Genomic DNA, 144,179 nt, shown 5'->3' on the forward strand with positions numbered 1-144,179 from the left:
GGCCAGAATGTCAACAGATGGCTAGTAGAGGACTTATTTTATTCTGTCAGGGTTCTGAAGCCATGTGCTCACCATAATCTATTTAAGGAAGGGGTTGCCTGACATCATCATCATCATCATCATCATCATCATCATCATCATCATCATCATTATTTTGATGCTGAGTCTGTCCCAGGACTTCAAGTATGCTAGGCATGTACTCTCCCACTGAGCCCCTCGACCTCACCACCACGATTCACCTATTTTCCTCATCTGAAGGGCGTATGTATGTATGCTGCTGTGCCAGCAATTTGAGCCCAGTCTTACTGAAATCCATTAGACAGAACAATTAACATTCTCGAAAGCCAGGCCTGGTAACTCATACCTGTAATCCTAGCATTTTTGAGGCTGAGCGAGAAAGAGGATTTTGTCAAGTTTAAGGCCAGCCTGGGCTAACAATAAGACCTTGTCTCAAGAAAAAAAATAATGTGTGTGTGGGTATATGTGTGTGGTGTGTGTGTGTGGGGTGTGTGTGTGTGTGTGTGTGTGTGTGTGTGTGTGTGTGTTGGCTCAGCAAGTAAATAGAGGTCCTTGCCACACAGACCTGACAACTTGAGTTCAATCTTGAGAGCCCATAAGAAGGTGAAAGGAGAGAACTGACTCCAAAAGTTGTCTTCCTGTGCCATAGCACGTGGGTACATACAAGCGTGTGGGGGACGATTGCATGCGCACATGCACACACACACAAATAAAATGACTGAGTGTGTCGGCACATGTCTTTAATGCCAGCACTTAGAGAGCAGAGATAGATGAAGCTCTGTGATGTTAAGGTCAGCCAGGTCTACATAGTGAGTTCCAGGTTAGCCAAAGACAACCCTATCTCAAAAACCAAAATGAATACATAAAAATGCTTTAAAATGTCGAAGAGCTCAGGATGGATTTACATAGGATATTTTACTTTAGCTACACTTTGAGGGCAAAGGGGATTTTCTTTATAGTTGGAGAAAGTGAATTAATGGATAAACAAAGATTCCAGTTTCCTGTTTTATAAGGGAATTCTGACACAATTAACAGATCTCTTGTGAATCTCTTCCCATGTTTGGGGCAGTCTCGGTTTTTTAATTTTTTTACTCAGCCAAAACAAATGCCTCTGAGGCAGAATACGTCATTTCTAAAGTAAGTCCAGTTTATCCAATAACTTCAACTCAGCCCTTAAATTGGGGCTTAGTTGTGGATGACCAGTTCAACTATTTTATGGTTGCATCCTTAACCTGAGCTTTTAGGCCCATAATCCTCAGTAAACTGAAACAAAGACACCTGTTGTTTTTCCAGCCATCTGCTGACAAAGTCCACTGAAGCTCAGGTATTTCTTGGCATATTTGCATCCACACATCATAGCTCTGGTGCATTACGTTGCCAACGGAAGTGTGCAGGGGCTTTGCCCTGCACAAACCTCGCCTTTTCCCAGCTCCTTAGACAGATGCTGTTGGAGTGAAGAGATGTGGCTATGCTCGGCGAGAGAGTAGGAGGAGAAACAATGTGGTGTGCAGAGTCCACATTCTTTCCTTTATCCCTTTCTCAAATGGATGGAAAAGCAAACAGATAATTTATTTGCAGATGCCCGTAAGGATTCCTTTCCTGGTACTTATCGAAGCATCCGGATTTGTTTACAGAGTAAACGTCCGGGCTAAGTTTGCTTCTTAGATCTGTCCTCTCCCACCCTGCTATGGCCCTGATAACCCTCCATTTGTGGAGAATAGATTTGCTTCATGCAGAGGAGTTTTTGTTTTAATATATATATTTTCTGGATTATATGTCTTTCTCGCAGAAAACTTATGAAGGCTCAACTTTTAACCTTTGTTTCTTAAGGGAAGGATGCGTGTATGTACTGAATGAAAAGAAAAGGAAAGAAGGAAGGAAGGAAGGAAGGAAAGGAAAGGAAAGGAAAGGAAAGGAAAGGAAAGGAGGACATGACTGTACCTAGTTATGGGGGAGAAGATGATTAATCATATATAAAAAGAGAGAGCCTGGGGTTGGGGATTTTAGCTCAGTGGTAGAGCACTTGCCTAGCAAGCGCAAGGTCCTGGGTTCAGTCCCCAGCTCCGGAAAAAAAAAAAAAGAAAGAAAGAAAAAGAGAGAGCATAACCAGATGCAGAGACATCAGAGAGAATCTAAAGTGAGCATGACCCTGAGCCCGGTCATTGAGGTGATAGGGGCGCCCGGCTGGGGTGGGGTTCGGGGGGTGGGGCAGAAGATGGAGAGGCCAGGAGGGAAAAAGAGCAAACGGGACAGCGGAGCCAAAATGGCTGGATTATATGGGGTAAAGCAGCCCAGTCAGTGTGATGTTGAGTTCAGGGTAGGGGCAGGGTACTCCCCCTACGTAGGGACTGAGGGATGCTGGGAGAACCTAGAGGTTGTGTCGGCTTTGATTTGTTAAAAGAGCACCTGACTTAGCCATTTGCCCTGGGTTTGAGGCCTAACAGGTAAAAAGGTTGTAAAAAAACAAAACAAAACAAACAAACAAAAAATCACATGCCAGTTTAGAGAGTTGACAAGTCCCCCGAAGTAAACTAGTGGACCTCTGGATAAAACTCATAGTATAAAGGTCAAGAGGAAAAATAGGAAATTGTAAAACCTCAACGAGTTCATAAGCTTGGTCAAACTATTGTCACTGCTAGCTAGAAGTGGGTACTAGCTACATTCAGTAAGTAATTAGAGGTGGAAAGGCCTTCTCAAAGCCAGTAGTAGGACTTGCAGGCAGTTTGCATATGTTTGACTAGCCTAGAGTTGGGAGGGTTTAAAGACCTTACTTCCTTTCTTGGTTTAATGGGTCCAGGAGTTTATACTTTCTCATTGAAATTTCTTCCCACTAATCCATCCTTTGTATTCTAGAGCACTTACTCTTTTTCTCATTGTTTACTTGTCTTTTAGATTCAAGTTGATTGAATTGGATCTGCAGACTCAGATTGAGTCTACTCTAATAGGGCAATACCGCAGGGCAACGTGAACAAGGATAGCCCTTACTACAACCCAACGTAAGGTCATAAAATTACTTAAAAAATTATAATTTTTTTGCCTTTTTTTTTTTTTGGTAGCTAAACTACACAGGTCCCAAGCGTTAACTTTTTAGAATTATTACTATGTTTTATTTTGAGGCAGGGTCTCACTGTGTATCCTTGGTAGGGCTAAATGTAAATCCAGCTGGCCTTGAACTCATGGAGACCTGTCTGCCTCTGCCTCTTGAGTGCTGGGAATAAAGGCTTGTGCCACCGCATCTAGCAAAGTTTATTTTATTATTACTTGTAAGTGTGTAAGGCATCCCTGCATTTGTTTACATTTGCTTTTGGATACACTTGCACACCAATGTGTGTGTGCTGGTCAGAGATTGGCCTTCTGGATTCTTCTGTTGCATCCCACCGTATTTTTGAGATAGGGTCTCTCAGTGATGTGAGAGCTCACCTTCTTAGCCAGACTGTTGGCCGGTGTGTTCTGCAGATCTTTCTGTGTCTGCCACTCAGCACTTCGGTCACTCACACGCATGGTGTTCAGTCTTCAACCGGGCTGTTGAGGATCTGAGCTCAAGTCCTCATGCTTACTTTAGCAACCGTTTCATTCACCGAGACCTCTATTCCCTACCCCTAAACCTCAAGGTTGTAGGTGACGACCTTGTGATTCACTGTCAAAAGGCTGGACATCCCAGCACAATCTTGAGAGACTTAACTGCCTCTAAACAAGGCATCAGGTCTAAACTGACTTGGACAAACTCATAACAAGAAACAGGTATTTTATAGAATTAAACGTCTGGTTATAATAAGACAAAGGCACTTTGGAAGATAGGGGAATATTCTAGACCTGATGTAAATAGTACAGTCTAGTTTCGCCTTCAGGAATATTTGCTAGAACATGTTTTCAGTGTGATACTGATACATAAACATAACCAAATATAAATTTAATTAGAATTTCAGCACAATGAGGTCATCGCCATTTCCCACCGCTATGGACTCTCTTTTATTATAAAGGACTTCCCAGGGCGGGGCCAAAAGAATCTGCGGTCCAAACTTTCTTCGGCCGATTACTTAAATCACTCTGGAAAATTTCCTTTCAGGTTTTGTGTTTGTTTAGCCAGATTCCTTACAATATATGTGTGACTAAAATCATTTTAACAGCCTTAATTGTATTACAAGGGCAATGGTTCTGTAGGTCTTGTGACAACACATTCTTCTGTATGAGTTCATTTAATTTCTTTTCAGCGGTTGATATTTGAGACTCTTTCATTTACAGTAGATCCGGCTACCACTGTTCATAACAGTGCCTAAGCAGGTCCAGGAGGGGTTAAAGAACGCTGATATAAAAACTGCCACTCTGTTATGTAATCTGTACAATTTGGAGTTGAATCTGGGCTCTGGTGAGATTATCAAATGACTAGGGAATACAGTATTTGATTGGGAAGTAATATAAAACAACCATGCACACTGCTACATCTGTATATCTGTCCCATGAACCTATTGTGATCTTTTTATTTTACAAGAAGCAATCTCCAAATTTAGGATGTTTAAATGATTTAATTTTTGTCGTTCTTCCTTGTCTTCCCTATTTTATGAAGAAGTACTGGCAGTGGGCTGTGTCTAAAATGTATCATTACAAGAATTACAGAGAAAGGGAACAGAATTGAGACATTCATGAACACACAGGAGAGTACCATGAGAATGAGAAACCACATTTATTTGTTTGTTTTTTCTTTTTTTCGGAGCTGGGGACCGAACTCAGGGCCTTGCGCATGCTAGGCAAGCGCTCTACCACTGAGCTAAATCCCCAACCCCGAGAAACCACATTTAACTTACAAAGTATATAATGATCAAAAAAAGGTTTTTTTTGGGGGGGGGAGGGGAGAGAAGGTCTCAATACATAGTCTTGGCTGGCTTAGAACTCACAGAGATCTGCTTGCCTTATCTCTCAAGTATAGGGGGTCAAATGTATAAACCATTTCATCAAGCTGCTTTTGATTTGTAGTGAAGCACGGTTTCATGTAGCTCAGTGTGGTCTTGAACTCCCAAGCACTGGGGTGACAGCATATGCCTCCATATCTAACTGGGTTTTGTCTTCTCCTCCTCTTCTTCCTCCTCCTCATCCCACCCCCCTTCTTCTTCTTGATACAGGGTCCCATGTACTTGATTCTCCTGCTTTCACCTCCTGAGTGTTGGGGTTACAGACCCTTCCCCTGCATTCAGGTCATATCTACTTACTCACTTGTGACTGGAGCTCCTGAATTCTAGGTTAGGGTCACACCGGGCACATAACCAAGGGTGATCTCGAACCTCTGCTCTTTTGCCTCTACTGAGGTTGTGACACTAACCTATCATCACTTAAGTGTTTGCAGAGCTGGCAACTGAAACCAGGGCTTCATCCATGCGGGGCAAACACTTTACTGAGCCACAGGAGCCTTTTGTTGTTTTGCTTTTGAGACAGAATCTCTTTACATAGCTCAGGCTGGCCTCGAACTCACTGCATAGCCCGAGCCATCTTTGAAAACTTGCATGTTCTTGCTCACCATTCATTACAGGCGTGAGTCACCAATCTTGGCTCATTAAGTCACGGAGTTTGAAAAGAATAAAATGAAAATCTAGTTTCTTTGTTTGTTTGCTTGCTTTTTGTTGTTCTTTGAGACAAGGTCTCAAACTGTAGTCCAAACGTAACCTCCAGCTCACGTCGATTCTCTTGCTTTAGGTGTTTATGCTGTAGATATGGGCCAGCATGTTTGGTGTAAATCTAGGTTTCTATGTTGCTGCAAAGCATGGACACAAGAAAAAAAATTCTCCTTCTAAATAGTTTTTCAGGGCTGGTGAGATGCTCAATGATCCTTGAAACTCAATGTAAAGGTAGAAGGAGAGAACTCATCTCGCAAAGTTTTCCTCTGACTCAAAATGTGCACCGGGGTACATCTGCCCACACTAGGTTTATGAGCATACAGTAGTACATACAATCTAAAGATTCAATTGAAACAGTTCTTTGAAGGATGTTTCTGTGGAAGGAGGGGCAGTGGATTTTCATTCATTTCCTTATAGCAAATGTTTGCTGTGCATGGTGGCTCATGTGTATAATCTCAGCACTTAGAGGCTGAGACAGGAGGATCACTGGATGTTTGAGGATAACCTGATCTACTGAATGGTAGGCCAACCTAGGCAACAGAGAGACTCTGAGTCAAAATTTTACACAGAGAGGGAGGGGGAAGCAAAGCAGAGGAGGAGGGGGAGGGAGGGGGAATTTAATGCAGGGCCGGCTGGAGTGGTAGGCCCTGGGCCTATAGAATGTCAGTCTAGAGAATTAACTGTCAAAGCCAAGTCACACTTAGTCACACTTTGGAGGATCCCTCTTCTTTTTGCTATTCTCTAAGCAGAGGAAATTTGATCAACAAGAAAGCATAATGGAAAAATTCAGTAAAGGTCAGAGAAGAGCTGAAAGAAAGGGGAAGAGGCCTTGTCCCTTCTTGACTTGTTAAGTAGGGTCAGAAAGGGGATTTCCTAGACCCTAAGTGTGTTTCAATTTCATAGGTTTGGCGAAAGGAATATGCTCAGCCACTCGCCCCGCTTCCTCAGTACCAAGGCTCAGCCTGGTACACTGTAATTTCCTCTTCATGTATTATGTAGTGACTAATGGAAGGGCTAGGTCACCAACCAATGTTGTACTCCAACTCAAAGCTATAGGATTTCAATTGTCCTTAGTGTAGTTGGGCAATAGGAGGCTTGAATCTTCTCTTATCAAATGAGGAGGGTAGCAGTTATGAAGGGATTTTCCTTGGGACTTGTTACAACAGAGTACAGTGGCCATAGAAATTTGAGGGTAGTTTCCTGTTTTGCTCTGCTATGTCTTGGGGTGGCTCTAAAAACCTTTCTTCCCTTGGACAGATGAAAATGCTCACAGGGTTCGTTGTTAATTACCACTAAGAATTCACTGAAGATGATTGGGCAACCTGTATCAGATGTTCAGATGAAAGGATCGGTGGCTGCTGATGACACAGATGTAAATTCTAGGTCTGCAGGTTAAGCTCTGTCAGGGGCCCACCCCAGGGATGCCTGCGCTGGGCCTCTCTTGCTCAGAGACTCTTCCCCAATACCAGCATTCTGAGTCCAGGTGAAGTGCCCAAATTCACAGAGTCAAAACCTTGTGAAAGATTTATAAATCCGCAGGGTTTTAGGATTTGTGACTAGCTTTGTAGACCCATTACTATAAATCAAGGCATCTCGAATACCTCAAAAACACTGCCCATGTGGCTGCTGGCATCAAAAAATCCCACTTAAAATTAAAAATTATTTTCCAAGATGCACACCCTGTGCTCCAATTGATATTTTAATAACTCGATTAAAAATTTCCCAGAAGTCTATTAGAGTCAGGAAACAGTCTGTGGTGTAGGTGAGGATTTGTTTTTGCAACGGAAACTTTTAGCCCCCATGAACAGAGCAGCCAAAAAAACTCATTTACATGTTTTTCCTCCATTCTCCCTTAGTACAGTGCAAAATGAAAACCTGTTTGGAAGAATATGTTTGCTTCTCTCTCTCTCTCACTCACTCACACATACACACACACACACACACACAGCACATGATCCAATTTTCAAATCGTCTTTTATTTTCCACTCCGGAGTAAATTCGGGTATTCATTATCACATAAAATTCGGGTATCATTACACATAAAATAAAAAAATTAAAGCCAGGCATGGTGGTACGCTCCTGTAATCCCAGCATTTGGAAGGCTGAGTCAGGAGAATTGCCCTAAATTTGAGGCCAATCTAAATCTACCTGGTGAATTGCAGGCCAGCTAGACCTACATCACAAAATCTCGTGTCTAAATAAATAAATACAGTTGCCATGAATGTGGTGTGGGTAACCTGGCAAGCACATCTCTGAGTCTGAGGCCAGCCTGATCTATGTAGTGAGCTCCAAGCCAGAGAGGGCCAACAAAAATAAACAAAAAACACGAACAAGAACAACAAAAAAATTCACAAACAAAACTCAATAACTCCTGGTGGGGGTGGGGTGGGGGGTATTAGAGCATGGTTTGCCCTTTGTTAATTAAAAAGTGAGTCTGACAGTCCTTGGCCAGCTCACTGCAGAAACTGCTATGAAAATCCCCGAAGGGCTGGGTTGCTGTCCAAGCCATGGAACTCTATTCCCCTGTGCGAGCTCAAGCGTGCGGGCTTCGATGGCTGCAAGTCTCTGGAGGTCTTTGCGGCTCCTTGCAGACATCTAGGTCCCGAGGGTCTGTGTCCTCCTAAGTACAGCACGGTGTAGGGCCGGCCGCCTCAGGCTCGCCGCCACCAGGTCGTGGCAAAAATCTTTTCCCTTCTCAGGGCCCCAGAAGCCAGGCCGCCTCCCTCCTCCCTCCCTCCTGGCGGGGCCCTTTCCCAGCCCGGGATCAGCAGCAGCCGCGGCAGCGACGGCAGGAAGCGAAGCCCTTGTTGATGCTGTTCTGTGGCGCGCCTGTCCGCCCTCCGTCGGCCACCAGGCTCTTCCGGGCTCCCGGACCTCCCCCCTCCGCGCGTGCGCAGTGCCTCACGAGGGGGCGGGGCTCAGATTCCTGTCAGCGGCGGCGGCGGTGGCGGCGGCCGTCAGTGTTCGCTGAGGAGAAGCCCGAAACGGACCCGTTGGCTCTCCCTCTCCCCTTCCCCGTCCGAACCTTCTTCTCTCTGGACTCACCGAGAGTCAGTTTTCCACTCCACAGAGCTGTTCTCCACTCCGAAGCCCTTCTCGTCGCTCGGCCGGGTGGGAAGTGACTGCCCTCGAGGAGGAGGAGGAGGCAGCGGCTGCCGCCCTCGTCTCACCGCCCCCGGTTCGGTGCCCGCGGATCCCGGAGAGGAGGTGCCGCCGCCACCGCCGCTCCCCCCCTCCCGCTGCCCTCGGGCCGGGCTGGGTCGAGCTGCGATGCCCTCGGACTTCATCTCATTGCTCAGCGCGGACCTAGACCTGGAATCGCCCAAGTCCCTGTACTCGCGAGGTGAGTCAGATGGGGGGTGGGGGGTGGGGCGTGGGGGCGGGGAGCGCGAGCGCGTCGAGTCCCGGGGGGTCCCCGTCGGGGCCGGGTTCTGGCGAGGTTGCCCCTCACGAGAGTCCTGGGCCGGCCGCGAGGGCCAGGAGTGATCTCGGAGCTGCGGAGCGGCGCCCCCTCCCCAGCGCAGCGCAGAGTGGCAGGGGGCTCAGGTTCCTCGCTGCCCCGAGTCCTCTGCGGCCCCAGAGGTTCGCAACCTGCCGGTCGGCGGATCCGGACTCCACCACCCTCGGCGGACTGCTGGTCCAGTCCTCCCCCGGCAAGGGAATCACCCCACTGGTCCCGCTGCTGGAGCCGCCCGGGGGGGGGGTCGGGGCGCCGCGGCTCATGTACCCCCGACTCTTCTCCTTGGCAAAGTTGCCCCACGCCGGGCTGCGTGGCCCCAAGGGGCTTCCGAGCTCAGGGTCACCATTTTTTTCTCCCTCTGGTCTTGTTTGTGCGCGGTCGTCCTTACCCCCCCCCTCCCCGGCCTAGTCCACTCCCTCCCCATGTCGGGACGGCCCCCCTCGGCCAGGCGTTCTTCCTTTCCTCGTCATCTTCTTGCCTGGAAAAGGCCCCGATCTTCTTTCTCTCTTTCCACCTCCGTGACATTCTAATTACTTCTCCTCTTTTACAAAGATAGGGATGCCCTCCCTGGATTACTTGTATACCTCTCCCTGGAGTACCAGGCTCAGTCCTGCCCTTTAAGAAAAATTCTCTTCTTTGCTGTTCAAGAGCTTCGTGCAGAGAGAAGGCAATGAACAGAGATTCCCATTAAAAACTATTTTGGCCAAGGCCTGCAGGGGATTCCCAGCATCTAAAACATTAATACTTGAGGTGATCTCTGCTGGGGTTAAATTCCTATACTGGACACCACAAGAATGTGTCAGAACAGGTTTCCTTTCCAAGGGGTATCAAATCAAAAACACCCCCATCTGTGCTCATTGCTACTTCTTATACCAGCGAGAGAAGGCAAAAGACCGTTCTATTATATTTTTTAAAAATATATCATGGTGAACCCTTTCCCCGAGAAATCCATCATTTCTCCTATTTTTGGTTTTACCAGAAAATTTCATCTCTTCGGGGTGGAGGAGGACTTCAGCCTGGCATTAGTGTATTTATATTAAGTGAATCAGAGGGATATGGTTTACCCTGGAAGGTGCCAGACTTTATAGACTTTTGAATTTGTACACAGAGTCCTATTTAGTAACTGTTAGGCCATTGTCTGTTGCTTTGATGACTTTAGATGGCAGTCACTATCCTGTAGACGTTTTTCAGATATTACCTGAAGTTTAGAAATATTGAAGTTTGAAGTGTCATAAGGAAGAGAAAATATCAAGAGATGTTCCTTAGAATAGGGCTAATGCACAATTTGATGCTAAAAATAGTCAACACAGTAATACCATTTGGGCAGTAATCATCAGATAATTTTCCATGAAACAAATGCTTTATCAAAATCTAAGTTTAGCTTTAGAGACCAGTGTAGAAGCAGCCCAACCTTCCTTTTGCAGAGAACAGACTAAACTAATATGGGCTTAGGCTCTTAAAAATACATAATAGTTATGTAAGAGATGTATGCTATCCTTGGCATTTTTTCTCATTCAGCATAAAAAGTACTTAATGCTTTTTGTGTTTTTCAGATTCTCTGAAGTTACACCCATCACAGAATTTTCATAGAGCTGGACTATTGGAAGGTCAGCAAAGTGGCACTGTACAGCATATTGTGTTAGTGTGCAAAGGCTCTCTCTGATGAAGTGGAAGTGGGAAAGTGGGAAACTTTGCAGACTCACACAATGTAGGTTTTTTGCTAAGGACCCTGATCCTTCTTTTAGAGCAGCTAAATGTTTCAGTGGATTTCATTGCTGTGCTTGAATTGCTTGTAGGCCGTTGTATCTGCTTTGAGAGGCCTTGGGAAAACCCCTTAGGGTCATTTAAAATTATGTGTTGGGTGTTCTATTTTATAGTATTTCCGTTAAATTGTTCTTAAACACAAACTAAATTTGAAAAGATTGAAACATAAGGATGATAAATTAATAAATGCAGCAGTGACACCAAACACATACTTAGTTTGAAAATTCCAAACAGAAAACTTTTGGATGTTGTAAATTTCAAAACAATATATAATGTATTTACCAAGTATTGATGTTATTTCTATTTCATTATATGTAAGGATAAGAAAAGCTACATATAGGAATGGTGCTTAGAAAAAAAAAAAAGGCCCCAGGAAAGTTCTGGGAAAGTTAATAGGATATGTACCTTAAATAGCTGACAATTGCTTAAAAAAAACCCAAACAAACCATTTTTTCATTGTAATAAATATTTTAACTCTGCATTGTTTCGATAGATTTATTTTTTAGACTTTACACTTTGAGTTTTAGGGACTTGGTGTTAGTTATCAAGGATAGTCATTTAATTTCTCCATTGTATAGAGCTGAGAAACAAGCTGAAAGTAAGAGGCGTGGGGGGAAAGTTCAACATCAGCAGAAACAATGCTTTCTGTGTTATAGTCAGTACTCCTTACACAAAGCCAAGCGCTACTGTGAAATATATGTATCCAGTGACATAACAAGTACTTTATGATCTCTTTGGAAAAGGCTTTAAATATTTTCATAGGACTTCAATATAGCTTTTTTTTCTCCCTTAGAGGTAGGTAGACCTGTAGATACAGTGGAGGAAGTGGGTGTTGTAATTCAGCTTAGGTTTGAATACCAGTTTAGCAACTTCTTCAGCGCTGTGACCTGAGGCAAGTGATTTTACTATTCTAAACTTCATTATTCTTTCTACAAAAGTAGGTATCTCCTTAATGAGGTAATGTGTATTAAAATGCCTAGTTACAGTGTTTGGCTTTATTTATTTATTTATTACTATATTATTGGGCAGACAAGGGATTTACTTATTTACTTATTTTTGGGTTTTGAGACAGGGTTTTACTGTGCATCTCTGACCTGGAACTCCTTATATACCAAACTGATCTGGAACATAGATCTGCCTGCCTCCTCTTTGAGTGCTGAGATTTAGGGGTATGCTATAATGCCCAGCAGTATTGGGGATTTAACCTGGGGTTTTCAAGAATGGGGCAACTGAGCCTTGGCAGAGGGGTATCATAATCAGATTATCAGGAAGTAGAAAGATACTGAAAATGTGTTATTTAAGAAGGTATTTTATAAATGTAAGGGTTTTTTTTGTTGTCTTTGAGGTTTATTTTTGAGTGTGTGAGTGTTCTGCTTGCCTATATGTCTGTGTAGCATGTGTGTATCTTGTGCTCACAGAGCCCAGAAAGATCTGTGTTGGATCCTCAGAGACTGGAGTTACAGATGGTTATGAGCTGTCATGTATGTACTGGGAATCAAGCTTAGGTCCTCGAAAAGAGTAGCCAGTGCTCCTAACTACTGAGCCATCTCTCCAGTCCCCTAAAAGTTATTTTTTTTTAACTTTAGCATCAGCTATATTGTTTTAGCAATATGATTTAGAACATATAAAACATCCTCAAATATTTACCAGTTATATTTGTACAGAGAGAGAGAGAGAGAGAGAGAGAGAGAGAGAGAGAGAATATATTAGTATGACGATACTTTTTTAAAAAGTACAATCCAAATAGAAGAGGCATTTTTAGAAGTTTTTTTTTTATTTTTGTTTTTCAAGACTAATATTTTTGTTATTGCTGTTTGTGGCTATTTTGTTTTGTTCTGTTTGAGACAGTCTCACTAGGTGGCCCCTGTTGTCCTAGAACTCACTCTGTAGACTAAGCTGACCTCAAATTCATAGAGACCCACCAGCCTCTGTCTCCCAAGTGCTGGATTAAAGGCATGTAGAAGTATTTCTTATTGAGGGAGATTTTTAGGTTTTGTTCTTATTGTTTATGGTGATATGAGACCATATATGTCTGCATTGTTCTATCTTTCCTGGGGAATATCATAATCAGATTACAAGGCAAGATGAAAAAAGGAAAAATGTGTTAATTATTTAAGGAGGTAGACTTTTTTGTTTTTTTGTTTTTTGTTTTGTTTTGTTTTTGAGACAGGTTTCTCTCTGTAGCCCTGGCTATTTTAGAATTCATGCCATAGACCAGGCTGGCCTGGAACTCAGAGAGTTCTGTCTCTGCCTCCCAAATGCTGGGGTTGCTGCCACTGTGCCTGCCGTTGCTGCTACTGCCACCTGATCATTGTCCAACTTTAAGAGATATTTTTAATGAGTTTATAGAAATACAACCATTTAATATGCATATTACATGCATGTACCTATGTGTTAATTTTTAACTTCAGTTGAGAAGATATCTTAAAAAGATCACCCTTTTACAGATAATATTTCATTAACAGCTATATATATTGGATTTTTGACTCAATACATCATGAATTTGATTGTTTAATATTTTAAACAATATTTAACATTTATATTGCCCATCGTTAACTTTAACTTTTAATTTAGAAACTTTACATTTATTTGTGTATATACACGTATATACATGCACTGCCATGGAGGACAGAGGACAATTGTAGGTAATTCTCTCCACTATATGAAATTTTAATTTAACTCGTCTGGCCTTGTGACAGGTGCCTTTACCTATAGAGCTATCTTGGCCTGTGAGAAATATATCTTAAATAATGTATAAAAGCAGAGACAACAGAATGCCAGGTCTTGTATGCCCGTCGCCAGGCTTTAACAGTTTTCAGTGTCTTCTTTTTACCTTCTATTTCCCAAGCGTACTTTAAAATAAGTGGGTTATTTTAAAATAAATACCAAATATTGTAATCATTTCATATATAAACACTTTAACATTACGGTGAGTTCTTCCTTTTTAAAAGGTTTTGTTTATTAGTAACATAAAAGATAAAAATGTGCATGATTGTCTTGCCTGCATTTCCACATGGTGTGTGTAGTACTCTCACAGGCAGAATGCAGGCAGCATGAGGAATCCAACCCAGCCCTCTGCAGGAAGAGCAGGTGCTCTTATCCTCAGAGCCTTCTCTCCAACTCCAAGGTTTTTTTTATTTATTTATTTATTTATTTATTTATTTATTTTTATTTTTATTTGTTTGTTTGTTTGTTTGTTTATTTTGGTTCTTTTTTTCGGAGCTGGGGACCGAACCCAGGGCCTTGTGCTTCCTAGGCAAGCGCTCTACCACTGAGCTAAATCCCCAACCCCGGTTTTATTTATTTTTAAAACATTTTTACTTAAGTGTGCACGAGTAAGCAGATATACTCGTGGGTCCCTAAGGAGACCAGAAGAGGGCATCATATCTCCTGGAGCTAGAGTTAGAGTTAATTGTGAGCCATGTGAGGCACATGTGTTGTGGGTACAAACTCTGCTCCTTTGGAAGAACAGCCAGTACTTCCAGCTGCCGAGCTAGCTCCAACCTCATGGCGACTTTTCTTTTCTTTTCTTTTCTTTTCTTTTCTTTTCTTTTCTTTTCTTTTCTTTTCTTTTCTCTTTTTTCTTTTCCCCCCTCTTTTTTACTTTCTTACTCCTCTTTCTTCCTCTTCCTTCCTTTTCCCCCTCCTCTTCTTCCTCTTCTTCTTCCTTTGTTGTTTTTTTTTAAATGGGGGAGTTGTTTTTGTTTTTTTTTAAAGATTTATTCATTTATTATATATGAGTACACTGTAGCTGTCTTCAGACACACCAGAGGAGGGCATCGGATCCTGTTACAGATGGTTCTGAGCCACCTTGTGGTTGCTGGGAATTGAACTCAGGACCTCTGGAAGAGCAGTCGGTGCTCTTAACCACTGAGCCATCTCTCCGGCCCTAAAATAGCGTTTTACCATGTAGTCTTGGCTGGCCTAGAATTTACTATGTAGACCAAGCTGGCTTTGAACTCAAGATAATGGCCTGCTTCTGCCTCCTGAGTGCTGGCCTTAAAGGTATATTCTACCAGCGTTGGCTTCTTGTGTTAATGATTTTGTTTTGGTTTGATTTTGTTTTTTCCAGACAAGGTTTCTCTGTATGGCCTTGGCTGTCCAGGAACTGACTCTGTAGCACAGAGTTCAAGTCTTGCCTTTAACATACAGAGATTTACCTGCCTCTGTCTTGAAATGCTTAGAGGCATGAGCTGCCACCACCCAGCTTTTTATTAATTTTTGAAATACTCTGTTTTATTCTAAGAAGTGTATATTCTAGTTCACTTCATTCTTTTGATTCTCCTTTGCTGTCTTTGCAAGATGGAATATTAGGAGGCTGTTGATTCTGGTGTATAAGTATCTTGTAATCTGCACTAAAATTGCAGTCCAAGCAGGCAAGGTGGGTGAGGCAGGAAGGTTGCAGAGATGGAAACAAAGCTAGTGGGCTCCAGGCTGCAGAGTGTGAAATTGTATTAAAAAATATGGTGAGAAAAAAATTGTTGAGCATAAATCTCTGCAGAGTGCTGCATGTTAACAGCTTACCACTGAATTTTTTAAAAACATTTACTTATTTTATATTGTGTAGGCATGTGTTCTATAGTACCTATGTGGGGTTCAGAGAACAGTTTTCATAAATCAGTTCTTGGCTCTCTACCATGTGATTCTAGGGAATCACATCAAGTTGACAGGTTTGGTGGCAAGTGCCTTTACCTGCTAAGCCATTTGCTGGCCCCATGATTCACTGAATTCTTTCTCTGTGTGTGTGCATGTATGTGTATGTATGCATGCATGTGTGTATCTCTGTATAAAGCCCAGAAGTCAGTCTATCCCTACTTTCACTGAACCTAAAATTAACTAGTTTGGCTAGGCCTCTCTGTGCTGAGATTATACACACAGGTAATTTTTTAAGTGGGTGCTAGGTCTTTAAACTTAGGTCTTTATGCTTACATAAAAAGCACTCTTGTAGAGCCAATTCCCTAGCCACCAAACCCACTCATGTTCATTTATTTCTCTCAATAAATTTCTTTTTAGATTTAATTTGTTTTTATCTTACATGAATGGGTGTTTTGCCTGCATGAATGTCTTGTTCATCACATACATGTAGTGCATGAAGCAGCCAGAGGAGGGTATTGGATCCTCCTCTGGAGCTGGAGTTAGAGATGGCTGTTAGCCACCATATGGTTGCTGGGAATTGAACCTGAGTTTTCTGGAAGAACAGCCAGTAGTACTCTTAACTACTGAGGTTTCTACTCCAGCCTTTCTTTTTGGAGACATGGTCTCATAGCCAAGATTATCTTTGAACTTTTGGTCTTCCTGTCTCATCATTTTGAGTGCTGAATCCCAATGAACTAGTGGCTTATAGAAGTTGAGATGTTAAGTAACAAGGCCAACCTAAACAACTTCATGAGACATTGTCTCAAATAAAAGTCTGAGAGATGGGGTTGGGGATTTAGCTCAGTGGTAGAGCGCTTGCCTAGCAAGCGCAAGGCCCTGGGTTTGGTCCCCAGCTCTGGAAAAAAAAAAAAAAAGAGTCTGAGAGATGAGCTGGGAGTATACCGTTTGTACAGTGTTTTCAAGGCTGTAGGTTTAATGCTCAGTACAAACAAACACCTAAGAAATGAAAGTAAACAGATTAAGAAAGAGGTGAAGGTGGGTGTGATGGCCCACACCTTTGATCCCAGCACTTGGGAGGCTGAGACGAGAGGATCTCTTTAAGTTTGATATCAGCTTGTCTATAGAGTTCCAGGACAGCCAGGGCTATGGAGAGCAACCCTGTCTCAAAAAACAAACAAACAAAAATAAATAAATAAACAAACAATGAGGTTTTCCTAGTTATATAGTAGAATGGGAAATAATAGAATAAGAAAGGTAGGGATGTATGAAAAATAGAAATCAGGCTTAGGAGTGAAAAGTAGGAAGGGAAATAAGCAGAAGCTATCTCCTATAGAGACATTCAGGAATGGGAGATGCTTAAGGCACTTGAGTTCTCTCTGTCTGTCTATCTGTCTGTCTGTCTCTGTCTCTATCTGCCCCCCTTCTCTGTCTCACTTTAATTTTATTATTGTCTTCGTGTACGAAGTGTATGGATGCATTGCTCATGGAGACTGGGATACAATTTTCTGGAGTTGACTCTCTTTCCACCTTGGGTTCCAGGGATGGAGCCCACATCACCAAGCTGTTAGTCTTGCTGAGCCAGGGCACTCAATTTCTTTGGCAGAACTTTGACAGCATCATAGGATCTGTTTTTGCTGCTTCTTATTTCTGCTGGTATGTGTCAGAGACAAAATGAAATTGAGAAGAGATGGGCAACAGAATAGAAGCCTCAAAAATTAGTTCTTTCTCTTGCTGGGTTTGCTGGGTCTTTTATTTGTTTCCTGAACCTTCCTGAAAGTTCTCTGAACTCTATTAGAATATTTCAGTTCTAATGCTAGTGTGGCCCTGAGAACCCACCTGAGGGAAATCACAGCGGTTTTCTTCACTATTTCATTTAGGGTACTCTCTTTGGAGCTAAGTTACTTCTCCTTTTCATAAAGGTAAAACAGTATGAAGGGTTTTTGTTTGAAGCAGGATATCTTATAGTCCAGGTTTGATTTGAACTTGTTATGTAGTTGAAGATGACTTTGAGCTAACTCTCATTCTCTTGTCTCTACCTCCCAAGTTCTGGGGTTATAGGCTTCTCCCCCCACCCCAGCTACTTTTATGTGGTGCTGGGGAACAAACTCAGAGCCCCGTGCAAGCTAAGCACACATTGTACCAACTAGCCTAAATTTTCAGCACAGAATCTGAGTTCTTTTTTGGCTCCTTACATGTGTACTTAAAGTCTTTTGCTTAACTGTATGTAGAAAATTCTGATTTTGAGGAAAATAGAAATTTGATTCATAATCATACATACTAAATTCTTTTTTTTTTTTTTTTTTTTTGGTTCTTTTTTTTCGGAGCTGGGGACTGAACCCAGAGCCTTGCGCTTCCTAGGTAAGCGCTCTACCACTGAGCTAAATCCCCGGCCCCACATACTAAATTCTATACTGCTAGTTAGGATGTTAGATATTAAAATAAGTTTTAAAAATATGAATAAACATGTTTTTTAGTAGAGACTTTACCTGTCTATCTATGTATCAATCTACCTATCTGTCTATTTATTTTGAGACAGGGTCTCTACATAGCTATGGCTATCTTGGTACTCAACAACCTTGCCTTAATTCACTGAGATCTAACTGCCTCTGCCTCCCAAGTGCTAGAATTAAAGGAATGCACTCCCATGCCTGTCCATAGAGGCTTTATTACACAGGTATGTTTGTCTTAAAGTTTCATTACAGTCATCTCTAAAATTAATAAGATAGGACATGTTTAACTGTGCCCTGTGGCAGTGGCTGTAAACCAAATGTAGGCTTAAGCTAGCAAGTTACTGTTTTTTATAATGGGTAATGACGAGAAGTCTTGGACTATGTTGTTTCTATATACATTAACTAATTGTTTATATATGTGGACAGGTGTGCCACAGAATACATGTATGGAAGTAAGAAAGTAACCTGAAGAAACTTACTTGATATTTTGTGTTGCTTCATATTGAACCAAAGTCCTCATGTTTGAATGCTCAGTATATACTCTACCACTGAGCTGCACCCTAGGAATTAATCCTTTTAAAAATAAAATGTCGGGTTGGGGATTTAGCTCAGTGGTAGAGCGCTTGCCTAGCGAGCGCAAGGCCCTGGGTTCGGTCCCCAGCTCCGAAAAAAAAAAATAAAATAAAATAAAATGTCAGTCAAATGAAGCAAGCGTTTACCAATACGGAATGAGTAAAGTCTGACTGTTTGTTTCGTTGATTAGGGCAACTATTTCTATATAGTAAAGCAAAATCCTACTGGTACTAGTCAGTGCACTTTTTATTTAGGGACACGCTGGCTTTAGTACTAATAAACTACTTATATTTAAGAGCATACTGATGCTCTTGCTTTTCCCCTCTTCTCCCTTTGTCCCCATTCCCTTCCTCCCTCCCCCCTCTCTCTCCACATACTCATGGCCAGCCTCTACTTTTTACTTTCTCTCTCTCTGCCTTTCTCTGCCCCTAGTACCCTCTTAACTCCCTTCCCCATCCTGAATAAACTCTATCCTATACTAAAAAAAAAAAAAGAGCATTCTGATTTTAATAATGTTATTAATAATTAATACATACATGTGAGATGTTCTGCATCATTAACACTGGGAAATAATTTCAACCCCAGAAACAACTTTTACTTCCAAGGATGGCTGTGATCAAAAAGATGAGCCAAGCATTGTGGTATATACTTGTAGTCCCAGTTACACAGGAGATTGAAGTAGGAGGAATTTGGCTATTTCCTCAAAAAGTTAAACATGTTGGGCTGGAGAGGTGTCTTAGTGGTTAAGAGCACTCACTGGCTGCTCTTTCAGAAGACTTGGGTTTGTTTCCCAGCACTGACATGGCAGCTCACTACCATCTGTAACTCCGGTTAAGGGCATTTGAGACCCTCTTCTGGCCTCCAGGGGTACCAAGTACACGTGTAGTGCAAGCGTGTAGGCAAAACACTCATACATGTGAAGTAAGAATACATCTTTTTGTTTTGTTTTGTTTTTTGTTTTTCAAGACAGGGTTTCTCTGTGTAACTCTGGCTGTCCTAGAACTTGTTTTGTAGACCAGGACAGAAGAGACGTTCAGAGGATCAGGAAATTAAATAGAAACATGCAGCAAAGGAGCATAGGGAACTGGGATAGCCATTAGAAAGTCCCAGACTCCAGGAAGTGAGAGGCTTCAGGAGCCAATGGTGATGACTTTAGCTGAAATACCCAACAAAGGGGAGATCCAACCTGTAGAAACCACCTCCAGTAGAGAGGCACGTCCTCACAGTAGAGGGATGGGGCCACCCATGCATCTCAAAATTTTTAACACAGAAATGTTCCTGTCTAGGAAAGACAGGGACAACAAAACTGAACAGAGACTGAAAGAAAGGCCATCCAGAGACCACCCTACCTAGGGATCCATCCCATCTGTAGACACCAAACCCCTACACTATTGCTGATACCAAGAAGAGCTTGCTGACAGGAGCTTGATATGGCTGTTCCCTAAGAGTTTCTACCAGCACCTGACAATACAGATGCAAATATTTAACAGCCAACCATCGCTGAGCCCGGGGATCCCAATGGAAGAGGTAGGGGAAGGAATGAAGGAGCTGAAGGGGATTGTAACCCCATAAGAAGAACAACATCAGCTAACTGAACCACCCAGAGCTACCAGGGACTAAACCACCAACCAAAGAGTATACATGGAGGAAACCCAGGACTCCAGATACATATGTAGCAGAGGATGGCCTTATCTGACATCAATGGGAGAGGAGGGAGGCTTGATGCACCAGCATAGGGGGATTCTAGAGGGGTGAGGCAGGAATGGGTGAATAGGTGGAGGAGTACCCTCATAGAGGCAAAGTGGGGTCAAGGGGGATAGGATGGGAGAGTTGGTGGAGGGGTAACCGGGAAGGGAGATATCATTTGAAAGGTAACTAGAAAGGGGGATATCATTTGAAATGTAAATGAATAAAGTGACTAATAAAAAATCCCCCTAAATAGGTAAATTTGTATCGTGTATGAATTATATCACTGCACACATACATTCATAACATGAATAGGAAAAGTTAAAGTAATGTGATCAAAACAATAGGATTTGTATACTTTTTTGTAGAAGGCTAGCTCTAATAGTAAAGTATTGATTGTGGAATATAAATTACTAGAGTGTGGGAATATAGACTGATGCAGCTGCTATGTACAACCTACAGTTCAACAGGTTAAGCATCATTCTCAGACAATTCATCTATTTTACTTGTGGTTACATATATGAGAACAGGGATTAAAATAATAGCTAAAATTTATAATAGCTAAAGGATGAAAAGGATGGGAATGTAGCTCAGTGGTAGAGTGCCTGTCAAGCAGACACGAGCCTCTAGTTCATTCACTCACACAGAAGGCCTGGCAGGAGTAGCACATAACCTGTAATCTCAGTAGCTAGAAAATGAATATGAGTTTGAAGCCAATCTGTACTACACAACGAGACTGGCTCAAAATTGAAAATAAGATGGAAACAGCTGATATCTGTGAATACATGTAAGGGCTAAACAAAGTATGTTCCATGAGAGAATAGTAGAGTATTATTCACCCTAAAATAAAGGAAATTTTGATTCTTCCCACAGTGTTTATTAACTTTGAAAACATACAAAGTAAGCCAGTAATGGCTTATGTGTATAAATCCAGCACTTAGGAGGTGGACACAGAAAGAGGGTCAGAAATTCAAGGTTAGCTTTGAATCCATAGTGAATTTAGGGCTAGGCTGGGCTACCAGAGATCTTGCCCCAGAAAACCAAAACAAACAAAAACCATAAAGTGAAACAAACCAAACAAAAAGAGACAAAGTATAGCTAAAAGTTACATTTGCATATTAGTGTGAGTTACTTAATGCCATTGAATTGTGCACTTAAAAATGGCTGATAATATAAATTTAATACATATTTTTTACCATAAAAATGTTCATAATCTTTAAGCTTTGAGACATACTCATCCATCCATCCTTCCTTCCTTCCTTCCTTCCTTTCTTTCTTTCTTTCTTCCTTTCTTTCTTTCTTTCTTTCTTTCTTTCTTTCTTTCTTTCTTTCTTTTGAGACTGAGTTTCAGGTAGCTCAGGCTGATCTCAGATTCACTATTTATGAGGATGACTTTAAGCTTTTGGTCCTCCTGAGTCTTGCCTTCTCACTTCTGGGGCTGCAGGCATGAGCCTTGGTTCCTGTACTACATACTTGATAATCAGAACTAAAGTTTGAGAAGCCAGATAGATGTCTTCATGAAAAATCTATGAGTAGGTATATTAGCCTCATTTAGATGGGATAAAGTAATGTTTTTCACCATCTTGTGGTTGATTCATTTTGTTGATTTGTAGAATGCAAATGTTTATATTTATAATAGCAGGAGGATTGCTGTTATCTAATAAATGTCACAGAACTGTGGCAGTGAGCCGGAAAGAAGAAAAGCTACATTAGTGAAGTGAGACATACTTTTGTAGCTATGGAAACGTCAAGCTCTACTGAATCAAAAGGGTGTTCCTGTGCTTGTATTTATATTATTAATTAGACATTGATGTGGTTAATAAGGACCTTGGATAATTGTTAAATTAAATTGAGCTATAATTATATTCATTGAAGGTCTTGGTTAAAGGGCACTACTGTTGGGTGGTTTAATGTTTGTTTTATATGAACACTAAAATAATTTTCATTAATTTCTATGACATAATTTTATATGAGGCTTATATGAGTTTTTGTGTTTTTCAGAGACAAGGCCCCAATTTTTAACTCAGGCTGGCCTCTTAACTCATGGTTAAGTCTCCTGAGTACTAAGATGACAAGCTTGTGCTATTATGTCTGACATAATTTTTTACATTATGCTAATACCTATAGATATTTTTAAATGAATGTATTTTGCTCTGAGCATTTCAAAGAAAAGTTGATATATTCAAAGGAAATACAATTTGGAGGGTAAGTTATTTTTAGTTAATATTTTTTAACAGAAAAGCCTTTCAAAATTTTAAACTATAAGTAAAGCTATTTTCTGATGATTCCGTTTTCTTTTTTTATGCACATTGCTATTTTATTTGCATGTATGTCTGTGTGAGAGTGTTGGATCTCCTGAAACTGGAGTTACAGACAGTTGTGAGTTACCACATAGATGCTGGGAATTGAACCAGGGTCTGCTGGAAGAGTAGCCAGTGCTTTTAGCTTCTGAGCCATCTCTCCAGCCTCCAAATTAAAGTTTTAAATGCTGTTATGTGTGTGCTTGGATTTGAACCTTAAATGTGCTAGGCAAATGCTTCTACCACTTATGTTCTCAGCCCCAAGAACATTTTTGTGTGGGGGGCAGAGTATTGCTAGGAATTGAACTTAGGACTTTTCATTTCTATTTCTTGGTACTGGGGGCTGAATTTAGGGCCTCGTGCCTTCTAAGCAGGCTGTCTACCTCTGAGCTATATCTTACCCAGTCCTGCTTTGTTTTTGGGTTTTTTTTCTTTTGTTTTTGTTTTTGTTTGTTTTTTTTTAGACTGTCCTCCTGCTTCAGCTTCTTAAGTTTTCCATTTTATTTTATTGCAGAAAGATTATGTGAAAATTATAAAGTAGGAGAGACAATATGTAATCCTATCACACAGAAATAACCATTGTTAACATTTTTATGTGATAGTTCATTTTATTCCGTTCCCTTATTTCTGCTCATTAATGGCTGTATACTGATTTAATCTTAAATAACTGAATTCGGGGCTGGGGATTTAGCTCAGTGGTAGAGCGCTTACCTAGGAAGCGCAAGGCCCTGGGTTCGGTCCCCAGCTCCGAAAAAAAGAACCAAAAAAAAATAAATAAATAACTGAATTCTAAAAGCATTTTTCCCCCCTTCTTTGTATATTCGAACATCCTCTAGGTTATTAAGGGAGTATAACTTAACTGTACTTTTTACTAAAAGGAAGATATTTATTATAGATCTTTAGATGTGCTGGGCATGCTAGCATATACCTTTAATCCTAGCATTTGGGAGGCAGAGGCAGGCAGGTCTTTGAGTTTGAGGCTAGCCTGGTCTATAAAGCAATTGTAGACCAGCTAGGGTTACATATTGAGACCCCCATCTCAATACAAAACAAAACAACCTTTAGACAATGTGAAAATACTAAGAAAAAGGTAAAAATCTCTTCTCAAATATATTCTTTGGGGGTTGGGGATTTAGCTCAGTGGTAGAGCGCTTGCCTAGCAAGCGCAAGGCCCTGGGTTCGGTCCCCAGCTCCGAAAAAAAGAAAAAAGAAAAAAAAAAAAAGAAAGAAAAAAAAATATATTCTGTGTGTGTGTGTGTGTGTGTGTGTGTGTGTGTGTGTGTGTGTGTGTTATATAAATAGGATTCTTGTTTTATTTTCGAGACAGGATCTCATATTGTCCTTGCTGGCTTGTAATTCACTGTGTAGACCAGGTTGAACTTGAAATTTTAGTGACTCTTCTGACTCTGCCTCCCAAATTACATGTATGGGTGGGAGGTGGAGATATGTGAATGTGTGTACAGGTGTCACTGGGGTCCAGTAGAGAAAGTCAGATTCCCTAGGGCTGGAGTTAACATGGTTATGAGACACCCAACCAGGGTATTGGGAACTGAAGTTGGTTCTCTGATAGAGCTGTACGTGGTTCAAGTACTCTTAACCTGGGAGTCATCTTTCCATCCCTAGGGGTTTTTTGGTAAAATTTTACACTGTTTATAGCCCACTTAACTAAACAGAATGTTACAGAGTGGAGATTTGATGTGGTCCAAATCTGTGTTTCTAATGACTGCATTCTATCATGTTATGTTTGAGTCATTATTTAACACTCTTGCATTGATGACATTTACATTTAGGGTGTTTCCAGTTCTTTTTATAAACAGTGCTGTAGAGAGCAGTTTTACATGTGTATTTAACTGTATTTTCTCCTTAATTTAACTTTATAAATGGCTAGATCTGGTGGCATAGGTTTGAAATACAGCTGCTCAGGAGACTGAAGCATTAGGATTTAAAGTTTAAAGCCAGCCTGGCCTAACAGTGAGTTCCCTGAGAACCTCAGCTATTGAGTGAGACCATTCAACAAAAAAAAAGGGGGGGGGGGAGACAATTCCAGGTTCAATAAATACTTTTCTAGTTATATTTTTGCCCAAACCAAACTAATTCTAGATTTTTGATATAATTTGAACATTGTATATGTGTACTTCCTAAATATGAATGCATGAAATAACTGACAAATGTTATTTTTTTTAGATCCAATTGATAAGATATAATTGCCCACTTAAACATACAAAGCCTGGTACCATCCATCCCTTAGGAACATTGATAACCTATAAATACACAGAGCGAGATCTTTATGTCAGCCTCCATTGTCCTGCCACAGCTTCTCTCCTCCTCCCTCTCCTCTCCTCCTTTCCGTTCCAGTCTCCTCCTCTTCCTTCAAAATTCTCTCCCACCCATCCTTCCTTCTCCTCCAATGACAAGGCTCCTATCCTGTACCTGCCCCTCACCTGTATTTTACAATTCAGTGGGGAGAAGTTTCTGGTGAAGTCACCTGATTCCTGAGTATGTGACTAGGCAGCTGTCCTTGGGGCAGTGGAATTTTATTGATCAACTTTTAAACGTGATCTTTGTCTAGTTGTCTCTTCCCATGTTATAGTAAACTACCTGAGGAGGTAGCGGAAATGAAATGACCTTGGCCAAATAGATACCTTGACTCACCACTGTATTGTAGGCACAGCTCCTGGGAACTACTGTGAGTGCTTAGCCCTGACCTAAGTGCCACCTCTCCTTTCACTTATTTTTTTTAAAGATTTATTCATTTATTATATATAAGTACACTTTAGCTCTCTTCAGATACACCCAAAGAGGGCATCGGATCTCTTTACAGATGGTTGTGAGCCACCATGTGGTTACTGGGAATTGAACTCAGGACCTCTGGAAGAGTAGTCGGGTGCTCTTAACCGCTGAGCCATCTCTCCAGCCCTCCTTTCACTTATTATCCTGAGACAGTCTTAGTGGATTGTCCAGGCTCTTCTAGAACTCACGCTGTGACCCAGTCAGGCCTTAAACTTTTGAATACTCCTGTTTCCACCACTAAAGTATCCAGTATTCTAGTAATGCCACCAGTAAATCTGAGAATACAAGACTGGTTTGATCCTAAAACTGGTTAGTATGTAGAATTAGAGGTAAGCTGATAGAAGTTCATTATTGGAAGAAAATGCACCTTTAAATTCTATGTATGGGTGTTTTGCCTGCATGTGAGTCTGTGCACTGTATACTGTATATATATGGTGCCTGCAAGAGTCCAGAAAAGGGCTTCAAATCCTCTGGAACTAGAGTTACAGATGACTATAAGCCACCAGGGTGCTGGGAATTGAACCTAGGTCCTCTGGAAAAACTATTAAGTACTCTTAATTACTGAGCCATCTTTCCAATCGTTAAAACATTTTATATAGATTACGTTTTGTATAGTGAAAGAACACATACTCTCCAAGCTTCATGATTCATGCCTATAATCCCAGCAGAGGCAGGAAAATCAGGAGTTCAAGGTTTACCTCAATTACATAGTCAGTTTAAGAGCAGCAGGAGTTGTATGAGATTTTGTCACCAAAATCAATGCTCTGAAAAGTAAAATCATTGTTGTTGTTATTGTTATCATTATTATTATGTGTATAACGGCAGGAAGAACCTGTGTCATGGCACACATTTGGAAGTCAGATGACAATGTTTTGAAATCAGTTCTTCCCTTCTTTTATTTGACATCTGGAGATCAAACTGAAGTCAGAAATTTTTATTGTTCCCTAGTCCCTTATTAGAGCCATTTTTTTCCTTTCTAGATGCTGATTTTAGCTATAATTAATGGGGTACTGAATTTACTTCAGTCTTCCTAGTTGTTCATTAACCTATTTGTACTTGACTACTTTAGCAAGTTCACAGTAATTTATCACTTGTTAGTTGAAACTGCCAGGAGCTGGAATTTGGTTTCTAGTGTATCTGCCAAATTAGTTGATTTTGATTTGAGGAAAGTTACTTTGTATTAACAAGTAGGATTGTTTAGATTAATATTTCTTAAACTTTTCTACTTATAACTTCGTAGGCTTGAGAAAGTTTTACATGACTTTATACGTATATGAAGTCAATATACAGAGCTAACATTTACTGATAATAAACAATGGATTTATCTTTTTTTTTTAAAGATTTATTTATTTATTATAGATGAGTACACTGTAGCTGTCTTCAGACGGGCCAGAAGAGGGCATCAGATTCCATTAGAGATGGTTGTTAGCCACCATGTGGTTGCTGGGATTTGAACTCAGGACCTCTGGAAGAGCAGTCAGTGCTCTTAACCGCTGAGCCATCTCTCCAGCCCCTAGATATCTTTTAAAAACTATTTGGTATATGTCTTATAATTTTACTGTTTATTAAAGACAGAAGCAAATTTGCATACTAATGAGATGAATGTTATTATCCTTACCTAAGAGTTAAATCTTGGCTGAATTTTGATACCGCAGGGTGTAGAACCCATTCAATGTTTTTCATAGTTGATTGATATTTTGATTTTGTAATCTTTAATGCTGAGAATTTACCTTGGCATAATACATAGTACAAAATAGTAAAACTATGTTTTTACCATTTCAAAAATTGTTGGAAATTGTCTTAATCTCAAGCCACGTCTAAAGTCTTTTAATGACTATTAAAATGATGCTCAGAAATTTAATTTTGGGGAAATATAGTTAACACCTCTTTTTTTTCCTCTTAAGATTTATTTATTTGGTTGGTTGGCTGGTTTGGGTTTTTTGTTTTGTTTTGTTTTGGTTTGGTTTTTTTTTTTTTTTTTTTTTTTTTTTTGAGACAGGGTTTCTCTGTGTAGTCCTGGCTGTCCTGGAACTTTCCAGGTAGATCAGGCTGGCCTTGAACTCAGAGGTCTACTAGTCTCTGCCTCCCTAATGCTGTGCTTCCATGCCCAGCATTTTTATCTTTTTGTTGTTTTGTTAAGATTTAAAATTTTTAATTTTATTTATGTGTGTATGTTTGTCTGTCTGTGGGTATGTGCACATGTATATGTATGTCTATAGAGGCCAGAGAAGACAGATCCTTCTGGAACTGAAATAATAGGCTTGACATAGGTGCTGGCAACCAAAGTCCAGTCCTCTGGAAGAGCAGTGCATACTCTCTTTCCAGTCCCGAGGACACTTCTTTGTTATTGATGTGTATGTGTCTGTGTGAATGAATATTCATATGTGTGCGCAATTGCCCATGGGGACCAAAAGAGGGTGCTAGCTATAGAGTGATCCTTTACAGCTGGAATTATAGACAGTTGTGAGCCACCCAACATGGATGCTAGGAACTGAATTCTAGTCCTTTGCAGAGCAGCAAGTGGACTTAACTGCTGAGTAGTTTCTCCAGCCCCAGGTTTTTTTTTGTTTTTTTTTTTAATTTAAAAAATTGAATTAACAAATACTGGATTTTCTATAAGTCTCTTTACCATCTACATGTACATACTTTTTCAAAAAAGTATTCTTAAACATATCCTTCTTTAATATATTTTTTTTTATTAACTTGAGTATTTCTTATATACATTTCGAGTGTTATTCCCTTTCCCGGTTTCCGGGCAAACATCCCCCTCCCCCCTCCCCTTCCTTATGGGTGTTCCCCTCCCAACCCTCCCCCCATTGCCGCCCTCCCCCCATAGACTAGTTCACTGGGGGTTCAGTCTTAGCAGGACCCAGGGCTTCCCCTTCCACTGGTGCTCTTACTAGGATATTCATTGCTACCTATGGGGTCAGAGTCCAGGGTCAGTCCATGTATATAGTCTTTAGGTAGTGGCTTAGTCCCTGGAAGCTCTGGTTGCTTGGCATTGTTGTACTTTTGGGGTCTCGAGCCCCTTCAAGCTCTTCCAGTTCTTTCTCTGATTCCTTCAATAGGGGACCTATTCTCAGTTCAGTAGTTTGTTGCTGGCATTCGCCTCTGTATTTGCTGTATTCTGGCTGTGTCTCTCAGGAGCGATCTACATCCGGCTCCTGTCAGTCTGCACTTCTTTGCTTCATCCATCTTGTCTAATTGGGTGGCTGTATATGTATTTTAAACATATATTCTTAAACATATCCTTCTTTAATATATTTTAAAACAAATCTAGACTGGAATGGTAGTGCACACCTTTACCACCTTTAGGCACAGCACTTTGGAGGCAGAGACAGGAAGATCCCTGTGAATGTGAGTGGGGTCAGCCTGGTCTACAAAGCTAGTTCTAGGCTAACTAGAGCTACATAATAAGATCCTGACATGCCTCAGTGGTTAAGAGCACTGACTGCTCTTCTAGAGGTCCTGAGTTCAAATTCCACAACCACATGGTGGCTCACAACCATCTATAGTGCGATCTGATGCCCTCTTCTGGTGTGTGTGAAGACAGCTACAGTATACTTATATATAATAAAAGAAAGAAAGAAGAGAAAGAAAAAAGAAAAGAGCTGAATGGTAGAGGCAGAGGCAAGTGGATCTCTGAGTTCAAGACCAGCCTAGTCTATAAAGCAAGTTATAGGACTACATAGAGAAGCTATGTCTTGAAAAACAAATGGGAAAAACAAAGAATCAGTGAATGAATGAAAAGGAAAAAGAAAAAAAATGTAACTTTCTATAAGATTATTTACTGAATCTCCCCCTTCTTCTCCCCTCTCTCCTTCTTCCCCTTCCACACACAAACACACATATAGTGTAAAAACTTGCACAGCATATATGAAGTTCTGAGTTTACACTTAGTTAACAAAAGGCAGACAGCACAGATAACTTACCTGTGCTAAATAAGCCTTTATGAAGAGTTCTGACAAGAAGCTCCTGAGGGAAAGTAGAAAAATTCGAGATCAGTAGTATTTGGTGGGGCAATAGAGCTGATAAAAGGAATAACAAAAGATAGGGCAGGGCTAGTGGCACAGTATTGCTCTAATCCAGACTCTGCTGGAGTTAGAGGCATGAGAATCCCAAGTTTAATAGTCACATAGTCTATAGATAGAGTTAGCAAGGACAACACACACACACACACACACACACACACACACACACACACACACACGTACGTACATGGGGGGGGGTGCGGTCAGACAGACAGACACAGATCTTGGAATATATCTTTGTGATAGAATACTTGCCTAGCATGTACAAGGTGCTAAATTCAACCCTTAGTGTCTGCAGACAGATAAGCAAATATAAGAAAGTTTTGGCACCCAAGGCAAAAACAAGGATTTGGGATTTAGAGTTGGTGCTTCTCTTGAATTTAAAGGGACAGGTAATGTCATGCATGGATATGCTCACCTTTAATCCCACTGAGGTAGGTGGATCTCTGTGAGTTTGAGGCTAGCCTGGTCTACATAGTGAGTTAGATCAACCAAACTTACACAGTGAGTTTGTCTCAAAAATGTATGGATGATAGAGAGATAGAGATGAGGATAAGAAGTTTGAGAATTCGTGACCATGGAAAAATGAACTTCCAAGAGTGACAGACACACCGGAGTGGCTTTCAAAGAACCATTGTGAGGAATCGTTAGGAAAGATGACAGGATGACAAGGAATACATTTTTATGTAAGGCTTCTAGGTTGCTTGGAGGAAGGTTATGAGTTCATAGACGTTCTAGTCTGTAATCTTTGATTTCCTGCATCAAAACCTGAAGCTGTGGATTTAGGAATGTTGAAGATGAGCGCTTAGTTTTTCAGGATTGGGCATTATTAACAGGATGAAAAGCAGTATGGACAGAGTAAAGGAGTGTACTTCAGGACACAAGCTTCATTTCATTGTATCCTCAGTTGTTGCCTTCTTTCCCACCTTTCTCTACCTCCTTCCCTTTTCCTGTATGTGATGGGGACCAGTTCCAGTTTTGCTTTGTTTTTTTGCAACATTCTCATGACCTTGAGTTTGTGATCCTTGTGCTTCACAACTTTACTATGTTGGCCACTATCCCCAGTTATATATTCTTTTGGAATGAACCAGGCTTCATGCACGTTAACCAAGCACTCTCCAACTGAGCTGCATTGCCAGCCTGCCTGCCCTAGCCCTTTCTTCCATCCATCTCCTTTTTGACAGTATCCCACTGTAGGCTAAGGTGGCTTCAGAATCAGAAGTTCTCTTGCCTTATTCCTACATCTTGGGAGTAACAGCCGTGATCCACAGTTCTCTTCTGACCACTGATTTTTCTCCCATTTTGAGACTTAATTCACTTTTAATATAATTTACAAATTGCCATTATGAACACTGTTGTTTCCTGTGAGAGGTAATGCTGCTGATCACGCAAGATTTTTCTATGATTATCACTGTTCCTGGATACCTTTTGTTGTGTGTCCTACATTCCTTCTGCTGTTGTACTTTCCAGTGTATGGTGCTAACTTGTGCTTTTAGCTTTATTTAGGGAAGACCATACATAAGTCAGATAAATTGTATGTTAATAGATAAGACCACACCTAGATCGTTTTTTGATATATTATGGTTTCATGTTTAAGATTTGGAGTTAGAACAGATCTGAATTCAAATTCTTCATCTGTATTTTTAGATGTATAAATCTAAACTTAAATTTTCTAGTTTAAAGAACATTTAAAGCCTAAGACCTATTTCACTGGGAGAATGTTTATAACTAAGACAAAATAACTGATTTTAAAAGTTTTGTTGGACCCACAAAATAGCTCAGCAGGTAAGGACATTTTCTGGGCAGTCCTGGTAATAAGCTCTGGGGCCCATCTAAAGGGGAGAGGAGAGCTGACTCTATAGAGATGTCCTCTGACCTTACATGTAGTGTGAGCTTGTGTACCACCAGTGCACACTTCATGCATACACCTGTAAAAGTAATAATAATAGCAATAATAATGTTTTATTTAGCTAATTAAAATCCTTCATGGCATAGTTGAATTATTTCTCTAGATTAAGGGAAGAGGACTCTTCACTGTTGTCTTTTATTTAATAAACCTCCATAGATTAAATATTTTGACTATTACAAACAATGTATTTTTTGGGGTATGATGATCTATCCGTAATCCCAGCATCATCTACATATGTAACCAAACCCTTTCTCAAGCAAAACTAAATGAATACCATTTATTCAAAGAATATTTAATGATAGAAGAAAATGTTCCTGATTAAATAAGTTTTTAGAAGGAAGATATGAAACTGACTCTGGGCTGCAGTTGTAGTTCAGCATAGAGTTCATTACCTTGCATAGAATGTGTGAAGACAAACAGAAAACCTAGAATGCTATTTTTATTTTATTTTTCCTTTAAAAAATTATTCATTTATTTTTAATCATGGGTTGGGTGGAGCAATTCCCATGGATGCCAAAGGCATTAAATCTGGAGTTCACACAAGAGGTTGTAAACTACCCGAAATGATGTGAATGCTGGGAATTGAACTATGTTCTCTGAAAAGCAATACATTCTTCTAACTGTGGAACTATCTTTCCTGTTAATTAATTTTTTAGACGTACTTATTTTATGCATATGAATGTTTGCCTTCATGTTTATATAGGTGCCTGTAGAGGTCAGAAGAGTGTCAGATTCCCTGGATTTGGAGTTTTGATGTTTGTGAGCCGCCATGTTGATGCTGGGATCCAAACCAAGTTCCTTCCAAAAGCAGCAAATGATCTTAATCACCAAGCCACCTTTCCAGCTTTGTTTCTCTAAACAAAACAAAACAAAGAAACAAAAATTAGCTAAAAAGTTAGAATTCCCAATCCTTGGAAGTTTCTTACACTTAATTTTTTAAAAACCTTTTACTTCGTGTACATATACTGGGTGTATATATGTGCATGTATCTCTGGGCATGTAGGACCCAAACTCTGCTCCTCTGAAAGAAAAGTAAGTGCCCTTGACCGTTAACCCATTGCTCCAGCCCATTTTAAAAAGATGTATATATTTGTTTAATGTGTATGGGTGTTTTGTGCACACATCAGAAGAAGGCATTGGATTCCATGGGACTACAGTTATAGATGTTGTGAGTGTCCATGTGGGCACTAAGAATTTAACTCAGAATCTCTGGAAGAATAATCTGGTGCTCTTAACCTCTGAGCCATCCCTCTACACCCCTGTAACCATGCACACACCTGCGCCAGTTGTGTGGATGTCAGAGGTTGATATTGGAAACTCTCCCTGATCCCTTACCAGTGAACCTTCATTAATTTGTCTGTTTATTCTGAGGACTAAACCCAAGGCCTTGAACATAATGCTAGACAGGTTTTCCTGTGGGATCTATACCCTCAGTTCAGAATGTTGATTTATTATTTCATTCTTTTTTATAGTTGAGTAATTGAATCATATGAACCTTACCATTTGTTTTGTTGGTATTCGAGTTCCTTTCCTTTGGCTATTGTAAATAACGCTGCTAACCATATGCTTTGAACATGTGTGTACATGTATTTGGGGGCAGGGGGAAGCAGTGTCAAGTATTGAATCTCGGGCCTAGCACCTGTTAGACCAAGTTCTTTACCACTGAGCCACTGAGCTATAGCCCTATCCCTTCTATTTTTTGATGGACTCTTACTAAGTTTTCCAGGCAGGTCCTGAATTTGTCATCTTCTTCTTTAGGCTCCTTAGCAGCTGGTATTTTAGACCTGAGCCACCAGACCTAGCTAATTTGAGTACCAAATTTTAATGTTCTTATGTATAAAAAGGGCTTTGTTTTAATTTTTGAAACAGGGTGTCATATATCCTAGGATGAAACTGTCAGTGCAGCCAGAGATTACCTTGAACTCCTGATCCTTCTGCCTCTGCTTCCCAAATTCTGAGATCTGAGCAACCACACTTACTTAGCTTAAAATAAAAAGCCATCATTAAATCTTCAAACTCAAGAACCTGATAAGTCTCTGAAAGTTTATTCAGTTTTTAAAAAACAGGAAGCATTTTGTTCTTGTGTTAAAGATAATAGAAACACAGCCCACGGCTATCATAGGCAGTATCTTTTGAGTTTTGCCTATGGCAAAAGGTGTTTAATCAAGAAAATTAAGACCACTCATTTATTCTCTTAGTCTTTAAGCTTGAAAACTTTCTTTAGGGAAGAGATCTTTTGTCTGTCTTTCTCCTATTCCACAAAAAATACCTCAATCTTGTAACCCTGGTGCAGGATTGAAAACTCAGGTGCAAAATGGGCACTAACTGTGTAATACAACTCATTGGGATTGTCTGAGTGGTACTTTTTGCACCTGAACATTCTTAAGGGATCAGACAGCTGTCTAGGTTTGACTCGGTCAGATCTTGTGGTTTTTCAAAAGAGGCCAAAAGTCTGTATTTTTATGTAAAATCTAGTTGTTTGGTATTAACATTTGACAAATAGGCCAAGAGGAACAGTCCTTTTTTTATTATTTTATCTTTGTGTAAATTGTATGCATGTGGGTGCAGTTTACGTGTGTATGTGAAGATGTGCTTGCCTAAGCCTGAGATTCACATCTGGTACTAATCGTCTATAGCTTTCCACCTTCTTTTTTGAAGTTTCTTTCTGGACCTGGTACTCACCAATTCATTTTGACTGGCTAGCTAGCAAGTCTAGCTAGGAAATCTAGCACCTATAGTGAGGAAAGCAGTGTTTTAACATGAAATCACAATCATTTGGAATGGACAGAAGATACTAGTTTTACAGTAAAAGAGAATGTCTAAACAGTATCTCGGTAACTACTTATTGCATACCCTTTGGGGCAGGAACTATAGCTGCCATTTGTTCCTAGAAGCTGCAGTTACTACATAGTAATAGTTTGGGGTGTCTTTTACATCACTGCTAGCTCTCGCAGCTCCTCAAGGCAGATAGGTATCACCACTGTTTTAATTATTTAAAATAAGTCTTCATCTTTTGAGTAACTGGCATAAGGTTACACAGTGCTGCCTACCACTTAATTATTAGAATGATGCTGGTATCCAGCAGTGTCTCCAATTGTCCCAAATCCAGGGTTCCCATCAGGTGGTTGAAACCACTGATAGTGCTGTTCCCTCCATGGTATGTTTTCTATATGCATATACCCATGATAAAAAGTACTTTATATGACCATGTGTGATGCCATGCCTGGAATTCCAAATGCTTAGGAGTTAGATGCAAGAGGCTTGATCACTCTAAGTTCAAGGACAGCTTGGTCCATGTCATGATTTTTTTTTCTTTTAGGTAAGCCTGGGATGCATAGTAGGATTCTGTTTCAAAAAAAAAAAAAAAAAAAAGAAAGAAAGAAAGAAAGAAAGGGAAAAAAAAGAAAAAAGGAAAAAAAGACAGAAAGAAAAAGAAAAGAAATTTGCAAACTTGTCAGTAAGAGATTAGCAAAAATAGCTCATAATAAAAGCAGAATAACTAAAAAATATACTATTAATTTAGTAAAATTGCCATTGTCACTTCTCTTACCCACTGGAACCATTAGTAAGTAGAATAAGGGTGGCTTGGTTTCCTGAATAGTTGTGATTCCAATCACATGCCACAGTGGTAGCTTGATTGTATTTTCTTAAATGAATTTCTTCTTCTCTCTGGTATGTCAGGCTTTTTCTTATTATCTGTTACTTTTCTTTATACCCTCAAGTATGTACAAACTTTAAGTAGATACAAAGTATATGCAGTCTTTTTTCACCAAGAGGAATAAAACAAACCTTTCATCTGTAGCCTTGTCTTCTCAAGTATCCTTTGTCTTCTCCTTGGAAAGGTTGTAGAATAGTAGTTTATTTTTCACCTTACCCTTCACTTATTTCCTCTGTTCCACCTGGACTTCAGCCCCGCCTTTGGCTTCTTCTGCCTCAGTCTTTCCCTTCTTTGGTAAAAGTAACAGGAAGTACCCTTTTCCACATCAAATAATGGATTCTTTCAGGTTCTTTCTTACTTGAGCTGAGGCATTTTCACATTTGGAAGTCCTCAACATTCTTCTTTCTGAAACTTTTTATCTGATACTTAATATTTATTATCATTATTTAACTTGTCATGAGACAGAGTCTCTGTAGCCCTGGCTCTCCTGAAGCTTAAAAGGCTGGCCTCAAACTCACAAAGAGCCACCTCCCTCTTTCTAAAAAGTGAGCCTTGCCTACACAGTGAGACCGTCAAAGATTGAGGTGGTCAGGAAGAGCCACTTGGAAGGATCATGAATGGGTTTAAAGGGGATATGGGGGGGGGTCTGTGTTTCAAGGAAAAACAGAACATTTACAAAGGTAAGAATACATGGATGAAGAATTGAAAATCGTTGTATCTTGAGTTGAGGGAAAGGTGAAAATGGAAAAGAAAGAATAGGCATCATAAGTGAATACTCAACAAATATTTAATCAGTACTCACATGTTACTGGATAGCTATATTGCCAACCTAATTATAGAATTTAATAGCCCAATCTTCACTGTTGTTAGGCGCAATCAAAGCAAGATTTTAGTGTCTTGAGTTCCTTATTTTGCCTACTGCTATATGATTGCCTCCTCCTTCCCTCCTTCCCTCCCTTCTTTCCATTCTTCCTTTTTGTTCCTGGCCTCCAATTCCCTCTGTAGTCATGATTGACTTCAGACTCATGTTTTTCCTACCTTCCCACTCATGTGCCAGGTTTATTATTTTAAACAATTCTTTTTTAAAAAAATCTGCAATTGTCTAAGTTATTTTTTTTTCAATTGTTTTTTCAATTTTTTTTGAGCTGAGGACTGAACCCAGGGCCTTGCGCTTGCTAGGCAAGCGCTTTACCACTGAGCTAAGTCCCCAACCCCGTGATTTTTTTTATATGACTGCCCCAACCCAGTATAGGAGTTAGTTTAATGATGTTTAAGCTATATTCTATCGGATTACAGATAGGAGTAAGGAGGAAATAATACATTTTGAGATAAGCTGAGCCTAAGAATGCTGGCAACAAAGAAATTGATCAAGAAATAATCTATTTTTTATTGTTATGTTTTGCTTGAATGTCTGTGTACCATGTGTGGTACCTGGTACCTGCAGAGGCCAGAATATGGAATCCAATTCATTTTTTTAATTTAATTTTTGTGTGTATGTGTGTGTTCGAGTGTGTGTGTGTGTGTGTGTGTGTGTGTGTGTGTGTGTGTGTGTTTTGCACCCACATAGGTGCATATGCATCTGGATATATATGTATTTGCATCAAAGGTATACAGGTGCCCATGGGTGCCAGAAGATGGCATCTGATCCTGTGGAACTGGAGTTATAGGTGGCTAAAAGCTTCCTGATGGTGGTCACAGGGAACTGAACCTAGGTTGTCTGCAAGAGTAGCAAGTGATCTAAAGCATTGAACACCACTTTTTTTCTTAAGCTAAAACATTGATACATTTTTCCACCAAAGTATTTGATTTTATAGGATTTGATTTTAGGCAGGTATTGTGACAAAGGAATGAAAGAACAATGTAAGGGTTTTTGTGGGCATATTTGTATATGTGGGAGTGGAGGACAGAGGTCAACCTTCAGGGTCATCCTCAGGAGCTGTCTGTCTTGTTTCTTGAGACAAGCTTTCTCAGCAGCACCTGAGGTGCTGATTCTGTTAGGCTATCTGCTCAGTAAGCTGCAATGGATCCACCTTCTCTGCCTTTCCAGAGCTGAGATTACAGTTGTATGCCACCACATCTGACTTTTTCTGTGAGTGCTAGATACCCAAGTGCATCAAGCACTTTACCAAGTGAGTTATCTCTCTGGCCTGTATTATTTTTTAAGGCCAGATGTTCAAATTTGGAGACATTTAAATTTGCTTCCTTTGATTCGTTAATTTGCTTTGAAACTGGTTTTCTCTCATCATGTAGCTTAGGTTGGCTCCCTTTGATCTTAATAGTTTGCTAACTTGGTCACTCTTCATGTTATTAGTCTTCCCCCTTCTAACACATTAATTACCCAGCTTGAACACTGTGTCGTCTAATATAGAGGCTCTTAAAACTCAGAGCAAACCTCCTGCTCACCTGTGGGTGCCATTAAACCTTACTTTTATTCTTATTTCTCACTTTGGACAGTCCTATTAGGCATATAGCCGATCTCTGATAATCCCACATGTGCTGTGCTTCTTACACAGATGCCCTCCTCATTCTTCTCAGGATCTATAGTCTTTGATAAATGCTTCTATAATTGCATGTATTATAACTCTCCGTGCTACATTTCACTGCTCTCACATGGGCGCAGTCTTCATAGCTCTCAATATTTGAGCAATTTTATTACTGTTTAGGCTCTGGTGCTGTATGTAAGGTACCCCAACATTCATACTTCCTAATGCTGTTCTCTCTCTGATATCCATGCTGGGCTTTTCACACTCAATCCCATATATATCCTTCTCATGCTGCTTAGGCATTTGCTTTACCACCTGGGCCCACTATGTCAATTCCCAGTAGATATTGGAGTCCAATATTTGCATCATCTATAAAGATTCATTCTGCTTGGGTTCTTAACACACCCCCACTACACATGCTATCCTCTTACACAGACATTGCCTGTACCTGGATATCTCTCTTTTCCCTGGTGCTTTCTTCTTCTGTCTTAGGCGTTTAAACTGCTGGGATCTCTCTCCCCTAGATACCTCCTCTCCCTGCTAAGTTTCTGATATCTTTTTCTGGGTCATCTGACCCTTTTCTGGACTCTACGTCACTCTACTTTGGCTTTATTGCTTTTTGAGGGGCAGGGTTGTTCTTTTCTGAGGCAGAGTCTTGCCATATAGCAGTCCTGACTTAGCATCCTTGATTTCCTGCCTCAGCAGGCTGAGTGCTGGGATTATAGGCATGTGCTTCCATGTGAAGTTCATACTTTGAATAACCTTACAAAAGTATCTATGCAAAATTTTTAGAAATTATAACTAAGCCTGAAATGTTTCATAAGTCATTTTATGACTCCATTAATTAAGACTTTTGTTTCTTTTGGTATAAACTTAAGTTAAAAAATAATAATAAAAAGGGGCCTGGTGACTTGTGATTGGTAAAGTGCTTTCCACACAAGCATAAAGATATAAGCTTGATCTCTAACATAAAAAGCTAGGTGTGATAGCATGTACCTGTAATCCTAGTAGTACGCCGCAGGCAGAGAAGGTAGATTCCTGGGACTCACTTGCTAACCAGCCTAGTGGAGTAGGAATCAGGGAGCTCCATGTTAAATGAGTGAAAGATGAAGGATCCAAGTAGATGACTCGGCCTAAAAACACCAAGCCTGACAACCTGAGCTTAATCCTCAGAACCCACAAGGAAGAGGAGATAACTGACTCACAGAAATTGTCCTCTGACTTTCACACACTCATCAAGATGTGTCCACACAAACATACAAAATAAATAGATGTGATAAATAAAAAGATGGAGAGCAAATGAAGAAGACACCCAACATTACCTCTGCCTCCACAGGTTCATAGACACATGTGAACACATACAACTTCTCCCTCACTGCCACTTAGTAAAACACACAAAATAACAGCAGATTTAAAGTGTAGGTGGGTTTCTTTTTGTTTTTGTTGTTGTTCTAGTCCAGGCTGGCTTAGTACTCCTGAGTCCCCTGCTTCTACTTGCAGAGTGCTGGAATTACCGTGTCACCAAGCCAGGTTTATACTGCCTTGGAGATCGACTGTACCCTAACTGTACTAACTGAACTGCATCCCCATCCTAAGATAACAGATAATTAAAAAGCCAGGTAATGTCTATGGAACACTTCAGTTTTCTAACTCCGCCCACGCAATTGGATAAAGTAAACTATTTTATATTACCTAAATATAACACTAGTATGTTTGGAAAAAACAATATAATCTGGAAAAATAATATGAATAAATACATATTTGATAGCAAATTAGTAAATTGCCTTATACTTAAAACTGAGAATAATTTGTTAAAACAGAGTTCACCTACCAGTTATTCTTGGACTCTATAATCTTGGAGAAACAAAATATCCAGTGAACCTGCAGCCAGTACATTTTTTCCAGTGGAGATGCCAAATATGATGACTGTCAAGGGTGAAGTGTTTCTTGTTTTTAGACAAAATGAATGCTAACTCTTCAGTGTAGAACTAACTGTTGGCACACTGGAGCTGTTAGGACTTTGTCATAGAATGTCTGATAGGAAACCTTAGCTTGGAGCTTCACCTGCTTACTGAGGCAGTGAGCGGAGGAAGGGAAGAGTAAGACATATTTTCTAAGCATTTTTAAGGGGGACATGTTAAGGAAACTTCTATGCTTAATGGTAGGTAGTTTCATATTTATAAGGATGGCAGATGTGATTTTGTTTTCATACTTAAACAAAATGAAAGTGTTTATAAGTAGGTTTTTTTCAGTGTGGTGTCTATACCTGATGATTAGGCATTTCAGGTGTCATGGCAGTGTCCATACCTGATAATCAACTTCTACTGTGAGAACTTGTATTATTCCTGTAGTAGTACCTGCTTGGGGCATTAATTCATGCTGTATTGCTTTTGGGGAGGGGTGTTCTTTTTTTGTTAGTTAGTTTGTTTGTTTCAAGCCAGGGTCTCTGTGTAGCCTTGGCTGTCTTAGACTAGCCTTGTAGACCAGGCTAGCCTCGAAGTCAAGATCTGTCTGCCTCTGCTTCCTGAGTGCTGGGATTAAAGGCATGTGCCACCACTGCCTGACTTTGCTTTGCTACATTTTTAAAGTACATTAAATTTTTTATGTGTATGGGTTTTTGACTGCATGTATGTCTGTACACATGTGTCCTGGTTCCTGAAGAAGCCAGAAGAGAGCATTGGGTCCTCTGGAACTAGAGTTATATATAGGCTGTTGTGAGCTGCCATGGGGTGCTGGAAATTGAACCCTGGTCCTCTGTAAGAACAGCAGTGCTCTTACCCATGGAGGCATCTTAGTCAGATTTTAAAAGTGTTCTCAACCCAAAGTGTCATCTTTCCGTGACACAGTAGTGTGCACTCAGGAGGCAGGGGCAGATGGATTTCGATGAGGTCAAGGCCATAGTGATCTATATAGCCAGTTCTAGGATAGCAAGAACTACATACACAACAGAGAGACCCTGTTTCAAGACAGATTCTCACTTTGTAGCCCTAGTATAGACCAGGATGACACTTAACTCACAGAGACCTCCCTTTTTCATCCTTTCTACCACAGTGTTTTTATTTAGTTGCTTACTTTACAATTAAACAAAAATGCTGTGTGTGTGCAAGTATGTGTGCATGCCCTTCTGGTCAGAAATACTTCACAGAAACTGTGCTTCCCCCCCCCTTTTCATTTCTTCATAGACATAAATCAATATTAGTTCTGTTCAACTTGATTACCTGAAAGTAAATCAGAGATTCTTGAGAAAAGTTACAGAGGAAATGAACTCTCTGACAAATTCCTGAGGTCAGTAAAGGCGAAGTGGAGACTAATAAACCTATTTCTTAAGAACAGATCTGTTCTGTGACCTGTGCTCCATCCTCACGTACAACCTTTATTGTGTGTATTCAATATGATCTCCTGAAAAGAGCACAAATGAGTCTGACTGATCCAGTTTGGGTTTTCTGTTTGTTTTTTGTTCCTTTGTCCTATCTCCGTGTTTCTTATGAGGAAAACTCTAACGTCCTAGATTTTATCACCATTGCCTCTTATCTCATCACTTATTTATTTGTTTGTTTTTTAGACAGGGTCTCTCTGTGTGGCCCTGGCTGTCTTGGAACTTACTCTGTAGACCAAGCTGGCCTTGTACTCAGAGATCCACCTGCCTCTGCCTCCCAAGTGCTGGGCTTAAAGTGTGCATCCCGCAGCTACCAGTCCTGCCTGGCTAATCTGTTGTTATCCAACTGTGGTTTGTCTTTCTAACTCAACTAGAGAGGAGGGAACATAGGGCTTGGAGGCTTGTCTTTTTCTGGAATGAGTGATAACCAACTAAAGCTGTAGGCACAGAATGCCTACCTAGGAGGGGAAGTGCACTTGTAAATTACAGATGTTCTCCTACCTTGGAGGGGAAGTGCACTTGTAAATTACAGATGTTCTCCTACCTAGGAAGGGAAGTGCACTTGTAAATTACAGATGTTCTCCTACCTAGGAAGGGAAGTGCACTTGTAAATTACAGATGTTCTTCTACCTTGGAGGGGAAGTGCACTTGTAAATTACAGATGTTCTACCTAGGAAGGGGAAAGTGCACTTGAAAATTACAGATGTTCTCCTTGCAAGGACCTGAGTTCAGGTCACAATATCCTCAAGGTGGCTCATAACCATCTGTAACTCTAGTTCCAGGGACTCCAATGCCCTCTTCTCACTTTGGTGGGCTCTTGTATGCACATGGTTCATGTACACACACTTATGCTTGCTCACAAGTACACACACACACACACACACACACACACACACACACACACACACACACACACCATTTTACAAACCACAGTTTCAACCAGGCATGGTGGTCCATGCCTTTGATCCCAGCACTTGAGAGACATAGGCAGGTGGATCTCTGTGAGTTCAAAGTCACCATGGTCTATATCGTGAGTTCCAGGCTATGTAGAGCAATACTGTCTCAATAAACAAACAAAATCACAGTTTTTCTTCCCCTCTTACTGTGTATGCCCCAGGGTAGGATTTCTATTTTGAGCTTGATATGCACTGTGGTGAAAGTTCTTCAACCTCTTCACAGCAGCATTGAAGAAAAAAGAACTGAATTGACCCAGAAATAATCAGTAACAAAAGTGGATCAATTAGAATTTGTAGAACAGGATCAAGCCAGCCAGCTCATTTTGACATTGTTGGGTTTGTAACTAGAGACATTATTTTCAGTATCTGAAAACACTGATTTCATTCCTTCTTTCCAGTTGGTCTGGGCCATTACAGCAAATTCTTAGTCTTCTGAATATGCTCCCTGTTCTGCTGATTTTCTTTCCTTGTGCCCTGGTTCCAGTCATCACACTGGGGGGACCTTTTGTTTTTACCTTGATAGAAATCTTAAGTAGGCAAGGAGAAGAAGCACTTTGTGGGCTGAGCTTTGGTGTCCCTGTGTGTGACAGTACTGAGGTGGCAGCCAGCAAGCCAGAACAGTGGTGTTTGGCGCCCTCTAGTGTTAGAGCTCCTGCGCAGACCTCTGATGGAGGAGATGAGGGAGCAGATAGGGGAGGCAGGAGGGGAAACGGTGGCCAGGGTGTAATAGAAGAAACAATAAGTTAATGTTTTAAAAATATTATATAATAAAAGAACAAATACTTGCTAATAAGTATTTACAGCCTTCATGATGCAGTTATTTTTGTGAAAATACAATTCTCAAAAGAGGAAACATACTCATTTCTCGAACATGTTATTGACTGACTTTCTTCCAAAATTTTTTCTTCCTCCCTACAGAATCTGTCTATGATCTTCTCCCAAAGGAGTTACAGTTACCTCCACCTAGAGAAACATCTGCAGCATCAATGAGTCAGACAAGCGGTGGCGAGGCAGGCTCGCCTCCTCCAGCTGTAGTTGCTGCCGGTATGCATTTCATTTTACTTATTAATGAAAACTAGGGAACTCTCTGGCCAACATGAACAGTCTTGGCAAAGTTCATATCAAAAAGAGTATGATTTGAGGATTTAAAGATTTTACCCTTTACATTGAAAGGTTTTCAGTGTTTTTTTAAAAATATACATACGTGCATGCACACATACACATCTTACATTTTGGTCCATTTGTAAATGCTATCTCCTAAAGTGGACCTTGTGTTCAAATATGGGACCCAGTTTAAAGTGACCTTGTTGAGTGCACATAAAAAAAGATAATAAACACCAAGCTATGGCTAGAAAATTATATTGACCTTTTATTTAACAATTTTTAAAAGAATTATTTACTTATTTTATGTATGTGAGTACACTGTCACTGTCTTCAGACACACCAAAAGAAGACATCAGATCCCATTACAGATGGTTATGAGCCACCATGTGGTTGCTGGGAATTGAACTCAGGACGTCAGGAAGAGTAGTCAGTGCTCTTAACTGATATTTCACCAGCCCTTAACAAATATTTTTAAAGACTTGCCCAAAGGGAAAAATGTTACATGATCTAAAAAAAGGACTCAAGTTCTTAAGTCTCCTTTCTCTTTATCGCATGTAACTATAGCCTTTCTCCTACAATTAAAAAAAACTCTGGCACAGTCAGAGTTACATAGTGATGTGATATATATATCATACATATATACACATATATACATACATATATACACACCCATACATACACACATATGTGTGTGTGTGTGTGTGTGTATATATATGTGTGTGTATATGTGTATATGTGTATATATGTGTATGTGTGGGTGTATATATATGTACACACACACACACACACACATATATATATATAGCCTGATACTTATTTTAAATTCCTGAAAAATAGTGACCAAGTTGAATATAATCTTTATGAAATACATTCTATTATAGTCTCTTATAACAATGAAACATATTAAAAATAATGTTTGAAATTTATTAAGTTTATTTTTACTCAGCTCTCAAATCATACACTTTGTAGTCTTGATTAGTAATAATTTAGTATGAATGCTTCCCACAATAATAGCTTGCCCAACTATAGTACTTTTTTTTAAAGTTGGGATTATAAGTTACTAAATGTATTTGCTTTAGAAAAACGAATACATTATGTCTACTTTTCTGAAGTTTTATCTATCCTGTAAAGGTTTCTTGCCCCATGATACTGATCATTTTTTTAAATGGTATTTAAAGTCCATCAAAACATCATTTCCAGTAAGTTCTTTTAATTTCACCAAGAGAAATAAAGAGAGAAGGCTGTAGTCTAAATGACAGTATTGGTACTGTGTTCTAGCTGCAGGTATTTAATTTCTTATATACATTAATCTTATATACATTATATACCAATTACATGCTAAAGAGTGCAGTATGAAGCCTTCTTGCTCGAGGACAGGAAAACTTTAAACATGGCAAAGAATATTGGCCCTCCTCACTGTTCATGTGTGGCCAGACATTTTCTAACAGCATCTGTGGATTTAACTGTGAATTAGTGAGCTTTTTAGTAATCAAATTGATAAGATGATCTGGTTCACCTCATATCTACCAGATTCTCTGGTAAAATGGCTCTGAATATTTTTGTGAAATTTGGAGCTTTAAGTCTAGTTTTTAAAGACTTTAATCATATAATAAAATAGAAAATATTTTTAAAAAGTATTGTTTCACTTTAAATCCACATGTAGAAATTGACTAACTGATTCCTTTTGTGTTTTGAGATTGTTTCTGTAAGGACATGTTGAATCTGCATAGAACTACAAGTCTGTTTCTTCTGTGCTTTTTTTTAACATTTGTTTACAGTAGATCCAGTTCCTTTTAAAAGCTGAAAAAAAATAGCAAAGTTTAGAAAAAGAACAGTTTCCTTTAAATAATACCACATGTTTCAGAAATTCTTATGTATAAATATTTAAAGTCTTTGATTTGGGGACACTAATGAAAATTTTTGCTCTTCCTGTATAGTTGAGAAAGTCTTTACAGGTAAATTAGATTAAAAGCTATGAGTTGAAACATGAAAATAGAAAATTTGACCAAAGGAAATGCTCTAAAGCTATCTATATATGTTCATAAATGTATTTACATTTGTGGCTCTGAGGATTTAATTCAAGACCTCACACATGATAGGCAGGTGCTCTACTACCAAGACACATCTGCATCCCAGATTATTATTATTATTGTCTTGATAGCATTGACATTATAAAAGTAGTGGAGAGTGAAAAGGCAACTTTTAAAGTTTCCTTCTCACAGAAAGTTTCTGTGACCCTAATAATTAATAATCTTTTAATTTACATATCTACTTTTTAAGTAGCCAACATAGTTTATTCTATTTTCTAATGTCTTATTAATAGAGAAGACTCCTTTACTATATACTGTTACAGATAAAAGTTTAAATTAGAGTAATAGCGTAGGGGCATCAGTATGTATCATTGGAGTCACGTTTTGATTTATCACAGTGATAGCCTTGGTGATACAACTATCAAAAAGAAAGCTGGAAGTATTCTACCGTGTTTGGCTTCTGGCCAAAAGCTATATAGCTAGGGAAATCCACATAATTTAAATATCTGATGTTTTTAAAAACAAAAATCTGTAGCATTTGCTGTTTACATGTGAAATGCATAAAAATGATGACTTTTGCTATAGTTAATTCTTCAGAGTTTTGAAGGAGCTGGATTGGCTGCCATCAGGTATGAGGGCCTGGTGGGAACAGACTTCTAGTTCTGCCATAAAGGTTTGTGTCACACATTTTAAATCAGTTTAAATTTTTTAAAAAACAATTTAGAGACTGGGAATATGTATGTTCATGACATTCTTTGTTATTTAATTATTAAAAATGTGTTTCTCAAATTCACCAATGTAGTTTTTCTTCTCCTTGCCTCGCACATTACTGAGGACATAAATAAACGTGATGCTGCTGATCCAGAATCCAGAATCCTGCGTAAAAGGATGCTGCTCAGCCCCTTTAAATTGTTAGGATTTGGGTTTTGTACTATTATACCTTTACATACTCCTTCTGCTCTGTGAGTCCCAAGGTTAGGATAGAGAAAGATGAGGGCAGGAGGCAGGTTCTCTTGTGTATGAAGACAAGGTCAGAGCCTTTCATTAGCTTGAAATTTGTCTACCTGCATATTGTTTAAGAATTCTCTTGGGAAAATAGTTAAGAATTTGAAGTTCAGTATGTCAATGAATGATAGATTCAGAAATAAAAACTTTCTAAACAGTGTTTCAGGCTCTGTAAATAGGCCATTTTCTTAAAAAATCAAAAACATATCAATGAACTAATAGTATTAGCAAAATAAGGAGTTGACCAAGAGAAATAAAAGTTAAAGCAATCAAATATTTTAGTTATACGTTTAGAGTTTTTAATCCTGAGATTTACTTGTTTACAGTAATAAATTTACATGAGATCAGTATTCATCTATTTGAGAAACCAGGTAGTGTACTTACAATACCAGCATGTGAGAAGTCAGGAGAAGATTAGTAGTTCAGGGTCATCCCTGCTACACAGTGAATTTGAAGCCAGCATTAGCTACATGAGCCTGCTCCTCCCCCCCAAAAAATCAAATTAACTTGTCTTTTCATTTGAGGATATTTAATTGGCATTATATCTCGCAGTTTACTTTTGGGATAGATTGTCTTCAAACTCCAGAGGCTCCTCCTGCCTTTGCCTGTAGGGTGCTGGATTAAAGTAGGTATGTGCCATATATCCAGTGAATAATTCATTGTTTAGCTCAAGAATTTGAGTTAAAAATCTATAGAATCTGTGTCTGCCTGCAAGGATGACTGCTAGTTTGAGGACAGCCTTGGGTTACTTAAGAGTGTCTTTGTCTCACAAAAAACCCAAAATAACAAAAAGATACCAAAGAATAGATTAAACTGTAGGTTTTATAGTTCAATGGAAGAAACTTAATAACTAGAATACAGTTCTTTGTTTTTATAAAATTGGTATTTTACTTTGTATAATTAAGTTAGTATTTATTTTGCATTTGTTTGTCCAGGATATTAAATATGTAGCCCAGGATATTAAATTCTCTACATAGACAAGCCTACCTTGGCCAGATCTTCCTGCATCTGCCTCTCAAGTTCTGGAATTACAAGTTTGTCTTTTTTAGACTCAATATAGCCTCAGTACAGTCATACCTAAAGCAGCTTTTTAAAACATGTATGGGTGGCTACACCCATAAAACATGTACAGTAGAATCTCTTGAGGCCTGGGGAGATGGTAAAGTGCTTGAAGACCTGAATTCAGATTTGTAGAACCCGTGGTGCAGTGGTACATTTCTGTAGCCCTGGCCCTGGGGTGTGCAAAGACAGGTGGATTTCTCAGAGGCTCCATGTCTAGCCAGTGGAGTCAAAACCAGCAAGTTTCAGGTTCTTTTTTTTTTTTTTTTTAAGCCTCAAAAAAAAAAAAAAAAAAAAGTGAAGTGATTGAGGAAGCTAATCCTATGTCAATGGCTGTTCTCTATACACTCCCACACTAGTGAATGCACTTCCTCCCAGTACATCAGACAAATACAGTCCGTAACAGAGGCCAAAGGTTTTTTATTTGTTTGTTTTTTATATTTGAAATTCTCTTTGACATCCTTGACTTGGGAAATTCCTAAGCCCTGCAACAACCTCAACCAGCCACTTTATGGGTTCTTACTCCTGGTCAGTTTTGCAGAGGCCTACCCATTCCCCAGGTTTCTTGACATAAACCTTAATCAGGTTTATTTGGTTCTAAGCATTAAGGGCCTCCACCAACTTGGCATACCTAGGTTCATCTCAGTTGTATGTTAGCACAGAGGTGGGCGTTGGCTCTTGTCTTAGGCTTTAAAGGCTTTGACAAATCATGATCTTGTAGATGAGGACAACTTTATCAGCTCCTCTGATGAAGCAATGCTAGCATCCATCACACCCCCAGCCACTCTGTCTTCCTCAGCCATGGTGGGGAGCTGTTGAGGAAGCAGAGTTCTAGGCAGTGTCATGGAAAGGGCCAGAGTATGTGTAATGTAGGTTTGTAACTTTATATAACATTTACAATATAAACTTCGTTTGAAAGAACCTTACTAGATAATGATTTGAATTCTATACTGTGGCACTTGATAAATTTCAAGTAGCTAACACATATTTTCTACATTGAAACAACCTGTTGAGTGAGTGTTACCTATACTATAGGACAGGACAATAGAAAATTAAAGGTCTGTAACAGGAGAACAGCTATGCTTTAAATTACTTTAGACCAGTCATCTGAATTAAAACCATAGGAATTTGGGCAGTGGTGAGGCATATCTTTATGGATCTCTGAGTTTGAGGCCAGCCTGGTCAACACAGAGAAATTCTGTCTCAGGGAGAAAAATAAAATTTTGTTTAATTAGCCATCCAGCATCCTGGCATAAACCTGTAATTGGGAGGAAGAGATAGGAGAATCTCAAATTCAAGGCCAGCTTACATGTAAGACTGTTAAACAATAAAAACAAAAGTTGACATGTAACTCAGTGGTCTAGTTATACCTAATGTACACATGGATCTGAGATCAATATTTAGTACCAAAAATAAAGAACAAAAGAAATAGGAAGGAGGTGGGAAAATGTTAGAATTGTACTAAACAGTGTGTATATCATTGAATGTAATTACATCTCAATCCTTCTAGCTTCAATTACCTTTTATCTTTCTTGATGAGGTTCTTTTACTCCTTGATGTATGGTAGGACAAAGTTTCTTAAGCTTTTTTCACTCACATCCATGATAGACTGAAGAGAATTTTTTTTACTTAACCTTATATAGATACATGAACAGATTATATATACTAAGTGCAAATATTTACTGATAACAACTCAAATTTATTTTAAGGCTCTTTTATATTTTAGTTCAATAGAGGGCTTATGTAGTATGTTCCCCTGAACCACATAAACTGGGCATAGTGGCGTCCTTTAATCCTACAATTTTGGAGGTGGAGGTCAGCGGATTAGAAATTTTAGGTCACCCTTGGTACACAATGACTTTGAGGCTAGCCTAGGCTACAATAAGACACCTCTCTCTTTTAAAAAAATATGATAGTTTTGCAAAGTTGACTGAAAAGTTAAGAAATGTCTTTAAACTATGTTTTATTCACAGAACTGGCAATCTTTGTTTTAGCATTTTTTAACTATTTATTTTATGTATATGAGTATACTCTAGCTGTCTTCAGACACAGCAGAAGAGGGCATTGGATCCCATTAAGGATGGCTGTGAGCCACCATGTGGTTGCTGGGGGTTGAACTCAGGACCTCTGGAAGTGCTCTTAACCGCTGAGCCATCCCTCCAGTCCCTCAACATTAATTTTTGAGTTAGGGTCTTACTATGGCTCTTAGGCTAGCCTTGTCCTAACAGAGGTCTGCATGCCTTTGTCTCTTGAACTCTGAATTCCAGTTTTGTTAAGACCCTTCCACACTCTATCAGGCTGGCCTAGAACTCACTATGTAGTCCAGACTGGGATAAGGAAATAGGTGGCCATTGATGTGACAAAGAAATTAAAGATAGGGATGTTGGGGTGGCTGTTTGTGCTTTGTTTAGAGTTGTTCAGAATCTGTCTCCTCTGTCTTTCTGTGTGGGTGAAGGCACAGCCATACAACAAACACATAAGAGGGGGTATTCTGGCTTATGGATTAGATTGCATTTATAAACAGTAAAATAAATTGGTGAATATGAGTTAACCAATGTTTTGAGTAAAAAGTTTTCTTACATGCATTTATCTGATGTTAATTGAGTTTTTAAAGTTTATCTTACATTGATTATTGTAGCATGTAAACTTATTTGGGGGGAAAAGTAGATGGGGGAATGGAACGTGTTTTAAACATGTAAATTGATCAATCCTACAGTTTTTGGTTTTGTTTTTTGTAAAGTAATCTGGGTTGCTTACTTTATGTGCTGGGATGCAGTTGTTTTCTATTAATGCACTTAACTTGCATTCTAGCTTCGCCATTCAGAGACAGGCATCGTGTGGTGGGTTGTGTGACAGTGTCTGTCAATAGTGAAGACAAATAGTACCAGAGACACTTGACCCATCCAGTCCCACCCAGGGTCTAGGTCGGTCTCGTTTTCAGACTTCTTCATAAGTCTTATTTTTGTCTTTCTTTCTTCCTTCCTTCCCTTTTTTTTTGTTTTTTTTGTTTTTTGTTTTTGTTTTTAAATAGTGGGTTGATACTGATTAAAACTAAATCTGTTTGTAAAGTTTTAAACTTTACGGTAGTGTTATAATAAGAAATGTAGAAAATGAAGGTTGGCATGTAAGGTGTTAACAAAGCAGGTTTGCAGCCACTTTGTGTCTTCCATGTTTCAGTCTAGTGACAACTCAAATGTTGTTCTTAAATTTTTTTTCTGTGTGTCTTTCTTCTATGATCTGAAAATATGTTCTTATATGGTGACTTTTATCAGACAAAAATGTTTAGTTTTGAATTCATTTTTACCAGTAAGACAAATATTACTCCTCATGAAGAACAGCCAAGTCTCGGTATGTTTTAGATCAGTACCAAGTGCCTTTGTTGGTTTTTAGGAGTATTTCTGGGCAGGCAGTTGCCTCCTTCTCTGTTCCACTATTGGCTCACATAGTGCACTACAGAAGTTCGTGGGCTTTGCTGTAGTGACCTTTTAGACAATTCGACTATTGCACAGATAATTGAAACGTATAAATACATGTGTGCATTTAATTGCTAGTGTCAAATCTGAACTCAGGGTTCATATCATTTATGAAATGTGTTCTAATCAGTGAAACATTTTTATTCATTTTGAGGACCTTAAAGAATAGTTCTGATTTCAGAACTAAGTATTATTAGAACCAGATAAAATGTAAGCTCTTTTTAATGTCATTTTAAGCACAAAAATATTATGGTCATTAAATAACTCATAGTTGACATCTAGAATTAACGTCTTCATTTTAAAGTATAGTTTAAGCGAGGAATATATAAAATATCCATAGGTTTCTCTATGTGATAAAACTTAAAGTCCAGTATTTATTTATTGCTTTATTTATTTTGTTTTTCCTTTTGTTTGTTTTGTTTTGTTTTGAGGCAGGGACTCATTTATGTAACCCTGTCTGGCCTGGACCTTGCTATGTAGACCAGACTGGCCTCAAACTCACAGAGATCTGCCTGCCTTTGCTTCCCAAGCACAGGGACTAAAGTCGTGCACCACGACCTCTGGTTTGGTTTTTATTTATTTTTTTTAACAAATTAAATATTTGTATCTCCTGACATACTATCTGACAATCTTTTTATCCCAAGTACCTTGAACAGTCATAATGGCTTAGTGATATGTCAGTTCTCTTTGTTGTGAAGTGGGATGTGAAGCCAGGGCCTCATGAGTGGTGGGCATTGCTTTGCACTAAGCTATAATCTTAATGCTGCTTCATCAGTAATTAAAAGATGCCATACAGGGCCAGTGAGATGGTTCAGTAAGCAGCTGACAACTTGAGTTGGATTCACACAATTTGTTATATGACCTATACATATATGCAGTGACATGTGAACATATACATAACACAGACAAAACAAATAAATAGGTAAATAAATATAGCAAAATGAATCTTAACTTTAAGAAAAATAATCCTTATGTCCAGTTCATCATGGCTGACATTTAATTTGCAAAGAATAGAATTATAGACATGATGTTGATGATTCCCTTTTTTGTTTAGGTTTTTGTTTATTTGTTTGTTTGTTTGTTTGGTTGGTTGGTTTTTTGTTTTTGTCTTTTGAGAGTCATTCTACATTGTTCTGGCTGTCCTTGAACTCACAGAGATCGACTTGCCTATACCTCTACCTCTGCCCTCTGCCTGCCAAGTTTTGAGATTAAAGGCATATACTGTTATACCCAGATTCCCTTTATTTCTACATTTTAAAATTAATAAGTCTTCTGATGTTATAAATTTTCACTAGTAACTTACAGACTAGTAAGTCAGTTTTCCTATTGATTTGAGATAGTCTTTGTGCTCACAGAAAGTGTTATAGAAAATAGTTAGCATATAGAAATTAAGCTAAATTCAAAATAGTTATTTATAAAAGAAAATAAAACATATTTACATGATACTTAGATGAGAAAATAATTTTCAGAAAAACTTCCGTTATAAAAGATGGGTAGGAGAATCAAGGAACAAATAAAATTATATAGTTAATCATGGAAATACCTTATAAATATTTTGCTCTGTAAGAAATAAAAGCAGAGTGCTCTTCTAGGGGACCAGAGTTTGATTCCCAGCACTCACACGGTGGGTTGAAACAATCTGTACCTCCCGTTTCACACAAAACAGTGCCCTGTTGTGGCCTCTGTAGGCACTTCAGGCACATAGTACAATGACATTCAAACAGCCAAAACACCCATTTACAGAAACCCATATACTTAAAATAAAAATAAATATTTTTAAAAGAAATAAAAAATTATTAAAACACTTATTTGGGGGTTTCTGTATTTTTAATATGCAGCAGTTAGTTTAACAGAGACTGAACATTTCTTTTTTTTTTTTTTTTTTTTTGGTTCTTTTTTTCAGAGCTGGGGACCGAACCCAGGGCCTTGCGCTTCCTAGGCAAGCGCTCTACCACTGAGCTAAATCCCCAACCCCGGAGACTGAACATTTCTGACAGATAAAAATAGAGACTTTGCACTGAAAATAGGTTAGGGAAGTAGTTACCATATTTCATTTATACAAACTTATAAATGAATATCCAAGGCCAGGATTGTCGTACACACCTGCAAAATCTTAGCACTCAGGAAAATTTGGCAAGAAGAGTGCTATGAATACAAGGCTAACCTGGACTACATAGCAAGACCCTGCCTAAAAAAATAACAAAGCAGTGTGAGGGTGGTGACACAGTCCTATAACCCACCCTGAAGAGGCAGAGCAGGCAGGTCTCTGAGTTCCAGGCCAGCCAGAGATACATATTAATTGCTTCAAACACATCACCACACACCCTAATAACTATTTACAGGATTCTGTTATCACTTCAGTTCTATAGAATGACAAGGCGTTTCTTGTGGGATTTTGTGTGTGTGTGTGTGTGTGTGTGTGTGTGTGTGTGTGTGTGTGTGTGTGTGTGTTGTTCGGGCTGATATGATTTGACAGAAAGATCTTTAAAAGTAACTTAAGTATATTTATAGTATTCCCAGAAATAATTCTGTATTACTTTTCTGGAAATGCTTGAAATTGACAGGTTAGTGTTTAGAAATCTAAAATGTCCTTCATATTGTTTCTATATTTTAATGAAGTAATATTAAGTTATTTTTTCATAGTAAATTTAGGGTTAATGTAAATAAATAATTGTCATACACAGGCATATTAGGAAAGACTGCTGTAGCATTCTCTTGAGAGAGGGCAAATAGTTGTCTCTAACCTCTCAGTAGTTCGCCTGTATCAGGCACTGCTGCTGTAATGCTGTGCAATCTAAGCATTCACATTTTAATTACTAAATCCTTTTTAAATGTCTAATTATTTGCCAATTTAACTTAATAGAATTCAATATTCATCTGACTGCTTATAATTAAACTTCCCATGATCCCCTCCTTAAGTTCAATTATTTTACTAGTACAGCAACTCCTAGAACTCAGCAAACATATTTACTGGTTCATAATAAATAGTATCTTAAAGCATAAGAATGAATAGAACCGGGGTTGGGGATTTAGCTCAGTGGTAGAGCGCTTGCCTAGCAAGCACAAGGCCCTGAGTTCGGTCCCCAGCTCCGAAGAAAAGAAAAAAAAAGAAAAAAAAGAAAAAAAGAATGAATAGAGCCTCATCCTCCAGAGGGAGTTTAACTGTGCCTCTTTATTGGCATGTGGTGGTTTTGTTCACCTTCCTAGACACCTGAATTAAGTTTGTTTGAATCTTTATATAGAAAAAATTTTTAAAGAGGCTTTATTATATAGAGATGATTGATTAAATCATTGGCAGTTGTTTATCAACCTAAACTCCAGCTCCTCTGCTCCTTGGAAGAGGCAGATGGAGCTGTGCATGCGAACCCTTTGCGGACATGGTTGATTCTTGTAGCAACCAGCCCTCTTCCCCCATCCGTGTTATCTAACAACTTCACCCAAACTTCCTTATTAATACAGTCTCAGATGGTTGAAATATGCTTGTTAGAAATTAAAACCAAAAAATAAGAAAGACCCTGTCCAAAATAAATAAATAAATAAATAAAACCCGTCCTTCACCTTATCACTATGAAGCAGAAGACCAAAATTTTAACCACAAACACTTATTGTTCTATTCCACTTAGGAAGTTGCTGGAAACTGTAAGCTAAGAACCTTGAATCAAAAAAACAATTATATTAAACTACCATAACTTCATAATTTGTTCTTGACTTCATTATGACATATACTTTTTCTCTGTCATTGACAGGGATCCCTGACATGTTTGTAGTCTGCATTCTCATATGCATGGTACTTAGACTCAGAAAGGAGGGATTAGGAAAGTACTTTATAAAAGTAAAAGTTCACAGCATTCATTCTGCATGCTTTGTGTGATTCACTGCTATCTACTAGTATTTCTCTGAAAATCAAGAATACACACACACACACACACACACACACACACACACACACATTTTAGTTTCATTTTGGCCAATAGTTGGAACAGATGGAGGAATATTAGCTATATCTTTCCTTTTTTGCCCAAAATGATCATTGTAGTATTTTCAAAACAAAAGAAAGAAAAAAACTATATTAAAACCCAAAGTGGCTACAAATCAGCTCCTAAACTGTCATTGAGATTAGCATCTAGATTTTGTAGTTTTTACAGATCTTTACAAATATTTATTTAGTAAGAAAACATTGCATTAATGCATGATACAAATTTGATAAATTTTTCTTTAAATTGGAATGCAGTTTAAAAGTGACTGAATTTTCTACTTTCAGCTACTGCATTTGACAAGGATACAAACTAAAAGTGGAACTGGTATTGTCTACTCCCTCAGGCTCTTTGACTTATGGTAGTTAGAAAAGTTTAGAGTGTGGCTTTATATAGATCACATTATGGGTGGCTAACATGACTGTGCTCTTAAACCTTGGCAACAATGAGAATTTTTTTGTTATTTCAAGTAATCTACATGTTTTGATACATGCTTTCAGTTGGGTTCAATTAATTTATAGCATAGCTTTTTATTATCCAAGTGCAGACTTTCTTACATTTGAGCTCTATAATTGACCATATTATGATTTCAATAATTTAAATTTTTATTGTGCAGTTTTAAAACTGTGGCATAAATGGTACAAATTAATTTAAGCATTACCAATTTTACTTATATGTACATTATATCTTGAACATGATAAAATATTTGTGAAATCACAGATAACTTCAGCCTAAACAATGTTGTGTGGCTGAGTGACGATGCATCTATGGACTGAAGCAGCAGTGTTCTCAGCTGTTGCTACTGCTCGTTCGCTGCAGTCTGGTCTACAGAGATTTACTTAAATCTGCTTTTTTTTTTCTGCTTGCTAAATGATTTATTTTAAAAATATTTTTATAGTAATTTTGACATTCTAGATAATTTAGTGCTTACTTTTTTGTCAGACTTGGATAGTAAACTTACTGTTCACTACCATACTGGGAAATGACCTGAGAGTCACAATTAAGCAAGCCTTTTAGAAAGAGAAGTAGTGGGCAGGAATAGCCAAGTTTTGAGCACATGAGAACTTGATAGGAAAAGTCCACCCTAGTAGCCACCCTGTTTTTGCTTTTTATTCATTTGTAAAGGATGGATTCTTTGTTACTTGTGGATTTGATCTGCTATTTCCAACTTTGAGATTCTCAGTGGCCAACCATAATCCACACCAAGCCTTTCTCATCTGTATTCTTGTGGATTTTACAATCAGTTCTAGTGATGGTACCAGTTCCATTTTGCCTCCACTTTAGTTAATTATCTATATTTTTTCTCTATTTTTCATTTTATAATTGGTATCTGGAATAATCAGCAGCTCTTTTCTCATTTATTTTCTCATATTTTTATTCCAGGATTTGCCTCTGAAGCAGGGAGTGTCTGCATTAAAAATGACCTGTAGTTCTCTGCTTCATAGGTTAGAAACTTATTTTAATATTTTGTGGCTAAGCACAGTCCCACTTTTCAAATTCTATAATGAATTATTTAATTGGCATTGAATGTGGACCACAAACATATGTTTCATATTGGGGTTTTCTGTATTACTTTAAATGATTAAAATTCAACAGAACGTTCAGCTGAGGCAATAGAGCTTTATTCTTGCTTTACAGCTTAAAACACTAAATTAGATTTTTCAAAAATCTATCAATTATATAGCAAAAGTAAAATAACACTATTTGGGCATTTTCCAAAAATTCTATTTTTAGGCTTTGTATTGCTTAAAGCATTCATATTCTAAAACGTAACCAAATTCCAATTATTCATTTTTGGGGAAAACAATCAGTTCACAAATCACGTTTTCATTGGGACTGCTAGCCAGCCTAGGTGAAAGCATGTGTAGTGTATTTACTCTTGGATTGTACACCGCAGATGCTTCTTCAGCTCCCTCCTCCTCCATGGGCGGTGCTTGCAGCTCCTTTACCACCTCTTCCAGCCCTACCATTTATTCTACCTCAGTCACCGACAGCAAGGCTATGCAAGTGGAGAGCTGCTCCTCAGCCGTGGGGGTAAGTAACAGAGGGGTAAGTGAAAAGCAGTTAACCGGTAACACAGTTCAGCAGCATCCATCAACCCCGAAGAGGCACACAGTTTTGTACATCTCACCACCACCTGAGGACTTGCTGGATAACAGTCGGATGTCCTGCCAGGATGAGGGGTGTGGATTGGAATCTGAGCAGAGCTGCAGTATGTGGATGGAGGATTCCCCCTCCAACTTCAGTAACATGAGCACCAGTTCCTACAATGATAACACTGAGGTACCTCGTAAATCACGAAAACGAAATCCAAAGCAGAGGCCGGGGGTCAAACGACGAGATTGTGAAGAATCTAATATGGATATATTTGATGCCGACAGTGCCAAAGCACCTCACTATGTGCTTTCTCAGCTTACCACGGACAACAAAGGCAACTCAAAAGCTGGAAATGGGTTGGTATCCACATTTTTAAAGTTCTATCACCATTATGCAAAACAAAAAAGTAAATCATTCCCAAATTTTCTTAATTCTCAGTTCAAGTTTGCATATAAAGCAAAAAATGCTAATTTTATCCTTGAAGTACATGAGAAATTTAACTTAAAATAATCAAATTTTACTAGAAAAATAATACAAAAATAGCAGTAGATTATAACAAAGGAATCTTTTATGGGTATGGTTAGGTATAGTAGAAAAAAGATAATCTGTTTTCAAATAACTTAAACTTCAAATGAAGTTATATTTTAAAAATATTTTAAAATACCTTTACCTGCAGAAACAAGGAACAGTATAATGATGCTAGCTAACACCTTAAGTGCTCTCCGGAAGCTGCTCTCTTCTTCCACCAGTTTGTTTCATGGGCCATTCCCTTAGATCTTTCAGAGAATTTTACATTTTATTTTTGTTTTTCATCTTTACTTGATGAAATCAAGAAAACAAAAAAGATGACTCAGTTCTCATTTAGATTCATGTGAACTTTTTTTTCCTACACTGTGCCAGTTTAGGACTTTTAAAAAAATTATTACCCTTTTTTTTTTTCTCCTTCTGATTCTGTTTCTTATTTGAAGGATTACGAAACAGGGTTGTGGCACACATTGAGCTTCCTGTTCATCTGCGCCATTGGCGCGCTAGTCCATGCCAAAAATAGTCTGCTATAGCTTTAGAATTCCTTTACAGTTTTTTTGGTGGTTTTGTGGGGCATCCCCCCTTTTTTTTTCTTTTTTTAGGGGTTTTGGGGTTTTTTTGAGATAGGGTTTCTCTGTATAGCCCTGTCTGTCCTGGAACTTGCTTTGTAGACCAGGCTGGCCTCTCAAACTCAGAGATCCACCTACCTCTGCCTCACAAGTGCTGGGATTAAAAGTGTGCACCTCCACTGCCTGGCTTAGGATTCCTATAGTATTTTAATTGTAATATTTAGTTGCTAGACTTTTGAAAATAAAATTTTCTACAATATATTCAATAAAATTTAACTCACTAGATTTTGAGAATTAGTTTTTGAGGAGGCACTGAGTGTGACTCTTTAGGTGATCCAGGGTCATTTATAATTTCTTCCTGTCACAAAAAGAAATAGTCTGAGAGCTTAGATTGGTGTAATTTGTGATGAAATCTTTGATTTGTTACATTAAAATTCCAACTCAGTATTCCATTTATTATAATAAAGATTAAATGTGTCCTTAAATATTTCTTGTGAACATTTTAAATTAGTAAGTCTATACTCAAAGCTATAATAAAACTCATATTCTTATAGTCGAACCTGAAAATTTGAAAAAAAATTAGCCTACTTTTTTTCTTTATACTTTCATCAAAACTACTTTAGAATGCTATAGTTAAATAATTTAAATGCTTTAAAGTTTCAAAAAGTCTAGATTAAGGTAATTTCCAAAAGAAAACAAGATTCAGCCTTTCCTAATATGTTACAGCTCCACATTCAGGAACGCTAGAAAGGAGTATTTATTCAAAGATAAAATTAAGACTCAGAAATGTTGTAGACACTCCAAGTCACGTAAAGAAGTGTGACTGATAGAATAGATCTGAAAGGTGCATGCATGGCAGTAGATATATGTAGCTGCAGTGAAAAAGGTCTTTTTTTATCAAGTTACAGTAAAAGATATTTTCCTATTTGTACTGAAGTAGTTATTAAAGTTTCCAGTTAAGAACAGTAAAGTTTTGACTTGGGAATAGTCAAACACTGATTTACTGTTGCTGATTAAAGAGATTTCTTGACCTACATCTTTTCTGCTTCTGCTTTTGTATGATAGATATATCTTAGAAATGATTTGAGGTTACCAGGGAAAGTAGAATGACATTGGTCAAGACAAAACTTTCATGAAATAATTCATGAAGCAGAAACTCCATCAAGCAGCAGAAGAAATACCCATCTTCTTAGGTAATGGAAAATTATTTAACAATAGTATATGGAAATGATAAAGAAATTTAAAATTTGAATTCATACGATATATTGAGGGTGGCTCAGTGGTCAAGAGCACTGACTGCTCTTCCAGAGGTCCTGAGTTCAATTCCCAGCAACCACATGGTGGCTCATAACCATCTGTAATGGGATCTGATGCCCTCTTCTGGTGTGTCTGAGGACAACTGCAGTGTAGTTATATATAATAAATAAATCTTTAAAAAAACAAAAACAAAAAAGATACACTGAGGAAAAGATGAAACCAAATGTAAAATACGTGGGCAGCCGACCTCCCTTACACAGCCTCAGCTGCAGCTAACTGCCTCTTTTTTTTTTTTAATGATGAGAAAGGTGCTAGAAACAAGAAATTTTGAAATGTTTTGAGAGATGAGTTTTAAAGTCTTCAATATGATGTGACACAATTTGAAGTTTATATAATGCTAAATATTAAGTGAGCTTGCAATGTGTTGCATATACAAGCAGTTCATTTATCTTCATGGTGCTTGAAGCCTTGATAACTGATGAACGGAAAGATGATTATTTTTACAACTCAAAAGTTAGGGCTTGTTAAGGAACCATCTTTTTTAAAGCCTCTTTGTTTGTCAGTATTGGTGATTATGCCAATCTTAAATTCCTCACTGGTGACCTGGGAACCAGCAGCCCTATTTCCTTTAAAGTTCCAGGTTAAATATGATACCATATGGATAGGAAAGTCATTTTAAGCCTTTCTCTAGTTAAAATTATTTTCTTGACAGAAAACCTGGAGGAATATCTAGTACAAAATACCATGAATGTCATTCTAAGACTTCTAAGTAGAATATGCCATAATACATTGTCTCTGGTAGTTGTCATTTAGATATAAGACTACAGTGACGGAGTCCCTTTCTAACCCAAGGAAGCCCTGGCTTTGATACCCAACCCTGCAAAAATAAATCAGTTAATCCCCATGTAATGAACTGCTATTTTCTTGCTTTTTCTGAGGCTGTTTTACCTTAACAGTTTATCAATTGAATTACTACTTTTCTAAGAATTAGTTGATTTCATTGTTTTACTTGTCTGTAGATATAAATATATATTTTTCCACTTTTACATTTAATCTTAGAGAATAAAGAGATTAGAATATAGTTTCAGAACCAGGTATGGTGGGTGGTAAATTCATGTAAGCCCAGCACTTGGGAAGCTGAGGCTATGGGTTTATGAGAGGGAGATCAGCCTGACCTGTAGTGAGTTCAAGACCAGTTTGAGCTATGTGGTAAGAATCCCCCACCAAAAAAAAAAAAACCCAGCAGGAACATTTTCAATATTTTAGAAATTATTTAATTTCCTGTGGTCTTTTTAGTGTGTGTATATATATCATATATATATATGTGTGTGTAAAATGTATATATGATATATATCATATATATATTATATATGAATATATATATGTATATTAACTCACTCAACAAAATTTTATTCCAAATAAGATACTTGTTTTACAGGAATCATTTTGATTTACTCTCAAAATATTAGGTTGATTAGTATAAATGAAATATAAAAGACTCACCTGATGAAATAAGTTATGTCATTCAAGTTTTCTTAGTACTTCAGTTTCAAATTTTTCATTTTTATTATGCTCAATACATATGAATTATAAGTATCTGGAAAAATACAAGAAAAGAAGTAAATAGCCCATAATCTAGTCACTCGTGTAAACTGCTATTATCGTTACACTATAGTTTCTTTTACATGTGGGAGATATTTATACTCTTTTTTGCTTTGGTAATAAGATGAATACAAACCAGATGGTTATAGAATCTCATGTATAAGAAATTGTACACTCTTCAACCCTAACATTTAAATTTACTCATTATGCTAAAAGAAAAACGTCATTTCCCCCATTATTCTACTTCAGCCTGATACTTTTGTTAATGGATTTAGTGCGCTAGTACCTTTAAAATGACTTACACATACAGGTTACCTCTGACTGAACTATTTGTCACACTTATGTGAATGATGTTTCTTGTCCAAGTAAGGTCTGGTCCTGCCCTTCTTACCATTATAAAAACTCCCTTTCCTCCTTGCTTTCTCATCTGTCCTTCCTGGTTGTCTTCATCAGCAAATATCTCGTATGACCTTGCCCTGTCCATCCCACTGGATTCCCATGTCAGTTATCAGTGCTGTCCTTTCCCCCATCCCCATTCTTCTGCCCCTTTCCTGGGGAGTCATTTCAGCTGAGTGACTACCACCTTCCCTTTGTTCTAATGGTTGAGGCAACAACTTGGGCACAACTGCATTGGTAAATTTTAAGGCCAGGTTTAAAGCTGTCCTTCTGTTTTTAAAATCATAATATTCCTCTGGGGATTTGGTTACCTTGCTGGGAATAAAAAAGCATGATTGGCCCTGGCTTTTCAAGAACATACATGGATAATTTTAAATCTATTTCATGTTACTGGGAGGGATATATTGCTTATTTTTATAAGGTATTTTCATTACATTAGCTACTTTATAGAAGTCCTAAACACTATTTTGGATATTGTATTATAAGCAAAGAAATGCTTAAATTAACATATCTTAGATGTTGCTTAGGTAGGTGGGACAGTGGGAGGATCTGCACCTCAAGGCCATCCTCAGCTATACAGCAGGTTGAAGACAGCCTGGGGTATATGAGACCCTGTCTCTAAGAAACAACAAAACAAAACTTCCACAATTGAAAAAATAAAACCAAATAGAATTACCAGTACTATGGAGCTCAGGTTATAAGATTTTTTTTTTTTACTTTAATCATTTAACCTGTCACAGATAAAAGTAATCTTTTAAAAAAAAAACCACACTCATTATTTACCTTATTTCCCAATAAAAATTGAATCACTGATTTTTTATTATAAATTTCTCATCTTAATTTACCGAGAAAGCAGTCCAAAAGAATATACTACATGTACCTTCACTGTTGAATCTTTAGGTAGTTTCAGCTAATTCCTTTTTGTGCTGATTTGGTTGTTTTTGCTAATTCCTTTTTTTCCTTTGGTTTTGCAAGTCTGATTAAAAAGTAATTGTAATTAGTCTTTTAGTTTTATGTGACTGATATGTGTAACTTTTATACCTTATTTTAACTGAATTGCAGTGAGGAAACAATTATTGCACTGTCTTTTCTCCTGCCACCCAACTGTATTTTTTCTGTTCCCTGTCCAGCTTTCTTTTTCATGGCATGTAGTTACACTTGGTTCAAAGATATTTAAAAGGGCTGGGGATTTAGCTCAGTGGTAGAGCGTTTGCTTAGCAACCGCAAGGCCCTGGGTTCGGTCCCCAGCTCTGAAAAAAAAAAATATATATATATATATATATTTTAAAGGTACTTTGGTTATAAAAGATGTTTCTTCCTCCTCTAGGCTGTGTTCTATTTTATCCATAGACTAAGCAGTTGTTTTCAGTATTATTGCCTTCTGTTTCTTCCTTTATCTAAGATAGCTTTTAGAGAGGACTGTTTTTGATATTTCCTTCATGTTGTGCTTTGGATTCTCAGAACATTGGACAGCCAAAAGGGAACTGGAGTAAAGAAGAGTCCTATGTTGTGTGGACAGTATCCGGTTAAAAGTGAGGGGAAGGAGCTGAAGATAGTGGTACAGCCTGAAACCCAACACCGAGCCCGGTACCTGACAGAGGGCAGCCGAGGCTCCGTAAAAGATAGAACACAGCAAGGCTTTCCTACGGTGAAGGTACTCATTTTATTTAGTAATGTATGAAGACTGGCCCATGAGGGGACTTTGTAGGTGAAGGTTTATCCCCAGAACCTGGTCAATGCTGGGATAAGAGAACTGGCCCTACATGGTTATCCTGACCTCCACAGCAACCACACCATGGCACACACATGCCCCACATACATGTTCTCCATGTATAACCATCAAATACATGTAAAAATAATACTTATCCATGTGATGATTTCCTTCAATTATTTTAAACTCAGGGAAAGCTTCCTAAAATAGAAGGGTAGAATTATTAGCTCAGTATAATAGAAAACAAATGTTAATTGAGCCATAAGTCAAGTGATACTTAGATAACATTTGAATTGTTTCTTTAGCTGGTTGACTTTGTTTTTCTGAGATATGTTTCACTAACCAGGAACTCAATATGTAGTCCACGCCAGCCTTGAATTCATGGCAAGACTCCTGAGTGCTTAAATTATAGATGTGAACTAGCATGCCTGGGTAAATTTTAGTTTGAGAGATTAGAGTATGTTCTGAAAAGAAAAAAATATCTGCAGGTCATTAATTATCTTCCTCCTTTGTTTAATAGTGATAGTAAATTCATCCAAAATGCTTTATTTAAGAAAAAATTTTAAAGTAAATGCAAAAAAACATAGTAGAAATTATTAAGAACTTCACCAGGCATGTTGGCACATGCTTTTAACTCCAGCATTTAGGAGTCAGAGACAGGTAGCTCCAATATAAGTTAGAAGCCAAGCATAGTCTTCATAGAGAGCATAGAGAATTCCAGGTTAGCCAGAACTACACGGTGAGCACTTGTCTCAAAACATAAGAACATGAAAATAAGGTTTATTTTCTTTTGGTTTTTTGAGACAGGGTTTCTCAGTGTTGCCCTGGCTGCCCTGGAACTTACTTGTAGACCAGGCAGGCCTCAAACTCAGAGTCACCTCCCAAGTGCTGGGATTGAAGGTGTGTGTCACTACTGTTCAGCTTGGGAAATAAGATTCTTAAAATTATTAGAATTACCTTTTCAGAACTCTGACTTAAAGTAAAATTTTATCACTTGGTACTTTTATTATAAAGAGTATTATTTGAAAATAGAAAAAATAAGCAAACAAGAACTGCCATTCATTTCATACTTGAATGAAATCATTATTTATTGGGAAATGTGTCTTTGAGCATTTGTCCCCATCTTACCACACTAATCCATCTGCAACCAATCCCTCAAGTCCAGTAAAAGACTCAAGTAACAGGTGAGAGAGAAATTCAAGTTTTGTTTTACATATATTTAGCTGGATATTTTTATAGTTTAGTCAATATTTTTAATCTGATTACCTGCCTTTAAGCTCTGCTTGGTTTAAGTACTTAAACATTAACCTATATTATTGATTGATTGCCTGACTATGATAGGGAATGAAATGACTGCCCTCAACAGTTCATTTGTTCATTCACTCAGCAGACACTTGGTCCCCTTTAAGTGCTGGTACTGCCAACTAGTTCTGTAGTAACTACATTTCCATTAAAACTTTACATGTTCTCTGCTAAACTATTACATAATCCATTTGTAGAAGGAGGCCACAATGGATATACACTTTCTTATTTCTTTAATTATTTGCCTGATTACCATAATTACTGCACAAATATGCTAATATAATGGGATAGAAAAGATGTGATTTTTTTGTAATTTTTTTCTTGCATCCTTTGTCAACAACTGAATCTGCATTTATTGTAAGATATATATCAAGAATCAAAATTAAAAACATTTTCTATTATAAATATTATTCTGAATATGAACTGTCATTTATTTATGAGAGTTTAGTTGGAGGTCCATAATGATCACATATCTTACTTTAAGCAAGCACTTCTGACCATAGATGATGTTCTGGCCCTGGATTAATGATCCAGTCTTTGAACTCCATTTTCCCATCATCGGTATGGCTGCATACTTTTCCCTCAAACTGCTTAAGTTGTAAATTGTATCATATATTCTCGTTGATGCTGAAGATGTCGCCATTAACAATCCAGTGGTGGTAGCAGACCCTGAGTAATCTGTATACTGTCTGGGCAATCGTGTGTCTATTCCCATTCCTTAAACAAACAGGTTATGTGACAGTTTAGCATTAGAACATCTAAATTAATTAAAATGTAGTTATTTAGAACTAATACAGTAGTTTTCTATAAAGTTTTTCTTTAATTTTTGTTGTAAGCCTAGCCTTTAACTAAGCCATCTCTGCAGTGCTCCCCAAGCCCCCACTCCTTTTTCATTTCTTAGGGTTGGTTGTTTGCTTGCTGGCTTGTTTTTTGAGACAGGACCATATTGTCCTGGAACTCACAGATCTACCCGTCTCTGCTGTGGTTAGGGGTGCATGCCACGCACCTGACTTGTTTTTCTTCATACAAAAGTGTTTGGCCTAGGTGTGTGGCGTGGGTAGAGTACTGGCCTGGCTGACTAGTGTCTATGGTGCGTGTCATCTGTTTCCAGCTGGAAGGTCATAATGAGCCAGTGGTGTTGCAGGTGTTTGTGGGCAATGACTCTGGTCGAGTAAAGCCACACGGATTCTATCAGGCCTGCAGAGTGACCGGGCGAAACACAACTCCGTGCAAAGAAGTGGACATCGAAGGCACCACTGTGATAGAGGTTGGCCTCGACCCTAGCAGCAACATGACGCTGGCGTAAGTGCTTAGTAACCTATCCCTTCTTGTTTATTTAAGATGTATGTACTGTGTATACAGCGTTCTGCCTGCATACATGCCTGCAGACCAGAAGAGGGCACCAGATCTCAGGACCTCTGGAAGAACAACCAGCCTCTCAATCACTGAGCCATCTCTCCACTCCACCCCACCCCCTTTTTGAGACAGTATTTTATCTGTTACTCTGACCAGCCTAGGGCCCTCTGTGTAGACCAGGCTGGCCTCCAATTCACAGAGCCCTGCCACCTGAATGCTAGAGTTAAAGATGTGGGCCACTGTGCCTGGCAACATTTTATATTTCATTTATTTATATTTATTTATTTGTTTGAGTTTTTGTTGTTTTGGGGGGGGTTGTTTGCTTATTTGTTTCATTTTGGGTTTTGTTTTTGTTTTTTATAGATAGGCTCTTTCTACATTGCCCTGGCTGTCCTGGAACTACTGTGTAGACCACTGGACCACACTCTGCCTTTCTGAGTCCTGGAATTTAAGATGTGCATCACCACACCTGACTCTTGGCAAATTTTAAAATAGATTTATTTTACTTATGTGTATGTGGGTATCCTATGTGAGTTTCTGTGTATTATGTGTGTGCAATTGCCCTTAGAGAAAAGAGGAAGATATTTGGTCTCCTGGAACTAGAACCAAGCTATATAGCTGCTAGGAACCCAACCAAGCAGCAAGTGCTCTTAGCCTCTGAACTTTATTATATTATACATTTATGATAATCATGAAAATATTTCTAGTTCTAGAAAATAGAAATTTTTGAGAGCTGTGTGTGTGTGTGTGCGTGCGTGCGTGTGTGCATATGGTAATTTTGTTTTGTTTTGGAGACAGGGTTTCTCTGTATAGTCCTAGCTGTCCTGTAACTCACTCTGTAGACCAGGCTAGCCTCAAATTTATAAAGATGCACCTGCCCCTGCCTTCTGAGTGCTGGGATTAACGGTGTGCACCACCACTATTTTTTTTGAGGGCCTTATTAAATGTTTTAAATAGAACATCTTTTATAAAGGTTCCTACAGGACGATAGAGGTGGCTCAGCTATTAAGGGCTAGAATCACTCCAAAACGTCAAAAGGTGTTCTTCCAGAATGGTGATGGACTAAGTTGTATTCATGATTTGCTTTCCTAAAGAATTGCCAAGGGGCTGGAGAGACGGCTAGTGGTTAAGAACACTGACTACTCTTCCAGAGGTCCTGAGTTCAAATCCCAGCAGCCACATGGTGGCTCACAACCATCTGTAATGGGATCTGATGCCCTCTTCTGGTGTGTCTGAGGACAGCTATATATAGTGTACTTATATATAATAAATAAATAAATCTAATAAATAAATAAATAATTCCCAAGGCAGGGAAATGAAGGCCAAAGAAAATGCTGGCTTTTTGGAAGCTAACATCAAGACTGACTTATTGAAATTTTTAATATAGTACTAAAAATAAAAATTACATAGTTGAGGACCTGGGGTATAGCTTAGTTGGGATAGTACTTGTCTAGGATGAGTAAAGCCCTAGGTTGGACCCCAATACTATATGACCTATGTATGATGGTGCATGTCTATAGCCCAAGCACCCTGAGGTGGAGACAAGAGAGCCAGAAGTTAAAGGTTATACTTGACTATATAATAAGTTTGGGACCCTGTTTCTAAAAGAAAACAGAAAAAATATACCCTTCAAAATTTGACCTGAGGTTAGACAGATGGCTCAGAGAGTAAAGGCACCTGCCACCAAGCCTGATGACCTGGTTTTGATACTAGGACCCGAATGGTAGGAGAGTACTGAGTCACAAAAGGTTTTCTTCTGAGCCCCACACATACCTTGCTCTACATGCCCCCAACAATGGATGAATAAACGATGTTTTAAAAATTCTACAAATAATAGCCATTATATTTGTTTGTTTGTTTGTTTGTTTGTTTGTTTTGAAACAGGCTTTCAAGGAAGGAAGGAAGGAAGAAAAAAAGAAAGAAAGAAGACACATAGACAGACAGACAGACAGGGTCTCTCTCTGTAGTTCTGGCTACCCTGGGTTTCTCTGTGTAGACTGCAGCCTTGAACTCACAGAGATCTTTCTGGCTCTACCTTCTGAGTGTTAGGATTAAAGGTGGTATGCACTGTCATAACCAGCAAACTACCATTTTAATGTTTATCTTTCCAGGTTTTTGTTTGGTTTTGTTTTTGACAAATTGAGATGTTAATTATTTTGTAATCTGCTTTTTAGTTAATTTAGGAATGTTTTACAAGTTCATTAGCTGTTAATACTTTTTAATACCTATATAATATTCTAATGCAGGAGCTAGTTGTTAATTTAAAAAAAATAAAGCATAACCCATTCTGGTTTTTTTTAAAACATTTTGCTATATGTATATAGAAGTTTTGCCTGTATGTCTGTGCACCTCTTGCATGCCTGGTGCCCACAGAGGTTAGAAGAGGGCATCACATCCTCTGGAAGTAGAGTTATAGACAGTTGTGAGCATTCATGCAGGTGCTAGAAACCGAGCCAAGGCCCTCTGTAAGAGCAACCAGTGCTCTTAACTGCTGAGCCATCTCTCCACCCCTTCATTCTTATTTAATACCTGAATTAGCTGCATGAAGAAAGTCTTTTTTTTTTTTTTAAGCACCAGAATACAGAACAGGGGCTAGAGAGATAGTGTACAGTTAAGAGCGCTGTGACTCTCCCAGAAGACAAAGGTTTTAGGTCCCAGCATCTACATGGCAGCTTACAGTTGGCTTTAACTCTAGTTCCAAGAGATTTGATGCCCTTCTCTAGGTCCAGGGACACCAGATACACATGTGGTGCACCGACACACGTGCAAGCAAATATACACGTAAAATTAATCAATCAACTAGTTAATTAATATATGATAAATACATATAGTATGTCCTTTTTTTTTTTTTCAAGACAGTCTTACTATGTAACTGGGGTGTCCTGGAACTCACTATCTTGACCAGGTTAGCCTCAAAATTCAGATCCTCATGCCTTTGCTTCCTGAGTGCTAGGATTAAAGGCATGCAACACCATGCCTATCAAAAATAAATATATGTTTGGTTTTTTTTGGTTCTTTTTTCGGAGCTGGGGACCGAACCCAGGGCCTTGCGCTTCCTAGGTAAGCGCTCTACCACTGAGCTAAATCCCCAGCCCCAATAAATATTTTTTAAAAGCACAGAATAAGTCTTATTCTTATATTTATATCATAGGCCATTACTGTGTTCATATTTTAAAAATAATTTTGTTTACTGATTTTTTTGTATCCTAAACAGAAAATTAACAAGATTAGGGGCTTTGAATATTTAAAATTTATCCTTTGGTAATTTGGGAGTTTGGAACCTTAAGACTATTACATATTTAAAGAATTAATAAGAACCAGCCTTTTTTTTTTTTTTTTTTTTTTTTGTGAGACAGGATTTCTGTGTGTAACAGCCCTGACTATCCTGGAACTTACTGGTAGACTTGAACTCACAGAGATCAACCTGCCTCTGCCTCCTGAGTGCTGAGATTAAAGGTGTGCACCACCAATGTCTGGCCAAGAGTCAGCCTTTTTAAAAAAGAAATTTGTCATAAAATGTTGACTATTGCCAGGTGATGGCCTTTAATCCCAGTACTCAGGAAGCAGAGGCAGGTGGATCTCTTGAAGCCAGCATGGTGTACAGAACAAGTTCCAGAACAAGACCATACAATCCCTGTTTCGGGGCAGAAATCATTATTCTACTGTTTGTACAACAGTATCACTGGTATATTTTTTCTGTTTTAGAGTGGACTGTGTAGGAATACTGAAGCTGAGAAATGCTGATGTTGAGGCCAGAATTGGAATTGCTGGTTCTAAGAAAAAGAGCACTCGTGCCAGATTGGTTTTTCGAGTTAATATCACGAGGAAAGATGGCTCTACTCTGACATTGCAGACACCTTCTTCCCCAATTTTATGCAGTAAGTAAGAAAATATGAAGATGCTAGATATATGAAGAGTTAAGTTTATCATGTCAATTTTTCAGATATCTGTAAAGTTTAATGTTATACTTCGGGTTACATGGTCATGTTTAAGTTGAAGTATTTTAAAAGCTGCACGAAGGCAGCACGAGTGGCAAGCACTTATGCTCCTAGCCACTTGGAATGCTAAGACATGGAGATAATGTGAACCCAGGCATCAAAGTCTAGGCTGGGGAAAAGAGCAAATCTCGGTCTCTTTGACCAAAAATAAAGTTGTAGTAAGCTGGGGGTGCTGGCACAAACTATACTTGTAGAGACTAGGAGTAGAAATAAGAAAACTGCCATGAGTGTAGGCCAGCCTACTCTGAAAGACAAAATCTGTCTCAGAAAAAACTAACAAAAATTAGTTGTGTTATTTTTTAGGCAAAACTAAAAGTGATCTTGGGAGGTAGAGGCAAAAGGATCAGGAGTGCACTTTATCCTTAGCTACATGGTGAGGTTAAGGACAGCCTGGGCTACTGGAAATCTATCTCAGAATATAAAGATATTAAAATACATTGGAAAGATATTAGCTATTTATAGTTTCCTATTATCATACACTGATTTTAAAAGTAATTTGAGGGCTGGAGAGATGTCTCATAGGTTAAGAACACTGGTTGATCTTCTAGAGGACCTAAATTTGATTCCTAGCACCCACAGGGCAGCTTACAACTGTCTGTAATTCCAGTTCTGGGGAATCTGATGCCCTATGCCATCTCCATGGTCACTGCAAACATGTAGTACACAGATACACATTCAAGCAAAACACATACAATTAAATTTTAAAAACATTTAAGTAATTTGAGGGCTGTCGAGATGACTCACAAAATTAAAGCACTCTTTGCCAAACCTGATGATCTGAGTTGGATCCTTGGAACCCACGTGGCAGAGGGAACTGACTCCCACAGGCGTAATGCACATATACTGAATAAATAAACCTTAATGCAATTTTAAAAATACTTTATGTAGTTTGACCTGGAAATTGTAACACTTAACGTGGCCTGGATTGGTTTCCAAGCAGTGTCCCCAAATAAGTCATTTAAATAGAATGCCAGAAGTGAGTTGCCAAGCTCTAGGGTTTCCAAGCATCTTTACCAAATTGGAACACTAAAGTAAAACGAGGAGAAACTTTGTAAAGAATGGCATGTCACATTTCTTGTTAAAGTTGTGGTTGTACAGCACAATGCGTGTGAACTGCTGTGTGGGTGCTGGGAATTAAACCTGACAATTTGAGTTTTATACTCTGGACCCACATAGTGGAAGAGAAGAACTGACTCCCACAGTTTGTTCTGTGACCACCCACTGTGGTGTGTGTACATACCCACATACTCACAGAGAGAGGTGATCTAAAATAAATAAAATTGGGTGATAAAACAAAAATTAATGGGGCTGGGGATTTAGCTCAGTGGTAGAGCGCTTACCTAGGAAGCGCTAGGCCCTGGGTTCGGTCCCCAGCTCCGAAAAAAAGAACCAAAAAAAAAAAAAAATTAATGATCTACAAAAACAACTCATAAAAGTGGACTCATGATTACAAGTTGTTTTCAGAGAAGAATTAAGGGGTTGGTGGCTCTTCTATGGAAAACTTACATGTGTATATCCACAGCTCAGCCAGCAGGAGTTCCTGAGATCTTAAAGAAAAGCTTGCATAGCTGTTCAGTGAAAGGAGAGGAAGAAGTGTTTTTAATTGGGAAGAACTTTCTGAAAGGAACTAAAGTTATTTTCCAGGAAAATGTTTCTGGTAAGTAGGCATATAAGTGGTAGGGAGTGTTCCATGTTTTATTTGTTATAAAAATAGAGTCATAACTACAAAATGAAAAAGTTAAAAAAATGTATAAGTCACTGTTTTTATTTCCATCAGATGAAAACTCTTGGAAATCAGAAGCTGAAATTGACATGGAATTGTTCCATCAGGTACAATTTAAACTTTTTAATAATTTTGTTGTTTATTCAGCAATTAATTCATTTTTGTTCAGATAACTTAGCTCAATTATTTGAGATTCCTTCCAGTCCTGAGACTTTATTTATTTCTTCAAATAATGCATGAGAGCAGTCATGACCTCTAGAGCACTGTTGTCAGTCAGACCCCAGTACCAAGCTTGTGAAGATGCCCATCGAAGGCTGCCAGCTTACTCCACTCTCGCTGAGTGGGGAAGGACTCTGATCTCAACTCTGTTCTTTTGGGGTCCTTAAGCAACCTGTAGTTTTAATTTACTTCTTACGTACCTGTTTTCACTACCAATTGAAGCCTTCATAGAATACTTTCGTGTGCTGTGAACGTGCTTTAATCTCTCTTTATTTTAGTCTTCTCTTCCCCTTATCGTCCTTTCCATATCCCCTTCCTTCCCTTATATCCATTTGTCTAGTCTTCTGAGGAAGAGGATGTTACCTACCCCATGTCCTTTCTTTTCTTTTGATGTAAGGTCTGATGTAGTCTAGGCTGGTTGCAAACTTGCTATACAGCCAAGGATGACCGTGAATTTCTGCCTCTGCTTCCCAAGTGCTGGGATCACAAACATGTATCATTAACCTGGTTTCTACAGTACTGAGGATTAAACCCAGGGATTCATGCATGCTAACCAAGCACACTACCAATTGAACTGTGTCCATCTTTAGTCCAATAATGAAATAATAATTAAACAATTAAATTTATAATGTTATACTTATAAATAATATATTTAAAAGATAATGATGAATAATTAAATAGTAAAAAAGTTTAAATTTACTATTATATATTATGTGTATGTGTAGGCATACATGACATGTAATATGTAAATCATGACAGATTTATGAACTCTTGACTCTGTTCTTCACCATGTGATCCAGGTATCAAATTCAAGTCATCAGGTTTATGTGACAAGTGCAATGCTAGATTGTCCTTAGAGGGTTGGATTTGTTTGTTTACTGTATAGGGTATAGATGGGTGTGGTGTATGTGTGCAGTGGCAGTCAGAGGACAACTCTGTGTAGTCAGTTCTCCTTCCACCTTTGTATAGGTTCCAGGATCACATTAAATCATCAGGCTTTTTCAGCAAGCATTTTTACCTAGTGAGCCATCTCAGCCCAGACTTGGACATTTTGTTTGCAAATGAATTTATAAACAAACTAAATCATAGCATGATAGGTCATTGGTTCTGTGGTTTTGTTCATATTTAAATTTTATTTTTTTCAAAGAGAGAGGAATGAGTTAAGTGCATTTTGAGAACTGACCTAGAGCTCATAATAAATGGAAAACAGAAGTGAAATATTACAGAGAAGAAAAGGTGTTGGAATAAACAAAACTTTGGAGTTGGGTATGGTGGCGCGCGCGCACACACACACACACACACACACACACACACACACACACACACACACACACACACCTACCTGTAAAATCCAGCATTTAGAGGTTGAAGCAGGAGTAAGCCTTTGAGGCCCAGTTGGTAAGAATTCACAGATGACATCTGAGTACATTTGTGTATGATACTATTATCTTGACAGATTGTGGGATAGACATCCTAGATCTTTGTGGAGCTTCTGTTTTTGTTGTTCAAGAGAGAGAAAAAAGCAGTCAGTAATTTCAAGTGGTTAAAAAGTTCTGTTATGAAAATAAATGTGACCAGTTGAAGAATAGTACTTTAAAAGAGTGGACAGGGAATGGAAGACTTCTGAGAAGGTGGCATTTATTTATGAGAGCTGGGCACAGGTAAGGAACTTGCCATCTGAGAGGATGAGAATACTATAGCTGGACAGAACAAGCCTGAGATAAAGCTGAGGTTAGTAATTAAAAGGACCACGGTGAGAGTGGGAATGGATGAGGTGGGCTCAGCAGGAACCTTGTGCACTGTTGTGAGCATTGGGGCTTTACCATGAACGACAGGCATGCTGAGATGAATGGCATGCATGTGTCAACCTGAGCTTTAAAGCGTCCTTTTCTGTTTGGTGTAGTGACCCACACCTCGTCCCGGCCTGAGAGTACACATGAAGCAGGAAGAGCTGGAGATTGAGGCAGGTCTGAGCTCCAGAGCAAGACTGACTCAAAAAATCCAATGCATTGTTTTCTAATCAAACTTCTAAATTATACACATAACAGGAAATTTACTTAAATTTTTTTGGCTTAAATATTGACTTCCTTTCTGATTCTTACACTTTTCCTTGATTAGAACCATCTTATTGTGAAAGTTCCTCCATATCATGACCAACATATAACTTTGCCTGTATCAGTGGGAATATATGTTGTGACCAATGCTGGAAGATCTCATGATGTTCAGCCATTTACTTACACTCCAGATCCAGGTATGTCAAAATGCACAATTCTGAACTAAAGTGAGTAATTAAATTCTATTTCTTTGAAAAAATTTGAAGTCTAGACAGCCAAAACATAAATTCCTATTAATTTGGAGATGAGTAATACTTTATAAAAAGACAGCTACCAAATACTACTGTTACTCTGAGAATCATTTCCACTTGTTCTCTCATAAGAGAGCTGTGAGTGCTTAAGCTCTGATGCGCCAGAGTTAGCCCAGGTCACTCTCTAGTGATTATCACTGTTACTGAGTGCCTTTTAAATGCGGGAAGGTGAAACTCAAAACTGGAAAACTGCTAAAGTTTGGCTGGTTTGTGGGGCTGTCCTCCAACCCCCTGTCATCATGTTGGGATTGATTCCAGGGCTTTGTGTATGCTAGCCACATGCTTGACCACTGACTGTATACCTCTGGTCCCAGTAGACATTGTGAAACAGGTAAAAAAGAGGAAGTTGCAGTGATAAATGATAACATAATTGCAGTAATAAATGATAACATAAAACTATCAGACTGATGATAAATTTTTGGTGCCCCCCCTTTGTTTGTTTGTTTGTTTGTTTTTTGAGACAAGGTTTCTCTGTATAGCCATAGCTGTCCTGGAACTTGCTCTTTAGACCAGGCTAGCCTCAAACTCAGATCTGATTGCCTCTGCCCCCTTAGTGCCGGGATTAAAGATGTGTGCCACCATTGCCCAGAAATGATAAATGTTTTAAATATAATTTTAAGCATTTAGTGATTTAGAAATACACCCCAAAAGCAACTGAAATGTTTAAAGTTTATTTATTTAGGCAAAATGTGACTGCTAAGTTACTTGCCTATTTTGTTTAGTTACTTGCAGAATTAACAAAGCTCTGACAAAATGGGAAGACCGCTTTGGAAATGAACATTGTTGGCTTGTTGCATTGCCAGGAGGCTCAGTCTCTGCTGTAGCTGTTATTGGTTCAGTTTGTCTAACGTGAGGACTAGTTCAGAATTAGCAGTTCTACTTCTGCAGTTTATTGATAATGTGATTCCCACATACTTCAGAACCCAGTGAAACAGAAGGTGAGGAAAAGTGATTAAGAAAGAAAGCTCCTGCACAAAAAAAAAAAAAAGGGCAGAACTGAGGAGATAGCTCAGGCTGGAAAGTGCTTGCCTCACAAGGATTGATTGATTCCCAGAATCCACATAAAAAGCCAGACATACTCTTGTGAGCCCAGTTCTGGGGAGGCAGTGACAAGTAGGTCATTAGCACTTTCTGTCCTGGGTGTGGAGTCCCCTGGAATTGGAGTTCTAGACAATAGGTTGGGAGTGGCCATGTAGATGGTGGGAACTGAATGTGAGTACTTTGTGAGAGCAGGAAATGCTCTTAATAAGTCGTCTCTCCAGCCCCGAACTTTGTCTTTTTATTCAATTAGAAATAACCATCTCAATACTGTTAGGAGAAATAATGCATTAAAAGTAAACCAGCTCAAATCCATCTTGGATATGTTTATGAATGCAAAGTAAATAAGTTGAGGACCATGGCTTGCTCACTCCCACACTAATAATTTTTTTTAATTTTTATTTATTTATTTTGTATATGAGTACACTGTCGCTGTCCTCAGACACACCAGAAGAGGGCATGGGATCCCATTACAGATGGTTGTGAGCCATCATGTGGTTGCTGGGAATTGAACTCAGGACCTCTGGAAGAGCAGTCAGTGCTCTTAACCGCTGAGCCATCTCTCCAGCCCTAATAATTTTTTTTTAATGCTTAAAACACTGAAAGCCAGGCTGAGTGATTCCAGTTTGTCACCTCAGCAGTCAAGAGCCTGATATATTAAGGTTACCAGATTGAGGACATCCTGGGCCACTTCATAACAAAACAAACAAGCCTTGACAAATAAAAATTAGAATGTGTTTTAGATAAATGTAACAGGCTAGATTCAGCAAAATTGCTCAGTGTGGTTAAGACACAGCAGCCTGAGTTCAGTTCCTGAATCCCATGTGGTAGAAGAGAACCAATTTGACCCCCACATATGTGCTGTTGTACTTGTGTATGCATGCACATAAACAATAAGTAAATGTAATCTTATGACCAAAATGCAAGTTGGAGAGAAAAGGACTTATTTGGCTTACACTTCCACATTGCTGTTCATCATCAAAGGAAGTCAGGACAGGAACTCACACAGGGCAGGAACCTGGAGGCAGGAGCTGATGCAGAGGCCATGGAGGAATGAATGCTGCTTGCTGGCTCACTTCCTCTGGCTTGCTCAGCCTGCTCTCTTATAGAACTCAGGACAACCAGTTGGGCTGAACCCTCTCCCATCAATCATAATTAAGAAAATGCCTTACATCTGGATCTTACGGAGGCATCTTCTCGATTGAGGTTTCTTTCTTTTAGATAACTCTAATTTTGTGTCAAGTTGACATAAGACTAGCCAGCTCAGTGGTTAAGAGCACTTGTTGTTCCTGCAGAAAACCCAGGTTCAATTCCCCACACACACATTGTGGTTCACACAAATACAGTGGTAATCACAGCACTGGGGAAATGGAGGCAGGAAGATCTCTGAGGCTTACTAGCCAGCCAGGTTGACTAAATCTATGACCTTCTGGTTGCACCTGGTCACAGCATTCTCAACATTCCTAACGCTGCAACCCTCTAATACACTTCCTCAAGTTGTGGTGACCCCAAACTATAAAATTATTTTGCTGCTAGTTCTTAACTGTAATTTTGCTACTGTTATGAATCATAATGTAAATATCTACATTATGTAATCATAATGTAAATAAATATACAGAATATTTTATTATGACCCCTGTGGAGGTCCCTACCCATAGACTGAGAGCCACCAGGCTTAGGAAACCTTGTCTCAAAAAAACAAGGTGGAGGGGAATCCATGAAATTTAAAATATGACAATAATAAAGCAATGGCCATTTGAAGCAGAACCTATTCATTTGCAGTTTAACATTATTATTTAGAAATGACCTCTGTTCTTCAGCTCCTTAAGTCAAGAGCTGTTATGGAAGATTTACTCAATATGACTAGGTTATATTATATTATATTATGTAGTTCTCTGTTAGTGCTAGCAAAAATATTTTTCTAAGTTTTACTGGAAGAATAGTCATAATATTATAGACCTAGTATGTTCATCATATGTGTTCTCATTCACTTTAAATATGGACAAGTGTTTTCCAGTTGGTACTTTTTAATAAATGTATATAGGTAAATGATAGCCTTTTTTTCTTGCTAGTGCTCTGATGTAGCTGTTCAGTGTTAAATGTCTGATATTTGTGTCAGTCTTCCATTCATGTGTTAAAAGGATTCTTAAAGTTTTCTGTCCTGGTAAGTGATTATATATTTTATCTACTTGGAGATGAGTATATTTTAGAGGGTAGTCTGCTGGTTATAAAAAATTAACCTAGGGTTCTAATAAACAAGTCAATGATGTGCTGAGAAATTATTCCAATTAAAGAGTATTAGAATATGTATTTTACCAAGATGAATATATTGAACAAAATATATGACTTTTGCTTTTAATATCAGCAGCTGGTGCTTTGAGTGTAAATGTGAAAAAGGAGATATCTAGTCCAGCAAGACCTTGCTCTTTTGAAGAAGCCTTGAAAGGTATCAATTTGATTGTTCTCATTTGGTCCTCTTTGGTGTTTACTAGCAAAACCTTAATGCTTTGTTTTCTCTGATGTAATATACTTAGCAAGGTGTTTTCCAACTATAAAGTAAATATTTAAAACTTTACTGATGCAGAGACTTATTGTTCAACTTGATGTTTCCTTTCATCTAGCATATAGGTATACTTTAAAAAAAAAAAAAAAGCCATAATAGACCAGACATGATGGTGCTTACTTGTAATCCTAGCACTTGGGAGGCAAGGGGACCATGAATTCAGGATCATCGAGGGCTACGTAGCAAGACCGTATCTCAAAATAACAATTAATATGTTTGAGTAGAGGAGTTTGTTTTCTTCAGTTTCTTCAGTTTAACCCTGATGGGCCTTCAAGATGGCTCAGTGGGTAAGGTACTTGCCACCAGTCCTGATGACAGGGGTTTAATCCCTAAAACAACCATGGGAATTGTGGAATAAGGGAACCAGCTCCCACAAGTCGTTGACCGTCACATGTACCATGACACTTGGGTACCCACACAAGATAAATATATAAATAGAAAAAAACAAACAAACAAAATAAAGCCCAAATCCCGTAAAAGTAATGAGAATAAGTCATACAAAAAAAGGGAAGCAGAGATTATGATGCTTCCTTCTTTAAAGGTTTGTACTTTCATGAGACTGAAATATGGACTGTAGGTGTTCGAAGAATTACCTAATGGTTAGGATCTAACCATTCTTTTTTTTTTTTTTTTAAGATTTATTCATTTATTATATATAAGTACACTGTAGCTGTCTTCAGATACACCAGAAGAGGGCATCGGATCTCTTTACAGATGGTTGTGAGCCACCATGTGGTTGCTGGGAATTGAACTCATGACCTCTGAAAGAGCAGTCGGGTGCTCTTAACCGCTGAGCCATCTCTCCAGCCCCCGGATCTAACCACTCTTAAATCTGATATATTTCTTTACTTCCCTACCAATTTAAAAAACAACAAAACACTGAAGACTAGGAGTGATAACACATGCCTACAGTGTTGATACTGTGGTGTCTGAGACAGGAATTTCATGAGCTCAGGACCCATCCATCCTTGATACTAAGACTATCTCAAAAAGCCCAAGTATAAAAGAAGCGATGGTGACAAACTGACTTAGGTTTGTTACAATGTGGTAAGGCAGATTATAGTCCACAACTGAAGTATGTGGTGATGGTGCTTTTATGCCTTTATCTATGAAGATACAGATTACATAATGGTACAGTTCCTTGAGTCATGAGTCGGTCTCCTCCAGAGATGGCAATAGTGGATCCCAATGCATCATTCATTGGGACTACACAACAGCAAGTCAGCCTCTCTGTACTGATGGTGCATGCAGGCTCAGTATTTCCTTACTCTTACCCAGCCCAGCAACTCCTAGCACTCCACCTAAGTAGAGCATCAAAGCTAGGAATCTTACAGCTCTCCTCCTACTGACAAAAGCCCAGTCTAAGCTGATTAGAGCCAGGGGTGGAAGCCCATGTACACTTTTAATGCCAGTACTTGTAAGGCAGAGACAGATGGATCTTTGTGAATTGCCTAATCTACATGGTAAGTTCCAAGACAGCCAGGGCTATGAAGAGACCTCAATTAAAAACACAAATAAAAATGTCAGCCTAGTGTCAGAAAACCAACTAGACATGAGTGTCCCAGTTTGTCACACATACCCAGAGGTAACAGAGGCAGCCCATGCAGATGATTCTCTACCCTAATAACACCAGCAGTGATAGATTAGAAAGCTGTTGGCACTGTGTTACCAAAGAAACATTCAGGAAAAATCCTTTCCTCACTTCACCAAAGACACCAACAGCCCAGGGAAGCACTTTCCACTAGGTAGGCAGTATCAAGCACAGATCAGGTAGTTAGGAATAGCCAGACCAGATAACCCAAAATAGAACTAAGTTGTCACTGAAACTACAGTATACTTAGGTAATCTGAGCAAATTAAAAAAATGAGCACATTAAACATGCTTAAAGTAGTTTAAGTGTAACTACGTCTCTTAACACAAAATCCAACATGGCCTTGAAATAATTTTTTAAATCATTTGTTAATTAGGAACCAAGAAAAAAATTACAGTTTGAATGAGAAAAGATAACTGATATGAATTATTAAGAAAGGTATTAGAACTATCTAACAAAACAATAGCTAGACCATGAAATTAATGCAATGGATAATTCTAAATTTCTTGAAAGTTGAAATTAAAAATAGAAAATTTTAGTAAAGAAAGGGGAGATATTAAAGAACCAAATAGAAATTACAGAACAGAAAACTACAAATTTTTTATTGTTGCTAGTTATATTTTATTGAAGCTGGGGGAAATTATGTCTTCCAATTTACAATGGAATCAAATAAGAAATGAGCAATAGGGGCTGGGGATTTAGCTCAGTGGTAGAGCGCTTGCCTAGGAAGCACAAGGCCCTGGGTTCGGTCCCCAGCTCCGAAAAAAAGAACCAAAAAAAAAAAAAAAAAAAAAGAAATGAGCAATAAAGGTAGAGAAAGGAGGATCTGAGTGAGGTTGAGGGCACTCTGGTCTGATAGTGAGTTCCAGAACTACATAGGCCCTGTCTCAAGGGAAGGAGGGAAGGGTGAAAAAAAAAAAAGAAATCAGCAATAAAGAGAATAGGAAAATCTTCACATTAAGAGAAAGTTTTGAGCCTGGTGGTAGTGGTGGTGGTGGTGGTGGTGGTGGTGGTGGTGGTGGTGGTGGTGGTGGTGGTGGTGGTGGTGGTGGCGGCGGCGGCGGCGCCGGTGGTGCCGGTGGTAGCACACGGCTTTAATCCCATCGCTCAGAAAGCAGAGGCAAAAGAAAATTTTGAGCTGAGAATGCGGCTTGTAGTAAGCAAGTGCCTGCTAACAGCATGAGGCCCTGGGTTGGCTCTCTAGCATTGCGTAAACCAGGTATGATGTAGATCCCAGTGTTTGAAGAGTAAAGGCAGGAGTATCAAGGTTGTCTTTGGCTTTGAGTTTAAGCCACACTGGGAAACATGAGAGTATCTCAATGAAGAGTGCAGATGGCGGGAGAGGTGGCTTAGTGACTAAGAGCACTTGTTGCTCCTGCAGAGGATCCAGGTTCCATTCCACCACCCCATGGCAGCTCACAATCATTTGTTCAAGGGATCCAATGCCCTCTCTTTACCTTCATGGTTGCATGGTGTGTTTACCTGTTAGCAGGCAGAACATCATATGAATAAAGTAAAAAAATGAATAAATATTTGTTAAAGAGAACAGAGGTATCAAAAGGAAATTTGGAAGTAAACTGATGAAAAGATGAAAATGATGGCATTTGAAGTTGGTGAGGCACTAGGCGCAGTGGTATGTGAACTGGAATGCTGGCACCCTGGAGGCTGAGAGAGGAAGACGCAGTGTCTGAGACCAGCATGAGCTGTGCAACAGCAAAACCCCATCATAGGTGTCTGTGCTTCTTTCCGTAGTCTCACAGTAATAAGAGTTTGAGCCTCACACTTGTCCATCAGTCAGGCTTTAGCTGCATGAGCAGTTTGGCTCCATAAAGTACCAGTGGCAAACTCAAGTAAAAGTTAAAAAGAAGAAAGAAAAAGAGTCAAAGGGAGGATGGGGGGCTAAGTGGAAAGGTAGTAATTGGCTCTTCTAACTGTAAGTTGATAGATAGCTTTTGAATGTGGAAGTGAAATGGTTTAGAAATACATTTAATGTACCACCTTAAATAATCGTTCAAGTTTGTAAAACATTGGTTCAGAAAAAAAATGTAAATTACTTTATATATGCTTGAATTCTTGCTGAAAAATATGTCAGTAATCTCAGTCTTCAAAAGGTTGGAATGCTGGATTATACCTGAGTATTTAACCTCTTAGAGATTACCAATCTCTGTATGCTAAATACTCTTAAAATATTATCCCTGTTGCATTGGTGTATAGCTCCAGACACTTAGATGTGGCTTGTGGGATACAGCCGATAGCTGAACCAATTCGGTTTATTACTTGTAGATATTTCTTGAGTGGTGGAGCTCTCCTCTGGATTGCAGGTGACACTAGGTTTCATTCCCCAACGTGGTACCACATAAATAAGCCTGCCTTCTCAGTCCATAACAAGAATCTTCAAGCCAATCACACTTCAATAAAGGGAGGTTAGGTAGGAGTACGGATGTAGCAGAGCGGGCAGAATGCCTGCATAGGATACATTAACCCTGGGCTCGATCGTTGTCTGCATATATCAGGCATAGTGGCCCACACATGTAATTCCAAGTAAAGACAGGAGGATTGAAAATTTGAGGTCATCCTAGGTTACATATCTTACATATCTAGTTTGAGGCTAGCCTGGACTACATGAGAGTTTCTCAAAAATGGGGTAGGAGTAAATGTATCATGCATTATAATCATGATATAATCTATCCAGGATAGACATTTAGCCCAGGTATGGTGGTATAGCACACCTATACTTTGAGCTCTTAGGGGATGAGGTGGAAGATGACAAGTTTGAGGCCCGCCTAGGCTGTGGAGAGAGACTACGTCAAACAAACTAGATTTAAACCATGGCATTCAGTAAATAGATTGTTTCTTACACTTTACAACTCTTCTTTTTTATATGCGTAGCAATGAAAACGACTGGCTGTAACGTAGATAAGGTAACTATCCTTCCTAATGCCCTGATCACTCCACTCATATCGAGCAGCATGATTAAGACTGAAGATGTTACTCCAATGGAAGTAACATCAGAGAAAAGATCTTCCCCAATTTTTCAGGTGAGTTTTGTAACAAATGCCCTCTATCTATCCCACATACAAAAAAATTGCTATATTCCCCTTTATTGTTTTTTCCATTCCAGATACGGTTAATGAATTTTGCTTTTCAGAGCAAATGCTTTATAGGTCAGTAAAATTGCTCACAAAGTAACTTCAGTCACATTTGGCAAGAGGAGGAATTCATCCCTATGAAATGAGGTGTATTTATAAAAGGACTACAAGTTGGTTTTGGGACTGAGGAATCAAAGATGTAAGATTAAGGCCAACCTGGGCTACAGAGACAGACCTTGCCCCCCAAAATTTAATTTTTAGTTGATTTAATTAAAGCACCAATTTTAGAATTTTCAGAAGTAGAAACATTTTGATTGTGGTTCCTTCTCTACCATCTTTTTAATTCTCCTCTTCACTTGTTTTCCCCATTGCAATGTCACTGTCACTGATGATCTACAATACGGAAGTGTCTTGAACTTGGTTACACACAAGCTATCAGATGAATGTTCTCTTATTTTTAATTTGGCTAACCATATCAATAACTGATTATTCTGCTTGTTTGACTATCTTTACAATACTGAAAGTCAGACATTGTCATAAAGAATCAGTCTTACACTGACTTCTATTTTTTTTAAGTGACAAGTCAGAGTAAGATCTGATAGAATTGGATATGCTCAATTCTCACGAGAAGAGAGAGGGAAGGGAAGCTACTTTTTTTAAAAAGATTTATTATTTTATGTATATAAGTACACTGTAGCTGTCTCCAGACACACCAGAAGAGGGCATCAGACCCCATTATAGATGGTTGTGAGCCACCACGTGGTTGCTGGGAATTGAACTCAGGACCTCTGGAAGAGCAGTTGGTGCTCTTAACAGCTGAGCCATCTCTCCAGCCCCACTGATTTCTACTAATATTGTAGAGTAGAAAACTTATTCTGCATGTGTCCTTAGAAATAATTTTTGGAGTAATATATGTGGTTATTTAATATTTATATATACATATTATTTGTGGCTTTTTATTTTTTAGACTACAAAGACAGTCGGATCAACCCAGCAAACTTTAGAAACTATTTCTAACATAGCGGGAAATGCATCCTTTTCATCACCATCATCTTCTCACTTATCTCCTGAAAATGAAAATCAGCAGCAGCTTCAGCCCAAGGCATACAACCCGGAGACTCTGACAACTATCCAAACGCAAGACATCTCACAGCCAGGGACTTTTCCAGCGGTTTCTGCTTCTAGTCAGCTGCCCAGCAGCGATGCACTGCTGCAGCAGGCGGCACAGTTTCAGACAAGAGACGCTCAGTCCAGAGACACAATGCAGTCAGACTCAGTGGTTAACTTGTCACAGTTGACTGAGGCACCACAGCAGCAGCAGTCCCCACTGCAAGAACAAGCACAGATACCATCAAATATTTTTCCGTCGCCAAATAGTGTGAGCCAGCTCCAGAGTACTATTCAGCAGCTGCAAGCAGGAAGTTTTACAGGCAGCACTGCTAGTGGCAGCAATGGAAGTGTTGACTTGGTCCAGCAGGTTTTAGAGGCACAACAACAGTTATCGTCTGTTCTGTTTTCTACTCCAGATGGTAATGAGAATGTTCAAGAACAGCTGAATGCAGACATTTTCCAAGTCAGTCAAATTCAAAATAGTGTAAGCCCTGGAATGTTTTCCTCAACAGAGTCTGCAGTTCACACCAGACCAGATAACTTACTACCTGGGAGGGCCGACAGCGTCCATCAGCAGACTGAAAACACACTGTCTAGTCAGCAGCAGCAACAGCAGCAGCAGCAGCAGCAACAGCAGCAGCAAGTGATAGAGTCTTCAGCTGCCATGGTGATGGAGATGCAGCAGAGCATTTGCCAAGCAGCAGCCCAGATTCAGTCAGAACTGTTTCCTTCAGCTGCTTCAGCAAATGGAAGCCTTCAGCAGTCTCCAGTTTACCAGCAGCCTTCTCACATGATGAGCGCCCTGCCTACCAGCGAGGACATGCAAATGCAGTGTGAATTGTTCTCTTCCCCCCCTGCAGTTTCTGGAAATGAAACATCCACCACCACCACACCGCAGGTGGCAACCCCCGGCTCTACTATGTTTCAGCCGCCAAATTCAGGCGATGGAGAAGAAACGGGAGCACAAGCAAAACAGATTCAGAGCAGTGTCTTTCAGACAATGGTCCAGATGCAGCACAGTGGGGACAGCCAACCTCAAGTAAACCTCTTTTCATCTACAAAAAACATAATGAGTGTTCAGAGTAATGGTACCCAGCAACAAGGGAATAGCTTGTTCCAGCAGGGGAGCGAGATGCTGTCACTTCAGTCTGGGAGCTTCTTGCAGCAGTCTTCTCATTCCCAGGCTCAGCTCTTTCACCCTCAGAACCCTATTGCTGATGCTCAGAGCCTTTCCCAGGAGACTCAAGGTCCAATGTTTCATAGCGCCAATCCCATCGTCCACAGTCAGACTTCCACAGCATCCTCCGAACAGCTGCAGCCTTCCATGTTTCACTCGCAGAGTACCATTGCTGTACTACAGGGCTCTTCAGTCCCTCAGGACCAGCAGTCACCCAACATATATCTTTCCCAAAGTTCCATCAGTAATCTTCAAACTAACACAGTAGCCCAAGAAGAGCAGATTTCATTTTTTTCAGCACAGAACTCAATTTCTCCACTTCAGTCAACATCAAACACTGAGCAGCAAGCTGCTTTTCAACAGCAGCCTCCAATCTCGCACATCCAGACCCCTCTTCTTTCCCAGGAACAGGCACAGCCCTCTCAGCAAGGTTTATTTCAGCCTCAGGTGGCCCTGGGCTCCCTTCCTGCTAATCCAATGCCTCAGAACCAGCAAGGCCCAATTTTCCAGACACAGCGCCCAATAGTTGGCATGCAGAGTAACTCTCCATCCCAGGAGCAGCAGCAGCAGCAACAGCAGCAGCAACAACAACAGCAGCAGCAGCAGCAGCAGAGCATTTTATTTAGTAATCAGAATGCCATGGCTACAATGGCCTCCCAGAAGCAGCCACCACCAAACATGATATTTAGCCCAAACCAGAACCCGATGGCTAGTCAAGAGCAGCAGAACCAGTCAATTTTTCACCAGCAAAGTAATATGGCCCCAATGAACCAAGAGCAGCAGCCCATGCAGTTTCAGAATCAGCCTACGGTTTCCTCACTTCAGAACCCAGGTCCTACGCCATCTGAGTCACCACAGACCTCCTTGTTCCATAGTTCTCCTCAGATCCAGTTGGTTCAAGGGTCACCTAGTTCTCAAGAGCAACAAGTAACACTCTTCCTCTCTCCAGCATCCATGTCTGCATTGCAAACCAGTATAAACCAACCAGACATGCAGCAGTCTCCTCTTTATTCCCCACAGAACAACATCCCTGGAATCCAAGGAAGCACTTCTTCACCCCAGCCACAGGCTGCTTTATTTCACAACACTACAGGAGGCACAATAAACCAACTACAAAATTCTCCTGGCTCATCTCAGCAGACTTCAGGAATGTTCTTATTTGGCATTCAAAATAGTAAGGAACTCAAATTTCTCAGTGCTCAGTTGAAATATTCAGATCATTATGAGGAAGCACAAGGCACAGCAGTTTCAAAGCAGAGTGGAATTCCACCAGCTACAGACTGAGGCCCTTATAGGCATAAATTTCCATATTTTCAAAAGTAATCATTTTAGACTAGTCATAATGGTCCATGCCTGTAGTCCTAGCCCTTGAGAGGTATAGGCAGGAGGATTGGGAATTCAAGTCATCTGTGGCTCCATAGTGTGTTTGAGGCCAGCCTAGAGTACAGGAGACTTTATTTCAGAAACAGAAACCAAAAAAAAAAAAAAAAAAGCGATAGTTTTATACCTCACAAAGATGTTAAGATGTTAAATGAAATGATGTGCAAAATTATGACATTAATTTGAAAAGAAAATGAAGAGTGACAGAAAATAACTTAGCCAAATAAATTGTTTCTAAAGATCTAGACACCCGGGGGCTGGAGAGATGGCTCAGCGGTTAAGAGCACTGACTGCTCTTCCAGAGGTCCTGAGTTCAAATCCCACCAACCACATGGTGGCTCACAACCATCTGTCATGGGATCTGATGTCCTCTTCTGGTGTGTCTGAAGACAGCTACAGTGTACTCATCTATAATAAATAAATAAATCTTTAGAAAAAAAACAAGATGTAGACACCCATTTTTCATCTGTTATGTCAAGTAATTAGTGATACTTTTATTTGTATTATGTATTTAGAGGTAAGGTCTCACTATTTAGTTGTGGTTGTTCTGGAACTCACTGTGTAGACCAACTGGCCTTGAATTGACAAGGTTCACCTCCTCTACTTCCCAATGCTGAGATTAAAGGTGTGCCTACCATGCCCAATCTCAGTAGTACCTTTGTATATGTTTAGAGGAATCCCAAGACAGACTCCAGTGTTGTCCCGTGAAAACCATTTTGTTAGACTGTCAAGTACTTTAGTTTTATTAATGTAGCTCAGCATAGTAATACATTTCTCCTGGCCACTAAAAAGTGTTAGTTTAGAAATCTTAACTAATCAGCTGTTTTCTGATCTCGCTGTCTTTTCAGATTGTAGTCAGCTGTTAACTTCTGGGCCAGCTACATTGCCAGAGCAGCTGATGGCCATAAATCAGCCGGGCCAACCACAAAATGAGGGCCAATCTTCTGTGACAACACTTCTTTCTCAGCAAATGCCAGAATCTGCCCCACTGGCCTCCTCGGTGAACAACAGTCAGAACATGGAAAAGATCGATTTGCTTGTTTCGTTGCAAAGCCAAGGGAACAATTTAACCGGCTCCTTTTAGTGAGATATGTAAGTATTACATTTTGGTCTCTTAGTGAAAAGCATTACTAAATTCTATTCAATTTTAATAACACTGTTTAGCCTTTACAGTTAATTAAGAAAGGACTTTCACTCTGAATGATAGCTTAGGTTAGGTAGGAAATACTGGGGATTCCTTCTGGCTGAGAGCTTCTTTCCTTTAGAGTGACAGAACATCAGGGTAGCCTATAAGGCTCTAGATCCAATCATAGTAGAAAAAGAAAACAAAGAGAAAATTCTATAAATAATAAATCTTATAATCTGGAACTATATCTCAGTTGGGTACTTGCCCAGCATATTTGATGCCCTAGGTTCAGTACGCAGCACCACCAAAAAAGCGAGGAAGATTGAATATGGTGATGTTCCCTACATAGGACAGTTGAAGTCATTCATGGTGATAGACACTTTACAAAATTTTTTTCCCTAATGAGATAACTGATTTTTTTTTTCTTCAGAAATTCCCTGAAGAAAGTAATGGTGATTCCAAGATATCCTGAGAACTTGTGGCTCCATGAAGATTATTAAACCATTATGAAGAACGACATCTGAGTAAATGGATAGATTTCCTGACTGTAAGAATGCACCCATGCTGCCTGTTGCAGTGATTTGCCACCAATGTGCTTTTCGTTTCTAATAACAGTGATGACTGAGAGTCTGTGATTTTCCAGCTGACAGAGTTGTTGCTTTTGTCCTCTGTTTTTAAATGCAAGGCTGGCCTCTCAGTTATTCTTGCTATTAGGAAATCATATTTGTCATGTTTACTTACATTCTTACTTCCCTTCCTGCATTATTTTAGTCAAGTAGTGGCTTAGGACAAAGTAAAGTTCAGTGTGACTAAGGCTGTGCTTTTGTTGATGTAAAATAAAGACATGGCTGTTGGCCAAAGTGAAGAATTTCTTTCAGTTTTCATGGAGAAGCTGAAGCAGTAATTGACTGAAAAGAAGCTGTATTAAGAACTCTGCAGATACGAGGACTCCTCCTCATACACACAGGCAGATGACATGCTTACAGCCTGGGTACAGCTGGTGTGTTACTGAGTTCATTGTTCAGAGAGGTGTTAGTTCTCTGTATTTCTACTAAGGGATTTAGCCATAACTGCATAAAAATATTTTGTTCTATGAAAATGAAGGGGGTGATGTGTGACGTGTTACATTTGCATATTCTCCTCCGGCAGTTTAAACTGACAGTACTTCAGTCTGTTTTCTTACCCAGCGTTAGGCTAGTATTCCCTTCTTATATGCCTCACCTGTACTGTTGTTCTCATTTTTTTCTTTTTAGCTTTGTTATTATTCTACTGGCTTTATGACCCTGTAGTAATTAGAGAAGGCAGCCTCGTTGACCCAGTGACCTGGCAGTCAGCAGCACAGGGCCAGGAATGCTCCTTCAGGAGTTATTGGGATTTGATTCCCGGGAAAAAACAGTTCTCTTTTTTCTTCCATGAACGGTGCTGTTCTGAAGTCTCCAAAATTCTCGCTTTGATGATAAATAGTACAAATTTTAATTTTACAGACAAGACAGACAAACATTTCTCAAACTATGACTTCTCCCTGAGCCGCAGTGACCATTCACAGGTCACCTCAGTGCTTTACAGTTGAAGTGGTCACTGACTTGATGGTTTCCACAGCCTTGGGCTTTACAGGGTCATATCATTGATTTCACAGGAAGAATTTACTTGTGTTACATCTACAGAGAGCAAAATTACACACTCCAGAACTTGCATTTGTAGCATTAGCTGTAGAGTTTTGGGTGTGCTGCCACCCATGGGATGCCTGCTTCTCACTCCCACCCACACCCGGACACGTGCTTAGGTCTCCTCTATCTTTGGCATGTGCAAAGTGTCAATGCAGCATTAGGCCGTCATGTATGCAGCTTCCGTATGTCGATATGTTTTGGTTTCCTGTTTAATTCTTTTACTTTCTAAGCTTTTAAAAATTACCAGCTCATGGTTGTTGCCTTTTTCCTTAGTTTTCCTATCTTTTTTTTTTTTTTTTTTTTTGTCTCCCCCGTCCTACATGGTGTGGAGCTGTGGTGTTGGTTTAGTTTATATAGCCAGATCCCCCTTTGTGACTCTTCCTTTGTTATTTGTCTGTGGTTCTTGTCATTTGCTTTCTCTTTGTCCTTCTCCCTCTGCCCTGGCCCTTCCTTTCTCTCTCTGAGAGGCATTGGATTACGTTTTCAGTAGTACAGGCTTCTTGCCAATATGAAGGGAACTTTCCAGAAAGAGACCTACTCTGGTCATTTAATTTTGAAAACAGTTTTCAATCGTTCAAGTTTTGGATGGTTTATATCTAATGTGTGTTTCATTTTTTTGGAAAGCTATATTTTATATTTAGGAAATGGTATACTATTTTGCTACTTGTACTAAGTGAGTACATTGGCATAAATATAGAAATTTATATATATATATATATACATATATAAACTATTCTTTTTTGCCACACATTTTTGTGGTAAATTTGTGAGTTTGTCTGATGTTCTACCACAACGTGGCGTCTGATAACAGTGAGGGGGGTTTGTTATGTCTTTCTTGAGTATTTAAGCACCTTTTGAAGTAAATGGCCTGTTTATCTGTAGCCATTCCATCAGGCAGTTCCTCGATGTTACTAGGGAGCTGAAGGCGACTTACTGTGTGTTTGCTGGATCTTTCACTCAGTGAGATGTTAAAGAGCACGGAAATTCATTTGAGGCAGTGTGTCAAATGGTGTTTGACAAGAATGAGCCACTCTGTCTTCGTTCACTATATATTTAATATTTTATTATTGTTGTTGTTAATTGGCTTTCTGTATCCTATGCCTTTTATTTATAAAGACACTAAAAAAACCATGTTTGTAATTTTAATAACATCTCCCCATCTTTTAATATCCAGAGCTACTTTATAAATTCTCTAAGCCAAAAGTATTTTCCTTGATATCTTCCTTCTCCCCCAGTTCCTATAGGGAAAAATCACCCAACATAGTTCGGGTTACAGTAAGAGTCAGCCACACAATTCAGTGCTTCAGTTTGAAAAGGTAAAGTGGATGCCAGAGTGTTGTCTGAAGCGTCATAGAGAGCAGACCTAGCAGACGTTAGGAAAACAGAAGTCAAAGTTTAAAACCATTTACTTCTGAGTTTTCCGAATTATTTTCTGAGATCATGTAGGTGACTCAGGAAATCTGTTTGTTCACCAAGATCAAATTAAAATGTTTGATACTACCATGCTGTAGATGAAGTGGCAGCAAGAAGTCTGGCTTGTGTGGTGGCTTCTGTTCGTTGTATACTCGCAGCTTATCCTTATAAAATGCTGATTGGCAATGCCAAGTCACCGGGACCAATTTCTGTTTTATAATGTTTAAGTTTAGAACAGAACATCACCTGAACTGTAGTGCTTTGAGTGGATGGAGGTAGAAACCCCCACTTCAGTCTCATCACTTGTGTGGTTATTTATACAAGGGCTGTGCTGTGCTACCTATTCCTGCTCAATACGATGGAGTTTGTTTTCTTACATTGTTGATTGTTCCTTGCCCCTAAAGGTCCATGTTAAGTACAATGTTCTGAATATATGATTTTGTTACAAAAAGTGTTTGTCGTCTTATTGAAGAGTTAGCTCAGTGGTTGATATTTGTGCTAAGAATGCAGCTTCCCAGTTACTGTTACAAGTTACAGCTGCCAATGGGAAGACTCAATGAGCCAACAAAGGCCTTGGAAATCATGATTTATTAAATTTATATCTGGCAGAAGGACCTAAATAAACTGTGAACTACATTTTATTCCTTTGTTACATTTGGCTCTTGCTTTCAGCAATTCACAGAAATGCTTGGAGCTTTCTCTCTCTCTCTCTCTCTCTCTCTCTCTCTCTCTCTTCTCTCTCTCTCTCTCTCTCTCTCTCTCTCTCTCTATCTCTATCTCTCCCTCCCTCTCTCCTTTCTCTTCTAATCTCCCTCTCTCCCTCCTTCTCCACACACACACCTGTGTGTGTGTCTTGTCATTTCACACCAAGGAGAAGACATTAGACACTTTGTTCCTAAGCTTTGCTGTGGGCTTTTCTGATTCTAGCATCATATTGTTATTTGGTATTTAGCCAATGTAGTCCTACCTGTCTTACACCATCTCCTTAGACCAAGTGTTTAAAGGGCTTTTATTATAGAAGCAGTATTAACAAGAGGCCTCTTCCCCTCCCTCCCATTCTCCCATCCTTCCTTGCCCCCTCTTTCTATAATATTGTGTTATAGTTTAAAATTGCATTATCGTAGATTTATTGCTTATCAGAATTTTGACTAATGTACCCAGAAAAAAATAGAAGGAAGAAATTGTGCATTTGTCCCTTCAGAATGAAAGGGATAATTCCTTTTGACCATTTTGAATGTCTGTTTTTATTTTTTTCGGCAAAGTTGCACTATGCTGCCCAAGTCCTGGGCCTGCTGGTATGAAGCACCTTACCTGGACCCCTTTTTAAACCAGTATAAACGCTTGTTTTGGGAAAATGAAACCTGTCAGCAAATAACCACAACTGAATAATTCTCTTTTTTAAATTATTTTTGTATTTTTTCTGTCACTCTCTTCAGACACACCAGAAGAGAGCATCAGATCTCATTACAGATGGTTGTGAGCCACTATGTGGTTGCTGGGAATTGAACTCATGACCTCTGGAAGAGCAGTCAGTGCTCCTAACCGCCGAGCCATCTCATCAGCCCCTGAATAATTCTTAAATTCAGCAGAGTTATACTTATTTACAGGTGTTAGCCTGAGAATTTTTCATTTCCTAGTAAAATTTTTTGTTATCTCTATTTTCTTATTTTTAACTAGTTGAAAGTTGTGGAAGACTTGGTGACTTTACTCTGCATCTCTACACAGGCTCCATCTCTAACTGAGATGCCGTCTTATGTCTGCTTTTGGTTACCTGGAGGGGCTCAGTGAAAAGAAAACTGTAATTCAGTAGACATATTAGAGAAATAACCCAGGCCGGGGGTGTGGCACAGAGGTAATGAGTTTACATAGCATGTGCAAGGCCCTGAGTTTGATCCCCAGCACCACCAAAAGGGAGGGAGGGAGGGAGGGAAGGGGGAGGGAGAGAGAGAGAGAGAGAGAGAGAGAGAGAGAGAGAGAGAGAGAGAGAGAGAGAGACACACACCTTGGGCATACACACTAGCAAGAGGAGTAGCACTTACACATCCATCACATAGACTGAGAGCTTTCCCCTTCTGCTTGCTTTTGTCATTAGAACTAAACTGTGGAGGTGACATTTCATGATGCAGGAGATTGACTCTCTACAGTATCATTTTCAAATTGTCCCGATACCCTAATTACTTTTTAACTATTTTCTTGTCATTCTAAGCCTCATATATTAATAAAATTCTGTTTTTACTGCTCTTGCTTTTTCAGGCAAATTTTTACATTAATATTTTATATGTAGATGAAATGTTATGGAAAAGTGCCTTTTTACCATGCCAGTGCCCCCTTCTTAAAACTCCACCTTCCACTATTGCCAAAAGTATGCAAACAACTGGTTTTATCAAGTCCTAACTTGTACTTTTCCCGTGTGGCCATTCTTTTCTTCATTTCTTGGTCACCATAGAAGATGGCTTTGTCGTTCCTTTGACTTAAAAGTAACAGAGAAAGTGCTTTGGCAGAGTAGCTTGGGTAAGCAAGTGCATACTGTTTAGGCTTGTATGAATCAAGTCTCATTCTCTCATCCCAACAAATTATAGATGGGTCTCACCTGAATAAGAATAAAAATGTGTCTGTCTGCAAGACTTCATGCACAAAAATGTGTGTTAAATGTTATAAAGGCACTACTCACAGCCTCTTCTCTGATCCTAATTAGCTGGGGAGAAGAGCAGTATCTAAAACATAGGTTTTATAAGGCCTGGGGGTGACATTGATTTTTTTTTCCCTAATTAAATGTGGCAAAGTAGTTTATTTCTTATCTATCAGAACTTAATTGACTTTGGAAAACTTAATGTCACAAAACCCTCAGAAGTCATTTGAGTTGAGGGAAAGCTAAGGTCTTGGTGTCAGATACCACTGGGTTTTGTCCATTTTGTTTCTGATCTAGCTCTTTATGGTGGTGCTTGAAGAAAGGAACATCAGTGACAAAGGACAGTAGTAACTTAAACTCTGGGCAGAGCTGTGCTCCCCATGCAAGTATGTTTATAGCTGTTGGTGGGCTGAAGATGGCATGCTTAGGCAGTGTTTTTCATACTCTACTGTGCACTTTAATCATTCCAAAAAAAAACAAAAAAAAACAAGAGTACATCTTAACTATTCAGAATACTGCACATTTATTCCAGATAGATGGCTTGGTGTGTAAGGTGCCTGCTTATTTAAAGTAACTTACAATAAGTGTGAAATTGTTATTTTCTAAAGGACTTAAGACCTTGAAATGTAGCTGTAGGAAAATGACTACATTTTGCAGACCATTTTAGAAATAGTAAAGTGACTGACTGATGAGTGTGTTGGAGAGCTACTTAGAACCATTCCCCTTTCTGTGTATTTTATGTCCCTTATATAAGAATGCTATAGTGTATAGTTTCTACTTGTGTGGTTTATGCAAACTAATATGGTCCTCCACCCCGCAGCTAGCATCACTATGAACCGGAAACTAGTTAGACGTGCACGTTCTTGGGCGTTAGCCCAGGCATACTGAATTGGATCTGAAGTGAGGCCCTGCAATCTATCTGTCTGCCCTAAGTCCCAGGGGAGGCCAATGCACCCCTAGTTTCAGAGTCACTGATCTGAGTTCTTATCTAGTGAAAGCTAGGGAATTTTTTCCCTACTCTTGAGATAATTATTTCTTCTTTATGTATGTTCAGCCTTAACTGGTTATCTGTGGTCATTTATCAACAATAATTTATTTACAGTACTGCCTAAGAAATGCATGTGTTTTATGTATATACAGTATAGTTATTAATAATTCATTTAACTTCATTTGGCATTTCCCTGCCACTGACTAAAAAGTTTACATTAACTGACTGATTTCAATATATAGGTGCAATGTTCTGAATTTCTTTAATTGTTGTGACATTTACTTAGCTAAAAATAATTGATGGGTGCTACAGTCTCCTGTTTATGCATAACATGGGTACATTGTGGGCAGTATAATACAAGCTTTCTCTTTGTTGCCTCTTAATTTAGCAGCAGACCACGGTTTTGCTCTGGCTAGACCAGTTCTCAGAACAGAATTGCCATTCCATACCATTTTTCTTGTATCTGAGATCTCAGATAGATGGCTGGCCAGACCAACATAGCACCTTGTTTATTTTCTTCTCTTAATAGAAAGGATTCTTTTCAAATAGCTTACTTGGCATTTGAACACTGCAGTCAAGTGATGGTTCTTCTTGGAACTCACACTCCAGGTGAAGTACTTAACAAAATAAAAGGACAGCACATTTTATAATGTGGGTGTCTCCCCTCTCAGTTGTGTGCATCTTAATAAGTACAAGCAAGCAGGGCTGTTGGTCTCCTTACAGTTCAGCACTTCCATCAATGATCTTCTTCCTCTGTTTACAATCACTGAGTTAACTCATGAAAGAAAGATCCACTTTTCAGAATCAAACTCAATGAATACTTGCTTTCTGAGAATCACTGCTGTCTGTCCCACACTAGCAGTGCTAAGTGGCTTACTCTACACACTGGTGCTGGAAAGTAAGTAGGCAGGCTGTTGGGACGCTGTGGAGACCCTCCCTTCCCCTTCCGTCACTGGATCCAGAGCATTCTACACAATTTATTAACCCAGGTTTGCAATACCACCTTTAAAGATCCTGCATTCAACCCACGTCACCCCTGCCTGTCCTCTCTCATTGGCCCTTCTCCTACCCAGCACCTACCCACCCAGCAGTAATAATATGCATGGTGTGTAGGGGTGGCCTATTGTTATTTTAGCTAGCGTGCCTCAGAAAGCTTACACTCACACATAACCCCAGATGCTTGAGAGTGAGTTTAGAATCAAACTTCTGTGACAGATAAAAACCTGTCCTGCTGAAGTAAGAGCTCAGTGATAGGCCTTCGTATACACAAGGCCCAAGGTAGATGCAGTCCCCGGAACCAGAGAAAAGTGGGGAGTGGGGGTCTGCAGTGCAGTTGAACTGACTCCTTGTATCTAGTGAATGTACCTGTTCACCTTGTTCCCTTTAAGGATGCGCTCCAAGTGATTGCTGCTTTCCTGACAACTTGACTGAGTTTCACTCTCTTCTTTTCCTCCCTGTTTTAATGAGTAACTTGGAATATTTCATTAACGTGTTCTCAAGTGATTTAGCTGCCATTCTGCCATTTTGAGTTTTTGTTTAATTTTATCTGCTTGAGCACACTGATCAACCACTGACCTGCCTTCTTGCATTGTCTTGCAATGACGTAAGAGTGACATTGTGTATATGGCTTTATAGTTGGAATTTCAGAGCACTGACACCAGATATTCTCAGTTTGTTCTCTGGGGGAATTTCATTTGCATCTATGTTTTTAGCTATCTGTGATAACTTGTTAAATATTAAAAAGATATTTTGCTTCTATTGGAACATTTGTATACTCGCAATTATATTTCTGTAAACAGCTGCAGTCAAAAATAAAACATTGAAAGTTTTCATTTCGCAGTGAGTGTCAATCTTTTTTCCTCAGACTTTGGCCTGAATGTATCAGCAATGTGGGGAAATGTCAGAGACTGGAGACAACTAGGGAAGAGATAGGAAGGAACCGTGTGTGAGGGCCCAGCCTGGAGCCTCTGATTACTCACTCAGCAGGGGCTAAGCCCTGGGTTCAGGTCACAATATCTCAAAAAGAATATGTCTACCAACCAGATGTGGGAACCAGTGAATCAAAGGCAAACAGTAAGTTAGTAGTACAGGTGTTACAAGGACACTGTGAGCAGAAGTGGGCAGAGCTCTGAGGTTTCAAGGCAAGCCAGTAAGAAGCATGGGTGCTAACAAAAATGAAAAGCTTCCTTGAGATCCCACCACTTCAGAGAGAGTCCGATGTGCTGGGCACCTGCCCTCAGCCCTGCGGAGGTGGGAACAGGACTTCCCAGGAGCTCACTGACCAGCCGGCCAGCGTCGCTGAGTCTCTGAGCTCCAGCTTCCGTGGAGAACCTGATAATAAGGGATTGAGGTGCAAAGCAATCCAAACAGACCTGAAGTCAACCTCTGCCCTCCACACACAAACATAGGTGCACCTGCATATACACACAGATGTACAAACACCACACATGTACACCTAAGATCAGGAAATGTAAACATTTGTCATTGATAAGCTTAAATAGCATGGAAAAGGTATAATAAGCAAGATGAAAAGGTGGCTGGAAAGTTGGTTCGGCAGTCACGAGCTCATACTTCTTTGCAAAGGACCTGAGTTTAGTTCCTGCCCCATATCAGGCAGCTCACAGCTGCCAGTAAATCCAGTTCTATGCAGAGACACCCTTTTCTGACCTCTACAGGCGCTTCTGAGCATGCATACATATGTAGGCATACATTTTTTGCAACCTACTTTTAATAAGGGTTCAACCTCTCCTTTAGCCCACTACTCAGCCTAGGTAATGGAAAACTTAGGATGTGGGGGAAGTGGACCTGTTCAGCAATAGTTCTTCCGGGGCAAGCTCGATCTTCCTTGGCAGCCATTCCGTCCCATAGCAAACACCAAATACAAGTCAGCAGCTGCAGACCAGTCCTCTAGGCAGGTAGACACCACACCAGAGCCTGCTGCTTCAATCCATACCTCTAAGCAAGTAGACACCAGGCATGAACCAGCAGCTGTAGTTCAATCCTGAAGAAACCCCAAGGCTCGACAAGTGGCCTGAGGGGAAGCTGCAGAAGTGACAAAGTGCTGCAGGCAATTCTTGGGCGAGTTTCTTTCTTTTTTTTTTTTTTTCTTTTCTTTTTTTTCTTTTTTCTTTTTTTCGGAGCTGGGGACCGAACCCAGGGCCTTGCGCTCGCTAGGCAAGCACTCTACCGCTGAGCTAAATCCCCAACCCGGGCGAGTTTCTTTCAATAGTGGCGTTACCACAAGTTGAGCTCAACAACGCTATGCAAGGCAAACCAATACATGCATATTGTTAGCGAAGAATAGTGAGGTGGAGCAAACAACCAATGCTCAGTACCTGTCTTCACTATCTGGGGTCATATACTTCCTTCATCCCTGGTCCTTTCATGTATTTGCTGTATCTGAACATCCTTCCTCCTGTGTCTGCTCCAACAAAAAGTCCTTTCACCTGTGTACCCAGCAAAAACATCATTTGACATAACCAACTTTCCAAAGAAACTAGAGGTTTCCAACTCACACATACACATAAAGTTAGTCTTTGTAAACCGAAAATATGGACCACCATGATGGTTTGTCCGGTAAAGGTTCTTGTCTCATAAGCCTGATAATCTGAATTCTGAACCCAGGAAAACATGGAAAGAGAGAACTGACTCTGTACAGTTACCCTCTGACCTCCAGAAATGCACCGTGGCATGCGTGCACACAACACAAATGTCAAGACAAAAGCAGGGGCTCCAGAGTTTGCTCCTGCGTGGAGCCTTGACTTGCACATTTTGCAACCATACACCAATTGGTATGTACACAAATACTTCTCCCGTAAAGGAGGCTGTCCCCTTAGGGCTGTCACCAGAGCTAAGCCAGTAATGTGTGTATTAATTTACTTAAGTTCCTGGTTCACAGTAAGTACACCAGTATTAGCATTACTAGCTCTGATGCCACCCTGCTCTATTGTCCCATACACTAGGTACCATTTTCCAGTCCCACAATATGGAAACCATGAACTCACAGCAGCTAAGATTATCTGCACAAAATCAGGCCAGCCAAAGTTCTAGCATAGATGGGGGGAGGTACTCTTCAGACCTCACCCCTTACTATGTTGCTATTAGCTTTTAGGGTGTTTCCCTGGTAGATATTTTGTGTTCCAGTGGAAGGCTCCACACCCATGCAAAAACAACACTAATTGGACTTAGTGGTTTATCACAAAAATGGAACAAGGCAGGAAATTATGAGGGGGCGGATTTGTTGGGTGTCATAGGGAGAAAGTTGGAGGGTGGAAATTGGAGTGGGTGTGATATTTCATTGTATGTGTGTATGAAATTCTCAAGAATAAGGTTAATTTGTTAAAAGAGATAAAGTCCTTTAATTATCCTTAGCGCCAAGGCTGTTGTCTCATTGGTGTGCAGTTTTCTTAAAACATCAGGAAAAGAATTCCCGGGCCCTAACCCTAACCCTCAGGAACCAAGTTCTGTTTGGTCCTATTACTGTCATAAAACACCAGACCAAAAGTAACTTAGGGAGGGAAGGGTTTATTTCAGCTTACAGCTTATAATGCATCACTGAGGAAAATCAGGGCAGGAACTCAAGCAGGCAAGAACCTAGAGGCAGGAGCTGATGCAGAGGCCGTGGGAGGGTGCTGCTTACCAACTTGCTCAGCCTACTTTCTTATAGAACCCAGGACCACCAGCCTAGGGGATGGCACCACCCATGGTGGACTGGGTCCCTCACATCAATCACTAAGAAAATGCACCATGTGCTTCCTGCCTAGCCATTCTGGTGATATTTTCTGTTGCAGTTCCCTCTTTCAGGTGACGATAACCTGTGGTAAGAAGACATAAGAACTAGCCAGCACGGCCTCCGTTCTGAGTCCTGACTCAGGTGGAACTTTTGCGTATGCTTTCCTTCTGCCTGTTTCTCCTGGAGCCTAGCCATACATATTTCCCTAATACTCCAGCTTCCTTACTGTCTCTGAAGTTCCCCCTCCCATTTGCCATTCAGCTCAAGTCAGAGCTTGACTACCATGCATGACTCAAATGGTATGGCTGTTCCTCTCCCCTCATCTAGAAATCTATAACAGACTTCTCTAAATCAAAAATAAATAATAAAATCCCCTCCCTTGGTGAGATGTTAACAACGCACAACCCTTCCCCTGAGTTCCCAGCATGCATGAGTCCCTGGGGGTTTAGTGAGGGAAATCAATGTGTTTATGAGACTTACTTACAGAGCAGTGGGTCACGGGGGCAGTATAGGTGACTGTAAAGTAGCCATTTTGGAAGGTCTGCACCACTTACCCCAGGGCTGCATAGATGAATTCACCCCTCCCCCTCATTCTTGCTCCCCTGCCCCCTGTCCCTGGTCTGCAACCTGTAGCCTCTCCAGGTCCACTTGCAGTTAAGTCAGAATCATTTACAGTTGTGTGGGAGGGGCAGCTAGATACTCAGGTGAGGTCCCATGACTCCTCTTAGCCTTCCTATGAAAGAAGGTAGCCCACAAGCCCGCTTGTGAGGCTCTCTTGTGAGCCGGCCCAGCAGAACTGAAGATGGTGATAGTTTGGCCTGGAAAATAGTCTGGTCCAACATTAGATGAGTAATTCTCTTTGGTCACAGACCTTCTGTGTAGTCTTCACTTTCTCTATCTCCTTGAACCTACCTGGTATGTGTCATTCCACTGTACTGAAATAGCCTTTGTCCAAATCTCCAAGGAGTAGCCAAGTCTGCTGGTCGGTCCTCAGACCTCACTGACTTGGCATTTGACACACTCGATGCCTCTGTCCTTGACACTTTCTTCACTTGGCTCTCAGGACAGCCTAAGTCTGCTTTTCTGCTTCCCCCATGGGAAGAAGAATTCCTGTGTCTACTGAGGCTGTCTGAAGAAGTCCCGTGTCTACCCAGGCTGTCTGAAGAAGTCCCGTGTCTACCCAGGCTGTCTGAAGACAAACCTCAGTGACTGTCGGAGACTGGTGCAGGTTGGGAACCCAATCAGAGTTTCTCTTGGACTATCTTCAGCTCCCTAAAAAGCCATTCCCTACCCACCTCTTGTCAGATGAAACGTCCTGATAACTAATGCCTGGGTTTGGGGTTGGGGATTTAGCTCAGCGGTAGAGCACTTGCTTAGCAAGCGCAAGGCTCTGGGTTCAGTCCCCAGCTCCAAAAAACAAAAAAAACAAAAAAACAAAAACAAAAAAATGCCTGGGTTTGCTTGCTTTCTGTTGCTGGGATACAACACCACAACTAAGAACAAATTGGGGCAGAAAGGGTTAATTTTGCTTTACACTTGTAATCTGTTTTGGGCAGCCAGGGCGGGAGTGAAAAGCAGAGACCCTGAAGGAGGGATGAGGTTTACTGGCTTGCTCAGCTACCTTTCTTAAACGACCCAGGACTACCTGCCCAGGTGTGGAATCGCCCTCAGTGAGCTGGGCCCCCTCTCACACCAATCGTCACACAAAATGTTCACCGCTTCCCTACCCCACCCCACCCCAAGTTTCCTAGAGCGCAGTCTGCAGGAGGCAACTCCTCAACTGAATACCCTCTTCCCAGATAACTCTAGCTTGTGTCAGGTTGACAAAAAACTAACTGGCACACAGATTTAAAAACAACAACAACAACAACATTTGGAATGTATTAACGCTATTATCCACCAATCTTAGGGCTAAAACAGCATCTGAGGCCTACAGTTGAGATCCCTCTGCCTGGCTGTGATCTACCTCCCTCATGTTTCTACCAGTGTATTTTTGAGATGCCTCGATCTATAACCTGTTCTGTTACCGTAAAAACTTTAGAACTTGACGAAAGTGTATTGGAACAGGGAGTCTGAGATACCCTTAATCCAATCAAATTTGGCTCTAGAATAAACTTGAGGGAGAGCTGTGTTTTGTGCAAACCTCTTCTCAAACTCATCCTGACCTCAAGTATTGACGAGCCTTAGAGAGCAGTCAGCGGGTCTCCGAACACAGCTCTAGATCTCCCCAGTGTGCACTCTTTAGGACCATCTCTGTGTGCCACTAACTAGTAAATTCCTTAACTGCTACATATGTTGCTGGGATCCTCCTCTTTGTGTGTCAGCTTCAGCTGTCTTAGCAGACACCTCAAACATAACATGAGGGAAGCCAAATGCTAGTCCCACCGCTGTCCCTCCCCATCCGCATCCCAAATGCCCCTTCCAGATCCTTCTTCACTGCAGCGTAGCCAATCGACCTCTGCAGGGTTAGACTGCACCCACTTCTGATTCATCACCAAACCCTGGTAAGCCTAACCTTTGATCTGGTCAAACATACCTGGTCCCTTTACTGTTGTAACAGCATCCTGGGAGGGAAAGCCCACCCTCCTCTCTCAGACTCCATTGCCCACAGATCAACCAGATTCCCCTTTTCAAACAAGCCTTAGCGCACCTCTGCTCAAAGTCTCCAGGGTCTATCATGAGAGCAGTGACTGCACAGCCCCATTTGTCTGACCCGGCAGTCTCCCAGCTTCTTCGCTGTAGCCCTGCTTCCTAATTTTCCTATCCTTGAACTTACTTCAAGGCACCCCAGTGCCTGGCGTGTTCATCCTCCTGATAAGCAGTCTCACTTGGACTCTCTGACATGTATGAGCTTAACGGACAGTTTCTTGGTTGGCCTGTACGAAATCAACCTTGGTGGGTTGGGGATTTAGCTCAGTGGTAGAGCGCTTGCCTAGCAAGTGCAAGGCCCTGGGTTCGGTCCCCAGCTCCGGAAAAAAACAAAAAAAAACAAAAAAAAAACAAAAAAAAAACAAAAAAAAAAAAACAAAAACGAAATCAACCTTGGTGCCAAGTCTGTCCCTTTAATCTTTCTTCTTCCTGGCATTTTCTAACACCCAGCATAGGTGTCTGTAACTGCTATTTTTCACAATGATACAATTCTTCAAGGGTGCATGCTTCCCATAGTGATGTGTGCCCGGCACTTGGAAGAGTGGCCCATTGGTTAGGTATGTCAGAGTCAGCACTACCCCACCCCGACTCGGGGTATCTATCGCTCAGCTTTCTCTGCGTCCTGTAGTTTTATACCACTTTCTTTCCCAGTGCTCTTAAAACGTCTCACTGCATTATGTATCTGTGTGTTTGCACTCTCTCAAGCACATACTCCATGGTACGTGTGTGGTCAGAGCATGGCTGTCAGGAGTCATTTCTCTCCTTCCACCATCTAGGTACCAGGGATAGGAGCTTTAATATGAAGCAGCCCTGCTGGGCTAGCTCAGGCTACCAACTCCTGGTTATCATTTGTTACTGAATCTCTAAACTGGTCTCCCAGGGGATTCTCCTTCAGCCTGTGTGGCATCTGGAATTAACTAAAGCCCATGTGGTTGCTGGGATTTGAACCCAGGACCTCTGGAAAAGCAGTCAGTGTTTTTAACCGCTGAGCAATCTCTCCAGCCCCAGAAGACCCCTTTTTAATCCAGATTTATATATATATATATATATATATATATATATATATATATATATATATATATATATTTGGTTCTTTTTTTCAGAGCTGGGGACCGAACCCAGGGCCTTGCGCTTCCTAGGCAAGCGCTCTACCACTGAGCTAAATCCCCAACCCCTAATCCAGATCTTTGATAGGGAGATCCATCCTCCTAGGCCACACCTTCTGCTGGCACCCACATAAAGGACACAGGAGGAGGAAGGTTGCTTTCTTTTCTGCCTGCCTTCACTCTCATTGGCAAATCCATTCCTTCCCTGGAATTCTGCTGTACACCGAAGATTAGCTGAGACGCTGTGAGAGCCAAAATTATGTTTTAACTTACTGTTCCTAAGAGATCAATGAAACAGAAATGCCTCTAACCTTTATTTAATTAAAGCTTGCCTTAAATTTGGCTAGAAGATTGTGACAGTGGTCTTATTCTCAACCTGTGGGACTAACAATATCTAATGTCACGGACAAAAATTCAGTTATTGTTGGAGAAGCTGGGCCACAGCCTGCAAACCAACCTAGTACATCCCTTTTCTATCTGTCTGTCTGTCTGTCTATCTATCCATCCATCCATCATCCATCCATCCATCCATCCATTTAGATTCATTCTATGGATATGAGCATTCTGTCTTCACACACACCAGGAGAGGGAACTGGCTTCCCTTATTACAGATGGCTGTGAGCTACCATGTGGTTGCTGGGAACTGAACTCAGGACCTCTGGAAGAGCAGTCAGTGCTCTTAACCGCTGAGCCATCTCTCCAGCCCCTAGATTCATTCTATAAATTCTGTTCCTCTAAATAATCCTGACTTAATCACCCTGTTACCAGACGAAGTGAGTTGGTTTGCTAAAATAAATTCCAAAGCAATCAGCATTGTTAGGTCTGCAGATTTCCTGGCCACCTAATTTTGTATATTTTCTTCCCATTTGCCACAAGAGGGCGCACTATTGTCGTCTCCTTGAATTGCACCCAGGTTGGAAAGAGACACCCTTCAAGGTTTGTAGAAAAAGGGTCTCATAGAGCCCAAGATAGCCTCAAACTCACTATGTAGCTCAGGATGACCTTAAATGTCTGATGATAGTCACGTGCCACCAGCATTCCCAGCAAGCATTTCAAGAAATTCAATCGAGCGGCTAGAGAGGTGGCCCAACATTTAAAAGCCCTTGCTGTTCTAGCAGAGGACCAAGTGGAGTTCAATTCTGAGCACTCACAGGGCTTACAAATGCCTGTAACTCCAGCCAGGAGATGTGACTCTGCCTTCTAGTCTCTACAGGCATGCCACACTCACGCGTGCACACACACCTAAATAACACTTAATTTTATGCCAAAATTGGGAACGCAGAATGTAGTTCAACAGTAGGATGCTAGCTTCACATTCGTAAGACTATTCATTAGACACCAACACACACACAGTCTTAAAATTATTTACTGTAGATAATAAGACCTATATGAGGGCTAGAGAGATGGCTCAGTGGTTAAGAGCACTGACTGCTCTTCCAGAGAGGTCCTGAGTTCAAATCCCAGCAACCACATGGTGGCTCACAACCATCTGTAATGGGATTTGATGTGTTTGAAGACAGTATGCTTGTCTACATAAAATAAATATTAAAAAAAAAAAAAGACCTACATGATATCTGCATATTTCCTTAAACTGAATGTAATCATCAGGGCTGGGGAGATGGTTTCATAGCTAAGAGCAGCCACTTGTAACTCCAGCTCTGGGGGCTGGAAGGCCTTCTTCAGGAGTCTGTGAGCACTTGTACACACATATTCATAAACCCTCAGGCACGCGTGCGCGCGCACGCGCGCGCGCACACCCTTCCCCACCCACAGAATTAAAAACAAAACAGATCTTTAAAATAAGAAAGGAGGGGTTGGGGATTTAGCTCAGTGGTAGAGCGCTTGCCTAGGAAGTGCAAGGCCCTGGGTTCGGTCCCCAGCTCCGAAAAAAAGAACCAAAAAAAATAAAATAAAATAAGAAAGGAATGTCATTGATTTCACAATACTACAGAAAAACCTTCCAGACGTTTGGTAGAAGGCTACTGGTTTTCATTTTGGCGTTCAGGATTTATTTGTATGTGTCTACCCATTTTTCGGCTCGCGTGTTATGTCTGTGCACTGCCTGCATGCAGTGCCTGAAGAAACCAGGAGAGGGCGCTGGGTTCTTTAGAACTGGAGTTAGGAACAGCAGTTAGCCTTTAGGTGGGTTTCCTGCTAGAGCCACAAGGGCTCTTAGCTGCTGAGTCATCGCGCCAGCTCAGGAGGGGGCTGTTGTTAAGTATTGAAGGGCTCAAACGCACGCACCGCCATCTGACGTGTGAAATATCCATTTATTTCCACACACACACACACAAAGAAAGAATAGCAAGAATGAGGCGGAGACCTGTTTTTGTATTCATTTCCCAGGACCTGGGTGTGCTATGTACAAGGCAGAGAAGAGCTGGAGAGCAATCCCCCGAGGCTTGTCAGTCACTGCACAGTAATTGAAACCAGGATGGATCATAAACAGGCTTTAGCTAACTGCTAAACAAGTTAGTCCCTCAGCCATTGTTTGAGCAATTCCCTCCTGCCCTAAACCACAGAGAGGTAACTAATAGCAACAAGTGGGTGGAGGATTGGATGCCATTTAGCCAGGGCTAGCCCGAAGAAAAAAGCTTATAGTGTACAAAAGACCTAGAAGAGTATTTTCCCCGCTCGCGGCTACACCTCTCCCTGATTCATATCCCAGGCCACCTGAGGCCCCTAATCTGACCTCGTTCATTTTGCTGTCACAGCCGTGGCAGAACTATCCAAAAACGCATGAGGCGAGCCTCCTCCTTTTCCTATCCTTGTGGAACAAAGGCGAAAACTGAAAGCAAGCCAGGCAAACTGGGGAAAAAGAAACCTGGGTCTAACTACATGGTATGGAAAACCTTATTTTCTAGCTTTGATCTGGTTGTCGGCTGGAATGGACTTGCCCAAATGATGGCCCACAGAAAGGCCAAACTTGTTCTTTTTCTGCTCCTCTTGAACCTCTTTTTTCAGTAAGAATCCTGCCTGGAAGTTTAGGTCAAACAAGCTGCTTGGAGCAAAGTAGAGTGGTGACTCCTCCCAGACAGTCTCCAGACGCTTCTTCCACCCTTCCAGGACCTGCACGCGGGCATCGGGTGGGGTGTGGCCAATGCTGTACACCAGTTGAGGTTCTAAGACCTGGAAGCCACAGAAGCGCAGAATGCCACTCTGGAGAGACACAGAACACAGAGGTAAGGCACGGGAGTGAGTCTGCACTGTAAGCAGGCACCAGAACTTGATCTGGGAATGGAGAGCTGGCTCAATGGTTAAGATTTTCTGTTCTTTCAGAGAACCCAGCTTGGTGCCCAGCACCCATACGGAGGGGTTCACGTGTCACTGCAGTTCTAAGGGATTGGATGACCTTTTCTAACCTCTGGGACACACACATAAATGTAGTATACACACGGAGAGCAATAAAATAAATAGAAATCTTAAAAGAAAGAGAGAGAGAGAGAGAGAGAGAGAGAGAGAGAGAGAGAGAGGAGAGCTGGAGAGATGGCTCAGTGGTTAAGAGCACTGACTGCTCTTCCAAAGGACCTGAGTTCAAATCCCAGCAACCACATGGTGGCTCACAACCATCTGTAATGGGATCTGATGCCCTCTTCTGGTGTGTCTGAAGACAGCAACAGTGTACTTATATGTAATAAATAAATAAATAAATCTTTAAAAAAAGAGAGGGGTTGGGGATTTAGCTCAGTGGTAGAGCGCTTGCCTAGGAAGCGCAAGGCCCTGGGTTCAGTCCCCAGCTCCGGAAAAAAAAAAAAGAACCAAAAATAAATAAATAAATAAATAAATAAATAAATAAATAAATAAATAAATAAAAGAGAGAGAGAGAGAGAAAGGAGGGAAGTAAGGAAGAAAGAAAGGAGGAAGGAAGAAAGGAAGGAAGAAAAGAAAGAAAGAAAACTTTGCAGCTAGAGAGATGTCGTGGTGATTAAGAGCTTTGGCTGCTCTTCCAGAAGACCTGAGTTTAATTCCCAGGACCCACGTGGTGGCTCACAACCATTTGTAACTGCTATTCCAGGAAACCCAATGTATTCTTCTAGTCTTCCCGAACATTGTATACACGACAGCAGGTGAAACTCATAAAATAAAACTTAAATTTTAAAAACCTTTTAAGAGGGTGAGTTGGGCTTGCCACTGGGAGAAAGTGCAGAGGACCCTGGGGAATTGACTCCCGCCCTCCCTGGTTGTAACCTGGCTAGGCCACCTTGCTTTGAGTGAGTAAAAACCTTGACACTGTGCCAACCTGGATCTTCTGCCAAAAGAGCCGTAAATTCTATTACGTTAGGGAGACTGCTTGCTCCTTGGCACGGGCTCATGCGAGGATGCGTGGCTGCTCATTTTTCTGCCTCTGCACATGATGAGCTCAGTCTTTACAAATGGTCTTCCCAGGGCCCATCTGGCTCGCTCTCCTCTGCAGCCCCATTCCTGAGTGGACACAATCCTCTGGGGCCTAAGGACTCCAAAGCCCACCTCTAAGACAAGCTCAGTGAACTTAATTCTTGTCCTGGGGAGCCACATAAAGCAGCTCATGCCTTAAGTCCAGCACCCAACAGGTTGAGGCAGGAGAACTGCCACAAGTTCAAGTCCACCCTGGGATTATATATGAGCCTCCCCCACCCCCTTAAAAAAAGAAAAGGGCTGGAGAGATGGTTCAGCCGGCAGGGTAAAGGTGCTCTCCCTGTAAGACTGATGAAGAGAGAGCCCAGAACCTATGTAAAAAGGCGAATGCAGCTGGGTGGTGGTGCATGCCTTTAATCCCAGCACTCAGGAGGCAGAGGTGGGTGGAGTTTGAGGCTAGCCTGGTCTACAGAGTGAGTTTCAGGATAGCCAGGGCTATGCAGATACACAGGGAAACCCTGTCTCAAAACAAAAAAATCGGGGCTGGGGATTTAGCTCAGCGGTTAGAGCGCTTACCTAGGAAGCGCAAGGCCCTGGGTTCGGTCCCCAGCTCCGAAAAAAAGAACCAAAAAAAAAAAAACAAAAAACAAAAACAAAAACAAAACAAAAAAATCCAATATATATCTATATCTACATATATATATATATATATATATATATATATATATGAATATGAAATCCCAGCATGCCAAGGCAAGATGGGAGACAGAGACAGAACTGCCCAGAAGCTCAAAGGCTGCTGAGCCTTGACCACACAGTATTACAAAAGCCAAGGAAATCCTGGTATCAACAAGGTGGAAAGAGGAGTGGATGCCCAAAAGTTACACACACACTGCACACACACACACACACACACACACACACAAGCACACATATGCATGCACACACACATACACACACACAAGCACACATATGCACACACATATGCATTCACACAGACATACACACACACACAAATGCATGCACACACACACATACACACACACACACATACACACACACACACACACTTTTTTTTAATTAAAATGTTCTGGGCGTGCAGACACAATTCTAGGAAGACTAGAGAAAGCCCAGGCCTCGGCTGCACACACTGAGGCCCCAGTGTGTGAGTCAGAGACTCTTTGACTGTTTGCCCTGGGTCACCTCACAAGCCCCTGAAGGAAGCTCAGGAGATGCTGCCCTGTTACCAGGCTGTCGTCCTCACACCTCACGTCAGTTTTTAGTTACTCTCTGGAGGTGTGGACTCCAAGGAAAGCTCAACTAACAAACTCCTCTGGAAGTTCCCCCGTGAGGAGCTACCTGAATTGGCCAGAGAATGACGTTCATGTCCCCGTGGACACCCTGCAGAGAGTACATGGAGCCGCTGCCCCCGGTGGTGATGGAAAGCAAGGTCTTCTTATTCTGAAAGAGAAAACAAGTATCACCCGCTCCTCTCCAGGGTCCCCGTGAGTTAATGAAGGGGGCCCCTGGGAGAAGGACGAACGGATCCACCCCATAGGTGCTATTATTTCAGGCTGCAAGCACTCTGCCACCTCAGCGTGACTCTGCACATGTTCCAACTGTGGCCGTGACCAGCATGCGGCTGTGGGTAGCCATGACTACAGCACAAATCACCACTCACTCAAAACTTCCCACACAGCTGGGTACCGTGGCTCATGACTTTAATCCAGAGACAGAGGCAGGTGGGTCTCTAGTGAGCTCCAAGCCAGCCAGGGCTACCTGATAAGACCCTGTGTCAAGTTTTTAAAATGTAATTAAAAGGGGGCTGGGGATTTAGCTCAGTGGTAGAGCGCTTACCTAGGAAGCGCAAGGCCCTGGGTTCGGTCCCCAGCTCCGGAAAAAAAGAACCAAAAAAAAAAATGTAATTAAAATAAAAAAGGTGAGGCTGGAGAGATGGCTCAGTGGTTACAAGCACTGGCTGCTCTTCTAGAGGACCCAGGTTCAATTCCCAGCACCCGCATGGCGGCTCACAACTGTAACTCCTGTTCCAGGAGAATCTAACACCCTCTTTCAGACATACATGCAGGCAAAACACCAATATACATAAAATAAGGTTAAATTTTAAAAAATCTATTAAAAAAAAGTCACAAGATAGTTCTTGTCACCATTTGGCCTCCAAACAACAAAGACTCTCTTTCTGGTTTCATGTTTTATTCAGACAGGATCTCATGTAGCCCAGGCTAGCCTAAAACTCACCAAGTAGCTGGGGATGGCCTTGAACTCCAGGTCTTTCTGCCTTTCCCACCCAAATGGGATTTCAGGTGTTTATCACCAAGTCAATAAAAATTTTCCATCTAATTTTTACTAAGGAAAAATCTCAAGCATGAGAAACAAGGATAACAAAACAAAACAAAACAAAAATCTACCAAATAGCTTGAAGTCTAATTTCTGGTTTATCTACAAGAACCATTCATTAATCCCCTCAACACTTACTTTTTTGAGTTTTTTTTTTTCTAGAACACTTAAAACAAAGTCCAAAGGCTGGTGAGATGGCTTAGCTGGTAAAGTCACTTGCCACCAAGCCTGACAGCCTGAGCCTGATCTCCCGTCTGCAACTTGTTCCCTAACTTCCATACACACAGTGGCAGGCACGTGCCTCTCTCAGGTAAATAAATAGCAGTCTAGAGAGATGGTATGAGGGTTAAGAGCATTGGCTGCTCTTCAGAAGACCCAGGTTCAGTCCCCAGCACCCATGGCAGCTCACGACTCCAGTTCTAGGAAGATGTGACCCTCTTTTCTGGACTCCTCAGCCACTGCACACATGTGGTGTATAGCCATATAAACCCCCATAAACATATATAAAAAAATAATCGAGCAAATCTAAGACATTGCGTTAAAGAACATATAAGTAAAATAATAGGTAAATGTAAAAAAAAAAAAATCCAGCAAATCCAAAACATCCTGTCATTTGATTTATAAGCTTACAGTGCACCCCCCAACCCCACCCCAACCCGGTCTTAAGAGTCCATCTGTGATGTCAGGGCAGAATCTACTCAGGAAATACCCAACAGTTCACCTACCTGGAAAGGACCCTTGTCATACATGGTGGCATACGTGTAGGCGAATCCTGCTACAAGCACTCTCTCAAACCAGCCTTTCAGAATGGCGGGCACCCCAAACCAATACAATGGGAACTGTGGGACAGAAGACCAAGAGGTCAGATCATGGTACTCTCACACCTGCCCTTCCCCTGTGGCCGGAAAGAGCTTAGGTTCGGAGCAACTTTCCACCGTAGTGCACTTTCGCCCTTGTCATTTCCTCTGGAAAAGCTAAATGGTGGGGAGAGGGCATATGGGGAAGTGCCCTGCTCCCTTTGTATGAGCTACTTAGTGAGGCTGGGGCTGCAGGATTGCTGAACCCTAAGACGCCTGCCTGGGCAGCATAACGCATGCGCACACGCACACGCACAAATAAACTTAAATACACAAAGCACATCAACTCAGCCGCACACTTTCTGACACCACTTAGAATGCAGAGGGCTCTAGGGACAATAAGGACAGACACCCTAGACACTGCTCTCATGACTTCCGTCCTATGAGGTACCTGAAATATCACCAGGTCTGCAGCTTCCAGCTTTTTCTGTTCAGCTACAATATCCGGGCTCAGGCGGCCTTCCTTATACGCCAGAGATGACTCAACAGGGTACTGAAAGTTCTCCGAGTCCTTCGGCTCCCCTGTTGGGAGGCAAGAGGGGCTGAGGCTGGGTCACGTGGTCCACTGTCAGTGGAGGGAGACGATTCTTACCTGTGATGTCGTTTCTGGAAATGAGGGGGTTAAAGTTCATAGCATAGAGGTCAGATTCGACCACCTCCCATCCTTTCTTCTTCAGAGCCTCCACAGCAGCCTCCTTCATGGCATAGTTGAATGATGTCCTCTCTGCGTGGGCCAATACAATCAGGGCTCTTCTCACTGTTTAAGGCGTACGTGAGGAGGTGAGGAAAGAAAATCCAAACAGGACGGGTGAGTCCCTAATCTAAAAGTGCTTGGGACCAGACACGTTCCCCACCTTAGTTTCTCAGAGCGGGAAACAGTGGCTAGCATTATCAACTAAACGTCTTTAAGCTGAAAATCTAAAGTTCAGGCTCGTGAGATGGCTCGCCAGTGCTTCCTGCCAAGCCGCATGTACTAAGTCCATCCCCAGGATCCATGTGCTGGAAGGAAGGAGAGAACCAACTTCTGAAGTTATCCTGATCTTCACAAAGAACGCTCTGCCTCTCGCTCTACCCTTCCCACCCTCCCCTTCCACCCTCTCTAAAAGAGATGATTTTTTTTTTTTAATCTAAAGTCAAGAGGTGTTACTGAAATTGATTAATCCGTTCTACCTCCCGGGCAGCAGCTGTGTGAGTAACTTGCTAGCCTCCCCCATTGCTCTGGGTTCTCAAATGGAAGACACACACACACACACACACACACACACACACACACACACACACACACACAGAGAGAGATCCGATGCTCTCTTCTGGTGTATGTGAAGACAGCTACAGTGTACTTATATATAATAAATGAATAAAAAAAAGAAAGAAAGAAAAAGAAATCGGTCTACAACACAGAGGGCTGCAAAATAAATCCAAAATATTTTGAACATCATGTCAGCGCCCAGAAAAGTTTCCCAGGTGTGGTGGTGGTGCACACATTTAATACCAGCATTTGGGAGTCAGAGACAGGCAAATCTCTGAGTTTGAGGCCAGCTTGGTCTATAGAGCTAGTTCCAGAATAGCCAGGGCTACACAGAGAAACCCTGTCTCAAAGAACAAAACCAAAAAGTTTCCCAAAACACCAGATGTGGGGGCACACATTTTTAATCTCAACACCGGGGAGGCAGAGGCAGGTAGAACTCTGAGCTTGAGGCCAACCATGACTTCACATGGAGATCCTGTCCAAAATTTTATTTTTATGTTATTTATTTATTTTTTGCGGTTGAAGAAAGGTGTTTATTGGGTGTGAGGAAACACACGTACAGAAGACACACAGAGAAAAATGATCCTCAGCAAAACCCAGAGTGAGGGGTGGGTAGGTAGAGAGGGCCTCGGAAAGCTTCAAAATGCCCCACCCAGAAAGTTAAAGCATTTAAGGCCGAGATGCTTGCCTAGCTCCTGGCTCCAGCCTTAGTAGCATTTAAAGAAGCTTCGGATCTCAGAGGGCCTCTGATTACAGCTTTACTATCTGTATGGTCCAGCAAAGCTTCCGAAACCAGGAACCCCGAGATCAATCGTCAGGGAAGAGGTGACAAGTCGCAGGTCATTGGGACCCATTTGTTTAGTTTACTTACTGTCCTAGTTGCTACATCAAGACCAAGTACTTCTTAGAATTTAACTGTGGGCTTTGCTACCGTTTCCAAGGGTTAGACCCTTAGCATCATGGCATCATGGCAGCACTCGTGACACTGGAGCAGTAGCTACACTGATCCAAAGGAAGAGATCCAAAGGAAGAGAAAGAGAGGGCAGCACAGGGCCTGACTTGGCCTTTTGAAACCTCAAAGCCCACCCCAAAGTGATACACTTCCTCCAGCGAGGCCAAGCCTCCTTATCCTTCTAAGGCTCAGTCCCTGCTGACTAAGCGTTCACGTAGAGGAGTCTGTGGGGGCCATTCTCATTCAATCCACCATCCTTACTGTTGCTATAACTGAACACCACAGATTGTAAAAAGGATTTTTTTGGTTCACAGCACTAGAAGTTGGGAGGAGGGGAGGTGGCACCGAGTGAAGGCCTGCTCGCTGGTAAGAACTCTGAAGAGTCCTAAGACAGTTCTGGGTAACACCAGGCAAGAGAGGCGGATTAAGAAAGAGCTAGCTACAGAAGCTCTCAGAACACTCCCACTATAAAACAATCTCTCGGGGTTGGGGATTTAGCTCAGTGGTAGAGCACAAGGCCCTGGGTTCGGTCCCCAGCTCCGAAAAAAAGAACAACAACAAAAAAAAAAATCTCTCCACACACTAATCCACAGATCATTTCTAAAGACAGAGCCATTTTCACCCAATCACCCCATACCCTGTGAGAAAAGGGTCACGCATAGTCCAGGCTAGCTTCAAATTCACCGTGGGAAAGGGTAACCTTGAACCCCCTCATCCTCATATCTCTACCTCCCAAATGCTGGCGCCTCCATGCCCATGCCAGCCACCTCCTTAATATCCCACTTAGTTCTTCCTTTTAATATGCCCTCATAGTGATTAAATCCTAGTGTGTGCGTCCATGCGCATGCGCGCTTATTCCTGCGTGTACACGCGGAGGCCAGAGGACAGCCTCGGCTGTCGTTCCTCAGGCACCTTCTACTCTGTTTGAAGCAAGATCTAGCCCGGAAGTTTGCAAGGAGGCCAGGAGGGCTGCCAGCAAGCCCAGGACTTTCCTGACTCTGTTTCCCTACGCTCTGACTATAATCTGCCACACCTGGCTTTTCTAAAAGAACAAAAAACAAAACAAAACATGGGTCCTAGGGATCTGAACTCAGGGCCTCATGCTTGTAGCACTGAATCCACTGCAGCCATAAATAAAGGAGCCAATGAGTGAGGCTAGCCGTGCTCTTGAATTGAGGTTGCATTTTTGTTGTTGTTGTTGTTGTTTTTTGTTTGTTTTGTTTGTTTTTGCATGCTTTGGTTCTGGCTTCATGGTTTGAATGTGGAATGCCCCCACAACTAGGTTTAGTCGTTCACATCTGTAATCCCAGCATCTGAGAGGCAGAAGCAGGAGGATAATAGGTTCTAGTCCAGCCTGAAGGGCAAAGCAGACCCTGTCTTTAAAAAAAAAGAGTCCCTATAGGCTCAAGGATTGGAACCCCAGCCTGTGGTGCTACTTTAGAAGATGGCAGAACTTTGGGAACAGGGGTTGGAGGCCTGGGTAAGGGCAGGGCTGGCTAGAAGTAGTGAATCACTAGGGGTGTGCTTCTGAAGATTAGATCTGGGCCTCTGGGTGTTTGTTTCTCTCCCGGTCTGCCAAGAGGTGAGGAGCCTCTACCACAAGCTCCTGGACCACTTCCGCTCACAGCTATGCAAAGCGATGGAATGAGCTTGCTAGCAATAAAGATGGAAAGAGGCTCTTCTCCTCTTTCTCTTCCTCCTCTTCTTCCTCCTTCTCCTCCTGCATGAGTTCCCCTTTCCCTCTTTTTCTCTCCCTCTCCCACCCCCACCTTCCCCATGGTGACGTCCCTGGCCTTGGTCCTTGGGGACCACCTGAGAGCAGCCTCCCATTTAAAAAAAGGAAAGGGGGTAGACCTGTCAAAGCCTCAAGACCGAGTGTGAACAATGCCTTGGGGAACTGTGAGAGAGGCTCCGGGAAAAGAGGCAGAAGGCCTTTTACCTCGTGTGCATTTTGTTTCCTGGATTGTTCTTGGATGGGATTTCGTGCCTCCCGTGACACTTATGTTCACATTTATAAGGCGTGCTTATTCTTGTTGGATGCTGTGACATAGCTGTGGAACCCATTGTGGTTGAAAGGACATGCGGAGTGCTGTCTTTTCTCCTGCCTTGCTTTCGTGCTTTCCTAGATATAACCCATAGCATGTGCCAGGCGATTGTGTTTAAATTGGACTGTCCTGAGAAAGTTCTGGGAAAGGGCGGCTCTGTTAATATTTAGTATGTGCTTCCTGGTGTGGTTTTTTTACATGTGGTCATGTCTTTCTAAACTCACCCTTCCTTAGATCACTGCCTTTCTGGGTTACATACATGTATAAGTGTGCAGTGAACCTGAAGTAAGGTTTTCTACAGCTTGAGACTGTAGTCCAACCTGTTCTTTGAGGTCTTCAAGTCCCAGTCTCACTGACAGATCTGCAGAGACCTGAATTGATCCTCAGACCCCATTAAGGGTGTGAAAAACAATGGACAGGGTTGTCCTCCGGCCTTCACACAAATGATGTGGCACACATGCACACACAGACACACAGATACAGGCACACACACACATGCACACACATATACAGGCACACACACAGGCACACACACAGGCACACACATACACAGGCACACACATTATACAGGCAGGCACATACAGACACATGCACATACATACACAGGCACACACATATACAGGCAGGCACACACACACACACACATGCACATACATACACAGCCTCACACCACTCTAATAATAACAAATACATCTTAAAAATAAAAAATGAAATGGAAGGAAGGGACGAGCAGGATGGATAAAGAATGCATTCCGAGTCAGCGAGAAATTAGTGTCTAATGATGTTGGCTCCCCGGCCCAACCCACCCCCCCAAAAGAACAGAATTTCTCTGTGTAGCCCTGGCTCTCCCGGAACACAGGCTGGCTGCCTCTGCCCCTCAGTGTTGGGATTAAGAGTGTGCATCACCGCCTGACAATGTTGGCATGTTTAATTGACCACCGACATGAAAATAAAGCGATCTCCTTAGAAAATCAGAATGGCCCCCTTTCAGGGATGGTTGACTAGTTACAAAAGGACTCTCTGGGTGCTGTTGGTATAGTTTCTTGGGCTAGTGTTAAATAACTATTTTTTAAGGATTTATTTTTATGTATGTGTCAATGTGGGTGTCATTTGTAGGCTGGTACCTTTGGAAGTCAGGGTCTTGGATCCCTGGAGCTGAAGTTACAGGGATTTGTAGAGCCTCCTACCAGGCTCAGGTCTACTCTGGTCCTCAGGATAATTCAGCAAATGCTCTTAACTCTCGGCTCTCCAGCCCTTTGCTCTCATTTGAATTATTCCACAAACAGAAATAACTTCCGGGGTAATAAAAGACCTAAGTGTTTGTTTTGGGATGAGTTCTGAAACACACCAGGAATTCCTGTTGGCACACTCGCCAACACCAACCTCTGCTTTGCTTTGCCTGTCACCATCTAATGGGTGGGCTAATGGATGGGCTGCCTTCTCTTTTACGCTGGGGTTTGTCTGGAGCCTGTACTCTCCACAGCTGAGCCAGCCCAGCAGCCCCAGCATGATTTCCAGTGCCTCTGTCCCCTGCTCTGAGGGGCTGCCAAGAAACGGATGGGTCGTTCACTGTTCCGTGAATCCTGAAACGGAGAACTTGCTCCCCCCACCCCACACACACCTGTGCCTGATTTCCACTCCATTTACCCCCTGAAATGCTGCTGTCATCAGAGATCCAAGCTCCCGGCTGTACCACATTGCTAACCAGGCACCTCTTAGCTAGTGTAAGGGCTGGGGACCTGGGACTCATCACTGTTGATCCTAAATTTCGTAAAAAGCAATTTTTTATTAAAATTAAAATAGGTCAAGTGTGGTGGTGGAAGCCTTGAATCTTAGCACTGGGGAGGCAGAGACAGATCTCTGTGAATTAGAGGCCAGCCTGGTCTACATAGTGAGTTCCAGGACAGCCAGAGCTAATGTAGAAAGACTCGGTTTCAAAATAGTAATCGTCGTCGTCGTCGTCGTCGTCATCATCATCATCATCATCATCATCATCAAATTTTAAAATTTACTTCTTTTACAGGTATGGGTGTTTTGTTTGCACACATGCCTGTGCCACAGGCACATGCCTGGTACCCTCAGAAAGACTGGAGAAACCGGAAAGACTGGAGCTCCAGAAAGTTGTGAGTCCCCCTGTAGATGCTGAGGCTCAAGCCCAGACTCTGCGAGAGCAGCCTGCATGCTTAACCAACGAGATCTCTCTAGCCCGAGATTTTTTGTTTGTTTTGTCATGGGTTTTCTTGTTTGTTTTCTGAGACAAGGTCTCACCGTGTGGCCTTGGTTGTCCTGGAGCTCGTTAGGTACATGAGGCTGGTACATGAGGCTGGCCTCAAACTTATAAAGATCCATCGGCCTCTACCTCCCAAGGACTCTTAAATTACAGTATTTATAAATTACAGTATTGGTGTGTGTGTGTGTGTGTGTGTGTGTGTGTCTGTGTGTCTATCTGTGTGCGTGTCTGTGTGTGTGTCTCTGTCTCTGTGTGTCTGTGTGTGTGTGTGCATCTCTGTGTGTGTCTGTGTGTCTGTGTCTGTTTGTGTGCATGTCTGTGTGTTTCTGTGTCTCCGTGTGTGTCTATGTGTGTATCTGTGTGTGTCTGTGTGTGTGTATCTGTGTATCTGTGTGTCTGTCTGAGTGTCTGTCTATCTGTGCGTGTATCTGTGTATCTGTGTGTCTGTCTGTGTGTCTGTCTGTCTGTGCGTGTATCTGTGTATCTGTGTGTCTGTCTGTGTGTCTGTGTGTCTGTGTGTATCTGTGTATCTGTGTGTCTGTGTGTGTATCTGTGTATCTGTGTGTCTCTGTGTATCTGTCTGTCTGTGTGTGTATCTGTGTATCTGTGTGTCTGTGTGTGTCTGTGTATCTGTCTGTGTGTGTCTCTGTGTGTGTGTGTGTGTGTGTGTGTGTGTGTGTGACTGTGGTCTTGGACAGAATTTGCAGGAGTTGGTTCTCTCTTTCCATGTGGGTCCCAGGGACGGAACTCAGGTCATCAAGCTTAGTAGCAAGCCTTTTTATCTGGTAACATTCTTGCCAACCCTGACTCTAAATTTTGGTATCTGAAGTTATCTTGACCTGACCGTCACCTGGAAACAAACCTCTACCCAGTATCCAACCTATTCTTGCTTTCAACCTCCCTCCCCAACCTCCACCTGGACGCTTCCTTGCTTCCCAGCCTTCTCACTGAGCCTCAGGGCTTCAGGAGGGTTCAGGAGACCTCCAGCAGACTGGCCTGCAGTGGCCTGTAGTGGGTGACATTTTCTTGATTAGTGATTGATGTGGGAGGGTCAGCTCACTGTGCTTGGTGTCACCCTCCAGCAGGTGCCACTGGGTTATGTAAGAAAACAGGTTGTGGGGTCGGGGACTTAGCTCAGTGGTAGAGCGCTTGCCTAGGAAGCGCAAGGCCCTGGGTTCGGTCCCCAGCTCCGAAAAAAAGAACAAAAAAACCCAAAACAAACAAACAAAAAAAAAAACAGGTTGTAAGGGTCACAGAAAGCAAGCCAGTAAGCAGAGTTCTCACCTCTGGGTTCCTTCCTTGATTTCCCTCGGTGATGAACTGGTACCCAGAACTGTCAGCTGGAACATAGCTGTCCTTCTAAACTAGCTTTTGGTCAGTGTTTATCACAGCCACAGAGAGCAGACTGGGATGCCAATTTACAGCCTATTAGAGAGCCATCTCTCTGTTTTATTTTTCATTTTGTTCATCTCCTACTCTGGTTTGTAAATTAAATTTAGCCAGGCCTGGGCACACACCTGTAATCGTGGCACTGGGGAGCAGAGGCAGAAGGATCCAGTGTTCAAGGTCAGCCTAGACCAAATTAAGTTTGAAGTCAGTTTGGCCAAAATGAATGAATGAATGAATGAATGAATGAATGAATAACAAACACTGAACTGAATCACAGGTGTGAGGGTATATGATAAATATAATAATGTTTGGGCTCTATGCTGACTGCGACTCCGATGGCGGGGGTCTTGGAACACGTATTCCTCAGGGATAAATGGAGAGCAGTACACAAAGCAGACACAGCCTTACCAGCTGTTGAAAACCCTCCCCTGCTGTCTCTTCCCGCATCGTAGGGCTCAGAGAACACTGGGATGGCACTCTACCAGCCGCAGAGGCATCCTTCACTGCCTCGTGCTTTTAGCAAGGAGAGATCCTGAGTGTATTGGCGGAGGTTGAAGTAGTTTTAAAGGGGAAGGAACTCCAAAAAGTTAGTCCGTCCCCAACGGGGCAAACACGGCCTAAACCTTACTGCTACCCAGAACTCAGAGCCAGGCCCGGTTGGGAAGCACTTAGTCCTGGAGGCTACTTGGCCAAGAAAGCCTTAGATGCCAGTCAAACACTAGACAATAGTGTGGCCGTAACTGCCAGGGAGTCTCTTCCCCTGGACTGATGGCAAAGCCAGGAGACTGTCACGAAAATGAACCAAATAGCAAATCAGGATTCCTCCTCCGGGGTCACGGCAGAAACGTTCCAGGGCCAGGAAGGCTGGAGTTAGGTCCCAGTTCTGTTGTGCTCCTTCCCAGCTCCACTCGCCACACCCCATCTCTCCATCTTGTTTCCTTTTGCAAGTTGATGATCCCTGTTTTTTTAAATCTGTGTTTTTGTTTGTTTGTTTGTTTGTTTGTTTGAGAGACAGTCTCACTCTACTATGTAGCTCTGACTGTCTCGGAACTGGATCTATAGACCAGGCTAGCTTCGAACTTAAAAGAGATCTGCCTGCCTTTGCCTCCAGAGTGCCACCAAGCCCAGCAGTGATCCCTATACATTGCCTATTTGCATTTTTAAATGTTTGCAAAGCATTTCCAAATGCTTAAACACTCTCTGGCCTAGGCTGGGTATGTGCACAGAGCGCAGGTGGTAGAGAGAGTTTGTCTAGCATGCAGGAAGCCCTGGTTTCAAGTCAATTCCCAGAGCCATATAAATCAAGCGTGGCGATGCACACTTAAATCCTCGCACTTAGGCAGTGAAGGCAATAAGACCCTAAGTTCAAGGCCATCTTTTACTATACAGCAGTTTTAAGGCCAGCCTGGGATACATGTTACCCTATTTCTAAATAGTTTGAACGAGGTACCAAGAGTGGCCAGCTCTGTTAAGGAATGGTGTAGAAGCGGTAATGCTAGAGTTGCCCATGGGTGAATTGGGGCTGCAGAATAATCTGCACCTATGGTTCTGAGAAGAAGCTCTCCTTCCGGGGACTCACCGAGGCTCATCCAGGATCCTAATCTCTACACTTTTCAACTTCGAGGCAAGGAACAAACCCCATAGCAAGCCCCTACATCCTCCTCAGGATGAATTAGGCTGGAGTTGGAGCCATACTCACCCGCCATGGCTCCAGAAGTTGGGGGCGGATCGTAGTGTCAAGCGCTGATTGGCTGAGCAGCTGGTTGCCAGGACGACCCTGAAATGCTTCGGAAAGATCCTGCGTGCCACAGCCTAGGCTAGTGCGAGCTGTACTGAGCACTTTCAGGCTTTATATCTTGCTTTTCCGGCCCAGCCCACTGTGCAGGGCAGCCAGCGAGGGCGGGGCTGGATTGCCGAGCCCAGAGGCGCTGGGGGGAGGATACCAAGTTATTGGCAGGGAGAAGCAGTTTAGGGCTGGCCTAGGACTTCTGTATATGGAAGTCAAAAGGGTTTTCTGGGAGCTTGAGAGTGAGAGAGGTTTTGAGGATATGGTTACATATTGGGTAAATTCAACTGCTCCCTGTCCAAGATCTTCTGGGTACAAAATGGAAAGTTCCAACAGAAAATTTTCGAGCTTCGTGGGACCTGCCTGTGTGGGTTAGTCCTTGGTCAGATGTGGGAAATCGCCTTTGCACGCAAGGGGAAGGGTGGGGCAGCTAAAGGACCGGCTCAGATTTTGCCAAGTCACTGTGACTCTAGACTGAAATCTCTGAGAGACTTGTCTCTAGTGTGAGTGAATTCGTTTCTTCTTTTCAGCGTTCTGATTCTGCTCTTAGAAACTGCAAAAGGTGGCCCTTGGGTGTACACGCTTGGGTCTCTTCAGCTTTGGTGTCGTTCCCCCCCCCTCTCCACCCCCCCCCCCGAACTCATCTGTGTGGCCCTCCAGGAAGCCAGAGCAAAACTGGCGGGGGAGACAGCAGCCATAGGGAAATATTTGTGTAGCCACAGGTGGAACTTAATAACTTTACACGAAATTTACATCAGAATATAGAACTGGACAAAAAGGTTTTAAATGTCCTTAAATAAAAATTATGTTTGTGGGGCATGGTGGCCCATGCCTTTAATCCCAGCAGTCAGGAGTGAGCCGCAAACGGAACTTGTGAGTTGAAGACTAGCCTGGTCAATGTAGTAATTTCTAGGATAGTTAAGGCTACATGGTAAGAACCTTTCCCAAAACAAAACAAAAATGGTAAAGTTATCCTACAGAACTTGTAGGGCCTTGTCAGGAAGTCAAAGGGGGAGCTGTTAGAGTAACTGACTGCTTTTCCAGAGGACCCTTTTTAGTTCCCAGCACCTAATGGGGCTGCCCACAACCACTTGTAACTCAGCTACAGGGGATCCAGCATCCTCATCTGACCTCCATGGGCGCGCACACACACACACACACACACACACACACACACACACACACACACTTTTTTTAAGTGACAAGCAAGGGACTTTTTTTTTAAGTGACTAGCAAGAGAATATGTAGGAGATGGTGGGAGCCCTCACCCAGCACTTGGCTGGAAGGGTCCCTTAGGTCTCAAATCTAGAACAAATGTCTAACCGAGGTCCCTGTTATGAAAGCAGACCTGGCCACCAGATTCTCCTAGCATCCTTCAGTCCCTACTTGTTATAGGTTATGACTGGCATACCCTGCCTCCTACCCTGAATTATCCAGCTCAGGAGCTGACCTGCCTTCCCGGAGCAGTTCTTTCTTATAAGATCTAGCCATTTTGGCAAAGTATATATCATCTAGGTTTTTTTTGTTTTTTGTTTTTTTTTTTGGTTGTTGTTTTTTTTTTTTTTTTTTTTTTTTTTTTTACCTTCCTGGTGTCTGGCTGTCTCCTTCTTATATGGCCCAGCTCAGTGACATGATCCCTCTGGACTCTCCCATGTCTCTGTCTCTGACTACACTGTCTCTCTACAATAAAACTCCTCCGTCATATACAGGAGAGCAGTCTTGTCCTCCCTATTTTTTCATTCAGGGTCAGGAGTTCAAGGTCCCCCTCAGTATTGAGATCAGGCCATGCTCTACTCTAAGTCACAGCTATGGTGTAAAAACAGTGGTACTTCAGGCTGTGCAGTGCCTTAGGCCACTCCATTTTACAAGGACCCAGAAATTATACCAACAGCAGCATCCATCCAGCACACACTCATAAATGGCTTACTCCGGGGTTGGGGATTTAGCTCAGTGGTAGAGCGCTTGCCTAGCAAGCGCAAGGCCCTGGGTTCGGTCCCCAGCTCCAAAAAAAAAAAAAAAAAAAAAAAGGGCTGGAGAGATGGCTCAGTGGTTAAGAGCACTGACTGCTCTTCCAGAGGTCCTGAGTTCAAATCCCAGCAACCACATGGTGGCTCACAGCCATCTGTAATGAGATCTGATGTCCTCTTCTGGTGTGTCTGAAGACAGCTACAGTGTACTTACATGTAAATAAATAAATAAATATTTTAAAAAAATAAAAAAAAATAAATGGCTTACTCCAGGGGACATATCCTTGGGTTTACGGGGGAGATGGAAAGCTGTCCCATGGTATAGCAGGCACAGAGGTTCTTACGCTCACAGTAAGTGCTGGGGGGAACAGAGAATGTTAAGCATGCAGGGTTGTCTCTTCGAGGTGAAAGGCTGGGAGTAGAGGTGGTTGATAGCCTAGTGACCTTTGTGCTATCAGTGTGACCGACCGAGACCACACCAGATCCTCCCCCTGACCCTTCTCTTAAACTTCTTTTCTCAGTCAGTCTTTAGAATGGATCTTGTGGATGTCATTTGGACTTCACACAGAGTTTTGATGTAGTCTTAAGCTTTGCATGGGGTTGAGTTTACTATCGCCAGGAAACTTTCGTCAGACTCTGCTGTGCTTAAATAAACTATTGGGATCAGACTCTTGAAGTTTGAACCAACACCCGCTACTGAGTCGTGTTGAACGAAACCTTGGATCGTTGGCTGTGGTATTCACAGAGACGCCCCAAGCATGGGTGCATTCAAATCATACCAGGGAAACCAGGCCCAAGAGCTTACTGACCCTCCAGACTGAGGAGCGGGTTCCCCCACATGGACTGCATGTGCTCCCTCACATGGCAATGGCACGGCCCCACACCAACCTATCATCCAAGAGCTGGTATGTGCAGCCAGAGCTGGGGACCCCCTATTCTGCTCTGCCCCTCACTGTTGATGCAACCTGCTTGCCTGTCTGGATCTGGACCTAACCTGCTGCTCTTCCCTGCTCCTGACCTATTTCTTGCTCTGGTCCTGGTTCAGCCTTTTCACCTTTTCACCGAATTCTGCAGCTTCGTTCGAAAACCTGACTCCGGCAGCAGCTCTGCCAGGAGCTCCCTCCACACACTGGTCTTGTTCCTTGTCTATGTGGCTACTCTCTCAGCACATTATTGAAACCCCTTGGGTTCTACAGCAGTGCTCATTCTTTAACCCACAGAGATAGGGATAAAGGGATAGATAGATAGATAGATAGATAGATAGATAGATAGATAGATAGACAGACGGATAGATAGATAGATAGATACATAGATAGATGATAGATATATACAGAGAAAGAAAGATAGAAACAGAGATAGAGAGATAGAGAGACAGAGAGATAGAGACAGAGAGACAGATAGATAGTGATATGGATTTAGTGATGTGTGATATGAATTAATATTTGCAATTAAAATTGGAATAAAGCTGGGCAAGTTAATGTATTCTTTTAATCTCAGCACTTGGGCACCAGAGGCAGGCAGATATTTGAGTCTAAGGCAAGACTGGTCCACATAGCTAGTTCTAGAACAGCCAGAGCTACATAGGGGGACCCTGTCTCAAAAACAAAGAAAGAAACAAAAGGGTTGAAATAAAGAACCTATGTGCATGTGCCTTGGCCAAGCTCCCGAAGTAGGGTAGACTTCATAACAGAGTGCCACCATTAAAAGTGCTCAACCTTATGACTTTTCTGTTACTTGATAAATTCTGACACTGAGGAAAAGACATGAGTGCAGTCTCCTGTTTCTGGTGACAGGACAGTGACAAACCTTGTCATGGATCTCAGTGGATTCTCATCCTGGTCAGGGCAAAGCTGAAATAACACAACGGGATATAAGAGGGAAGAAAGAAATATCAGCTGTGGCTGGCAAGGAGAACAAGGACAATTTTTAAAGCTGTGCTCTTCCCAGACAAAGAAAAGGTGAGAGTTTATTAGGGAGGCTGATACCTGTTCCTATGGGGGAGGTACTTTGTGGAGGGCACATTCCTGCACATGCTCAGTTTGCACTAGAATCTGGAAATAAAAGTATGCCCTGAAGGTTCCTTAACACAGTGACTGCCCTCGAAGGTGCCAGCCTTGCTTAACTACGAACAGTTGAAGAGACACAAGACCTCACTTCAAAAAACGAAAATAGGGGCTGGGGGTATAGCTTCGCTGTGGAGGCTACCTGCTTCCTCACGAGATGCTGCGTGACCAGCCAGCTTAGGCTATCATGGCCAATTCAACCCTCAAACAATGAGCTAGAGTAGCCACCTCAGGCTGCTTCTGTCTCAGAAACAGACAAATGTCTCACACACCACATAATATTGAACACTGGGTTTTCTGGTGTTTCCCTAAAGTTTGTGCCTGAGGGTCATCTCTCAGCTGTAAACAAATGCCAGTTTAAAAAACTGTAGAGAATAAGAGTTTATTCTGGAGTCATTTTGAGTGGCCCTGGCCTGGGAACACTGATTTGGGGTACCCCAAATTCCAAGTTCCAATGTGGGTGCAGCCTCACAGGTTTTTACAGTTTTACGGATCAGAGTCATAAGTTAAGGCAACTTTACGTTGGTGGGTACATTGGGGAGGTGGATACGTCGAGATGGGGGACAGGATGTGTTTTATAGGCCAAGATGCTATCTGGTGACATTCTCAGCTCTTGGATGGGCGGAAGTGACACTGCCATATCCAGTGGAAACAGGACGAGTCGCAGAGCCAGCACGACTGCTTGACACAGTTCTAGAAAAGCTGAGCCCAACACTGCAATCGCTGTCCTTCAGTCTGTCAGTTTTAGGTTTTGGTCTCTGTGTGTTTCATTTTGGGAACTTTCTACATTATGATTCGTTTTATGTTTGAGTCTTTTAAGGAAAATCCTAAAATTAACTTTGCCCACTCTTTGGATGTCTCCCTTATGGCCTGGAGATCCGTAAGCATGGATAAACACATAACCAGATGAGGCCATGACTCCAGGAATCCACTTGGGGTATCTGCCCCTGAGCAAACTCAAAACAGCAGAATTAGTGCAGGGTAAACAGAGACACATGACAAACTCTGACTGGCCAGGAGAAAAGGTTACAGACTCAAGGCCTCCTTTTACAATCTGCTTAGAGATTTCGGAAAATGTAAGCTCGAGAGTCATACAGGATACGTCGCTGGAGGAACAGTACTCAGAAAGTGAGACAGATTGACTAAACTTCCCTACGTTAGAGCAGAGGATGAAACACATAATAAGTTAGGCATTAATGTTTGCTATTCTTCAAAAGACCACTTCACATATTTTCTGTTCATCTCAAGTACTTTCAGACTGCAAACACTGCCAACCTGGAAGCAGGCTGTCATATAATGTGGTTGCTTTGAAGGAGACGTCTTTAGATTCTTTACATTGGAGTTACAGGACTGATAATAAAAATAAATTCTGTTCTGTTTCTATTTTCTAATTATGACTGAGCTTGTATTGAAAAATCAAACACAGGGGTTGGGGATTTAGCTCAGTGGTAGAGCACTTGCCTAGCAAGTGCAAGGCCCTGGGTTCGATCCCCAGCTACAAAAAAAAAAAAAAAAGAAAGAAAGAAAAAGAAAAGTCAAACACATAGCCTATACTTCCTGCATAACCATTAGACTGTCTTTGTTCTGTGAAACCTGTATAAATAAAGTACCTCATTGCTAGTCAAAGCTGCTAGGTTACCCTGACCATTGCCTGACTCATTCCAGCCCTCCTCTTCGTCAGAGCCCCACCACCACCACCACACCCGTAGGCCAACAGGCACAGGGCTGTTATAGCTTCTGTGGGGTTTTTAATTCTGTGATCTGCTAAGTTATAGCTTCTATGAGGTTTTTACTTATTATCACAAGATGTCAGTTCCAGAAAGTTAAAACTAGCCCAAGATAATTAGCCTCTGAACCTACGAAATTCCAGTCTCTCCACAGTACTGAAATTCTAATTGATCCATCAGTCTCTGCAGTCACAGGTTCCTTCCAGTGTTTTCTTTTTTTGTTCCAGCCAGAGAGCCAGAGAGCTTCTTTTCAGGAATTTTTTTCCCTTGAGTCAGGGTTTCTCTTGTGTAGGGTTTCCTGGCTGTCCTGGAACTAGATCTGTAGACCAGGCTGGTCTTGAACTCACAGAGATATGCCTGCCTTGGTCTCCTGAGTGCTGGGATTAAAAAGGCTTGGGCCACTACCTGGCTTCAGTCTGCCTTCTTTGTTTTAGAATTATTTATTTAATGTACATGAGTACACTGTAGCTGTGTTCAGACACACCACAAGAGGGCATCGGATCCCATTGCAGATCCCACAATGTGGATGCTGGGAATTGAACTCAGGACCTCTGGATGAGCAGTCAGTGCTCTTAACCACTGAGCCATCTCTCCAGCCTCAGCCTGCTCTCTTGTAGAATCCAAGAACCTCCAGCCCAGGGATGGTACCACCCATGATGGGCTGGGCCCTCCCCTATCAATCACTAATTAAGAAAATGCCCTACAGCTGGATCATACCGAGGAGCATTTTCTCAATCTCGGGTCCCTCTTCAGGTGACTCTAGCTTGTGTCAAGTTGACATAAGACTAGCCAGGACATGGGAGACATGGATTGGCACTGCACTGTCTTTAAGTTTCTGTCATGTTTCTGTTTGTGGTCATTACAAGGCCATAGGACTCCCATGGTCTTGTATGAAACAGGCCTTTCTCCCAGGGCTCTGTATGCAGCGGACATTGCTTGTGGGGTATCCTTCCCCGCACTGAGGGGGAGGCAGGGCCAGGAACTGTGAAGCCTTGTTGATGTCACCATCTAGAAATAAAAAGCCATGGTAGTTGAGTCCCAGGAGTCCTCCTCCTGGTGGAGGTACAGACTCCTCATTAGTCATGGCTGTCACACGTGTCCAGGTGTGGACCAGCACAAGAAGTCCCCAAAGTCACTAATGTTTGCCTGAGCCGTGGCGATGGACTTAGCACACTGCTCACAGCCACTCTGAGGTCTGTCTGGGGATTTGGGTATCTGTTGTCCTCAACAGTTCCTGTGCGTGCCAGCCATACCCCTGCGGGCCACAAGGCCCCAGTCTCAGGGGAGAGACGTTTCTTCACTAAGTCCTGTCTTCTATCTCCACCGCCAGCACAGCGTAGGACACAACTGCTCTGTGGATTCTCTGATTTGCGTCTTGTTGAAATTTGGCTGTTCTATGTGTCTGAATCAGGGCATCGATGAATGGGAGGGCCTCAAGAAAGAAATCGAAATAGCTGCTTGGTGCGTGGCAAGGGAACCAGTTATTCCAAACTACCAGAGGCTGTCTCTAGGTAAAGCTGAGGGAGGGAAATTTCCACGGTTCTGGGGAATGGGAGCCTGGAAGGAAGGATGCCTGTGAGCTGTGAAGTATATAAGAAGCACGTCTGAGTAGAGACTGAGGGAGTCTGGAGGCCACTGTGGACCTGATATGTTGCAAGGCACCATGGGTGCATGTTAACGGGAGAGCCATATATCCCTTTTGATGGAGATAAGAATGGCTGATCTGGCAGGTAGGAACTAGCTTCACAAGTTCCTGAGGGGATGCTGGCTTTCGACAAACTACCCAGGCTTTAGGAGAAGGAGTTTCTTTGAACCTGGTAATCCTCTTTTTCTTTTCTGGCAGGGTCTCAATATATAGCCCAGGCTAGTCTCAGACTTAGAACCCTTCTGTCTCTGCTTCCCAAGAGCTGGGAATACAGGTTTACAGCCACACCCAGCAAAGCGCTCTCAATTTGGTTCATAACAGTAGCTCAGCCCAAAGGACCTTCATAAACTGTAAGGGACTTTCTATTCTCATGTAGAAAATTAAATCTTGGTTGCAGCTCACAGAAGGCAAGGTCGTTGGCGTGAGTTTGACATTCACTAGAAGACCTCCAGGGAAGAACTCAACTGCTCCCAAAGAAAAGGTGCATGCATGTGTTTTGTGTGTGTGTGTGCCTGTGCATGCATGTATGTACATGCATGTGGGGACATTTTTGCCTTCTGACTGGTATGACTCATGCACTGAGCGGCAAGCATTTACTGAAACGTCACCAGATCCAGGCACTTGGCTCTATGAAAGGAGTAAACATTAGCCTCATCCTGCCCCTGGCACTTGAGAGCAAAGCAAGACAATGTGCAGGCCACCTCAGCACCCATCATGGCTCACAGTGTTACATCTTTAGTGATTCAGCTCGATGAAGAGTCTTCTTGCAGAATAAGAAGCTTTGGCCCAGGGCAAGAGCACATAGACGGTGTAGAAGCCCTGGCCCTTTCGGCTCTGCTCTCTCTTTCCATCCCTCTGTGCTGGTTTCACAGGCATCACCTCCACGCCTGGCTTCCTTTTAGGTGCTTGTTTGTTTGTTTGTTTGTTTGTTTGTTTTTTGAGATGTGGTCTCACAGAGCTCACTGACCTTGACCTGCTGGTCCTCCTGCCCCAAGCTAGCCATGCATTTTCTCTTTCTCTTTGGTATTCCTTCATTCTTGTAAGGAGTAAACCCAGAGCCCTAGACCGATTAGCAAACACTTTACTATTGAATAGCCTTTCTGGCTCCCCTTCCCCACTCTGTGCTATTCTCAAGGCTGGCTTCAAAGTCCTGATTTTTCTTTAAATTAAAAAAAAAAAATTCTATGTTTACCTCCATAGTGCCTGAGTTGGAAGTCAGGGAACAACGTGAGGCAGCAGGTTCTCTCCTTCTGTCATGAGAGTCTCAGGGGCCAAACTCAGGCTGTAAGGCTTGGCAGCCCTCTGTTCACCCATTTGTCCATCTGACCTGCCCCTGACCTTTGCCCCCGTCTCCCTCATGCTGGGCCACAGGCACATACCACGCACCACGCACCAGGCTATCTTTTATAGATTTACTTTTATTTTTGCAGCACTGAACCCCCTATTGCAGGGCCTCGTGTGAACTTGGCAAGTGCTCTACCGCTGAGGTAAAACCCTAGCAGGGGTGCACACCTTTAGTTCCAGCACTCAGGGATTAAAGGCAGGCAGATCTCTGTGAGTTCAAGGCCAGCCTGGTCTACAGAGCGAGTTCCAGGACAGCTAGAGCTACAGAGAGAAACCCTGTCTTGAAAAACAAAACAAAGGGCTGGAGAGATTGCTCAGTGGTTAAGAGCCCTGGTTGCTCTTTCCAGAGGTCTGAGTTCAAATCCCAGCAACCACATGGTGGCTCACAACCACTTATAAAGGGATCTGATGTCCTCTTCTGACATATAGATATATATGCAACAGAGCACTCATACAATAAATTAAAAAAAAAACCAAACAAACCCAAAACAAAAACAAAACAACCCTTTGAGATGAACTGTCTAGACTGACTTGAACTGTCATCTAGACAGCACTTGTCTCCAGCCTTAGCCCCATGAGCTGGGACTACCAGCCTGTGTCACCAGGCTGTTATCCCTTATCAATTACTAAGGAAATCAGAAGTCAGGCATTCTGCCCCAAAACCAATGATCAAACAAGGACAGACCATGCTCCAGGAGTTTGAACTGCATTTTACACATGAAATAAGGCCATTCTCATCCTTTGGCAGGAAGTGAACATTTATTTACCACACAGGTATGTCCATTAGTGTTTGTTTAGTGGTCTTGCCTCTTCTGAGGCAGCGTCTCACCATGTAGTCCTGGCTGACTGGAGCTCACATGTGTAGAGCAGACAGGCCTAGGAGCCAGAGCGGTTTGTGCCTCCGAAGTGCTGGGATGGAGGTGAACACTTGGCACGTTTGGCGGTTTAGTCTTTCTCAGCTTGCAGCACCTTCGCCCTAAAGTCTCAATCTTCTCACAGCAGTCAAGTATGATGCTCCGTTTGGGGGAGAAAAGCTGAGACTCAGAGTTCTTTTTTTTTTTTTTTTTTTCTTTTTTCTTTTTTTCGGAGCTAGGGACCGAACCCAGGGCCTTGCTCTCGCTAGGCAAGCGCTCTACCACTGAGCTAAATCCCCAACCCCCAGAGTTCTTTTTTTGTTGTTGTTTTGTTTTCCAAGACAGGGTTTCTCTAAGTAGCTCTGACTGTCCTGGAACTTAGTCTGTAGACCAAGCTGGTGTCGAACTCATAAGAGATCCCCCTGCCGTCTCTGCCTCCAAAGTGCTGGGTTAAAAGCCACTACCATCTGGCTTGTCTGGGAGATCTTTTTCCCAGAGTTACAACAAGATCCAGGGACTTGAATCCATACTTAGGCTCCAATCTAGCCCCTTGCTAAGCTCGTCTCTTATGCTTAGAGCCCTGGGGATCTATAGTAAACAGTGTGCCATTATAGCGCTGTGCCGTAGATCGGCAAACCATAGAAGTGAAGGTTACCTTAGGCTGAGGTGGCTCAGTGGGAAAACACCGCTTAGCATTCAGGAGGCTGTGTGTACATCCTCAGCGCCAAATACACTTAAACAAAGGCCGCACTTGAACGGATGACATCTCTAGACGCGGATGGCTGTTGACTTCTCAAACTGTAGGACTCTCTACATAAGGAGAAATAGTTAATTATTTGCAGGACACTTGTTACTTTTCTCCTTACTGCAACCAAATACCAGGCAAGAAACAACTTTAGGGAGGAGGGTTGTGCTGGCTCATGGTTTGAGGGGACACAGGCCATCGTCATGGGGAAGGCATGGTAGCCAGTGGCTTTGCAGCAGCTGCCTGCTCACATCTCAGTGGACAGGAAGGAAGGTGGAGACTGGGAAGGAAGTTCAACAAGGCCAGAAAGCTCTAGAATCGTCCCCTCAGCAACTCATTCCTTTCTGCTAGACCCTGTCTCTCAAACAAGCCAGGGATTGAGGGCTCAAACACACGAGTCTATGAGGGATACTCATCAAACCATAACAATACTTGTCAACAACACAACTTTGGACATGGATAAAAAGATCAGAAAGAGGGGTTGGGGATTTAGCTCAGTGGTAGAGCGCTTGCCTAGCAAGCGCAAGGCCCTGGGTTCGGTCCCCAGCTCCGGAAAAAAAAAAAAAAAAAAAAAAGATCAGAAAGAAAAGGATTTCCCTAAGTCCAGAGTGAAAGCTGTGCTCCAGTTTGCTCATCTCAGTGCCCATTCAGATGGTGCTCTGTGCTGATCTTACACATCCTGTGTGCGGGAGCCTTTGCTTCTGTGTCATGTCCCTCATACAAGCTCCGACACCAGAATGTCCCTTCTCCTCCTAAGGAGTGGCCTGTCATTGGTAATTGCTGTGGAGGACTTGAGTTTCGATGCCAGCACTCATGTCAAAAGCTCGAATTCATGACTCTTCGGCCTCTACCTCTCATTCTGGGAAACAGGACATGAGACAGGAAGGGGAGTTCAGTGGACCCTCACTGAAAAACCAGTCTGGAACTTTGCTGCAACTCCACAAGCAAACTAGGTGGCAGTGGCCACCTTTCCCCATTCCTCCCACCAGGAAAAGGTATGAACGTCATCTTTCAAAAGCGGGCAAATTCTTATCTACCTTGTATCTAAGAAATCCCAATTGTTTTCTTTGCAACCCATGTATACTTGACTTAAAAAAAATTTTTTTTGGAGGGGATCATTTTTGAGACAAGGTCTCGCTACAGAGTACAGAGTCCCCAGAATAACTAGACATGGCTGACCTCAACTCAGATTTTGCTTGCATCTCTCCTGACAGCTGCGATTAAAAGTGTGTACCACTACTGTCCAGCCAATTAGAAAAGCTATTTTTAAGGGAATCTTTTAAAGCCAGGTGTGGCGGTGCACACCTTTGGTCCCAGCACTCAGGGGACAGCCAGTGCTTAGCAGCCACCTCACGGTCCCAACAAGTAGTCAGTCACTTTTCAGAAGCACACACAGACTAAGCTGAAGTCTCAGCCTATCTGGCGATAACTGGTCAAGTCCCATAGGCCCGAGAGAGAACACCTCTGTGCCCTGAGCTCCTGTAACAGTTAGACGCTTGGCCTGGTGACACTGTATGATGGCAGCTGTAAAGACAAGAGCAGCTGATGTAAGTGAACTGCCCTGGCTGCTTTCCATCGAGGATTATTTCAGAGAAGGGCTTTTCCTGAATTTGATTAATGTACTGCAGTCATAGAAATGGCCAACTGTCAGTCCATCCGTCCGTTCTCCAGGAGACACATACTTGACAGTTGCATATAAAGACACCAAATGTTATTAAATGTGGACCCAAATGAAAGGCTGCAGGGTGCATTCACTGTACTGATTTTCCTGGATGACTCAACTTAAAAAAAAAAAAGGTTAAAAATTTAAAGATTTATTGTAGAATACTTATAATTTCTGGCACACACACACACACACACACACACACACACACAAACCATATATAGTTGATCCTTAGTGTCCATGTCCACCAAGGATACGAGAACTTAAACACAGAGGCGCTGGCCATCAGGTTTATTAGAAAAAGGTTATCGTGTGGTTATTTGTCCTTTGAACTTCTGGGCTCAGCCTTTGCTCCAAGCTCCCTCCCATGGTGGAGCCCTGGCTCTGCATATTCACAGACGGGGCAGCCATATCAGACTGCAAAGCCACACAACAGAGTCTCAGGCAGTTGGGAGAGCCAGGCCCACTGCTTCTGTCTAGATGGTTTGCAGAGCAGACACTGGGGATGACACTACAGCCTCCTCAGCAGCTAGCCAGTCTGCTTTGCCTGCAGGGCTTACGATGTCACCTTTTCTTTACAAACTTCTTTCTGGAAGCATTGGGATTTAAGCGTCTCCTCCCAGCACCCAACATGCTGTCCCGGACTTGCAGGATGGCTGAGCGGCTGGAGATGTCATTCTCTGCGAAGGGAGAAACCCCAGCTATGTAGTCGGGGGCAAACACGTTGGTCTTCTGCCTGGCCTTGTGGGAGAGTCGCAGCTGGGGGAAGCGCTGATCCTCGGTCAGGTGGGGGTTGACGGCATATTTGCCCCCTTTTGGAGTGGGTAGTGAGTACTGTGATAAGAAGAAGACTGTTAGAACAGAAAGCCCAGCTCACACAGGGCCTCATGCAGTCACACAGAACTGTCCTGCCCACTGTGTGCCAACAAGACAAGTATCTCCCACGCCATTCTTCCTCAGTTGACAGATGAAAAACCACAGGTAGCGTCTTACAGGCAGCGTCTTAACTACACACACTCAGCTAAGGACAAATGGACAGAGCTTCAAGAAGCTGAGGTTCGGGGCTGGGGATTTAGCTCAGTGGTAGAGCGCTTACCTAGGAAGCGCAAGGCCCTGGGTTCGGTCCCCAGCTCCGAAAAAAAGAACCAAAAAAAAAAAAAAAAAAAAAAAGAAGCTGAGGTTCTTTCCACAGAGGTGCACGTCCGCAGCTCTGCAACGGCCACACAGGCTCAAGGCCGAGCAAAGGTAGACTTATCCTGAGAAAAGGTATTACACAGGTTTTACGAGTGGGGGTGAGGCGATCTTAAATGTGAAATGCACTATGTGGTGCTGGGTTAGATGCAGGGCTGTAATCTTTGCCGCTGAAAAGCTTGCTTGGCTGGGCATGGTGGTACACTTCCAAGATCCTGGTATTTGGATGAGAGGTAAGAGGATCAGGAGTTCAAGGTCATCCTTGGCCAGCAAAAACTATCTTACCTAAAATAAGCACTTAAACTCCAGAGAGAGGGGCTGGGCTGTAGCTCAGTTGGCTGAGTGCTGGCCTAGTAGGCACGGATACCTGGGCCTTGATCCCCAGCATCATCTATATCAGGAGAGCTGGCATGAACCAACAGTCCCAGCACGCAGGAAGTAGAGGCAGGAGGAAACGAGAGACTGTTCCAAACCAAGCCAAAGCAAAGCAAAGCAAAGCACACACCCACACACCTTACCCACACCTTTACACCATCGTCATATGCACACCTCACTATACACATACCCTAAGAGAAAGGGCTTATTCTACGGTGGGGACAAGAGTTCGAAATCTGGAAACATCCGGCTGTGTTAGAAGAGTAAGAGCAAAGAGCTGCAAAGCAGAATGTGTTTGCAGGGTTCTCACTAAGCATGGAGGCAGGGGCAGGTGGGGCCTTTGAGTCCTAGTCTACAGAGTGGCCTTGGTCATGGTGACTCTTCACAGTGGTAGAAGAGTAACTAAGACACAATTCATAAATAGACGAATAAGGCAGCCAGGGGCACAGGCCAGGAGTCCCAGCTACTTAGGGAGGCTGAGGCAGGAGGATTATGAATTCACTCACCTTTAAAGGGTGTGAGTGGTGGGTAGATGGCTCAGTGGGTAAAGTGTTTGCTGTACAAATTAAGGAACCAACTCCAGATCCCAGCACCCACATAAAAACCAGGGGTGGTAGCACCTGCCTAAACCCAGTGCTGGGGGCAAGAGAAAAAGACAAGACTCACTGGCCAAGCAGTCCAGCTGAGATGCTGAGTTCTAGGGCAGTGGGACTCTGTCTCAAGAAAGTAAGATGGAGGCCAGGTATGATGGTGTGTAGGCCTTTAATACCAGCACTTGGGATGTGGAGACAGGTGGATCTCTCGGAGTTCAAGATCAATATGGTCTACACAAGTTCCGGGACAGTCAGAGCTACTCAATGACACACCCTGCCTCAAAAAACAAGCAAACAAACAAACAACAACAACAACAACAACAAAAGAAAACAACAACAACAACAACAACAACAACAAAAAACAAAGCAAACCCAACGAACAACATTAAGAAAAGAGAAGGAAGGAGAGTGGAAGAAGACACCTGACACACACCTCCGCCTTGCCCAGGCAGGTACCACCACCCACACACAAATAAAATCAAAGAAATGGGGATTGGGCTGCATCTCAGCAGAGTCTGAGCAGCAAGTGTGGAGCCGGGGTCCAACCCCAGCATCACAAAAATAAGTAAGCAAATACAAAGTTCTTATTCGTAAATAGAACACAGAATAGAGAAGGCCTGCCAATATTAGAAAACAGTTATTCAGGGTTGGTGAGATGACTCAGCAGTGAAGAGCACCGACTGCTCTTCCAGAGGTCCTGAGTTCAATTCCCAGCAACCACATGGTGGCTCACAACCATCTGTAATGGGATCTGATGCCGTCTTCTGGTGTGTCTGAAGACAGCAACAGTGTACTTATAATAAATAAATAAATAAATAAATAAATCTTTAAAAAAAAAAAAAAGTTATTCAGCCTTTAATCCCCGCAGAGGCAGGCAGATCCCCGAGTTCCAGAAGAGCCAGGGCCATCCTGGGAAATTCAAAACAACTCACACAAAACTAAAACCAACCAAACAAGAACCAGCACAGTTATGTGACATTAACAATGTCACAGCTGACCCACACAATTACTCAGAGTGACTGTGACTTTACAGGAAGGATCCATCTCAATCAAGGGACAAGTGTCACCTGCGATGTACCCTCCTTCACCTCAACACAGAGGACCCAGCACTGCCAAGTTGCCCACACCAAAACACTGAAGCTGGTGTGTGCACACCAGCAATCCTGGCACTCAGGAGACTGAGGCAGGGGATTTCGGAGTCTGAGGACCACAGCTGAGTGGGACCGGCTGCTGCACCAACACTTCCTGATCCTGACTCTTAACTGTGGAGCTATGGCTCCGGGACCCCCTCCCATCTTCTAGTGACTGAGCTCCAGTCTGTAGCCATGTGGACCTCCCACCTTATAGACATTCTGTCAGTTATATTGAACGCTATAACTAGAGGTGTAAACCACCATACCTGCTGTTCTTCCTTGATCTGTTCACACAAACCCAGGATGCCCTGTGTTGGGCATTCATCTGTGCTGGTCACACATATGGCCTGTCCTGCCTTCTTCCTATCTGGGTACTTAACATGGGTTCTGGCCCTACCAGCAGAAGAGACTAGCTGGCTCTCTTGTTATTCTCTGGTCGTTTTCTGAAATTGGTTCTAGTAGCCAAGGCTGGCCTTGAACTCTTGCTCTTCCTGCCTCCACCCAAGTGCTGGGATTCCAGGTGTGCATCATCCTCTGCCCAGTTCTCTCTTGGTCATTTGATTCCCAAGTTAGGGGTTCAGGATACACGCCACCTACCCGGAGGCCTCGAGGATTCAGAACTTTCGGGTTTCGGGAGAAATGCATGTGCAAGGTACCGTCATCATTGATAGTCACAGACACTTTCTTCAGGGTCTTGTTCCCACAATGCCCACAGAACACTCGGTTCATGTCCGATGTTGTCCTAAGGGACACAAAAGAAAGACCGCACGCTAGCCCCACAGGCAGGAGACCCTACCTCCAGCCTCAGAGAAGAAAATGGTAATGCAGAAAAAGCTAGTCTTGTTAAGTCATATTATCTTCCAAAAACCAAAGCCTATGCTAAGGAAGATGCGGCAAAGGGAAGCTCCCTGCCTTAGGGAGAGAAGGGCAAGGATGTCACACTGTGGCCAGGAAAAGAGCAGGGTGTGGCACATGAACAGTACACACCACTCGCCCACTCAGGAAAAGGGCAGGGTGTAGGCATTTTCTATGTGCCAAATACCCTGCCACACTCCTGACTTCCACTCCCAGGTCCTTACAACAAACATCCCAATCTAAAGACCTAAGAAGACAACTAACCAGTACCCACAGAGTCATGCAGACGTGAACCCAGATACTCCCGATTCGCAGACTACTCTGTGTGTGTAGATGGAGAACTCTACACGTGAAGGAGCCATGACAAACAATGAATCCCATGCCGCCATCACCCAGCTCCTCTAGCCTCCTGTGTCACCTGGGAGCAAATCCCAGACCTCTGTCCATCCACACAGTCCAGTGTGTGTCACCAGAGAAGTGACCTCTGCTCCAGAACGCACATCCTTGATTCTAGGACCCTCAGATATGTGTGTGAGGCTCAGTCAATGGCAACCTCTGTCCCAGGGATTTCAGTGTGGCGGACAGACACAGTGGGTGGGCCACAGAGGCACACAAGGGTGGAAGGAAAGCACATAGGGAATGGGGCTCTCTTCTGGGGAGTCACCAGCAGGGATGGGAAGACTTGCAGCCACACACTTGAAACAGCCATGACAGCGCAAGATGTAGCTCCGGGCCTCTCGGACCAGCATGCCGTTCACTGCCAGCACGTGCAGCCCCATCTGAAGTAGAACATTCTACAACCAAGAGTAATAGAAATCAGCCTCTTTACTACTGATTTGGCAATGATTCTGTTCAGTTATGAGGACTCAATGTTCTGGTGTAGCTTATAATCCCTGGCTTTTGTTAGAGAACACGAGGGAGGTTTGGCTGGGAAGATAGGGACCTGGGTTACTGGGCCACTGGGCCCCCTGAACAGAGCCTGGCCTCACTGGCAGTGCCTTTCAGTAGACCCCCTTTTCTTTCTTTTTTATTTGTTGAGACAGGGTTTCTCTATGTAGCCCTAGCTGTCCTGGAACTCACTCTGTAGACCAGGCTGTCCTCAAACTCACAGAGATCTGCCTGCCCCTGCCTCCCTAGTTCTGGGAATTTGATCTCTGGCATCCACCTGGTGAACAGAGAGGAGACTCCTGCAAGTTGCCCTGGCCTCCATATGTACACCGAGGGATAGGAATACTCTCATACACACACAAATGTAATTTTTAAAAAGGTAAATATTTTAGCCAGGCCATAATGGCACATACCTTTAGTCCCAGCACTTGGGAGGCAGACAAATCTCTGTGAGATCAAGGCAACTCTGGTCTACAGAGCGAGTTCTAGGACAGCCAGGGATACACAGAAAAATCCTGTCTCAAAAAACCCACAAGTACCTAATTAATTAAAATACTTTTGGGGGCTGGAGAGATGGCTCAGTGGTTAAGAGCACTGAATGCTCTTCCAGAGGTCCTGAGTTCAATTCCCAGCAACCACATGGTGGCTCACAACCATCTGTAAAGAGAGCCGATGCCCTCTTCTGGTGTGTCTGAAGACAGCTACAGTGTATTCACATACATAAAATAAATAAATAAATATTTAAAAAAAAATACTTTTAAGAACAAAACCAAAACTGCCTATGCACTGTCACCGATGTGAAAGTCTACCCTCAAACAAAATGAGCAATGAGCCCCTCCTCACTACCCACCTGCATGGCGAAGTCTGTGGTCACACAGCCAACCTGCACGTCCTTTGGGATGTCGCACTGCTCTGACTCATGCTGGATCTGCTTGATGTTGCTGGGGGTTATCCACCCACCCCCATCGTCATCACTGTCTTCAAGTTCATCTTCTTCCTCCTCCTCCTCCTCCTCTTCCTCTTCCTCCTCCCTTCCATCAATCTGAAACATCAAGAGGCAAGCTCCTAGCCACAGGACTCGTGTGCAGAGCCTCCAATGTCACCAGGAGAGTGCAAGCCAGGGCCTTACCAGCAGCTGCTGCAGCTCATGGTCAATGTTAGGCAGAGGGTTCCTCCAGAACATGAAGGAGCTGAATTCCAGGTTCTCAGACCCATCAGCTGGGGGACCATGATCCACCGTTTCTTGTAAGGCTTTAGACTGAGAGTAAATGAAACATTGTTTTTTAGTGTAGACAGATGAAACCTGAGCTTTACATATATAACAAATCAGAATAATTGAAAAACATGAAAACTGCTTTCAGTTTAAATGTGTAAGCATTCTATATGCAAGCTGGGTCTGAAGCACTGAGAAAATACAGGATCAGGGCTCCTAAAAGGAGTTACCTTGGAGGGCAGATGGAAACCAGAAATGTGCAGAGGAGTTTCAGGGTGCTGAATTGAAGAGCTCACTTTAACCTAAAAAAAAAAAAGGAAAAAAAAAAAAAAAGGAAAAAAGCCTGTTTTCAGTAAGGACAATCAGTTTAAAAATACAACATGAAGGCTAATGAAAACGAACAAAACCCAAGGTCTTTCTCCCTAGGTGTTGAATATAAAGAACTAGAAGTCACAAGAATACACAGTCAAGACGACAACACTCAGAGACCCTGGACTCCATTACCAAGTGCTTCTAGGGCGTTTGTGTCCACTCTGGACATTTCATGATGCCCAGAGAGCTGGGAGGTGTGCACCTGTGAGGCCGCAAGTGTCCTACAGTGAGAGCTGAGCCTAAACGCCTTCCAGGGGTCAAAGCAAGCCCTGCTTAGAGCTTTTGGAAACAGTGTCACTGGGATGACTGTGACCTCCGTCCTCTCTACTCTTACCTCTGGAAGGCACAGGATTACCAGAGTACACCACCATGCCTATTTACGGGGTATTGGGGGATGAAACCTAGAGGCCGATGCATGCGAGGCAACATTCTTCTAACTGAGCTACGACCTCAGCCTAGCCTATCCTTTTGTCTTTGGATACAAAAGTAAAATGGAATGAAATAAACAAAAAAGAAAAACGAGTCTGTTTTTAGGCTTTTAAATTGGAGGATTCTAAACCTGACTGAGAAGTGTGAGAGCAGTTCTGAACAGTAGAAGCAGATGAATCCAGCCAGAACGATAATCCTAGCCAGGGAAGGAGAGGCAGGAGGAGCAAGAACTCAAAGCCAGTGCTGGAGACGGCCAAGTAGCTAAGAGCCCTCGTAGTTCCTGCAGAGGGCCCAGGTTCCTTTCCCAGTACCACGTGGCTGTTGATAGCTACTCTAACCTCCAAAAGCCTTCTGCTGAGCTCGGTGGACCCTGGGTATAGATATGGCAAGCGAGCATACACATGGGCAAAATGCTCACACAGTAAAAGTGCCACTTTTCAATTTTCTTTTTTAAAAGAACCTTAAAAAAATAACAAGGGTTGAAGGGGTGGCTCAGTGGTTAAGAGCACTGACTGCTCTTCCAGAGGTCCTGAGTTCAATTCCCAGTAACCACATGGTGGTTCACAACCATCTGTAATGGGATCTGATGCCCTCTTCTGGTGTGCCTGCAGACAGCTACAGTGTACTTATATATAATAAATAAATAAATCTTAAAACAAACAAACAAACAAACAAACAACAACAACAAGAAAAATCCCAAATGTTTATGATCATGCTTGGTTATATGGCAAGTTCCAGGATAACCTGGGCTACAGAAAGTGTTCCAAAAAACCAAGAGTGTGAATACATTGATGTGCTTATTAAACATAAAATACAAACTTCATTACTGGGTGGTGGTGTCACATACCTTTAATCCAGCACTCAGGAGGCAGAGGCAGAAAGATCTGAGTTCAAGGGCCTGCCTGGCCCACAGAGTGAAAAAGAAAAAGGGAATACACACACACACACACACACACACACACACACACACACACACACACACACACACACACACACTCTTCAATTGGATTCTCACCAAAACAAGCTTACTATACTCACACAACGGCAAAGTGTGACTACTGACTGGATATTTGGTGACATTAGGGGCCCATATTAATTTTCTGTAAGGACGATGGTGGCTCTGGAGTTAGTTATGTTTGAGGCGGGGTCTAGCTTAGCCCAGGCACACCTTACTCTCATTTTGTAGACCCATCCACCTGGAACTTCTGAGTCTTCAGAGTACTGGGATTACAGGACAAGTGATGGTCCTCTGTCAACATAACAGTGCCAGTGACTGAACGCGGGCTCCATGCATGAGACAAGCACTTTATTAAGGGAGCAACATCCCAGCCCAAGGTTATCATCATCTTTAGATTAACTTATTCAGGAATGGCAAGATGGCTGAGGGAGTAGAAGCACCCACAGATGGAGGGAGAAAACCAACTCACGTAGGATCCTTACCCTTCTAGCAAGCTGTCATATGCTCACAAACACGTGCACACACAAAATAAATGAAATACAAAGAATAAGTAAAGAGCTGGCCCTGGTGGTGCATGCCTTTAATCCCAGTGCTCTTGGGAAGCAGGCAGGTCTTTGTGAGTCCCAGGACAAGCAAGGCTACAGAATGAGATCTTGTCTTAAAACAATACAAGGGTTCAGGTCCAAACTGGACAACACAGTGAGACCTCCTGTCTTATAAATGAATGAAAGACTCGTTGATTACGTACATGATGAAGACATAAAGTAGAGTACGGGCACCAGAGCGCACACGTGGAGGTCAGAGCACGACTTCTCCAGGACCTACTTTCTCCTTGTGCTGTGTTTTTGTTTCAGACAAGGTCTCTCCTGTTGCTTCTGCTGCTGTACTACAAACTGAGCTTCCCGCCAATTGTGCCTTCTCTCTCACACTGTTAACAGGAGTGCCAGGACTGCATCTACCCTTGCATACAGGTGCAGTCATAGGTCGTCAGATCACACAGGACCTGCTGGCTTTGTCTTTTGATATTCCTCCTTTCACACACGACAGTTCTTATAATAAAGAGTATACTAAAAAACAATGAAACCTGGGGCTGGAGGTGGCTCAGTGGTTAAGAACATTTAGTGCGCAATCCTGAGGACTAGGGTTCGGTTCTCAGCACCCATGCTGCAGGTTAAGAGATTGACAAATGCCTGTGAGTCTTTCTACTCTCTTCTGGCCTCCACAGGCATCCTCCCCACCACCCCAAAAGCACAGTCACACACACTCTTCAAAACCAAACCACCCAGTCAAACAGAACCCCCTCATGTACCTTCTCTGGTTCTTTCTTTAGATGAGACACCCCAACAAATTCTGCTTCCAGCTGGTAGGTCAGAGCCAGCACCTGGATATCTGTGGCAGAGAGGCTGGGGTAGTCCCCAGTTTTCTTGGAAAACTCAGTTACTGCAAGCAAAGAAGAGATTCCCAACCTTAGTCAAGGGCAAAACTGGCAAGTCCTTGGATATCATAGTATGGAAAGAACTCATGTTCCCATGTAGGGCCTGGAGAGATGGTTTATCAGTTAAGAGCACTAGCTGATCTTCCAAAGGACCTAGGCTTAATTTTCAGCATCCTCATGGTGGTTCAAAACTCTAACACCAATTCCAAAGGATCCAACACCCTCTTCGGGCCTCTGAGAGCACCAGGCAGATACACAGCACACAAACATATGTGTAGGCAACGCACCTATTCACATAAACCGGAACAAACTGGTATTGGCCATTGGATGACTAGTGAGGGTGCCTGGCAGCAAATGCAGCCGCCTGAGTTTGGTTCTGGGGTTTGCATGATAGAAGGAGAAGCCAGTTCTCTGCAGCTACCCTCTAAACTCATCCACATTGTGCCATGCACAAAAGCTTCTCAAAGGACTTAGAATCCATACTCCGTCTGGGAGACATGGCTCACTCCGTAATCCTGGCACTCAGGAGATGGAGACCGGAAGTTAAAGGTTACCCTCAGCCTCATAAAAGTTCAAGGTCAAGCCAGACTACTGGAGACCTTGTTTCAAAACACCACCACCAAATGACCAAACAAAAATAAAGAATCAGTATCCCATAAAAACAGCAACATCTACTTTCTGACCGTTTTCTCTTTGTGACTGAAAAACCTGTGCTCGCCACCACCAAGCCACTCACAAGGTAGCTCTGAGGTAACATTCTCATCCACGAGATCAAAGCACAGGACAAGGGGAGAGAAGAGTTCCTTACTACAGCTTGGTTATTAGTATAAGCCTCATCTTTCTAAGCTCTAACTCTTTTGTTTAAGTGTAACAGCTAGAGTAACTGCAGCAACCACATGGTGGCTCACAACCACCTGTAATGGATGCCCTCTGATGTGTCTGAGGACAGTGACAGTGTACTCAGATAAATAATAAATAAGTAAAACTTTAGATTAACAGACGGCTTGATTTCAAGATGGAAAGGAAGGTTAACTGGACTGTAACCATGGCCTAGGATGAAAGCAAGAGAGAGCTGTTGTGTATCAAAGGTCAGCTTTTTAAATAGTTTAAGAACTGCACACTGTGCCGGATCCACAGTGCATGGCAATGCTACAGTGTGTAAGACACTGACGATAAACACAAAATTTCCTCATATTACAACAGTGTCTTCTGATAATAACGGCATAACTGCTACATTTCCTATAAAATGGCATTAGCGGTGGGTCTGACAGTGAGTTTCTGTATGCTTATGAATGGCCCAGATGGGGCTGGAGAGATGGCTCAGTGGTTAAGAGCACTGACTGCTCTTCCAGAGGTCCTGAGTTCAATTCCCAGCAACCACATGGTGGCTCACAACCATCTGTAATGGGATCCAATGCCCTCTTCTGGTGTGTGTACACAGTGACAGTGTACTCATATAAATACACACATACATGAATGGCCCTGATGTGTATACATGCCTGTCTGTGCTCCACGTGTATGCCTGGTGCCCTAAGTTCAGAAGAGGGTGTCAGACTCCGTGGACTTGGAGTTAACAGATGGCTGAGTTGCCGTGTGGGTGCTGGGAATTGAACCTGGGTTCTTCAGAGGAGCAGCCTGTGATCTTAAACTGTTCGGTCATCCTTCCAGCCCCATAATGGTACCTACCCCCTTACTCCCACCTAGCAGGTGGGAGGTGAGGCAGATGTAGACAATTCTAAGTTCAAGGCCAGCATGGTCTATGTGGTGAGTCCCAGCTGGCGGGAGGTAAAGAGGTGAGACTCTGCCTCTGCCTCAAAAAAAAAAAAAAAAAAAAAAAAAAAGGGCTTCCTGGGCACCCAGCAAACCCAACAAACCTTTTCTGTATTTTTGTTAAGATTCACTTACTTGCCAACCAGGGATGGTGCATGCTTTTGGCCCCAGCACTGGAGAGGCAGAAGCAGATGGTTGAATCTGAGGACAGCCTGGCCTATAGAGTTCTAGGTCAAAGTTTTTGTTTATGCATTTGAGTGTTTTGTTAGCACGTAGGTTATGTGCACCATGTTGACCTATTTCCTCTCAACCATATCTTATGAGGTATTACTTGTATTTTGGGAAGCTGAAGCTGCCTGACAGAGATCCTATAACTGTCAAGTTGGTAGGAAAAGCTACAGAAACCACAAATTGGCAAAGTGGACCACAGCCAAGTCCACCACTTGCTACTTCTACTCCTGCTAACCTGGATTCCTGAAGAGGATGATGATCCCCAAGCCACTAGTTTTCTTTCAGAACTACTGCAAGACCTAAACAGGTCCCTTTTTCTTCTTTTTAAAATTTATTTTTGAGATGAGGTCTCACTATGTAGCCCTGGCTTGCTTGGAACCTCTGCCTCCGGATGGCTTGGACTAAAAACATGTGACATCACATTGGACCCAACCCCCCCTCCCCCTTTATTTTTAATATGACAGAGTCTCACTATCTAATTCAGGCTGGCCTGGGACCCATGACCCTGAAACCTCTGTCTCCCCAGAGCTGAGACTACAGCACTGGGCTAGCCTGCATGACTTTTTCTTACTTGAGGCTGCCTCTCTATTGGAAACTATAATCACCCAATAAACAAAGGACTACAGATCTACGGTTTTTATTTTTAAATCTCTTCAGTTTTTTGGCAGGACGGGGGCCACACTCAGAGCCTTCTGTATACCTGGCAAGCGCTCTCTCACTGAATCTTACTAGTCTACACAACTTTACTTCATGTTTCCAATTTGCTAGACACCATTCCATTTTCGTATGGCCTACAGTACTGCCGGAGATGTGGTAGATACCATTTCTAGTCTCGTTTTACGGTAAAGCTTAAAGCCTGTGTGATAAACGCTGGCGCACACGTTTATTAAAGCCAGGCTGAAGTGACTGTCTCTAAAACCAATGTTGACTGGTACCAGGGCAGGACTGTCTCCACTCGGGCCCGGCGTCCCTGCCAAGGCTGCGCCAGGACACTCACCTAGCCTCACGTACTCCGGGAAGGGTTCCTTGAACCGCAGCTCGTAGGGCAGCACTGCCAGCCGCCTGCGTGTGGCCTTGTCGCGAATCTCTCTCACCACCTCCCGGATGGTGTAGATGTTTTTTCCGATGTCCTGTGGACAGACCGGCCTAGTTATCCCACTCGCTTGACCCCACACGCACCCCTAGAGGGTCTCGTGCCCAGATCCCGTGGCGGAATCTCTAGTACCTGTAGAGGCGCATCCCTCAAGAAAGCTCCGGCGTCAGCCACAACGTGCTCCACAGGCGCCATGTTGGCTGCCAAGGACAGACCGCGCATGCGTATGGCGCTTGCGCTGTTCCCTAGGTTTGCACCGCACTCCTCCCGGACTGGAGAGGAACAGCTGCTGCGATTTCGCGGCTCCCCCTAGCGGCCACAAACCACCCCTTCAGGACTATGTGTGCCACTTGCCCTGCCAGGAGCTATGTGCGTGATTAAATTTGAGAGAATTCTTAAGTAATCTGCCTCGGAATTAATAGAGTTTTCTTTACTTTTAAAAGAAAAACCCGTAGATATGCACATGGTTGAAAGTCAGTAGCTAGAAAGAGAATCTATCATATAAATCAGTAAGGTGCGTTCGATTTTACAAGCAAGGAAGCCAAGCTGACTTGGCCAGATAACCTCCGAGCTGACCTGAAACCACTCTTTAAAATCCATTGTGTTACCTCCACATCAAACCAGATACACTCAAACTAATAGAAGAAAAAGTGGGGAAGAGTCTCGAACACAGGGGCACTGGGGAAATTTTCCTGAACAAAACACCAATGGCTTATGCTCTAAGATCAAGAATCAACAAATGGGACCTCATAAAACTG

General features: G+C 41.7%; 3 protein-coding genes and 1 long non-coding RNA gene across 26 annotated transcripts in view; 2 read left to right on the top strand and 2 right to left on the bottom strand.

The window, feature by feature from the left end:
* The first annotated feature begins 8,088 nt into the window (after positions 1-8,088).
* On the top strand, positions 8,089-95,031 carry Nfat5 (nuclear factor of activated T-cells 5). Of its 17 annotated transcripts, none has more exons than XM_087594600.1 (16): positions 8,584-8,967; positions 10,638-10,792; positions 42,575-42,700; positions 55,685-55,746; positions 56,199-56,754; positions 62,209-62,401; positions 64,872-65,062; positions 68,822-68,994; positions 70,637-70,771; positions 70,892-70,944; positions 73,175-73,307; positions 76,825-76,905; positions 81,503-81,651; positions 82,670-85,163; positions 86,218-86,461; positions 86,926-95,024. In XM_087594600.1, exons 5-15 carry the CDS (start codon positions 56,225-56,227, stop codon positions 86,451-86,453), a joined length of 4,368 nt encoding a protein of 1,455 aa, XP_087450726.1. In that variant the 5' UTR covers positions 8,584-8,967; positions 10,638-10,792; positions 42,575-42,700; positions 55,685-55,746; positions 56,199-56,224; the 3' UTR covers positions 86,454-86,461; positions 86,926-95,024.
* Positions 95,032-103,990: 8,959 nt separating this feature from the next.
* On the bottom strand, positions 103,991-118,886 carry Nqo1 (NAD(P)H quinone dehydrogenase 1). The gene is made up of 6 exons (NM_017000.3): positions 118,791-118,886; positions 109,819-109,983; positions 109,618-109,748; positions 109,095-109,208; positions 107,374-107,475; positions 103,991-104,838 (listed from the first exon to the last, which is right to left on the bottom strand). The coding sequence occupies exons 1-6, from the start codon at positions 118,795-118,797 to the stop codon at positions 104,533-104,535; spliced, it is 825 nt and encodes a 274-aa protein (NP_058696.2). The 5' UTR covers positions 118,798-118,886; the 3' UTR covers positions 103,991-104,532.
* A 154-nt stretch (positions 118,887-119,040) lies between these two features.
* On the top strand, positions 119,041-138,004 carry LOC147999446 (uncharacterized). Its single transcript, XR_015644130.1, has 3 exons — positions 119,041-119,248; positions 126,677-126,760; positions 137,560-138,004. It is a non-coding gene; the product is annotated as an uncharacterized LOC147999446 (long non-coding RNA).
* Nob1 (NIN1 (RPN12) binding protein 1 homolog) overlaps positions 131,162-144,179 on the bottom strand; it is a 24,004-nt gene continuing 10,986 nt past the window's right edge. For 2 of the 7 annotated variants that reach the window (XM_087594208.1, XM_087594206.1), the window contains exons 2-10: positions 143,554-143,730; positions 143,326-143,458; positions 140,202-140,332; positions 137,364-137,435; positions 137,050-137,178; positions 136,771-136,962; positions 135,729-135,826; positions 134,775-134,919; positions 131,162-131,719 (exon numbers count right to left, since the gene is read on the bottom strand). In XM_087594208.1, coding sequence (XP_087450334.1) covers positions 131,450-131,719; positions 134,775-134,919; positions 135,729-135,826; positions 136,771-136,962; positions 137,050-137,178; positions 137,364-137,435; positions 140,202-140,332; positions 143,326-143,458; positions 143,554-143,643 — 1,260 coding nt within the window. In that variant the 5' untranslated portion in view covers positions 143,644-143,730 and the 3' untranslated portion in view covers positions 131,162-131,449. Of the gene's footprint in view, positions 131,720-133,117; positions 134,920-135,696; positions 135,827-136,770; positions 136,963-137,049; positions 137,179-137,363; positions 137,436-140,201; positions 140,333-143,325; positions 143,459-143,553; positions 143,731-144,179 lie in introns of those variants that run through there. The other 5 variants (XR_015643331.1, XR_015643332.1, XR_015643333.1 and 2 more) reach the window with 5 other exon arrangements.

Source organism: Rattus norvegicus, chromosome 19, assembly GCF_021556685.1.
Source record: "Rattus norvegicus strain SHRSP/BbbUtx chromosome 19, alternate assembly SHRSP_T2T, whole genome shotgun sequence".
NCBI lineage: Eukaryota > Metazoa > Chordata > Mammalia > Rodentia > Muridae > Rattus > Rattus norvegicus.

What these genes read in the sequence shown, in the direction of transcription:
- Nfat5 (XM_087594594.1), top strand. Translation starts at nt 8,895, where the DNA reads ATGCCCTCGGACTTCATCTCATTGCTCAGCGCGGACCTAGACCTGGAA. An exon ending in TAGAGCTGGACTATTGGAAG is followed by an intron (nt 10,692 to 42,574) that starts GTCAGCAAAGTG and finishes TCCTCCCTACAG; the next exon opens with AATCTGTCTATGATCTTCTC. An exon ending in CTTATTTGGCATTCAAAATA is followed by an intron (nt 85,164 to 86,217) that starts GTAAGGAACTCA and finishes CTGTCTTTTCAG; the next exon opens with ATTGTAGTCAGCTGTTAACT.
- Nqo1 (NM_017000.3), bottom strand. An exon ending in TTCCAGAAACGACATCACAG is followed by an intron (nt 109,749 to 109,818) that starts GTAAGAATCGTC and finishes GCCTCCCAACAG; the next exon opens with GGGAGCCGAAGGACTCGGAG. An exon ending in CAGACCTGGTGATATTTCAG is followed by an intron (nt 109,209 to 109,617) that starts GTACCTCATAGG and finishes TCTGTCCCACAG; the next exon opens with TTCCCATTGTATTGGTTTGG.